The 144179-nt window shown below is 38.9% G+C and overlaps 3 protein-coding genes, 1 long non-coding RNA gene, 1 other non-coding gene and 2 pseudogenes across 5 annotated transcripts in view; 1 reads left to right on the forward strand and 6 right to left on the reverse strand.

Moving 5' to 3' along the window:
* Positions 1–3954: 3954 nt before the first annotated feature.
* On the reverse strand, positions 3955–9725 carry LOC135699358 (uncharacterized; annotated as a pseudogene).
* Positions 9726–13998: 4273 nt separating this feature from the next.
* On the reverse strand, positions 13999–14757 carry LOC135699359 (uncharacterized). The gene has a single exon (XM_065219602.1). The coding sequence runs from the start codon at positions 14755–14757 to the stop codon at positions 13999–14001; it is 759 nt and encodes a 252-aa protein (XP_065075674.1).
* A 16125-nt stretch (positions 14758–30882) lies between these two features.
* Positions 30883–83454, reverse strand: LOC135699390 (uncharacterized). Its single transcript, XR_010517520.1, has 5 exons — positions 83266–83454; positions 82972–83047; positions 82706–82908; positions 42366–42495; positions 30883–36500 (listed from the first exon to the last, which is right to left on the reverse strand). It is a non-coding gene; the product is annotated as an uncharacterized LOC135699390 (long non-coding RNA).
* LOC135699332 (uncharacterized) lies at positions 60367–61253 on the reverse strand. Its single transcript, XM_065219580.1, has one exon. It carries the CDS (start codon positions 61195–61197, stop codon positions 60367–60369), a length of 831 nt encoding a protein of 276 aa, XP_065075652.1. The 5' UTR covers positions 61198–61253.
* LOC135699329 (uncharacterized) lies at positions 65953–68313 on the forward strand (annotated as a pseudogene).
* TRNAG-UCC (transfer RNA glycine (anticodon UCC)) lies at positions 81002–81073 on the reverse strand. Its single transcript has one exon. It is a non-coding gene; the product is annotated as a tRNA-Gly (tRNA).
* Positions 83455–118022: 34568 nt separating the features above from the next.
* The window catches only part of Pex1 (peroxin 1), a 75299-nt gene continuing 49142 nt past the window's right edge, over positions 118023–144179 (reverse strand). The window contains exons 10-11 of the mRNA XM_065219615.1: positions 118305–118408; positions 118023–118235 (exon numbers count right to left, since the gene is read on the reverse strand). Of these exons, the coding sequence (XP_065075687.1) occupies positions 118166–118235; positions 118305–118408 (174 nt within the window). The 3' untranslated portion in view covers positions 118023–118165. The remainder of the gene's footprint in view (positions 118236–118304; positions 118409–144179) is intronic.

The following is a 144179-nucleotide window of genomic DNA, read 5'->3' on the forward strand; positions in this document are numbered from 1 at the left end:
TTCGACTTCTTGTAAAAGAATGATATCAAAATCCATCAAACGAATAAATGTACACAAGGACTGAATTTTATTTACATTAGACATAGCACTAATATTGATGCATCCAATATTGTAGCTCAGAGGAGAGTTATTCATTTCACTTAGGGCGTAATATTCATTTTGTTAGAGAGTGGGTGACCGATTACCCGCGGTCTACTCGGGATTAGCTGTAGGATTGCTTTGGTTGGTGGTGGTTTCGGGGGTTCATTTAGATTGTCTAGTTTTTGTTTTTTGTACGTTTAGAACGTTTAACTGTTTGAAATGATCCATTTTCACGGGACGAATCACAACTTTCACTGTCGGAAATCAACATCGAGATATTACTTGGATTCGATACTTTGGATGGGACTTTGAAGGTACTCACTGAACTCGTTGTAGTTTCAGCATGTTGTTGTTTTTCAGGCTGAGGGGCCCGCTCATGTGGAGTACTTCGTGCAGTCTTCTCATGTGGGTCAATTCCGCTTTCATCCTCACGTCCTTCCGCTGCCAGTTGTACGTTGCTGTGATCGTTGCTTGTGGTGGTGTCGTCGACGGGTTGAGCAGATGAGTGAGGTGTAGAGGCATTGTTGGTATCTGGAGCAGTTGTAATCGATGGTGGTCGCACCGGGCCCAGAGATACGAAGTTGGGCAACAGTGTTGGTGCGGAACTCTTGTTGCTTCCTACTACATGGGCAAAACTAGTTGATGGATTGTTGTTTGCTTGGGTATTGCTGGACTGTGCTGCTTGGATCAATCGATTGTTGAGATCAACCTTTTGTCCCAAAAGCTTTTTGTTCTCCACACAAGTAGAGCCTTGGTGAGACGGATTTGCGCAATGACGGCACGTTTGGAGTTGGTTACGATAGGTAACCAACGTTTGCTCACCTTGAATGGTTACGAAGGATTTGATGTGGCGCTTTAGTGCCATTTCCACGATACGCACACCTGTTGGAATTCCTTTGAGTGCAAAGTCCTCACCCCAGACCACATCCTTGATTGCCTTCACGTCTCCAAACTGCTTAAGAAAAACAACAATTTCCTCATTCCGAACGTTTTCGGATAGATCATGGATCTTGACTTCGGTGCCACCGTCATCCATGAACAGGCGCACCTTCACCTTCGTCTTGTTGACCTCGAGTTCATGTTTTTCATGATGCTGCTCAACAACATCCTGAGCACATTGTAGATCACGGCACTTCACATGCGCACAGTTTTGTGCATGATTCATTTGCAAACGAACGACATGTTCCACGGTCAGTCCAAGAGTCTTATGCACAAACGTGTGGATTTCTTCAAACGACGGACGTTTGGGAAAATTTGAGAAGTCGATCTTGAATGTGTTCTCACGAGGACGCACTGAAGCCATAGTCACTATGTAGGCACAACGTTTGCAAATTGTAAAGATTTTCGTCAGGCAATACTGACGCGAAAACGATTTTCACACACCGAGGTGCGCGCACGAGAAAAAAAAACTCCGAATGCTTTAGATACGTCTGGTTTCGGCAAGAGCTTGAACCTAACTATGAATGATATATAGTCACAGGACAATAAGTGCTCAAGATCATATTATGATACAGCGATAATCTTAACTAAGTTGAAAAGTCATCATATATAATTCGAATTAAAGTTTCATCTACAATTAAGTGCACTATTAGCCGCAACACTTGTTGTTGTTGATTTCATTTGTGTATATGAGAAGTAACCGTCATAACTGTTACAACTACGAGGCGTTAACATGTTTAACATAATTATGAAAAACAAGTTAAAGAAAATAAGAAAACGCGGTACTTACAGTCGCTTGCTAAGAAAACATCGTGATCTTTATAAGGAAGCTTTCTTAAATACTAATTTCGTCAATACCAACGATCAGGATAGTGCCGGGAATACCACTTACCAGACTAGTGTACCAGAAGTTGTTCAAAATCCCACAGAAGACATTGATACGCACGATGAAAATATGTTTACTCATGAACATGACCATGAAGGTAAACGTACAATATGCTTTTATAGTTGTAACTTCTTTTCTAATATGAATTTGTAGTCGAAAGAAATATCGTTTCAGATATTCGAAAGTGGTCAACTGATCATCAAATTTCACAGTTAGCGTTGAAATCACTCATAGATGTACTCAATACTAACCTAGGACTAGATCTTCCAAAAGATCCGCGTTCAATCATGAGGACACCAAGAAACTTGCAAATTCGTGCAATGGGCGAACATGGTCAATATTGGCACCAAGGGTTCGAGATGTGCTTCAAGAGGATATTCTGTGATATAACAACTCCTATGTCTGTTTCGGTTAATGTGGACATCGACGGTTTATCCATCTATAAAAGCACAACGAAGAATTTCTGGCCAATCTTATGCAATATCCACGAGTTTCCTAGCATTCAGCCAATCGTCGTAGGAATATTCTATGGAACTGGAAAACCGAAAGATAATAATGAATTCTTAAATCCCTTTATCGACCAACTCCTTCCGCTGTTGGAATCCGGAATCGCCATAAATGGACACAAAATAACGGTTAACATTCGTTGCTTCATATGCGACACCCCAGCCAGATCATTCATCAAAGGAGTAATAAACTTCAATGGGAAATATGGTTGTATAAAATGTACTACAAAAGGCCGATACAGCCACATTTCAAGGACCATGACATATCCACAATTAGATGCACCAAAAAGAACTGACGAAGAATTCCGTTCGATGGCATATCCAAACCATCAGCGAAATAGCACACCATTGGTAAAATTACCAATTGATATGATTAGAGATGTCATTGTAGGAGATTCATTGCATTTGCTAGAACTAGGTGTGATGAAAAAACTTCTTACTAGTTGGCGTACGGGTTCGATGTCCAGGAACACAAAGTGGAGTTGTGCTCAGAAGAAGGAAATATCCAATATTCTAGTTAATATTAAATTTCCTATCGAAATTCATCGCCAAATGCGGTCACTAGACTATGTCGCTCTTTGGAAAGGACTGGAGTACCGACATTTTTTTAACTATGTTGGCATAGTTTTGCTGAAAGATTACCTCCATGAGAAATACTATGACCACTTTATTTTCCTTTTTTGTGCAGTTCGAATTTGTTCCGCTCACAAATACGGGAATGTTATTCCAGTAGCTAGATCATTACTGCTAGATTTCATTGAAAACTATAAATCATTATACGGTGTTGAATACGTAACTAGCAATGTTCATAACCTATGTCACATAGTCGATGAAGTTGAACATTTTGGACCGTTACCATGTCTCTGTGCGTATCCATTCGAAAACTACATGCATTCCTTAAAAAAGTTAGTTCGAACAGGGCCTAATCCATTGGCGCAAGTTGCAGCTAGAATATCAGAGTCAATGATTGCTGCTAGCTCCAAAAATGCAAAGTTTTCAACAAATCAGAAACCATTTCATGTAACAGTCGAACAAAAAGGACCAAAAAATAAATTAATATTTTCAAATTTCACGCTTTGCAATGATTTCAAAGACAAATGATTTTTAACAAAACAATTTGAACTAGTAGGCTTTTCAGGAAGTATACACAAAGAAACAGAATTGCTCATTGAAGGTCAGAAAGTTAAGTTTAAATGCGATTTCTTCCAAAAACCGTTCAAATCATCGTTTCTTCATATTTATATTACGAAGCTTAATTCAGGAAACTTATCTAAAACAAGTTATTATAAAAGCAATAACCTTTTTTGCAAATTAGTGCCACTCATCAGAAACGAAGGGGTGGTATTTATACCTTTAATCCATACTATTCAGTGACGAAGATTCAATTGTGATATCGTTGGTATCAAATAAAGTATTTAAACATGTATTTGTTTTTTTTTTTGCTTGTTCATTTTTATTTATTTGTTTTATGTTACAGATAACAATGGATTGAAAAAATAATATTCTGTTCACTCCTCATATTTTCAACAATCAATCATAAAATCATTCATCTTCAGTGCTACTTCCGGTTTCACTCCCTCCGCTGTTTGACTCTACTTCATCCTCTTCGCTTTCACCATCCGAACTATCACCAGCATCCTGTTTGACGTTTTCGGAAACATCAGTGTCATTCGAGTTTCGTGAAATCTCCTCGTTTGCTGTGTCGAGAGTAGGTGCGTTAGACTTGTGGCCGTGTCGTTGTCTACATGCTGACTTACGAAGCTGACGATTGGTGGACCGGGATTTGCAATAGCGAAACAAGCGATTTCGACAAAACATCTCCAGTTTATTTGCAGTATACGATGGATCTCCAATCTGTACAATACTGCAAAGAAGTTGGGTCACATTTCCATATTCACGGAAACCCCTTTTCGCTTTATTGCTGCGGCTGATTCCAGTCCATGTCATCTTCGTCCAAAATGCACGTGTGAACAGGCAATCGACTACGGTGCAGCAAGCGTTGTCACCTTTGTCGTTGTAGGCATCGGGGATGATAATTTTCGAAAAGTATTCCAACTGAAAAGAATAATTTTTAAATGCGTTTACAATTTTTTTTTTTTTTTCAAAGAGAAACGTACTTACATATTTTCGACACAACTCTTCGTTTTTTTTTTTTTTAACTCTTTATTTGTTCCAAATTCAAAATAAATTACATTTCATTTTAACCTAGGTGCTCCAATTACTGCAGTAACGTACCAGCCTTAATTGTTATGATATATATCTAAGTGTTTTTACATTGTTCATGTCTTGGCAATCCAGTATTTTAAACAGGTTTTTTAACCTGCATGTCAGTATAACAATTGATATCTTAAAACTAAAAACTAAAACTAAATCTTATCTAATCGTTGTTAATCGTTGCAATTGAGGATTGCAACGATTTTTGCCTGAAATTATTAATTATTTTGTTGGACATTTGTGCTAAAGTCTCAACATTCGAAATTCTATGTACTTCGGTTGTACTGTACCAGGGAGGCAACTTCAAAATCATTTTCAGAATTTTGTTCTGAATCCTTTGAAGTGCTTTTTTCCTGGTAGTGCAGCAACTAGACCATATTGGCACAGCGTAAAGCATGGCCGGTCTAAAAACTTGTTTAAATATTAGAAGTTTATTCGTCAGGCAAAGTTTGGATTTCCTGTTTATAAGAGGATACAAACATTTTATATATTTGTTACATTTGGCTTGAATGCCCTCAATGTGATCTTTAAAAGTTAATTTTTGGTCAAGTATTAATCCAAGATATTTCACTTGGTTTGACCAGGAAATTGGAACTCCGTTCATAGTGACTATGTGACTACTACTAGGTTTCAAAAACGAAGCTCTAGGCTTATGTGGAAATATTATAAGTTGAGTTTTGGAAGCGTTGGGAGAAATCTTCCATTTTTGTAAATAAGAAGAGAAAATATCTAAACTTTTCTGCAGTCTGCTGCAAATAACACGAAGACTTCTTCCTTTAGCGGAAATGCCTGTGTCATCAGCGAACAAAGATTTGTGGCAACCCTGAGGCAAATCAGGGAGGTCCGAAATGAAAATGTTATACAATATAGGCCCAAGAATGCTACCCTGAGGAACTCCTGCCCTAACAGGTAGTCGATTAGATTTGGAATTTTGATAATTTACTTGAAGAGTTCTGTCAGTTAAATAATTTTGAACTAATTTCATAATATAAAGTGGAAAATTAAACTTTTTCAATTTAGCAATCAAACCTTCATGCCAAACACTGTCAAATGCTTTTTCTATGTCTAGAAGAGCAACTCAAGTTGAGTGGCCTTCAGATTTGTTTGAACGAATTAAATTGTTAACTCTTAAGAGTTGATGAGTAGTTGAATGCCCATGGCGAAATCCAAACTGCTCATCTGCAAAAATTGAGTTCGTATTGATGTGAAGCATCATTCTATTTAAAATTATCTTTTCAAAAAGTTTACTTATTGAAAAAAGCAAACTTATTGAACGGTAGCTAGAAGCTTCAGCTGGATTTTTATCCGGCTTCAAAATTGGAACAACTTTTGCATTTTTCCATTTATCAGGAAAGTATGCCAAATGGAAACATCTGTTAAATAATTTTACCAAGAAAGACAAGGTACTCTCTGGGAGTTTTTTGATGAGGATATAGAAAATTCCATCATCACCTGGAGCTTTCATATTTTGAGAATTTTTAGTTATAGACCTTACTTCGTCCAAATCAGTCCCCCAGGAATCATCAAAAATATTTTCCCGAGAGAAAATATTCAGAAAATCCCGAGCAACCTGATTCTCAATAGGACTAGTAAGACCCAAACTGAAATTATGGGAACTCTCGAATTGCTTAGCAAGTTTCTGAGCTTTTTCCAAATTTGTGATCAAAATTTTACCACCTTCTTTAAGCGCTGGAATAGGCTTTTGAGGTTTTTTCAAATTTTTTTGTGAGTTTCCAAAAGGGTTTGGAACTCGGGTCTAATTTAGAAATATTATTTTCAAAAGTTTTGTTCCTCAGGGCAGAGAATCGCTTTTTAATTTGTTTTTGCAAATCCCGCCAGATAACTTTCATGGCAGGATCGCGTGTTCTTTGATATTGTCTCCTACGGACATTTTTAAGACGGATCAAGAGCTGAAGATCATCGTCTATTATAATTGAATCGAATTTAACCTCGCATTTTGGTACTGAGGCAGCTCTTGCTTCAACTATAGAAGTAGTCAGAGATTCAAGAGCATAATTAATTTCATCTTTGGTTTGCAAAGGAATGTTTGGATCGAAGTTATATTCCATAAATGTTCGATACCGCTCCCAATTAGCTCTATGGTAATTGAAAGTAGAGCTGTTGGGATTAGAAATTATTTCTTGGGATATTTCAAAAGTTACTGGAAGGTGATCAGAACCGAAGTCAGCATGGGTAACCAATTGGCTACAAAGATGACATGAATCAGTTAAGACCAAATCAATAGTTGAGGGATTTCTCGCAGAAGAAAAGCATGTTGGGCTGTTTGGATATTGAATAGTGTAATAACCTGCAGAACAATCATCAAACAGAATATTACCATTGGAATTGCTTTGGGCATTATTCCATGAGCGGTGTTTTGCATTAAAATCACCAATAATGAAGAATTTAGACCTATGACGGGTAAGTTTCTGGAGGTCACCCTTGAGAAAATTCTTTTGCTGGCCTACGCATTGGAATGGCAAATAGGCAGCTATAAACGTAAGTTGTGCAAATTTTGTTTCAACAGAAACCCCCAAAGTTTCAAAAACTTTGGTTTCAAATGAAGAAATAATTTTATGTTTGATTCGTCTATGAACAATGATGGCAACGCCACCACAGGGTCCATCAAGACAATCATTTCTATAAATCAAGTAATTTGCGTCCTTCTTAACCTTATGGGCAGGTTTAAGGAACGTTTCAGTTATAACGGCAATATGCACGTTATGAACTCTCAAAAAGTTAAATAGCTCGTCTTCATTATCTTTAAGAGATCGAGCATTCCAATTTACAATATTTAATGCTTTAAAATCCATTACTGAATTTTAAAGTCATGACAATATTATTTGCAAATTTTACTCCAGTTTGAATAGCATCAAACATGGAGTTAGATTTAAACATATCAGAAATCATGTCAATTAATGAACTCTGTAAAAATTCCATTTTGGGGGCAGTAATGCTTCCTAAGTCAAAATTGTCAAAATTTCCGTTAGAACGTTGGTTAGTATTTTGATTTCTACCCGGTGCAATAGCAGCATAGGTAGCTCCCTTAACTCGCTGAACATTGTTAGCAGCGAGGGGAGTAGGTACAGATGAAACATTTGAAGCAGGGGAGATATTTGTACCTACGGGTACGAATGTAGAATTTGTTCCTCGCTGACCGTTGTTAACAGCAGAGGAATTTGTACCTGGTCGGAAACGTGGAGCGTTTCCTACCTGACGGTTAGAACGAGATTGTAGGATCGCTTTGCGAGTCTTACATTCCCAAAAATTGGATTTGTGGTTTTCACCACAATTTGAACATTTAAATTTCTTAGGATCTTCCTTCACAGGACAGTCGTCCTTTGCGTGAGAGGAATCACCACAATTCATGCATTTAGCTGGCATGTAGCAATTTTTAGTTCCGTGACCCCATCCCTGGCACTTACGGCACTGAGTGAGGTTTTGGAAATTTCCTCCAGTCTTCCTGAAGTGTTCCCACTTCACTCGGACATGGAGCATAAGGCTAGCTTTTTCTAAGGCCTTAATGTTGTTTAGTTCACTAGACTTGAAGTGAACTAAATAAAAATCATTAGAAATCCCGTTGCGCGAATCGCCAGGACGGGATTTCATTTTCATTTTGATTACTTGGAGTGGCACAACTCCAAGTAATTTTGCCAGTTCATCTTTGATCTGATCCAGGGATTCACCACTGGGCAGTCCTTTCATGACAACCTTGAACACACGTTCAGTTTTGGTGTCGTAAGTAAAAAAATTGTGCTTCTTCTCAGTAAGATACTTGAGAAGACATTTAAATCCGTCCAAGGTTTCAGCCAATACACGGCATTCACCCCGACGTCCAATTTGTAGTGAAAACTTAACTTTCACGAAATTCAAAAGTTCCATGCGAAGAGCATGGAAATCGGTAGTGGTTATCACAATAGGGGGAATCTTTTCCTTCTTGGCATTAAGCCGGGAAAGTTTACTAGAATTTTTCTTGGATGATGGATCATTCTCATCATCCGTGAGCAAATCAAATTGATTACTCAAATTAATTTCATCAGAAGGGGGGTCAAGAGTTTGCCCCTTTCTTTTGCGTTTAGGCGCCATGGCGGCAGTAAATTTTTATCCAAATCGACTTCCAAGCAGATTACTATAAGAATCTGAAGGATCGAAGAGGAATTTTCCAAATCGATATCCAAGAAGGATTACCTCGGGTAGGGTCCAAACAAGGATCGAAGAGGAATAAGAGTTGAACAAGGTAGAAAATTTTTACAGGTTGAGCACTGAAAAGTGCTGTTTAAATTTGTTGTAGCTTTAGGTAGTAGTAACACTTCCTTCAGCAAAAAGCAAATAGATCCGCACGGCAAGAGAGCACGATGCGGACTGACACAACTCTTCGTTGTTTAGCTTTATGTTCCACTGGATTAGCTCGTCTTCAGTGTTGATACGGGAATGCCTCTCCACCGAATCACCAGGTTTCAGTTTTTTTTAATCATCCTTTCTTTGAATTTCCAACAAGGCAGCAAAGCGGGCAAAGTTGATTTGAAAGCTTGTTTCAACCACTTTCTCAACAGTCGCTTCGATGAACACCTTCAAGTCAGCCTTCATCTGTTCGTAGCTCATCGATCCTATCAAATTTAAGAAAAATAATTAACCACTGTTATTGTTGCAATAATTCACACCCCTGCCCCTGCATTTACCTGCTATTTGAAGGTTGGCCATGTTGGCGTTCTCAACTGAAGGCGTAAAATACATGACACCATCCTGATTTACGTATAGGGGCTCAGAATCATATTCTACCGGATGTGTCGGAGACGATCCTGTAAAAAAAAAAGAAAAAGTAGATGTCCAATTCTTATTTACAACTACTATCTTAATAAAATACCCGTCAACATCTTAGTTGTGATAGGTAGCTGGTTCATTGGAACATGACTGCTTGACCCCACTTGTTGCACTGACTGAACTGAAATTGGCAGTACGACGGAGGCGATATTCGACTACATAACGAGAGCACGATTAGGTTGAACGGATTGCATAGTAGCAGCAGTTGGGTGTAGAAGAGCAGCAGCGTTCAAGTTTTCAGCCGAATGCATAAGCTCAGCAACAGTATCAGGAGCAGTAGCAACATTGGAAAGCGCAGAAGCAGTACCAGCATTTCGTTGCACAATCGCAGCAGCAGTTGGGAGTTGATACGGAGAAACGTTTTGATACCTGGATGACATGGTACCAGGATGCCCAGGAGCCAGGGTGCTTGGAATATTTGCAAAAGCAGCATTTGGTTGAAAGAGTTCAGCAGTGTCCAAATTCTCATCAGGAACGTCATCATCATGCACGAGTATAGTGGCCTGAGGATGCAGAGCTGGTTTTCCATGTTTTGCTGAATTTTCATTAGCGTCCGAAAAAACTTTCCGCTTCTTACGACTACAATATGAAAGGTTGGATTTGTTTTTACTCATTTGCACTACCAAAAACCTGTAAAAACGTCTAGCTTACCTTGCACCATCATGTTGTAATCTTTTGAGGTTACTGGCTTCGGCTTTTTGGTCGGTTTGAGGCGCTTCCGCTTGCTATCTACATCGGATACTTCCCGCTTCGAGAGCTCCTCAGCTGCTCCTTCCGCCAGGTGATGTTCTTTGAATGTTTTGTAAACAATAACAGCAATCTTTTTTGTGGGTCCATTATAGTCCTGTCCGCTGACACGCAGAGCTTCAATCTTCACATTCGGAAGTTTTGGCCAAAATAGAAAACTTTTCTTCACCCATCCAGATGGCACAGCCATCACTTTGAATTTTTGGTTTTCGATGAACTGGACAACAGAATACATCTGAAATCAATTAAAATGATTTAAATTTATACTTTTTCACGATTCGATAATGATGCTTACCTTCTCGGGATTGATCAAATTAAAACACACTCGGAAACAAACAAGGATGAAACATTGCTGCAAAAAACGGCGCCGATTCAACTTAATTCGTTTACTTCGATTTGTCAGAGCTGTCAGTATTATTTATGGTCATTTCCAGTTGAGTAAATTTATCAATTATTTTAAATGGATGTGTCTTACGATTGTAGAGGCATTTATTTATGCATTTCACAAAACTTATTATATATTTGAATAAATTCAGAGTTCTGCTTTCATAATGTAATTAAATCATAAAAAATTCAACATTATTTGTTTATTTGTGTATTTAATAATTCAACTGACAATTAATGTCTTAATGAATAAAACTTAATCTAAATAGTTATGGTCAACGAAACGAAAACGGTCAAGTAACCGGTGACGAAACACATTTGCTGATACGTTAAAGTCAAATTCGCAATAAAAGTAGTTAAATTGTCGGCTGATTGCACGAATTGGCTCATTCTGCGTATAATTTCTGCCTCGTGGCTCCAAAAACAGAAATTCGCGTTGACGAAGAGGTCTCTCAGGAGCATACATATTTAGCTGGGCCAGCAACGTTGGACAGTCGATGTCACCCATGAGAAGCTTTCCAGCAAACATAGCTTGAGCGACCGTCCGTCGCACCACTAGCGGTTCGATGCCCAGAAGACGGCAACGCTCCTCGTACGGTGGCAGGTTCGATGAGTCAAGCCAGTTCAAGAAACGAAGAGCATATCTCACAAACTTTCGTTGAACAGATTCGATTCTAACGATCCAAGTGGCTTGGAAAGGGCACCATACAACTGCACTTGATTCTAATATAGACCGCACAAGTGAGCAGTAAAGTGATCTGAGGCATAACGGGTCCCGGAACTCATTGGCAATTTTGAAAATAAAACCCAGTTGGCGATTGGCTCGGGAAATGATGTCGTTATAATGGATTTTGAAGGTGAGTCCGCAGTCCAGAGTAACACCGAGATCCTTTATTTGTTCTACACGGGCAATGCAACGTCCAAAGAGCACATAGTCAAACATAATTGGTTCGTTTTTACGGTGATAGGAGATGACGTTGCATTTTTCGATGCTCAGGCCCATCAAATTTCTCGTGCACCAGTCAGCGAAAATACATAGCATATGCTGGAGATCCCAACAGTCCGAGAGGATTTTGATAATTTTGTAGATTTTGGCGTCATCTGCGTAGAAAAGACGACATCCAGATGGTAACAACAGAGCGATGTCGTTTAAAAAGATCGAAAACAGCAGAGGTCCCAGGTTGCTGCCTTGCGGGACTCCCGAGTTGTTGGAGAAAACATTTGAATCTGTCGCGCCAATCTTGACTCGTACAGAGCGATTCACTAAGTACGATCTGAACCATTTCACAGCCGTAGACGAGACACCTAGTATCTCCAACTTAGCAAGCAGGATTTCATGATCCACCCTGTCAAAAGCGGCTTTTAAGTCCATGTATGCAGCATCAACTTGCCATCCAGCATCCAAGCTTCGCAGACAGTCAGAGGTAAACTGCACCAGGTTCGTGGAAACCGATCGCTTGGGGTAAAAACCATGTTGGTCCGTATCGATATAATTTTTACAGCACATAAACAGAGCATCTTTTACAATAATCTCGAAAAGTTTAGAGCAGGCGCACATGGAGGAAATCCCACGATAATTAGCGACATTCCGTTTGTCTCCTTTTTTGTGAATTGGAAACAGATAGGAAAGCTTCCAGCGGGAGGGGAATTCACTTTGCTGTGCCGAGAAATTAAAAAGTCGCGCAAGTGGAAGGCAGAGGTTGACTGCACATCGTTTTAAAACTGACGAGGGAATTCCGTCAGGACCAGCGGCGAATGAGTTCTTCATTTTGCGTGTTGCGGCTATCACCATGTCTTCAGTGATGTGAGGTATGTCAAAACTAAAAACATCACGTGGCATCCCGGAGGTTGCGACCAACACCTGTGTCGGTGAAGCGGAAAAATCGTGGAAGACTTGTTTGAATTGACGAGCAAACAAGCTGCATTTTTCACTTTCGCTGCAGGCCGTATCATCTCCGAGGAACATGGAACAAGGCAGCCCGGATTCTTTCCGTTTTGAATTTACAAACGACCAAAAACCTTTCGGGTTCGACCGAAGGTTCGCTTCCGTGCGTCTCACGTGCCGATTATAGAGGAAGTGGCTGTAGTTTCGATAGCGACGACTTGCGAATTTAAACTGTTGCTTGTAGAACGGTAAGCGAGAGCTGCAGTACCTTCGGAGTGCGGCGGAGCGCTGACGTTTTAGTTTACGTAGGCGTGGGTTCGACCATGGAGGCTTCTGCGGGGGACGTCTTGCTGGGACAGTGTGGAAAATAACTTCTTCCAGCGCAGAGCTGAAACAATCCACAGCATCATTGACACTAGCGGCCGTTTCGATACAGTGCCAATCTATTTCCGCAAGCGCATTGTTCAATGCAGTGTAATCAGCCCGGCGAAAGTCCAGAAAGCAGCACTCGGAAAACGGTATATATTCAATTGGAGTGGATAAACTTAGTGACACGACGAGAGCGGGATGGTCGGCATCTAGATCGATCAGTGGCTCGACCGGTAGAGAAACAGAAGTGTCTGGTAATGCTGAGTCATTTGCCAGAACAAGATCTAACAAACGTCCATTACGGTTGGGAAAAATGTTCGCCTGAGTGAACCCATGAATGTTAAATCCGTCCAGAAGTTCACAGCAAGCAACCGGCCTATGCGATAGCAGAGGATCAATGAATGGTGTGCCACTGTCAGAGAAACGCCACTGTAAACCAGCTTGGTTGTAGTCGCCAAATAGGAGAGCGGGAGAATTGGGGCACAATTGAGACGAAATCGAGCCCAACGAATTAACGTGCTCATGGATGATCGTGCAGTCGTTTTTTCGATCGGGGGGTAGGTAGACTGCGCCTACACTGAGCTTGGTTCTTGGCAGATTCACAACAATCCAGATTTGCTCTAGCAGACTTGAAATGGGCGAGGTACTTACATAGCTGGTCAGTTTCGTTGTGACGGCGATCAGAACCCCACCACCACGCAATTTTTGACTGTTTAGGGGAGAGCGGTCGGTTCTGAAGACGGAATAATGCGATCCAAATAGCTGCGGTGAGTAAATCCGGTCATCCAGCCACGTTTCTGTCAGAACAATCAAATCGTACTCAACCTCCAAGACAGCCAGGTAAAACGGGTCGATTTTAGTCCGCAGCCCACGCACATTTTGGTAGTAAATCCGGAGACCACTCAAGATGCCACTACGCGAACTGGAAGTTGAAGGGAAATCAGGTACCGAAAGTTCGAAATCGCAATTATACTCGCCAGGAGTTGCAGGCCGGAAGCCCCCGATACCACCACCGACCACAGGACCGGGACGATGACGATGGCGGATGTCAGCAGCAAGCGCGACTGGGTCGGGGGGCTCGGGAGCTTCCTTAGTGCCTGTTTTAGGGTGTCCCGGATCCGATGAAGTTGTGGCGATGGTGTCAACAGCTGGAGAAACGTAGCACGCTAGTTTTTTGCCGAATCAATAAACTCGCGAAACTGTAATCCGGCAGGCCAGGAATCCGGATCGAGTGCAGCATCTTTCAAACAAGGATCCAAACCGATCTTGAATGACACAAATGTCATACTGGATACGACTTTTCCTCTGGGAACCAAACGCACCACATCGACAGGTTCAGTTAAGCTCAAGCAGCGTGACACAATACTCTGCACGTCGTTATCGGTGATGAGCGGGTTCAGGCGAGAAAGATATAGCCAGAATTTCTCCGGAGGTGTACTAGGAGCAATAGAGGGAACGGAAAGACCACTCAAGTCAATTGTTTTCGTTCCATTTACGGTTGGCACGTCAATATCAGGCCGGTCTTCACGACGGCGTTTTGCACCCGGTTTGGGCCAAACTGGTGTAGCACTCAGTGACGGGTTGCGTTGTGGATTAGCAGAGAAATTGTCGACTTTTTTACTTAGCTCAGCCACGGCATCATGCAGTTGCCGAACCTGATCTGGCAACGAAGCAAGCGAGGGGGGTTGCATTTGTTGTTGCTGCTGATCGTCGATGAAACAGCGGATAGAGCGGCCCTGTAGAACCCCACGACAGGAATTGCAAACGAAGAGTATCTTTCCAGCTGATAATGGTTCCTTCAGATTGCGGATATTAATACCGCAACACTGCTGGCTGATGTGGTAGAATGTTTCGCAAAAACCACAGCGCAGCGGCTCGAGCTCGTTGATAACGAGCTGACATTCTCCGCATTGTTTTTGGTCCATTCTGCTTTGACGGAGCTGCACAGTGAAAAGATGGAGACGGGTCGGGATTCGATGATGCGAGGATGATGTGTATTACAGCAAACGACAGCACGAAATTTATCGATATTCCACACGCTTCGGAGAGATTGTCGAAAATAGTATTGCTTACGCACAATTTTGAACATTAAAAACCGGATATACAGAAACCATTGTGAACATGTTTATATGAAAATCGGCATCACTGTTAGTTATGGAACACACATTCATAATTACGTTTAATTTGAATCACATTATATCGTAGGGATGTGTGAACAAAATCAGATTATTGGTAAAGAGATACTTTGAAAAGAAATACGATTGCAAATGTGTTATTTGTGTTAGAGTCGATGATGTGTCGATATATTGTATTTCACGCTGAAGGGAATATGGTAAATGTCATATAAGGAAAATCATGATCTATTTTTAGAACTAGTGAAATCATGTACATCTATGAATAAAATTTTAATCTGATCATCTTTCAGATTTGGTGCGGTGTTATTGTGCGGACCCAACACTCATGACGGTGAGGATTCAAATCCATGTTCAAGCTATGTAATATGTCATTAAAAATAAAGTTTCACATATGCTACAAATAATAAAACTTCATCTTACACAAACATAACATAGTGTACATCCCATTCATGACTATTAACGTCATTTTTTTTTTTAATTTTCTACGCCACCATTAGTCGTAAATAATATCACAGCGATGTCACATAGTATCATATAAAAAAATAAACAATCACAAACTAAATCGTAATTCATGTGCTTTGACATCACAAGTCATCATGTATCATATCAGATGAAATCAATTTCAATGCACCTTATTTCGTTAAGTACGTATATGGCCTCCACTTTGGTGGGCAAATAGGCTTTCTATGCATTATTTACGATTTTAGTATGTTGTATATACATATGTATATATTTAATTATACGGACCAAATTGTTGACTGGGTAGGTATTGTTTGTAACAAGTTTAACATTCTTTCTAATAATAAGTTAAGCATTGAATCAGACTGGTCAAAGATAGATATTAGTAGATATGTGTCTCATATACAAAAGCCAGAATTATTGGAAACTACTAAATCGTTTGAAATAACACAAGAAACACGTGTATATCTTGGAACTTTACTAAAATAGGCATACTTGTAGTCGCGTTTAAAACTAAAAATGGACTGACTTTGCTAGGAAAAATTCAAGACAAAATGTTCAAAAATGACCAAAGAACTGAAAATAAAGCATCACTTAATGTATTTCCCAATTACATGTTTGTTAGCAAATAAAAGAGTAACCCTAAATGAATACTACGAAGAAAAAAACTTGTTAAGTTTATGCAAACTGTTGGTATAGCTTCGACCGAGGCCTAGACAAAACATTTAATGAATTGTTAAAGAACAATGCCATTATCAAAAACTAACTGTGCAGAATTGAGGGAGTGAAAAAAAAGTGTTGTAAGTGATTTTGATCGATTTTCTTCATCGAATTTCTCTTTCGTTAGTAACTGTTACCGTTTTGGTTCCTGTACCCTATTGGTTCACTTCGAGCGAGAAAAATCAGGAGATAGCGAGAGCGAGGAATAGGGTATATGTGTGTTCATTGTGAATTCAATCTGTATGTCAGTTTCTTGTATGCAATATTGTCTTATTTTGAATGTAAATATAATTAAATATGTAAGGCAAATGAAAGACCACTCCCAAACCAACGGTCCAATTACATATTGTAACCCAGTTACACCAACAACACATAACACAGAACACATAACGGGAAGGAGTAAGGATGAAGGTGGGCGTTGGAAACAAGAGAAGGATATGGACAAGGGGTGGTGAAAAAGTGTGAGGGAGGTGGAAATGGGCTTAGGTCAAGGGGGAAGCTACTGGGTCAAACTGAAGAGAAGGTTCTCTTTCACTTTAGCCATTGCGCGAGATAGATCGATCTGCCAAGTTAAGTTTCTTAAAAGTTTTGAAGAGAAGTGAAAAATATAGAGTCGCCAACAAATACCGGTGAAACTACCGAATACAGAGTCAGGTAGGACCCAATTAATACCCGGTAGCGGAATTCCCAGCCCTAAGACCACCTCTCATATTCCCCTCAGGACCCATTAATTACGGGCTAAACCACGAGGGCGTCCATTAACACGCCAACACCCGTGTAGCAAGCGTCCATCGGTAATACACCGACAACCACTGGGAGATCACCGTCGATCACCCGATCGAGCCCCAGTGCCACATCCGTCGTGCCACACGGTGACAACCGTTGAGCACCGGCATCCACTGTGAACCGTCCGTTCATCCGCCGCCGAAAAACCATACCCGTTGCAGAATTCCGTCATCGCTGGCCAGCAATCTACACACCCACACTATAGACATAACAAGTGAGTGAGAGAATAAAGAGTAAAAGTGATAAAGAGGTGTTTTGTACTTTTGATCAGTGCCGACAAGCCAGGAGCCGACCTTGAAGCTCCAGGGTTTCAAGCTCGAGCTAGTCAACAAAAGAGGCGAGTGTAGCCCACCCCAGACGATCTCCGTGGCTAGACCAGAGGTTAGGGGAATCCCTTTAAACTAGCCCATCTGGCTAGCCATTAGCATAACTCAACTACAAACACATTCCTTGATATGTTCGCCATTCTCGATGCCAGGTGAGAACCTCCTCCTTGAAAATGGTGTTATAAAATCCCTTGCGTAATTAATCTGCAGGTTTAGGATGGCACATATTTGTTATATTGCTCACAGGTTTTATGCGTTTTTAGTGACAATGTAGATAGAAGTAAACTTAAAAACAAGACATGTTAAAAAACATTTTAAAAGCAAACGTTTCCTTCGATCAGAAGGAAATTAAAAACAACTCTCGATTATATTCTTCCTAGAATTTTTCCTCGTCCGACTGCGGATCATACTCGATGAAGTCCTCCAAGTTGTAATGGCCTTGACTTGAGAGGTTTTTCTCTTCCTCTGCTACGTCCTCTGATCGGTCCTCAGCTACGTCTTCCGGCTTCTCATTGTATGTTACTAACTCCCTCTTAGTGTGACCAAAAAATCGTTTATGGTTGCTGTTCGTTTTGGGCGTTCATGCTCCACCAGGTGTTGTGAATAATTTGAAATTATCCATCCACAAGACCCGTTCTTGTTTATACGGGTACTTAAGGTGACCATTTTTGGACAAAAGCAGCATTTAACTTTGCTTTGCAGTGGTCCGCAAATAGTCACCTCTGGATGTTCTAACTTAATGTTCTTTGAATCCGCCCAACGTATAATTTTTTTAGCAATCGAAGCGGCCTGGACTGCGGGTTCAGAATCCATCCCTGTATACGCTGAAAGGACATTGAACGGAGGCTGCGAGCGATGTTGTGAGCACGACTGTGAGTTGACAGCGATGTCGCTGGAATGACTGTATCCAACGAAATCAGTCGGTTTTACAGAGGGTGTGCTGTCGGGTTTAATAAATAGAGGACAGTTTTTACGATAGAGCTGAAATTTATATAAAGATTTGTGTTTTTTTTTTTTTGTATTTCAATCAACTTTTATGTATGTGTTTCATAATTTACCTTTAGGAAAATCTTATCGTCTGGCAATTTTCCTGCCGCTTCCTTCAGCAGCTCGATATGTCCTGGGACGATTATAAACTTTTCGGGATTTTTGAAATAGAGGTGGAAGTTTTCGGATGATGCTTCACAAAGAAGTGGTAGCTATTCCCTGGCAAAATTTTCTAGCGACGTTATTAATCGGTCATCAACCGATTTTAACGCCGATTATCTCGCGTAACCCGCCGCGGTTATCAATTGTTTTTAGATATTTGGGTATGATTTCGCCGGTGACATCTTCATACGACACCCAGAATGCCTTCGTATCTGAATCATTCATACTATTGCTTTGGCATGCAACTTACACTCGCGCTTACTTCAAAATTATGTAGCTAATATGCTAATATCGAGGCTCGTGTCAAGGATATAACCGAAACTTTTCTGACGTCCTGGAACCAAGGACAACAACTCACAAATGTTGTTGTGTTGATGTAATTTAATGTTTTGTCTAGCGTTTTGTTTGGCAAATGCGTCAATCAAACGCTAACTTTAAAATACCCAGTTATGAGTAGAATTACATGCAGTTTGAGAAATTATTATATCACACATAATCCATTAATAAGCTCGTGAATTAGCATGTGTTATCCACTCGGTTATCCATTGAACAATAAGTTTTACTTATACAGTTACAGTTACTCATTAATAGGCAATTAGTTACTTATTAAATGAATAAAGGCGTTTTTCATGAAATGGGAGAAATCCTACACATAAATGTGTAGTAAAAATTAAGCAGGTAAAGAATGAACATCAATAATGTATTTTTAATGCATTTCTGGTGATTTGTGCTTGAATATAAATACAATGACGCATTTTGTCTGTATTAGGCAGTTGTATTGCATTTTTGTATTTTTTGTGCAGTAGCGCGTAGCGTTGTGTATTTTTTTTTTACTCGTCGAATATTTGTGTATTTTTTTTTTACTCGTCGAATATTTATGTATTTTTTTTCGAATTTTGTATCTTTTTTCCGAATTATGTATTTTTTTTCGAATTTTGTATTTTTTTTTTTTGCGTTTTTTAGCAATGACGAGTATTGATGAATTTTTGTGTATTTTTTTTCATTCACGTATTTTCGATTCATTCATCAAGAGCAGTGAATTGCCCCTCGCTTTTTTCCATATAGTATTTTTTTTCTCGCAGAACGCCATTTGCTTTTTTTTTCAAACTATTTTTTCCACACATTTTTTTATTAAATGCATTGGTTGTCGCAATGAAAAACCTTTTTTTATTATTACTTTTCAATATCTTCCAGACACTGTTTTTTTCTCGAAAGAATCAGATTAATTTTCTAATTTACCCACCAATTTTCATCCGCGTCGCCATTGTAACGTTTTATATTTGACTCTTCCCGTTTTCCGTCCGATCAATTCCGCGTTCCAAATACAACTCCCCGACCGACTCGTCATGCTCGGTCTTTCTACCTACCGACTCGTTTTGTCTCTTTCGTTATCATCTTCTTCATCTCAAACCCGTTACTGAAAACATTGGGGAATCCGTCTCCATAATCAATGCGTGTTGCTACCTGTATCGATACAAACCGTTACACCCATTGCGTGGGTATTTTCGCTCATCGAGTTCTTCTTTCGTGGTGTGTGGTGTAGCTAACACATGCGCATGGTTTGATTAATTGTTTGGTTTCCTCACGGTACCGAAACAGCTGCTCGATGAATAGGTCGGCATAGCAGATATTGTGGCTATCGCGCGAAATGCGGCGATCGGCTATGATGCCTGCGGAGATTCCCAGTCGAAGTATCAGTGGTCTCAAAGCTGGTACTGAACTCGCGTCGAAATGGATCGGCGCTGCAGACGACGTTGGGGAACGTAAGTATTTTTACACGTGTTTACCATGTGTGGAAGAAATGACGAAATGGTCGCTCTGTCGGAACGGTTTGCTCCCTTCCGGCGTTCCCCTCAAACCTGGACATTTGACGCAGAAGCGTGGGGTCGAGAGTAGCGTCTAATTAAAGGTGCGGTGCCGAGCTTCGGCCGTACATCGTTAGAAGCGAACCCTAAATAAAAAGCCGTCGACGCGTTAACAAAAAATCTCCACACAAAACGTATTACCTTTTCTCTACACGAACGCACACTCACAAAATTGACCGCACGTCAACTTTGACCTATCACACCAAATTTAAGTTTTCATTATCAGTAAAACGAATTGCTGGATCATGATCAGCAATCCAATGCTTTACTGAAAAACAGCAAACGGTATTTTTACCGGAAAAATCAGCTAACATAAACTAACACTCAGTCGAAGAGCTGTCAAACTGTTACACACTTAGATTTTTTTGCCGAGATGGGCACCACCGAGCAGCTCGGCATTTTATTTTGCTGGAAATTCAGCAAAAAATGTGTTTGTTAGCTGAGATCTCAGCAAAATTCCCGTTTGTTAGCTGAGATCTCGGCAAGTTTTTCACTGAGATCCAGCAAAATAAAATGCCGAACTGCTCGGTGGTGCCCATCTCGGCAAAAAAATCTAAGTGTGTAGTATCACAGTCGCAAGTATTTTTGCATTCGTACACCACCGGTCAAACCGCAAGAGGAGGAAGAGGTAAACAAAAACTACAAATAAATGAAATTATGTAGGTAAGGACACTGGCTGGGAAACTGATTATATATAATAAATGATATTTGGAAAATAGTGTGTTGCAGTTTAATCTTTATTATTCGTATATTTGTATCAACGATCTTTTACAGAAACTCGTATAAATTTACTGAATTTAATAGTTTAATCAGCAAAACGTTGCCATTTTGACATAAGTTGGAATTGCTGACAAATTCAGCAGCACTATTTTGCTGGAACGTTTGCTGATCTTTCATCAAGTCTAATATCACTAATTTTGCTGTTTTTCAGCGATTTAAATTTGGTGTGTGAACACTTAGAAAAAAATCATGTTAATGTACACGGTTAGAAAAAAATACCCAAAATTAAGTTCTTTTCACTCATCTCGGCACTATAGTGCAGGAACCAAAAAGTAGGTAAAGCGGGTCAAAGTAATTTTCATTTACTTGTGTGTAATTCGTATGGAATTTTCGACTGGCTTTTTAACCAAAAGTAAGTTAGTTGTACCCAACAGTAGGGAAAGATGATTATACTCAACGTTGGGTTCCCACACTTTACTACCCCTGTTAGGTGGTTTTGCTCCTCCGTTTTTGACAACATTAGAAGAAGAAAAGGAGACAAACTAGTCAACAGTAAGTAAAAGTGAACTTTCCGTTGGGTACTTTTTTCTTACCGTGTACACGGTAAGAAAGTACCTAAAAGTAAGTTCTTTCCACTCATCTCGGCACTATAGTGCACGAGCCTAAAAGTATAGGTAAAGCGGGTCAAAGTAGTTTTCATTTACTTTTGTGCAATTCGAATGGAATTTTCCACTCGCTTTCTACCCAAAAGTAAGTTAGTTGTACCCAAAAGTAGGTAAATATTATTATACTCAACGTTGGGTTCCCACACTTTTCTACGCCTGTTGAGTTGTTTTGCTCTTCCGTTGCTTGGCAACATTAGAAGGAGAAAACTAGTCAACAGTAGCTAAAAGTGAACTGGCCGTTGGGTACTTTTTTCTTATCGTGTAGGTGCTCTGAGACTGACATATTCCTATTCAGGTTGTGTTCAATATAATAGCCGTGCATGCCGATTTCCATACAAAATGGTCAACTTTGACATGATTTTACTTTGTTAACTTATGATCAATTGAGCTGAAACGTTCGCCACAGAACTACAAATATGTTTAATTTTACGATTACAAAATACCAAATTTTTGGAAGCACCTGTTGGAAAGTGAGACACTAGGTAAAATTGTTCAAAATAATAGCAGTTTTTTATTTGAATTTTTATGTACTGCAAATATTTTAAACATTTTTAACTTTTATATACATTTGTTAATTGAGTGAGGATTGTTAGAATTTTGAGAAATGTAAAATTTAAAATCTCAAAACTGAGTTGAAATGCAAATTATTAGTACTGCTATTATTTTGAACAATGTTACCTAGTGTCTCACTTTCCGGCAGGTGCTTCCAAAAATTTGGTATTTTGAAATCGTAAAATTGAACATCTTTGTAGTTCTATGGCGAACGTTTCAGCTCAATTGATCATAAGTTCACAAAGTTCCATAATGTCAAAGTTGACCATTTTGCATGGGAATCGACATGCGCTGCTATCAGGCTTGATGGAGCCTCACTCGCGAGTTTGAAATGAGCCGAGCGTAGTATTTTTCTGAGGAGTAGAATGGCTACTGCCAAATCACTCCACTGAGCTTCAGAGCTTGTGAGCAGTGCTGTAAATTTTCATATCATTCGGTTGAAGATGAACCAATACAACCATCGAGGGGCACGCACTAGTCTTTCAGTACTACGCAGCCTGCTGACCAAGTATTTAAAATCCTGCCATTAGTACATTGATTACACACATACACTCTTAATCTCATTAAATACTTTTGTTACTAACAAAATTGGATTTAATTACTTTCAATACATTTTAATTATTTAACGTGTATGTTGTTCATTATTTGCTGATTATGTTCAGTACCGCTAAAAATATTAAAATTAAAATTATTTCTGTCCTTAAAGTATTTAAATTACTACTAAGTATTCTAAATATCACGCACTCATACCTGGAAGTGCACGCCCCTCGACAACCATTCAATCAATTCTGTGTAAACGAATTCTCACATGACCACAATTTGAAGAGCCCCTATCTTTCCCATTTGTGAAAGAGCCCCTTTCTCATTCGAAGCTCATTGTCACTGTCAATTGAGTCACTTACTATCAGTTACGACAGTGGAGTATGGAAGAAACCCAGCAAAATGGTCCCGAACAGACAAGTCGACCCGATGTCGGATCAATGTAAAGTTAATTGAAGGTCGATGTCGGGTCAATGTCAGGTCAACATCGGGTTGGGGTTTGGTAGAAGTCAGGTTGGTGTCGGGTTGGCTTTGCTTTTTCGCCGGAAAGTCGACCAGAGCTCCGTTTAGGTTACACTCAATTGAATGATATATAGTGTTTCTCAAATGAGAATGATCCATGCCTTCGTCAAATGACTAAGCAACTGATATCACCCATTCAAAGGAGGTCTCCTTTGATAGCGAATAGCTACTTTTCTCATTTTCATCAAATATGTTCAAGTGATTTTGAGAATTTACAGCACTGCTTGTGAGCGAAGGGGCATAAAATGAGAGTGAGGTTTGCTGCCATTCATGTTCATGTTTTCAACACACGCTCTTACTCTCGCTCTGGGTGAACTCTGAGCTTCTTGCGTCGAACAAAAAAGTCATCCGGAGTCTCGAAAAGCGCCCCTCGCGTCACATCATCCTCTCGCTGAAGTTCGCTCTCCCTCTCTCTCGAGGAGTTTTTGTTTACTTCTTCCTAAGAGAAAGAGATGACAATTGGCTTCTTCCTCTTTTATTTCTGTCTCTATATCTATCTTACGCACATGAAATCGGCCAATCAGGAGCTGGTTTCCATTATCCGCCTCCGTATTGTCACCCCTTCTCTTAGACTTCATCCATAGAGATTGCTAAAGTATGATTGTGTCAGTGATTAGTTTTCATCGGGAAAATTTTCCGCTATGAAGTTTTTTTTTTCCAATGAAAACATTTTGCGTATACGTATATGTGACGTAGTGTGCGTACGATAAACGTCAGCAATCTCTATATTTCTGCCGCCACTTACTCGAGGTGAGGGCTGGCTAAACTAGCAGGACATGAGTGTTTTAAAAGCTCCATTGAGTTTGAGGAGTTTCAGCAAGCCTGGCTGCTATCATATTGAACACAGGTGTACGAGCGTCACTGTTGACATAAAATGGACAGACACCTCAATCAAAAGCAGTTTTCGTCGAGTAACGAACATTTCAGTCTCGGAGCACTCAATTTCACATGGAATATTTGTTTACGTCTGATCCTTTATGTCAAAGATGGATTCCATCACGTGTAAAATTAGTTATTTCTTAGTGTTAATGTGTAGCTGCTGAATTTGGCTACACGCACTTAGAAATAAAAAAAAATTACACGTGACGTAACCCATGTTTGACATAAAAGATGAGACATAAACAAACATGTCATGAAATATTAAGTGCTGCGAGACTGAAAAGCTCGTTGCTCGATGAAAAGTACGTTTTATTAAGCTAAATTTCGCGTTTGTTGATGATGATGGTCCCACCTCTTACCCCTACAAAGGTTTGAGCTGGACGATTTATCTTTAAGACAATTAAATAAGACAATTTAACCAGGTTTGCAAACAAAATCGAACTGGTTTCAGTTACAGATATAAATTCCCTCTAGAGTTTGCAATTGCTTCACAGCGATATAAATGTGGAAAAGCTCAGGCGTCCACCTCTTCGTTCGCCTTTTTGTCCGCCTAAAATATTCATAAGTATTACAAGCAATCAAGAGTTAATGAACAATCAACAAAGCATCCTATTACCACAGACAAACAGACGTAACTATTGGAAAAAGTTTTTCTTGAAAACATAGTATCTCAAAACATATGACCTCAGTAACGACATCTCTCGGGCTTCTCGCGGAAAACAAGCTTGCTCGCTAGCTCGCAAACAATATTGCATAAAAATTCTATAGAATGTATAGAAACGTCAAAGTGATCCGATGCCAGCGCTGCGGCGAGTAGTTCGCGGAACTGATAATATTCAAATCAACCGTTAAATGCATGAACGAAGATACACAATGAAGTGTTACGTCTGTTTGTCTGTGCTATTACACTAGCAACCTCGCAATTTGATGCTATCATAATTTTCAGCAATGTCAGGAATGCTCACGAACTCTCTAAATTTCCCAGAAAACTTACTACTAATTCAAGGTATCTTCTAAATAAGCTTCAAAATTGCATTTTTATTTTTATCAAATTTTAAATCCCGTCCTCTATATCCGTAATACGCGCGCGAGGCTCAAGCCTTTGTAGACTATTTGTTTAAATCTACTACTATTAAATCAAATATTTAAAATACATCATCACCCTCGTGGCGAACAGAAATAGTTTTTGCAGTGCTACAATAATTATTAAAAAGTCGGTATGACATCTATCCATATAAAATAATCCGTTAGAGATAGCTTCGTCAAGATACATAGTTTGGCAATTAAAAAAAAAATCACTGGATAACTGTTCAAAAGACATTCCGCATCGAACGTTCGACTGTTTCGGTCTAGTGTTGCTTGCACTCCGTTATCAGTACTAGTTTTTTTCCCTATTGAGGTTTTTTTTTCAATCCGCTTTCACACTGAGTGGTGTTATAGTATACAAAAGTGTAGTGAGCATCGCGGAATTGCATTTGCCGCACAACCGTTCGAGAAAGGAAGCAGTCGTTTCCGGCCGAGTCCGGCAGATGAGCTGTTCATCTTTAGCCAACAAATTTCATCGCATCACGCCACTGCAACATCAAGGTCATCGAGTTCACCAGCCGGCGAGCCAGCCGGTGCTTTGTTGAAAACACTCGAGGGCAACAATAGAACGATCATCACCATCATTCTCACATCAGGATAGATCATCGTCATCAGCCACACTCCGTGCGCTTGTGTGGAGAGTTAAGTAACAAACGGTTATCTTCCGTTCTCCGCAACCTGATTAATCTCCATACAGTGTTGATTAACTTTTCTGACACCTTTTTGTTTTTTCCTGAAAAAGTTTTCCTTTTTTTCTTTTTCACTTTGGTTTTTTTTTGCTATTAATTTTTGCTGATTAATCTCCTTATAGTGTTGATTAACTTTTCTGACACCTTTTTGTTTTTTCTGAAAAAGTTTTCATTTTTTTTTTCTTTTTTTTCACTTACTGTTTTTTTTGCAGTCTGATTAATCTCCCTATAGTGTTGATTAACTTTCCTGGCACATTTTTTTTGCTTTGTTGGATTAAGTATTATTTTTACCGTATATTTATATATTTTTTTTATTATTTTTTTTTTTTTTTTTTTGTTGGATAAGTTTTTTTTTATGTATATATTTTTTTTTATTATTATTTTATTTTTTTTTTGTTGGACAAGTTTTTTTTATATATATATATTTTTTTTTATTATTATTTTATTTTTTTTTTGTTTTCCTCACGCATATTTTTTTTTTCTTCTTGTTTATGTCGAAATCTGTTGCGGAGGTACTTAAGACCCCGCAATGGATGAAACAAATGATGGCGGGGGTATTTCGCTAGCAGATATCTCCGATGATGAGTCTGTTGAATCTCCATCATTCGAAAATCTGCTTCTCACTGAAGAGAAAATGGATACCTCAGGGGACTCTACTTCGGACCCCAAAACGAGCACTGGAGCTTACCCAAAGGTGATGTCTAAACAACAGCCTCCTGCACCCCCTGCCCCCCTTCCCCACCATCGCCCCCTCGTCCACCTGTTCCCCCTACTCCAACCGTTCCATTAAAAATTTCTGCGACCCCCCGCCATAAAGCTTACCCAAGTGGCTCAAAAGGTCCGTGGGTTGTTTTTTTCCGGCCCAAACAAAAACCTTTGAATATTTCTCGGATTTCGAAGGATCTGACAAAACATTTTTCGGCCGTAACCGATATATTTAAGGTGACGCCAAACAAACTGCGCGTTACCGTTGATGACCTGAAACAGGCAAACCGGATTGTTGCCTATGAGCTTTTTACGATGGAATATCGAGTCTACATCCCGAGTTGCGACGTAGAAATCGAAGGAGTGGTCACCGAAGCGAGTCGATTGCGAAGATTTCCTTCATGCCGAATCCTTCGGTATTTTTAAAAACCGTGCCCTTCCGAAAGTGAAGATTCTGGATTGCATCCAAATGCAATCAGTGTCTCTCATTGGCACGAAAAAAAACGTACTCTCTGTCAGACTCGTTCCGTGTGACCTTTTCAGGATCGGCGCTACCTGACTACGTCGTAATTGGGAAGGTTCGACTGCCTGTACGCTTGTTTGTACCGCGGGTAATGAACTGCTCAAAATGCAAGCAACTTGGTCACACCGCTGACTTCTGCTCCAACAAACCGAGCTGCGATCAATGCGGCGAGCTGCATGCAGATGGTCCTTGCCGGGCTACCCCAAAATGTGTTTACTGCAAGGATACTCTGCATGCTTTGGTTGATTGCCCGAAGTACAAACAGCAGGGAGAAAAACTTAAGCGGTCTTTGCAAGCTCGCTCCAAGAGGTCACTTGCAGAACTCTTAAAAAACACCGCTTCATCTTCCCAAACCACCCCAAAAACCAAAAACACATACTCCATTTTGCAAGATGATGATCAGGGCTCTGACTCAGAGGTTGGTGAAGGTAGTCCCTTTGTCTTTAAAGGCAACACGAGAAAGCGATTAAAAAAAAACGTCACTCAAAATCCGCGTAAGACCTCTCGTATGGACTACCAACCTACCTTGACAAATTTAAGAGGTAGCGGAAATGTACCGAAACCCCCACCACCGGGATTTAAATCTTGTAATTTTAACAAGGACTTTCCGCCACTTCCGGGATCATCTAAAACCCCAGATATCCCAGTTTTTCAGCCAGAAAAACAGCTGAATAATCAGCAAGAACATGATGCCATGTTCACGTTTTCTGGAATTGTGGAGAGCATCTTCAATATATTCAACGTCTCTGACTCAACTCGGAACATTATTAATTTAGTGCTTCCATTCGTGAAAACTCTTTTGAAGCAACTAGCTTCTAGGTGGTCCTTCCTTACATCGATCATATCCTTTGATGGATAATTTTCCGAATGAGGTCGGGGATATGATCTCTGTTCTTCAGTGGAACTGTAGAAGTCTTATACCGAAACTTGACACATTCAAATTTTTAGTTCACAACTCACTTTGTGATGCATTTGCTCTTTGTGAAACATGGCTTTCTTCAGACACCGATCTCCCTTTCCACGATTTTAACATTATTCGCCTTGATCGAGCAGATTCGTATGGAGGGGTGCTTCCCGGGATTAATAAGCTCCATTCCTTTCATAGAATCGATCTGCCTTCCGTGACAGGCATTGAAGTTGTCGCATGTCAGGTAAATATTCGAGGTAAAAGCCTCAGTATTGCCTCAGTATATCTTCCTCCAAGAACTGCGATTTCTCGCCAAGGTCTCTCAGATATCTGCTCAGCTTTATCTGAGCCTCGGTTGATATTAGGAGATTTTAACTCCCACGGTACAGGCTGGGGGGAACTGTACGATGACAACCGCTCAACCCTGATATACGACCTTTGCGATAACTTCAATATGACAATTCTAAACACTGGGGAAGTAACACGAGTGGCCAAACCTCCAGCAAGAGAAAGTAGATTACACCTCTCCCTCAGTTCGAGTTCACTATCGTTGGATTGCTCGTGGAAAGTAATTCAAGATCCCTACGGTAGTGACCACTTGCCAATCAAAATTTCTATTACCAATGGTTCATCTTCCACTCGCTCGGTTGACATCGCGTACGACCTCACGAAAAACATCGACTGGCAAAAATTTGCGTCCGCGGTTCTCGGTGGTACTGATTCGGTTGAGATACTCCCTCCGCTGGATGAGTACTCCTTTTTATCGCGACTTATCGTTGACTGCGCTCTTCAAGCACAGACGAAACGCGTTCCGGGTGTTTTCGTTCGCAAACGACCTCTCACTCCGTGGTGGGATAAGGATTGCACCGACGCGAACAGCGAGAAGTCCGCCGCGTTTAAACGCTTCCGCAAACACGGTAAGGTCGAGGATTTCGAGCGGTACACCGACCTCGAAAAAACTTTTAAGAGCTTGATTAAAGCCAAAAAACGCGGTTACTGGCGTCGGTTCGTCGATGGTTTGTCGAGAGATACTTCCATGAGAACACTCTGGAATGTCGGCAGGAGAATGCGCAACGCGTCATCACCGGTCAACGAAGACAAGGAGTACTCAGACAGTTGGATATTCAGCTTCGCGCAGAAAGTTTGCCCGGATTCGGTGTCGGTTCAAACCAACGTTCGTGATAGTCCGTCGGGTAGTAACGAAATAGATTCTCCGTTTTCGATGGTGGAATTCTCACTTGCTCTCCTCTCATGTAACAACTCAGTCCCAGGAATGGATAGAATCAAGTTCAACTTGCTCAAAAATCTCCCAGACGTCGCGAAGAGACGCTTGTTGAACTTATTCAATCAATTTCTGGAGCACAACATTGTTCCGGATGATTGGAGGCAAGTAAGAGTTATCGCCATTCGAAAACCCGGTAAAACCGCGTCGGATTATAACTCGTACCGTCCCATCGCGATGCTGTCCTGTATACGGAAATTGTTGGAGAAAATGATTCTTTTTCGTCTAGACAAATGGGTCGAGTCGAATGGTTTACTTTCAGATACGCAATTTGGATTTCGGAGAGGCAAAGGAACGAGCGACTGTCTTGCGTTGCTTTCAACTGAAATTCAACTGGCCTATGCGCAAAAACAGCAAATGGGTTCAGTTTTCTTGGACATTAAGGGGGCTTTTGATTCTGTTTGTATCGATGTCCTTTCGGATAAACTCCACGATAGTGGGCTTTCACCAATTATGAACAACTATTTGAGCAACTTGTTGTCTGAGAAATATATGAGCTTTTCTCATGGAAACTCGACAACTTCACGAATTAGTTACATGGGTCTCCCCCAGGGCTCATGTTTAAGCCCCCTTCTTTATAATTTTTACGTTAAAGACATTGATGGTTGTCTTGATGAAAATTGCTCGCTAAGGCAGCTTGCAGATGACGGCGTTGTGTCCGTTATAGGACCAAGTGCACCGGACCTGCAAGGACCATTGCAAGATACCTTAGACAATTTGTCTACTTGGGCTATGAAGCTGGGTATCGAATTCTCTCCGGAGAAAACTGAGTTGGTTGTTTTTTCTAGGAAGCATCATCCTGCACAGTTACAGCTTCAACTAAAGGGTAGAACAATCACTCAAAGTATATCTTTCAAGTATTTAGGTGTCTGGTTCGATTTCAAAAACACGTGGGGAAAACATATTGCGTATGTGAAACAAAAATGCCAACAAAGAATCAATTTTCTTCGTACAATTACTGGAACTTGGTGGGGAGCACACCCGGAAGATCTGATCAGGTTGTATCGAACAACCATCTTGTCGGTCCTAGAGTACGGTAGCTTCTGCTTTCAATCCGCGGCAAAAACACACATCCTGAAGCTACAACGGGTTCAATACCGTTGCCTCCGAATCGCGCTTGGCTGTATGCACTCGACGCATACGATGAGCCTCGAAGTACTTGCGGGTGTTCTCCCACTGACAGATCGTTTCGTGGAACTGTCCTTCCGGTTCCTCATCCGTTGTGAAGTATTGAATCCTTTGGTAATAGAACACTTTGAGAAGCTGCTCGACCAAAATCCTCAAACAAGATTCATGAGTTTGTACTATGAGTACATGACGCTGGAGGTTGGTCCTTCTTCATTAATCTCCAATCGTGATTGCTTCCAAGCCTTCTATAGTTCCTCTGTAAATTTTGATCTGACCATGATGCAAGAAATCCATGGAATACCAGATCACCATCGGTCGATGGTTGTTCCCTCAATTTCTGCAATCAGGTACCACCATGTAAGTAACGATAAAAGATTTTTCACAGATGGGTCAACCATAAATGCTTCCACTGGATTTGGTGTATTTAATCAATTTCATAGCGCCTCCTATAAACTGCAGAAACCATGCTCCGTATACCTTGCGGAACTCGCAGCTATATTTTACGCAGTAGAGCGAATTGCCTCACTACCTTCTGACCATTATTTCATTTTCACGGATAGTCTTAGCTCATTGGAGGCTATTCGTTCAATGAGGCCGATGAAGCACTCCTCGTATTTCCTGCCTGAAATACGATCTAAACTGAGTGCTTTATCTAACTGCTCCTATACTATCACCTTAGTTTGGGTCCCATCTCATTGCTCAATTCCGGGTAATGAGAAAGCGGACTCGCTAGCTAAGGTGGGCGCTATGGAAGGCGATATTTTTGATCGACAAATCGCCTTCAACGAATTTTTCTCCATTGCTCGCCAGCAAGTCCACATCAGTTGGCAACAAAAATGGAATGATGGTGAATTGGGAAGATGGTTACATTCTATTCTCCCACAGGTGTCGAACAAACCATGGTTCAAAGGGTTGGACATGAGCCGCGACTTTATACGCGTTATATCAAGGCTTATGTCCAATCACTGCTCGTTAGACTCGCACTTCTATCGAATTGGGCTCTCAGACAGCAATTTATGTGCGTGTGGCAGTGGTTATCACGATATCGAGCATGTTGTTTGGTCGTGTACCTTACACCGTGTTGCCAGATCTGAGTTATCCACATCCCTCAGGGCCCGAGGAAAACAACCCGCGATACCCGTTAGAGATGTCTTGGCGAGCCGAGACCTTGACTATTTGAATTTAATTTATGTGTTTTTAAAACGGATAGATTTGAGGATTTAGAAGTTAGTGTCATCTTGTGTTCTCCCAAGTTGTTTTGATGCTGATCAGTCTTCCTTTGAACATATTCACAGCGAGTTTTCTTTATCGATTGTGAATACTTATTACGCGCGATTGTGTACATATTCCAATGATTGTCATTATTAGATCTACAAAACTTTTTGTACCGGCCGCGAATGGAAAATCCACGCTCTTCTCAACGAGATTCGAAATAGCCTGTTTCGAATATTTCCTCCAGCACTTCAATTTGACTAATTCATCGTTGACTAGGGTTCTTATGCATGGTCACTATCGGTGTCATTCTTTAATTTTGTTGCTAAGGAATCCAATTTTGACTGACAAAGAGGCGCGCCTTTGGAGGGTGTACCAATACTCCCAAGGGTATCAATGGTAGGACCTTTCAATTAGAATCGATTCCTTGTAATAAAGGTAAGAATGACAACTGTTTCAAAACCGAATACTTCATCATTTCTAAATAGTGATGAAGTAATACGGCATGCACTAAACTAAGGACACGGGATATACTACAATAGATCAAATTTTCTGGTCGCAGTAGTTTTATGTCCCGAACAGAAGAAAAAAAAATCATCGTTGTTATTTATATTATCTTATACATTAATCACTAAGGTCTCATGATCGGTTATTTTCAAATCAGTATCCGTAACTGAACAAATGGAATCAAAATTGGAATAAACGTGGTCAATTAAAGATCTACTGTGCCTGGAAATACGCGAATATTCATTTACCGTTTGCTTTAAATAAAAAAAAAAAAACTTAGCTAAACGCTTCAAATGATTCGAATTATGGTTTTCACGCCAATTAATATTTAAATCAACAGCCAGTATATTTAATTTACTAGAATCAAGGAATGTCTCGAGCCAGTTCTCTAAAACTTCAACAAAACGCTGGGTCACTAAAACTGGGAGAATGATACAAAACACCATAATTACCCATCTTCATGCCACGTACAAATGTAATGCCCAAGCACCAGTTGCCATCAATAACTTCGTTGGTACGAAGGCTGAATTGAACTGATTCTTTGACATAAATAGCAACACCGCCAGTGTGTCTAGAATGTGATAAACAAGCAGCAACAATATATCCCGGAATACTATATTGATCAAAAGCTTCAGTTTCTACAATGTGAGTTTCAGATAAGAAAACTTAAAGAGGACGTTTTTCCTCAACAATCTGACGTAATGCCACGTAGTTTGTTGACGATACCGTAATATTCAAATACAAAAAATCGAATTGATTCACATTCCTTGGCTGCTATTTATTGAAACGCAAGCTGCTTTTCTTCTGATCAAAAAGTCGTTTATAGAGCAAACATTCCGAGCTAAATGCGGCATGGTTGACGTCCAAGTTCATTTTGCGTTTTTAATTCATTTTCAAACAATTAATACATTTCAATACAGTTGACGTACACTCCGACGTTTTGTGTTGTTGGCTGCACCTAGAGCATCTATCACAATTTTTTTGCAATCCATGCTCTTGTGCCAAAATTCTCCACATTTGAAGCATCTCAACACATTAATCGCTGGCACTATCGAGCACCGGTTCAGTCACGACACCAACATTTACTTGTTTCGCAAATAACAAACATTTATACGTATCGACTATATGACTTCAATTAAAACACTAAACTTGTTTTAAGTGAAACGTTGATTTTCAAACATGTTCTACTTTTAAATCATTAATAGCGATGTCTTCATTTTGACTTTTTAAGTAGTCAATGAAGACATCGGAGGAAAACTGATCGCTCATGCCTACTATTTTCAATCTTGGCACCGATGTGGGAACAACAGCACTATATTTTTCACCAAGATTGCTTTCAATACTATTTTCACATAATTTAGATTAGCTCCTGTTGCACACTCAACAATCATGGAGCCATCTTTACCATTCCTGTAATTACTAATTTTGTGTGTTTTTGGATCTAACTGTGTTTTCAAAAACTTACGAGTATCTTCCCAAGCTTGTTTGGACTCTTTTGGTTTAACACAATGACCGGACGAGTCTTACGATTAATCTGTTTGTTACTGTTACTGTTACTAATATTTTTACTTTTACTTGCACGACTATGTCTTTTTAAAACATCCGCAAAACTCGCATTTTCTTGAAAAACGGCAAATTACTTACCAAAATCCCCAAATTACACATTGCACACTCAGCCATATTTCCATAACGAAATTATGAATTATTGCTATGATTTCATGGGATGGCAAAATTTTGGATTTCATGATTTTTTATTCATGAAAATGGAATCGGATTATTTCCCGTGTATATATAACCTATACACATAAACTTTACATGCAACACTACAGAGACACAAGTAAACACGAAAGAAAGCAGAAATTTACAATGCCGTAGCTTGCTAAACGGTACCAATAGCTTGCCGGGCGAAGGAAAAAAACACAAATTGAACGAGAACCAGCGGCAGCAGCAACCGTTCTCCTTCTTACCCAATAAATTATCACTACGGGGCACGCGTAGGATTAATTCTACCGCGGCACAAGAACAATTTCACACTTAATTTATCCAATGTATCACAGCACTGTGAAATAAACTATAACGTTCGCCATTACAAATACAAATATCATTTATGCCGCAAATTTAGGTCAAAATTGACGCTCGTATTCGTCACTCTCAGAGCACCTAAATTTACATGAGTTTTTCTAAGTGTGTATTATTGAAATTCAAAAATAGATGACAAAACAAATTATGACTAAAAAATAATACTTGATAAGTGACCAAGCTACAGGCCATCAGTAAAATAATACTCACATCTGCCGTTAAAGACACGGTAGATGATGTTTCAACGTACATTAATGGTACAAGTTTATTTTGTAGCAACTCCATGGTTCCATGTTTTGCTTCTTTTATTAATTTGTACCGTTCGACCAAGTTGTTGGAAAATTGTTCGTCTTGGCAATCTTTGTTCAGCTGCTTAATCTTCGGAATGTCATGCAACAGCAATTGTTCCAAGTCAAACTGTGGATTACCAGCTAGACAAAGTGTCTTCATATGGTTTAGCTGGTTGACGTTCGGTTTAAAAACCACCAGCCGGTTATGTCGTAGATTAAGGTACTTTAGTTCAGTGGTCCACCGAAGGGCATCAGCTTCCAATAGTTCTATATGATTGTGTTCTAGGTTTAGTTCTATCAGATTTGGTAATCCTGTCAGGGCCATATTGTCAAGCCGTACAAACCGGCAGTGTGTGCAGCTGAGCTTCCTTAGTGATGTGCTCAGAAGGAACGGACCATGGGCGCTGTTTGATAGACGATCGTTCCAGTCTAAGTTAAGGATTTCTAACTGGGAATGGGTTTGGAATGCATTTGCAACGATCAATTCAAGATTGTTGTGTGAGAGGCTCAGAAATGTTAAGGTTGGGTTATTTTTGAACAATAAATGGGAATGAATGGATTGAACTTGGTTGCCCTGCAGATGCAGGGTTTTTAGATTTGGTAGTTCTTTGAATGTAGCCTCGTATAATGTTGTGATTGAACAATTCTTTAAAGATATTAGTTCAACAGAAGAACTTTTAAGAAATATCGTATCCTGTTGAAACTCAAACGAACGGTTATCGTCAAATAAAACATTCGTCACATTTCTATCATCTACTAGGTAATCTGGTTCTATGTATACAATTTCTCTATTCGAAAGGTCTACTGTTAATCCATCACTACTACGAAGATGGATGGGAGTTTTCTTATATACCGCTTTTCCAGTATTAATCGGTAGATAGTTTTCAAACTCATACAAAGGATTACTATCATCCAAACAACTTCGGCGGAGTCCTCTTATTTCGTACAGCTCCTTTGCATAATCAGTTTGATCACACGGTTGAAGTGGATTCCTGTCCATGCATAGCTGCTCCAACCTGTTCATAGGAAGTCCTAGTAGTATTGTGGGGACCTTTTCGATTGAATTATCGTCCAGCAAGATAATTTTTATATCTGGATTCTGCTGAAATCCATCCTCATTTATCCGAGCAATCCTATTATTTCTCACGTTGACAGATTCCAGCATCGGTAAGTGAGATGTATCCAGCGTGCCATGCAAACTACATTCTGCAGCATTGAGCACTTTCAGTGATTTCGATGTAAGATTCAATCGTTGCAAGGGTTTATTACCGTTGATTGTCAACCTCGTAATTTTTTTAGCCGGCATCAAAGCATCATCGTCGATCCTGTCTATTACGTTGTACGACAGATACAGCACGGAAAGTCTTGGCATGTTGGTCAGTGTTTCCTGAACGAGAAAGGTAGTGTGGCAGTAATTGCAAATGAATATCATCAATCTTGGAGATTGCAGGTCCACCTTGTTCAAATCAAATTGCTCGTTGCTGCTTAGATACAGTATGTTTAGCGCAGCCATGTGCCGAATTGTGGCTTCCGGATTGAATGTGGAAAGTTGGTTGCCAACAAAACTGACCTTTTCCAATAGCGTATTGTACTCGAATGCATCTGGATGTATGTACTGGAGGGTGTTATTATTTACAATAAGATAAGTAAGTTCTGGTAGCTGCGACAAGGATATCTGGTAGATGGAATGTATCCCACAATTGTTGCATACATAACGTGTGAGGTAGTCGTGTATCAGCAGAACCTGGTCAACTGGGAATTCAAATCTCGTTTGGTTGCTCATATCCAACAGCCAGAGGTTCGGATATGCGGCATACATTGTCTCGTTGACTATAGGATGTTTCGTCTCTATGGTGGTGATGAGAGGAAAGATGATGACAGAAGTGGTGACTCCGATGATCCTCAAACAGATAATGATGGACAGAATGAAGCGTAACATTGTCTGTAACGAAATGCAAGCAAACAATTTTAAATTGGTTTAAAAATCTCAACTATCTTCATGAAAAAAGGGAATAAATCCAGAACTTTAAATTGTTCGTTATAGGCTATCATTCTCATTTCTAAATTGGTACAAATTGGATCTTTTAATTTTTTTCTAATTGACAAGTTTTAATAAATTGTAGTATTATTATGAATAATAGTAACTTATGATCTAAATGACGTCTAGGAAAAAGGTGTAGAGAAAAATAAAGCCATTATAGGAAAAATGTACACGGACAGTTCAATTTGTAACTTTAAAGGAAAGAGTTCAAAACTGAAATATTCCAAAATGTCCTTGTTTAATATAAATAATTTTTAATTGTTAATCTTTTTTTTTAATAACCATAACAAACAATTATTCAAACGTTCATGTAAATCTGAGGAGGACGTGTTTTTTTTTTGCTTTTTCTACTGGAGCTGCCGTTATGTTTCACTACACACACCACACACCACACACACCACACATCACACACACACCACACACACACGCACACACACACACACACACACACACACACACACACACACACACACACACACACACACACACACACACTCAAACACGCACACACACACAAACACACGCACACACGCACGCACGCACACACACTCACACACACACACACACGCAGACACACACATACACATACATACACACACACACACACACACACACACACACACACACCGGCACATTAAAATCGACGCCAGTAAGATCCTTATTACGGCATACTGGACACGGCATGGAACTATGGACACGATACGGCACAATGGATTGGATACCACGCTACAGGGCTGACAGTCGTGCTATTCTGCTCCCTGGGTAAAGAAGGGTGACAACTTCTTGGAATGGCAAGTGGGCCAATAGTGTGGCTGCCCCCGTCCCGGTAAAACCTTGGCAGGCCTCTGGATACGTTCAAAACTCGTCACCAATTGGTGGTTAGTGAGTAGTAGGCTCAGATGTTACATTCCTGACTTACGCCGATCTGGCTCTGAACACGGCCCCCATGAAGGACCGTGTCAACCCTAGCATGGCCTCCCTGCTTGCATAGATAACCATGGGATCACGATAGGAGACTACATACAACGAGTGGAGATAGCGGTCCGGAGGAGGGACCCAACAGAATGGAGAAAATCGGAGAAAAAAACAAAAATGAAGAAAAAGAAAAAAACCAAAAAAATATGAAAGACCACGGCAAGACGCCAGACAATGAAAACGGTGGAGCGAACGTGTTCGCAAGGAGCGGGATATTGCAGAGATCACCAGTGTCGAACCTGGGGACCACTGCAAGTTTCAGCAGCAGCAGTAAGTCCCAAGGAGAGCAGCTAGGCATTGGGCTAAGCCAGATAGTCACACCGATATCCAGCAGTAACAAATCTCAAGAACTGCAGCTTGGGAGACCCAAAATTACGGAGGTCAGGAGGAAGATCGATGAACTCTATGTGTTCGTAAAGGATAAAACCAACGTACACAAAGAGATCAAGCAACTTGTGACCGGTATCAAATCCGGCATAACAGTGGTAGATCGGGAATTTGAAGAGTGGAGAAAAAGAGCCGAAATTGCCGAAAAGGCTCTGCTGGAGGCCAAGGAGAGCATAAGACTGGGTCAAGCACATGAGACGCCGAAAGGACCCACAAATCCACGTCCTGAAAAGAGAGATAGGGACACGCCAGGAGATGAGGAGGAGCCCAAAAAACGCAGGGACGACGAGGAAGACATCAAGGAGATGGGAGAAAATGGTGGGTGGTGTAAAGTCGAGAACCAGAAGGAGAGGAAGAAAAAACAGAAGAAATATGAAGTGAGGAAGAAGTAAGAGGAAGCGAGGAAGAAGGAAGAGAAGAAGAAGGAAGACAGGAAGAACAAGGAGAAGCCTAGGCCTCGTAGGGAGATAAGCAAGGGTGACGCTCTGGTTGTTGAGGCGAAGGACAAAATGTCCTACGCAGCACTCCTCCGGAAAGTGAGAGAGGATCCGGAGTTGAAACAACTAGGCGAGAACGTGGTGAAAACCAGGCGAACCCAGAAAGGCGAGATACTATTCGAGCTGAAAAGGGACCCTACGGTTAATTTCGGGTATCTAACAAAATCGAGAGATGCTACAAATGCATGGGCTTCGGTCACCAGGCGAGAAACTGCAAAGGCCCTGACAGATCTGATCTGTGCAGGAAATGCGGAGCAAAGGGGCACGTTGCAAAAGACTGCACGAAGCAACCGAGGTGCATGCTCTGCAAAAAGGAGAACGGAAACGGCCATGTGACGGGAAGTTTCAGGTGCCCAGAGTTCAAGAAGGCGATGGTGGGCCAGCAATAATGTGCGACGTTGCTATCATTGCAGAGCCATATCGAGTCCCGAGTGGCGGATACAGCAGGAATGGCGGCCATACAAGTCATGGGCAGGTATCCCTTTCAACAAGTGGTGGCGGGCTCATACGAAGGTTTCGTGATCGCCAAAATCAATAGAATCTACGCACCCCCGAGATGGACAATTGAGCAGTTCCACCGTATGCTAGATGGGCTCACTGGAGAGCTCATTATACGGAGACCAGTCATCATCGCAGGAGTCTTCAATGCTTGGGCAGTGGATTGGGGAGCAGGTGTACCAACGCAAGAGGGTATAGCCTGCTGGAAGCTCTGGCAAAGTTGAACGTCAGTCTGGCCGACTTAGGAACCATCCGCAAAGATGGTAGGGAATCCATTATCGACGTCACTTTCTGCAGTAAGTCGCTAATGGCAAATATGAACTGGAGAGTGTGCGAAGAGTACACCCATAGTGACCATCAAGCGATCCGGTACAGTATCGGCGAACGGACACCGGTGGAAATGCGGAGGACGAAAGTAAGCGAGCGGAAGTGGAAGACGAAGGCATTCAATAAGGATCTCTTCATCGAAGCTCTAAGGGTACACAGCAGCGTCCCGGGCCTAAGCGCCAACAAGTTGACCGAATCATTAGCAAGGGCATGTGACACAACTATACCGAGAAAACTGGAGCCAACGAACAGGCGGCGTCCAGTTTCCTGGTGGAACGAGGAAATGAGCACCCTCCGTGCTACTTGTCTTCTAGCCAGAGACCAAGAACGGAAACAGACAGAGAGGAGCGCAGGGTGGTGTTCCGAGAGGCCAAGTTGCTTATCTTTCGTTTCAAGCTGAGCAAATCAAATAGTTTCAAGGAGCTGTGCCGCGACGCCGATGCCAACCCCTGGGGCAACGCATACCGAATCGCGATGGCAAATATCAGAGGTCCAACGATGCCGGTTGAAATGTGTCCCAACAAGCTGAAAGTCATCGTGGAGGTACTTTTCCCACAGCATGACCCAACGACCTGGCCACCTACACCATAAGGTGAGGAAGATGGAGACAACGTTGAACAAGTCTCCAACGAGGAACTCCTAGCAGCAGCGAAAGGGTTGAAGGCGAAGAAAGCTCCCAGCGTGGATGGAATTCCCAACGTAGCGTTGAAGGCGGCGATCCAGACGTTCCCGGACATGTTCAGGATGGTGCTGCAGAAATGTCTGGACGAGGATCAGTTCCCTGATAGGTGGAATGTACAAAAGCTTGTGCTGTTGCCGAAGCCCGGAAAACCGCCGGGGGATCCTGCATCGTATAGGCCAATATGCTTGCTGGATACTTTCGGAAAGCTCTTGGAGAGGATCATCCTGAACAGGCTGACGAAATGCACGGAGAGTGAACACGGATTGTCGAAGAGGCAGTTAGTATTTCGGAAAGGGAGATCGACGGTTGATGCAATTCGAACAGTGATTGACAGACCCGGGAAAGCTTCCAAACAGAAGCGGAGAGGATATCGATACTGCGCCGTGATTACGATTTATGTGAAGAATACATTCAATAGCGGGAGACCATCGCTAAGGCGCTCCATAGAATTAGGGTTCCAGACAACCTCTGCAGGATTCTAAGTAGTTACTTCCAGAACCGGGTTCTGGTCTACGAGACAGACACGAGGCAGAAATCGCTTAGGATCACGGCGGGAGTTCCACAAGGCTCCATTCTAGGTCCCACGTTGTGGAACGGAATGTACAGTGCTGACGCTCAAGCTACCCAAAGGAGGTGAGATCGTTGGCTTTGCGGACGATGGCGTCTTGACGGTAACAGGTGAGACGATAGATACGATTGGACTGTGAATGCAAGGAGCGAAGCTGCAAATAGCCCACCACAAAACAGAACTGATGTTGGTCAGTAACTGTAAAGCAGTGCAGCGGGCAGAAATAACCGTTGGAGAGCACGCCATTGTTTCGAAGCGCGTGCTGAAGTATCTGGGAGTGATTATCGACGACCGGCTAAACTTTAACAGCCACATCGAATATGCGTGCGAGAAGGCGGTGAAGGTCATCAACGCAATAGCCAAAATCATGCCGAACAATTCTGGTCCAAGCAGCAGCAAGAGGTGAGTGCGTACAGAACCATTTCGACGGAGGCAGTCAGGGTTGCTTCCACTCATTTACTATAAAAAATAGTTTTTCATCATTATGAAATCATTTGATATTAAAATAATAATTAGTACTTGCTCATTAGAAGAAGAGGTTATTAAGTATGTGTTTGATACATAAAACCTGTCAATATTGCGTTCAGAGCGTCTCAATAAGCGATCTTACGATTCGTGAGCGCTCACTCTGAGTGAACGCTCACAAATCATAAATCGCTGATTGTGACGCCCTGAAAGCAAAATTGATAGGTTTTATGAGTCAAACACATACTTTACAGCCTCTTCTTCTAAATAGCAAGTACTTATTATCTTTTGAACTCCTAATGATTTCATAATTATGAAAAAAAAACCAATTTTTATAGCAAGTGAGTGGAAGTAATCCTGGAGGCAGTATGCGTTATCGCCGGTATGATCCCAATCGGCATCACCTTGGCGGAGGACTACGAGTGCTATATGACGAGAGAAACCAGAGGAGTACTAAAAATGGTGAGAACGGTGTCGATGACTAAGTGGCAGCAGGAGTGGGATGCAGCAGAGAACGGTAGATGGACACACAGGCTAATACCGATTCTTTCGACCTGGGTGAACAGGAAGCATGGAGAAGTCAACTTCCATTTGACGCAGTTCCTGTCTGGTCATGGCTGCTTCAGGAAGTACATGCATCGGTTCGAAAACACAACGTCACCCTTCTGGCCGGAGTGTGGGAATGTGGAAGAACCACCAGACCACGTGGTCTTCGATTATGCTGTGCGACAGGAGATGCTCGCCCTTAGCGCGGAGAATGTCGTCGAAGAAATGTGTTGAGAGGAGGGCACCTTTAACGCCGTCAGCAAAGCAGTAACGCAGATCATGTCAGCGCTGCAGCGAAAATGGCGAGAAGACCAGCTAGAAAATAGTACGAGTGTGAAGTGAAAGACGAAGCCGGGAGAACTCTCCGTCGAAGTAGGTTGAATACATTCCGGGGGTTAGCGTGACGTACGTGAGCTAAATGACGTTAACGTGACGCTGGGAGCTAAATGGCTCACAAATTGGAGAGACGATCAGCGAACTGGAAGCGCCAGTTAGCTGAGGTAAAGTGAGGTACGTAATGCACAGCGCCCACCGAAGTTATACGATAAGTGGTTCCGGAGGTAAAGGGCAAGGCGTCCAAGGAGGTTTTAGTGCGGTAAGAATCCCACACACCATGTCACCGCAACCGTGCGCCCGGTCGTCAAGCGGTAGCATGATGGCCGTTTTGAAGGTTTCCTCCTTGTCAAAAAAAAAAACACACACACACGCACACACACAAGGGGCACAAAATGGATGCAATTTTCACTTCAAGCGCAGCTGTTATGCCTCTGTATGGAAGAAAGGTTGATGAAATACGAGTCATAAGACGGATCTATACTTACATAAATGTGTTCCGCACGTACGATAGAAGTTGTTAGAGGAATATGAAATAAAATCTGTGATGGACATTGATTTTTTGTATGTAACTAGTCGTCCAACTGGAACCCGCTCAGGAAATCAATTCTGGTTTTGCTGGAGGAATAAAGATTGGAAGTAAAGAATTGTGATAAGAATGTTGAAAATGTGTACTCAATTTTGTTAAAATGACAGATTGTATCGATAATCTACCGAAACCTTAAAAAATGTGAATCACGGTAATTTGATTTCATGTTAACTGTTTGAAAACAATATTCTTTTATCTTTTTTATGGTCCCAGAGTAACGTTTTAAAATTATTATTTTTATGTTAAATATCATCTGCACTAGAAATCCTCAGAGGGACAAGTGAGCGGAGTATTTTTTTTTAACCTGATGAATATGGACGTCTATAGTGCAATACCTGTATATATATACCTGTGAGAATAAAATATAAGCGCACAATGGCACGCATATCATAAATTAAAATTAAACTGCGTCAGATACGCGCAAGCATAATCGTCGCGATACCGGACATGACGTTCTATATCGCCTCTCACCCAGCTGGAAGCGTTGAACTGCGAATATTTTGATCAAATCTAATGCTCCGTAATGGTGCCCTTTGTGTTGTGAAGATTAGTACTTTAAAAAGGTGTGATATCATGTGACTAGGCCGGTGGTTGCGTTAAGAATCATCGTTTTATTTTCTCCTTTTTAACTTACTGCTAAACGGCTGGCGATAGCCCCGTGTAGCATACGCTGCGTCAGCAAATGCAGTTCATCGCCCATAGAACGATATGTGATGTTTATACTGGTAATGCTTATCCAGCATAAACGACACATCGTACGTTGGTTGACCAACATACACTTTGCCTCGCGTTGCGGTGGCTAGGTCGGTATCCACCACACGCCCTATTTATATTATTTTAAATTTTTATCTATTAGTTAAAAATTTAAAACTATTTAATTCATATATTCAATTATATACTAGTGTAGGTAATTCTTCTCTACTTTACCTTTACGGGTTTATGAATTGATTTCCTAAATATTATAATGATTTTGATTGTTGTAGAATATGGTTATATATGTATATGTTATTATAAATGTTATAAAAGTTTGTATAATGATATTTATTATAAAAATGTTGCAAGAGGTATTTCATACCAATTACGTTATTTTAAGCGTAAATGTTTCCTTTATAAACTATTGTGATAAATATTTCATATTCATCTCTTTTTTATTACTGATTATTAAGGTAATATAATATAAACAATAATGAGTAAAAATAAATGATTTAATACATGTAATTATTATTTTAGTTATCCACCACACGTCCATGGTTTTACCCTATTTTTATGAATTGTATCTTCTTTGTCTCCTATTCTTATTGTTATGTTCGGGTTTTCATCCTTTACTACAGGGAACGGACCCTTGTAAATTGGATCCATTTTCCCTCCTGTCTCATTTTTTATCAATACTAGTTGTCCTGGTGTATACTTCATTTGTCTTGCGTTTTTATATGAATTTGTTGTTCTCTTTAATTTTGATTTAACAAGTTCACTTCGTGCCTCTTGTTGTGTTATTTATAATTTCATCTTTAACTCTTTGGAATAGTCGTCTATGTTATAAATTGGGTCTGGTTTAGTATTGTCTGTTCTATTCGATGGTATGTTACAAATTTTTCCATACACCAATTCATATGGTGTTTTGTTTGTTTCTGAATGAACTGTGTTGTTGTAAGAAAATTGGTAAAATTTTGTCCATGAGGACCAATCAAAAAGTTTTGTTGTTGAAAAAATTCGTAAGAAGTTCCCTAGAATTTTATGTGAATTTTCCAAAGCACCTATACTTTCATGGTGATAGGCTGTACTGTTTAATTTAGCTATTTGTAATATGTTACAAATATCTTTGAATAATTTTGACATAAACTCTGTTCCCTTGTCTGTTGCTATTTCCCTAGGAATTCCGTAGTTCAAAATTACATTTTCTACAAAAGCTTTGGCAACTGCTTGAGTAGATTTGTTTTTAATTGGTGTTGCTGTGATAAATTTACTTAATTCGCATTGAGTTGTTAATATGTACTGATATCCCTCTGTTGTAGGTAAAAGTGGACCTACTAGGTCTAAATAAATTTTTTCAAAAGCACCATTGGCTGTAGATGTAACCACCATTGGTACTTTTTTCTGGTTTTGAAGTTTGTTCTTTTGACACAAGGCACATTTTTTAATGTATTCCTCTATGTCTCTATGCATATTTTTCCAAAAATATCGTTTTTTCATTGTCCTATAAGTTCTCTGTATTCCAGCATGTCCGGCTGTCGGTAAGATGTGAAAATCGTTGAGTATAAGTTTTTTATCACACTCATTTATAATTTCTTGTATTTTATTGCCCAGTATTATTATTCTTGGAGTACTCCTCATATTTAAAACTTTTATTTTTTCTAGTAATTCATGCGCATGTTTACTTGATTCCTTTATAATTAGATATATATCTTTTCTATTTTTGCAATATTCCGTCAATTTCACCATGATTCCCCGTAGGTGAACCAAAGTCTTGAAACTCGGTATTGTAATTTTATCTGGGTCAAACTTAACATCTTTACATTTTGAGTCAATTACTAGTTCTATATTACTGACAATCGGTGATGTAGGGTGATCAGTCCTATTATTAATTGTCGTATTAGATTTACTAGTTTTATCTCGTGTATTTGAACGGGTTGTTACTAAATTTGCTTTTTCAGTGAATTCCTTGAGATCCTTGCTTGAAATACGTGACAACGCGTCCGCTATCACATTTTCTGAACCTCGCTTGTAAATCACTTCAAAGTCATATTCTTCCAAAGCCAACCTGAATTTTGTCAGTCGACTTGAAGGGTCTGTTAATGAGAAAAGGTAAACTAACGGTCTGTGGTCTGTATACACATCAAATTTCCTCCCATACAAGTACGGTCGGAAATGACGTATGCCCCAAACCATGGCCAAAAGTTCCTTTTCAATTGTTGGGTAGTTTTTCTCAGCATTATTCAGCATTTTACTGGCATAAGCAACTGGTCTGCCATTCATATTTGAAAGGACAGCGCCTATTGCATATCCAGATGCATCAGTATGCAGAGAAAATGTATTATTTTTTGAAAAGTCCGGAAAATCGAGAACTGGTGGACTTAAAAATTTCTCTCGAAGCATGTTGAACGATTTCTCACATTCATCATTCCATATAAATGTAATGTGTTTACGTGTTAGATAATTCAATGGTATACATAACGAAGCAAAATTTTTTATATGTTTTCTATAATAGTTTGCAAAAGCTACAAACCTTTTGACTTCATCAGCACTTTTAGGTCTTGGCCAATTTTTCACCACTTCTACTTTTGCAGGATCAGGCTTAACCCCTTCAGCTGATATTAAATGTCCAAGATAAAGTAATTCTGTTTTGAAGAAATTACATTTTTTAGGATTCAATTTTAAATTTACTTTTCGGAGTTTTTCAAAAACTGATATCAAGTTTTTGTTATGCTCCTCAACGGATTTTCCAAAGACGATAATGTCATCCAAGTAGACAAGACACTTCGTCATATCTAATCCTGACATCGCTACAGTCATTAGACGTGAAAACGAGGATGGACTTATTTTTAATCCCATGGGCAGTCTTGTCATTTGATACTGCCCTGAGGGTGTTGAAAAAGCTGTTGCTGGCCTATCTTCAGGTCTCAGTGAACATTGATAGTAGCCTTGCGATAGGTCTAAGTGTGTAAAATACTTTGCACCTGCTAGTGCATCAATTATATCATCAATATTCGGTAGAGGGAATTTATCGTCCTCAATAACTGCATTGATTTTTCTGTAGTCAATAACAAGTCTCCATTTTTTCTTGTCTCCCGAGCTTTTCTTGGGAACAAGTAAAACAGGACTGTTCCATGCGGAAGTGGCTTGTTCAATAATTTGGTCTTTGACCATTTTTTGAATTTGCTCTTCAACTTCTGCTTTTTGAGCATGTGGTAATTTATAGGGTTTGCTATAAATAGGCTGTGCTTCTTTTTTAACCTTAACAACAGGACTATAAATATTAGTTATTGTCAGACTGTCGTTTTCTAGGCAAAATATATCAGCATACTTCGTACAAATTTGTACTATGTGCTTTTTTTCTACTTCAGACAAGTGTCCTAATTCCAATTCTTTTAACAATTGTGACATTCTGTCTTTCTTTTCTTTTTTGTGATTGGTTTCTACAATTAAATAATCATTTGCAGGTTTGATTATCGGTTGTAGTTTTGAAATTTTTATTGGCTTGTTTTTAATATTAACCAATCGGATGGGTATTCTCCCATTGACTGGTTGTACTAATGCATTAGCTATATACACATGTGGTTGAACTTCTTGATTCAATACAACACAAGTGTCGGTATAGCCTGTCTTTAAAAATTTAGTTACCTCTGTTCTGGCTGGTATTATAAAGTTGTACTCTTCTTCTGGGATTTTAAATTCCATTTTCATTTTTGCAAAATCAATTTTTGCATTATTGTCTTTTAAGAAATTTGTGCCAATCAATCCAATTACATTGGGTGGTAATTGTTTCATTACATGGAACCTTATGGGGTATTCTATAGAATTATATCCTAAAAAAGTATCCACATATCCCAAAGTATGTGTTAACCCGTTGACACCACTAACCTCAAGTGTCTGGGACTCATTTATTTGTAAATTTTCCGGTATGTACCTTTTGTCGATTAGACAGCAAGATGCTCCGCTGTCCACAATCAACTCAAAGCACTTGTTGAATAAATTAAATTTAGCTCTGAGAGCTCTTTCTACGCTAAAATTAGCGAAAAAGATCAATCAGATTTGCTTCTTCGTTTTGTCGTTGGGAATTATCAGGCTGTGCCTGCTGTTGTTGTTGTTGCTGTTGTTGTTGATGTTGTTGTGGGGAGGCATTAGCCATGTTGACGACATTGCCTCTTCCTCTGTAATTATTTGGATACCTCTGAGATTGTCCTCTGTAGTATCCTCTCTGATTGTTCGAGTATTGTTGTGCCTGTTGAAAGTTATTCTGATTTTGGTAATAACCTCTTCCTCGATTATTACCTCTGCCTCGGTTACCTTCGTAACCGCGGCCTCTTACAAACCTTCCTCTTGTGGGGTGGTTACTTCTGTGTGTGTAATTTCCCCTTACGATATTATTTGATGTACACCAAAGTGCCATCATATTTTCCAATGTGTTTGATGTGTTTGGAGTGGCTTGGCACTCTAGTGCATCTGATATGGCCTTGTTCAGCGTAGACGGATTTCTTGCCTTCAAAAAAAATCGTGTTGATGGGTCTTTCAGCCCATCAATAAATGCATTTACTGCAATTGGCTCCACAATGTTGGTTGCAGAAGCCTCATTTGCAAATGTACCCGCTGATACGTGTGCTGCAGCTAGTTTTGCTGTTAACTTTTCAATTTCGGAACCGAAGTCCGAAATGGTCTTCATGTTCTGCCGTTTGCTGTGCATCTCATTTTCCACAGCTTTCGGTGTCACTTTTATAGCAAACTTTTGCCTCAACGCTTCAAAAGCCAAAGCGATTGTTGCAACGGTGTCTATTGCACCATGCGCTGCTCCTGTTAATGTTGTTTTAAGGAATTTTAGGATATCCGCCTCTGGGACTCCTTCCGCGTAGTCTTTTAAAAGTTCCACACTTTCAATGTAACTCGTTAACTGCGTAACCGAGCCATCAAAAGGCTTCACTAATTTTAGCGCCAAACCAATATCTAGTTTTGGTGACATTTTTGTTTCGTCTTCTTTTTCGCTATCTTCTTCCGTTTCGACTTCGTCGTGTTCCTCCTCTTCTTCTTCTTCTTCTTCTTCTACGTCATCTTCCTCTTCTACCTCATCATCTTCTTCTACCTCTCCTTCTTCTTTAATGTTTTCTAAAGTCCTTTCTAGAGCAGGCTCATTCAACAATGTTAGGCACTCATTGGCTACTCCTTTGAGCTGCACGTACCTGCTCTTAAGTTTATTTTCTAGTTCTGTCCCTTTCAACAAGAGGACAGCTTGTTTAATTTGTTGGAGGGTTTCTTTTATAAATTTAATTTTTCTATTTCTAGTTTCAATACTGAATTGCTTGTGTTTTTTCAAGCTATTCAGTAATTTAATTAAGCTATCTCCTCCTGAGAAGAAGCTTTCCATTCCTTTCTTAGCTTATCTAAAAACATACCTGTTTTGTTTTTTTTTTTCTCTTTAGATAACTTTTCAACACCTAAAAGAAAATTAATTATTTATTATTTTTTTTTAACACTTAATGAATTTAAAATTGTATAATTTTAATTAAAATTTCCTGCTGGAACTTCTCGTCGCTCCCTATAATCAGCTATCAGTTGGACTACCTCCCTGTAGTCCCATAGTAGGTCTTCCTGGATGCGTTGTTTTCCTGTCCTTAGGGCAGCTCCTGCCGCTAGTTCGAATAGTTGCTCCACGATTAACTCCTTTGACGTTATTGCGTTACTGGTTAATATGATGCGTTTCAAACTTAACCTTTTCCAATAGCGCTTTTCACGTTCAAAATGTTCAATGACTTGGTACACCATTTCCTCATTAAGGTCTCTTTCACCTGACATTGTTCATATTTTTTATTTTAATTTGTCAGTAGAGTTGCCTTTCACTTCTCTTCCGAGATCACCATTCAGGGATCTTTCGCGCACTTATAGTCTTATATTCTTTTTTTTTCTAAACTGGCAATGTCACAAGCCTAGCGGTTCTTTCCGCAATTCTTTCTGTTTGCTGACGATGTACTTTTGCTGCCACTCTGGCCAGCACGTATCCCGCTGCTACCACTGCCAACGCACACAATGCAATTGTTTGATACGTGGTGTGCGACGTTTCCACAGCACTGCTGGTCACGATCTCGTCCGCCGAGAACCAGCCCATTGTCACTGTTAGGTTTATAGTCACTTATTCAATTTTCGTTTTCAACGTTTAGCCTAAATATAACGGATTGTGCGCAAGCACTTATGTCCTCCGAAATACGGCTTTGGTATCATTGTGCACTGTTTATATTTCTCTCCTATCTGTAGCAGGTACCAATTTAATTTTTACCACTTTTGCCGTGGTTCACTCGCGCAATTAGTTCGCTTCAATTAGTGAAATCTATGGCCCATCTTTTAATCCTTCACAAATCACTTCATGTATGTAAGCTCATTTCTTCACGAAAATACACTTTTCGCGTCCAAAATAATGGTACACACTTGTGTTTTCAACTGAATCAGCCAACTATTCTTACAATTTTTCAAATTACTTCACTTGGTAACTGTTACAAAATCACGCACTGGCAAAGGATCGCCATGTGATATCATGTGACTAGGCCGGTGGTTGCGTTAAGAATCATCGTTTTATTTTCTCCTTTTTAACTTACTGCTAAACGGCTGGCGATAGCCCCGTGTAGCATACGCTGCGTCAGCAAATGCAGTTCATCGCCCATAGAACGATATGTGATGTTTATACTGGTAATGCTTATCCAGCATAAACGACACATCGTACGTTGGTTGACCAACATACACTTTGCCTCGCGTTGCGGTGGCTAGGTCGGTATCCACCACAAAGGATAACTTTTGAGGCAAGACAAGAAGTCCTGAATAAATTTAAGGAAAAGGATGTACAAATGTCCACAACAGGTACAGCAAAACATCACATGGCAGCCCTTATTCGTACTATCTATTCCGGGGTATATGGAAAAGAAGAGCCACCACAGCCAACTGAAGCTTAAACTACCTAACAGCCCACAAACGATGCCCTGTCGTATTTAGTTGATGAATCTTGTGCATTGTATGATATATTCTGGAATAAATTTAATTTTTATTAAATGGATGGCTCTCATCAAATTTTAAACCGGATTGCGTTATAAAACCTCTGGTAACGCTTAAGCCCCGTACCGTGGTTTTATCACCTTTTCGTGGTACGTTAGGGGATGTAAGATCTACCACCGACTACTTAAAACTAGGGGGATATTATTTTTCAGTAATCAAAGGAACGCATCTGAGTCATTGTTACTGTTTATGCCTTGTTGATAATGACAAGACTCGGTTTTATCCATCGAGGATGATCTTGAAACAAGGAAAAAAAATAGTTATTTAGACTCCATCTATGTGATTCCTAATCTCCTTTTCGCTGTTCCTTAGTTTGTAGTGACCAGGGTTCTGGTGCATGGTCATTATACTTAATTTTGTTGCTAAGAATCCAATTTTGACTGAAAAGGGGTGTGCCTTTGGAGGATGCTCCTCATTATTTGAAGGTTCTAAATGACAGGACCTTTTATTTATAATAGATTCCTTGCGATGAAGGTAAGGAAGACCACTGTATCAAAACCGATCACTTCATCATTTCTCAATAGTGGTGGATTAAAATTGTTCTATAACCTTGCGCATTTTTTCTATATCGTTGAGAATCACGACATCAAAATGTATTTAATATGGAATTCATATTTTGGCTTAAAGTTAATCCAGATTGATTGATAAAGTGGGCACATTCTAAAAATGGTAGTAGAACCTTACGGATTTTTTTTCAATATCGTTCAGAATCACGAGATCAAAGCGTATTTAATAAGGAATCGATATTTTGGGTTAAAGTGGCCGTATCTTGATTTTCCGGATAATCTGGATTGTCCGTGAAAAATGCCATAACATGTAAACAATTCTGAAAATCCACGATGATTGTTTTTCCTAACAATCTAGTTGAAATTCAAATAATTAAATTTATTTTTAGTTAAAAAACTTTGTATCTTACTTCTGGCAGATGCTTTAAAAACTATGGTATTTTAAATCGAAAAATTGATCACATTTGTAGTTCTGTGGAGAAGGTTTCAGCTCAATTGATCAAAAGAGAACAAACTTATATCTTTATAAGTTATATCTGCTATTATATTTAACGCCGCTACAAAAAATCGTAAAAACCCGCAGCATTGACATTTTTTACCATAGTATTAGTTGTTTAAAGCTTGTTTATTCAAAGCTTTAAAGTTGTTTATTCAAAGCTTTCCCGATTCAATTCCCAATCGATACACAATAAATTTTTGTAAACACGTGAAAGCTTAGCAAAGGTTTTTGGTACACTTTGTATATAGATTAAATACCTTGATGATTAAATCTGATTTAAACTTGTAAATTGGACAAAAGTCTATGACCTCATGATTTTTTAAGTTGTAACTTTTAAGGATGAGCATCAAAATTTCTGAAATATTGATGATTAACCTGATCGCTGTATGTAACCTAAAAAGACGTATGTAGTCTTTGACTATTGGTCAGTGACCCAGGCCATTCGTTTTCCATCGCCAGTCATTGTGTCCGTTCATAATGGCTTTTTGTAACCACCTATCATGGCCGCCTAACATGCTGTTTTACTCCATCTGGTGGTGGGTTTTGTAGACTTCGGTGGGTGGATGGCTGCGTATTATGATATGCTGCTCTACTCTGGCATACCAGGGAGATTTACTGACGGAGAAAAACTGCACACATGTATGTATGTATGTATGTATGTAAAGGAAACCACTCATTGTTGCAGGCACAACCATTAGACAGTGGACTGTCCACCTCGTACGACTTGATCAAGTACAACACCTGATTGTATTCAATTTACCATTGTATGAAGGGCCAACAACGGAGGGCGAACCTTTAAGCAGAGACACTTACGCTTAGTCCGCGAGATCAAAGAGAATCTCCTTCCAACAATAAAATCCTACGACCCGGTAATGTACAAGCCATCACACGAGGGAATGTCCCGCCTTCAATTCACGCTCTATTAACGACAGGAAGTTGGAAATTCCACTCTCCCCATCCAAATCGCTTCAATGGGGTACCCTGGTTGGACCGTCCCATACCCAGCGTATAATGTGTCATATAATAATGGAATGATATAATAATTGCCTGTAAACTTGAAGACATACTTCAAGTCTCCGCCACAGACCGCAAGGCAAGGAGAATGAATCTTCCGGAAAAGTCTTGTTTTGTTTTCAAAACACAGCTGACCGAGCTGTGGCGTTCAATGGCGTAAAGAACAGGTCAGGTAGTGTTAATTGAATACATGTTTCATTCTCTCACTGTACTGAAAAGAGTGATGTCAAACTCGGCGTTGCATATGAAGACCAGGTGAATAAAGAAAACGATCAATTCGCATGGCTAGGCCTATTATTTAATGTCAATGAGGCGCTCTGACGTATTAAAAGAACGAGGGAAAAGTAATTTGTGAAAAAATGCATGAACAATGAATGCTCCGGTTGCAAAGCGACGGTTGGGAATGTCTATTATAGAGGGTGCTAGTGTGCATATAAATATGCTTGACAATAGTTTTTAAAGAATTTTCTGTTAAGAGTTATGTCTGCTTGTCTGTGTATCCGCGTACATCGTACGGGTTAGGCAAAAGATGTGCGTCTAACTTTAAAAACTGTCGCATTAATGGCCCTTCGCTCATTTTCAGCTTCTATTTAATTTTCATACTGCCGTACTCTAACGGAACTATCCACCTACCCTCTTCTAAAGATCATTCTCTAGCTAATAAATTATCACACTAAAGCTTCATGTTAGCATTTCCAACCAACTCTGAATGGAATGAATGTTAAGAGCAGAGGTGGCAACAGTACATTTTTTGAAAAACCATCGTCCAGAGCGAAACAACAGTGTTCACTCGGCTGTCGACAAAAGCAGGCCACTCTCGATGTGTGCTACGCGATCGTCTGTTTTCTCGGCAGCAACCATTGTGTGGTCCTCCTCATTGTTCTTCATCAGCAGTTCTTTCGGTCGATGCGTCGTCGGCTTTGGAAAGCAACCGTTGCGTGATAAGTGTGTGAGTGCTGACCACGTTTTGCGTCCATTGCTGCAATGGACGCGCTCTGACCCTCGTTGGCGTACAACAATTTGCCATACAATGAAACCACTGGAAGCGGCTCCAGTTCTGATGGAGGAGGCTTTTTGGATAGCGGAAGATAAAGTGTTTATTGTGTTGTACCTTTTGACTATAGTTTTAAGATGTATTGTATAGTGACCAAGAATCCTCGGCTCTGTAAAGTTAATTCGGTTGAGCCTTATCAAATAAATTAAATAAAAAAAAAAAAAAAAAAAAAAAAAAAAACCACCAGCACACGGGCGGCCGTGTATAACTACCTTCCAAGCGAACAGCGGGGATAGAGAATAAATAAAATCTCGCAGCCTGATTTTTCCAAACAGTTTATTGTAATGAAATTTTAGCTGCAGACTTGCGTGTGACAGTAAATTACCAACTCTCTTATTTACGCATAATTTTAACATCAATGCTTATGAGTGGTCAGTCTTCATTCTTATCTTTTAATTCCATGCAATAAACATCAAATAAATGCAGTAATTAGCCAGAAATCAGCAAAATTCTACACGACATAAATTTATGTCGCGCGCGCCGCCGGTCTTGTCTGCTTCTTTGTGCGAAAATGTTCTGTCACTGGCAGAAAACAGTTTAGAAATGTCATGACATTTTTGCCGCTTGCCAGTTTGTTTTTGTGTGTCGTCACAATGGTTATCGCAAAAAGTATCAAATGTTAAGGAAAAAATATTAAACTCCAGGACACTTGCAGCTTCTTCCCGCTTCTTATTCTTCTTGCTGAATAATTTTCACCGCTGACAATGGACTCCTCCAGGTTACCAGGACGCAGATCACATTATTTGGTCATGTGCTGAGCACCGTGGAGTCAGATCCGAGTTGTAGGATTCCCTTCGGGCTCGAGGTAGACAACCTAATGTTCCAGTTCGGGATATTTTGGCTAGACGCGATCTGGAGTTTATGCAACTCATATATGTTTTCTTGAAGAATATTAACCATAGATTGTAAGTTTGATTAACCTTGTGTTTAGTTTGTGTTTTGTATGTGTGTGTGTATTTTTTTTTGTAGATTTGTTTCTGTAATAATTGTATAATTACAGAGTTGATATAACGTCGATAGGATTAAGTATTTGTTTTAGAAATAGTGAAATTTTTGAATCATAAATCATATTCCAAATCTCCTTTTCCCTCTCCCGATCCAAACAATTGTCATCCACTAACCTCGAGAAGACCGCGAGTAATCGGTTCCAATCCTTTAATTTTAGATTTAAGACATTTATAATGTATAAAGAAAATGATAACTTGGCTCTGTAAAGTTTATTCGAATGAGCCTGTACAAATAAAGTAATTAACAAAAAAAAAAATGGACTCCTCCTCGCATTTAATACTCTTGTATTCACCGGATCTTCACCACACTCTATGGGAACTTCGTGAACGCTCCACCAAACGAACAAACCGCTTCCTATCACCAGACTGGCTTCCGCAGAACACTTTCCTCCAACCAGCACAAAACACTGTACGCCTCAGCAACAGCACACACGTCCGACTCGGTCGGTAGTCACGGTGTCAATGGGAGAAAAACCAACCGGTGAACACTCGTGTTTATTTCAGTTACCGTGGGAACGTAATTTGTGATTATCCCCGGTCCCTTTCAAATTGTATCATTAGTGATGGCCGATTGTTATTCGAATAATCGATTAATCGATTAACGAACCGAAAAGTAAAATATTTGTGATCGGTTATATCACGCCCATATAAGCATTAACATCTCCAGAGGATCATCACCGATCGCTTCAAACATGTGCTGCACTCTCATAGGTGGAAAAATGCCAGCACAGCGAACAAAAAATAATCGATTAGTTGTTCATCAAGGTATTAAAAAATGGGACATCTTTGATTTTGGTGTGATTGTTTTGAAAAAAAGTGCCCAAAATTTCATCTCTACCGAGGGGGCAGCAAAACCACAAAAATTACCTTGCATACGGTATTCATTGGATGAAAGGGACCGTAAAAGAGGACACTAAAATAGAAAGTTTTTCTTCCGACAGTTTCATCTTAGTATTCATCTTTGGAAAATCTGCACACATATACGAAAACTACCTGCTATGATTTTTCAACATATTAACGAGTACTCTCAACGATATTCTAAAAATTACTCGACACTGAGACGCTAACACTCACATGGTATATGAACTATTCAAGATTTATCAGTATGATTTCGAGTTTGATAAGCTGAGTTTGTATGAAGCTTGAGCAGTTTTAGTAAAATGCTTCAAATTTGACTTTCCTTCTTCGAACTATTTCTTGAAGCACTGAATCAGCTGAATTACTTCTCCATTGTAGTTAGTCAAAACATTTATCTTTGAAATACCTTAAAATGAACTAAAATCCATTTATAACGAAAAAAGTTACTGCAGTGACATTTTTTCATCATCAACAAAAATTTATGGTAAATTTCTTACATCAATTTGAATTCCAAAATGGTGACCTCCGGTTTTTGAAAAAGCTTCATATACTGTAAAATATATGTACTTTCCAATCAAGAATTACGAGGCTGCAGGGGACACAATGAAAAACTAAAGCAATCTAATTCCAAAAATACCCAAATTTTATAGTTTGTGAAAAAATTTAAACTATTGTATCTTTTCGTCACAATCAGATTTGAGTCAAATCTAAAGCTTTTCAAAGATCAACATTTTAACTATAAATATTTAAAAATTTGCTAAGAAATAACAGATTGAAAAAGGGCAGTTAAATAAAGAGCATTTTACTAAAATTGCACAAACTTCAAACAAACTCAGCCAATCAAGCGCAAAACCAAACCGATAAATGTTTAATAATGAATCCACCAGTGTCGTGACGCTTGGTCGATTTTTCGGCCATCTTCATCGCGGAGCAAAAATAGCACACGTCCGCGTGCCAAAACAATAGTTAACGGAATGCCGTTCGGATCTTTTCGTTTGTAGTCAGAGATGCCAGGCCTATTTTGAAAAAATCTGGCAAAAGCCGAAAAAAATGTCTGGCAAAAATCTGGCACAGCAAATTAACATAGGAAGCTGCCAGATTTCTCAAAAAAATTGTCTGGCAGAGCTTAAATTTCTCTGGCTGTGCCAGATAAATCTGGCAACCTGGCAACGCTGTTTGTAGTTTAACCCCACGCGATGACCAAACGATCTCCCAAACACTCAGCGTATTCTCGGTGCCTCTCTCAATTTTGCACCCGATCGAATGATTCTCTCATATTTTGCTCCCGAAGCTCAAATTCTTCGGCAACAAGTGACCGAACCAAGCGCGGTAACGAGATTCTTTTTTTCCTTTATTATCACACGCACACACTCTCAGCACTCTCAACACTCACATTCTCTAGGTAATTGTAAAATCCGACACGAAGAGACGTTCGGAATACCCCAGCTGGCTGGAGGATTATTTCACTCTCGCTCTCACTTTTTTTTAACACTGAAAGATTTTTTGTTTTCATTTTACCTTTATCCACTACATTATTTTCCGCCTCTACTCTGATTATTCCATGAAATAGTCAAATTCAATGATTTTTTTATGCATATATTTTTAGATTACATTTTGACAATGTCTACAGTTATTATCTCTACGTTTTCACTCAAAGACGCTATAAATGTAGTCACTGTTGTATCTAGCAGGTTTTTTTAGATTTGACCGACTACGAAGATTCGTGTCCGATGATATATGAGGGCTATTTGTACTAGAACCTGCTGCAAAATCCGGCGATAGGTTATCAGCTGATACAGCCACGGAGCTATCCGGCAATTCCTTAAAGTCCAACGATCCATGAATTTCCTTAAATGAAGCTCTTTTAACATCCTGTATGTTTCGTGCGTATTGAATGCCATTTTGACTCACGATCACTACTTTAGCTCCCTGTCTTGCAACAACAGTATATCGTTCTGAAGAAAAAACTGGGTCGGTCTTAGCCTTCCTTTGCTGACTCAGATGAACAACATCGCCAACACCAATATCAGAGGCTTTTGCGCCTCTAGTCTTATCTGCGTGTTGCTTGCTGAGTAGTTTTTGTTCTGCGTCTTTCTCCCGTACATCAATACGATCCAAATCGCGATTGGATGGACTTCCCCACAGACTAGGGAAAGTTCCCCGAAACTTCCAACCAACCATCATTTCAAAAGGTGTGATTTTCAATCTAGCGTGTGTTATGATTATGTACGTACTTTTCCAAAGCTCTCCTCCAGTTAGAACCATCAATCTTGGACGCAGCTACCGCTTTGATAAGGCCCTGGTTCTGTCTTTCTACTGCTCCGTTAGACTGTGGACTCAGAGGTACTGCTTTTCGAACTCTCACGCCTTTTTCCTCCCAAAATGTACAAAAAGAAGAACTTTGGAATGGGGGTCCATTATCGCTCTGGATGATTCGTGGAACGCCCCAACGCTTGAAAATTTCACATAGCGCTGCATTTGTACACTCAGCGTTTGTCCGGCGCATTTCGACTACTGAAAGAAAACGTGAATATATGTCCACAACAACCAGAAATTCACCTGAACCACATCCAGGAATTTCAAGGAAATCAATCTAAATGACTTCCCAAGGAGCATCTGGCAGTTCCCGAGAAGAAAGTGGTACCGGACGATTTTTCCTGGCTAGCTGGCAACAAGTTGAACATTGTTTCACAAACTGTTCGGTTTCAGTGGCCATTCCTGGCCACCAAAAAAACTCCCGCATTATCCTCTTCATCGCGACTTCTCCTATATGCCCAGCATGCGCGGATACTAGAGCTTTCGTTCGCAACGCAGTTGGTAAAATGATTTTGTCACCGTTGAAAATTAAGTATCCAAGATAGTGCAGTGTTTTTTTCTGAGCTTCATACCTGCGCAATTCTCGTGGCCATTTTCCGTATTTCAAAGCCTTCCGCAGTCTCTTAAGTTCCTCGTCATCCTCCGACTGAACTTCGATATCTGCTAATGTGATGTCCATACACCCTGCGTCCAATGAGAACAAATAATGGCCTTCACTATCGTCTTCAAATGGTGTTGCTTCCTGGGATGCTTCAATCAGTCTTGATAAAGCATCCGCAATGTTTTCAGATCCGGGTACTCTTTTTATTGCGAAATCGTATGGCTGAAGACGGAGTGACCAGGCTTCTGCTCGCGATACAGCTCGTTTTCCAATTCGGTGGCCACTTTGAAAGATAAATTCATTTGCCTCGGCATCCGTTCGAACGACAAAAGAAATTCCTAGTACATGAAAATGTAACTAAGTATTGGACATATATGCATCAATGGATTTTAAATTAATGTTACCTGTCAGATAGAATGTTACCTGTCAGATAGAATGTAAACCGTTCAACTCCCCAGACAACGGCAAGCGCTTCTTTGTGCGTATGAGGGTATTTTTGTTCAGTGGACGTTAACGACTTAGATGCACATGCTATGATTCGTGGAACGTCATTCTTGTTGAACTGAATTAAAACCGCCCCAAGCCCTATTGCAGAGGCATCCACGAATAATTCAGTTCTATCCGTAGCACAAAAATAGCCCAACCTTTTGATGGCATTCGCAACGCGGTTTTGTAAACTTACAAACTCCTGTTCTTCCTTCGACGTCCAGTAGAATACATCAGCGTTAGCCAATGCACGAAGTCGTTCAGTTTTTGTAGCACGATCCAAAATAAACTTGTCGATATAGGTAATAAGCCCAAGGAAACTTTTTACTTCAGAGCACGTTTCAGGTCTCCGAAAATTTTGGATTGCGCTCAACTTTTCATCCTCAATCTGCCATCCACTCGGCGTTAAAATGAATCCAAGAAATTTCACAGATTGGCTAGCAAAGATACATTTTGAGGTATTAATCTTCACGTTATGTTCATCGAGACAGGCTAACACTGCTGCTAAATTCGTGTCGTGTTCTTCTTTAGTTTTGCCATGAACAATAATATCGTCCAGATAATTTTTAACTCCTTTGCAACCGCCTAGAATCTTTCTCTGCAACACCTCCTGAAAGATGTCTGGCGCATTGCAGAGCCCAAAGGGCAGTCTGACATAACGGAACATACCAAACTCCGTGAAAAAGTTGGTCAAATGACGACTGTTCTCATGTAATTCTATGTGGAAAAAGGCATTCGAAAGATCTATTGTCGAAAACCAGTTAGACCCGTTCAGATCTACCAGGATTTTTTCCAATGTTGGCATGCTAAACGGTGTTCTGTTAATGTAGCGGTTTGGACCACGCAAATCAATAACGAGCCGAATATCATCTCGTCCTTTGGGCACCACCAACATGGATGAACAGAATGAGGTGTCCATGTCTTCGGTGACTCTCTCTATGATATTGGCTGAAATCAAGTGCTGAAGTCTGTGCTCGACTAAAGGTTTCACGGCAGGTGGAATGTTCATGAATATGTTCCTACATGGAGGCCTCGTCTTGTCGTAGCTAATTTCGACTGGTGAAATGTTGAACTTAGGGAAAGTCTCGTTTGCTTCAATGATAGATATTTCTCTCACTGCGTTCCACAAAGGAAACCGTGAATTTTCTAGTGACACCGGCACTTGCAATCCAAGCAGAAGGATACTATATCGAGTTGCTGTTTGTCTGCTTAGAAGAGATCGGCACTCTTTTACAACGAAAAACTTTTCCAATAGGATTGGTCGATCTTCAGATACGTATAGGAATGCTTCGAACGTATACAGCACTTTTATCTCCCCGGCAGAAGCATAAGCCTTAAGGGATCGATCGGATCGTTCTTGAATATTGTATAACCCTTCCTTGTATTGTTGGTTTCCATTAAGTACCTTAAATGATTGTTCAGTCAAGGTGTTAACCTGAGCACCAGAATCAATCAGGAATTCACAACTCATCCCTGCCACCTTAGCACTTAATACTCCGCAATCTTGTGAATTTCTTGTAACAGCGATCGAAACACCAAAACACGGCAGTATGAGTTTTTCTGTTATCTGGTAAATAAACATCAATGTTACGGAGTGGAAATTGCAAATTTTTATATGAAATCAAGTCATAACACTTTAAACTAATGAAATACCGTATGAATGAAGACTTACGACTTTTTTTTTCTACTTGTTAAAGAATAATTCATCAAGTCCAATTTTATATTTATTGTTTCATCAAAAGAAAATTACATCGAATTCAACGTTAACGTAACTTCATAGAGTATTTCAGGAGTGTATGAAATGAAGATTTAATCAATACTTATTGTCACCTACATCATCTTCGGTTGGTCTCTCTTCCTCCTTTGCGTTTCCTTCCATGTCCACCATTGCAATCTTCTTTGCTTCAACGTACGAACTGTCTGGTTCACCCACACGCTTGTTTCCCGTCCGGATTAATGTCTTGCAGGCTCGCTTGAAATGACCTTTGCGTCCACACTTCAAGCAGGTTTTATCAATCGCACTGCAATCATTCGGCCTGTGAAACACACTGTTGCACCTGAAACAACGTTCTCCTCCAGAATTTTTCCACCCAGATGTCACAGGTCGACTAGGAACCAGTTCGTCTCTACGTAGAAACTGTTGATTTCCAAATCGTCCGCGGCTCGTCAAGTCTCGAGTGAAATCCTGACGGTCGCTTCTTCCTTGACCCACGCTCACCGAAGCGACTGTAGCTTGTTTTACCGTTCCATGTCTAAGGCGATAATATTCCTCGTTCATGTTGACAGCTTGAATTTGACGAACTTTGTCAACCAAATCCGCCAGCGTTCCTTTACGACTAAGCATCTTGAGTGCCATTGTTCGCACTTCCTTATTTCTCGCGTGTTCTGCAACGGTGCTCACGATCTCCTCAAATTCCTTCCCGTCACCAAACTCACACATCCTGGCCATGGCACCGACCCTCATGATGAAAGACAAATCGGATTCATCCGGTTTTTGGATCATCAATGCCAGTTTGCGACGCTGTAACATGATGTCCGACCCGGACCCGAAATATGTCTTCAACCGGTGCATGGCGTTCGTGAATGGATGGGCTTCGGGATCTGGAGCATCAACCATTGTCGTCGTATTTTTGTAGATTTCCATTAACTTGAAGCCTGCTTTGACTTTGAACACTATGAACTGGGTTGGCTCATCAGTTATGCCAGCGGGTGTCATTGAGTCGAGTAATAAATCCTTCCATGATTCGAACTCAAACTTTCCTATCTCTTCACCTTCTACAGACGACTTGCATTCCGGAACATTGACGGTTGAAATCGAAATTTGGTTAACCGACGACATGAAGCGGGAAACTTCCATGGTGGTCTCACCGCCGCTGCTGCCATTGCGTTGCGTACTTGAAGGGCCAATTTCACCCGCAAATTCAACGCTGTTTACTTCAACCACATTATTCTTATTTGCACTCAATGTCGTCTGCAGCGAAATGATTGTCTCCTGAACTTTTTCCAGTTGTTCACACATTTCCACAACTTTGGCATTCGATACCGCGAGCTCTTTCAATGCCATGTCGAGTTTCGACAAATGCTGGTGTGAACTTCGCTCTTTAATTTTTTTTTTCCGCACATTTAATCTTGTACTTGACATGTGAATGATTTTAATGATTCGTTTTTCTGCGCACTCAATATTTTTTTTACCATGCCACCTTCCACTCCATTTTTTTTTTTTTTTTTTAGTAATTTTCATACATTTTTTTTTAATTCCTTCCATTTTTTTTTTCTTTTGCCATGAGACCTACCGCTCTTTATTTTTGGATGTTTTTTTTTTTCATTATTTACATGCCTGGAGACCTATCGCTCCCTTTTGTTCTGGCATATCTTTTTTTTTCTTCTTCTTCTTGCCATGAGACCTACCGCTCTTTTTGTTTTTGGCCATTTTTTTGTTTACATGCCTGGAGACCTATCGCTCCCTTTTATTTTGGCATATATTTTTAGATTTTGTTTTAACAATGTCTAAATATACTTACCGATTGGGAGCGTCTTCAACCACGCCATTGTCGTGACGCTTGGTCGATTTTTCGGCCATCTTCATCGCGGAGCAAAAATAGCACACGTCCGCGTGCCAAAACAATAGTTAACGGAATGCCGTTCGGATCTTTTCGTTTGTAGTTTAACCCCACGCGATGACCAAACGATCTCCCAAACACTCAGCGTATTCTCGGTGCCTCTCTCAATTTTGCACCCGATCGAATGATTCTCTCATATTTTGCTCCCGAAGCTCAAATTCTTCGGCAACAAGTGACCGAACCAAGCGCGGTAACGAGATTCTTTTTTTCCTTTATTATCACACGCACACACTCTCAGCACTCTCAACACTCACATTCTCTAGGTAATTGTAAAATCCGACACGAAGAGACGATCGGAATACCCCAGCTGGCTGGAGGATTATTTCACTCTCGCTCTCACTTTTTTTTAACACTGAAAGATTTTTTGTTTTCATTTTACCTTTATCCACTACAACCAGCAACCAAGATTTTAATAATTTTTTATGCCCACTCATTGAACTTTTTTGAGGAGCTAAAATTTCCACGTTCAAATCAGATTTAGTCATCGTGGTATTTATTTTTAAATATAAAGTAAAACTAAAACCTCTGCAAAACTTTTACGTAAAAAATATAATGTCTTTTTGATCGATTGGAACATGTTGCATGAAACTTGGTTAATTTTGAAAAGAAAACAAGGATCGTGCCAGTCTTGAGTAAAATATTAATTCTTTGGAAAAAAATGTTAATGCCCTTGTTGTTCTGAGTATTACGTATGTATGTATGTAATGTATGTAGATTATGAGTGAACTAAACTCAAATTTGGGTCGTTCTCATTCGCCGTGCACAAGATGAATGTGAAACGTCATTTCGGCCGTTCATAAATCAAGAGCAAATTTTCATTATGTCGTAAGTAACATTCGCACCAATCCGAGAAAAATAAAGTTTTGTTTTGATGACCGAAAAGTTATTCCTATTTTCAATTAAACTCGTGTAATCTCATAGTGATAGCAATGTTTTACATATATAGCAGGGTTCTAATCATACAAATGCAAATCGCTAGCTTTCATGTTAAAAATACTGGTTTTTAAGTCAAAAGTTATTATACGTCGTTTGGTGGCCCCTATTGTTACTTAAGCCAAAGTGTATTTACCAGGATATTCGGGAGAATTATCAATTACGTCTCCTTACGTGCAGCCCATTCATCATTTTAGGACCACCGAAATCATCTGAGCAACAAACAGTTCGATTTATTCACTTTAATAGTGAGAAAGCGAAACGACGAACGTACACTTTTCACGGGTTTCTCAGCGCTGTTACTTGAGTCAACCGGCATCTCCATAGAAATCGGCTGACTTAAGTAACATCGAAAACTATTTTGATCGGAAGGTGATTACGTCAAAAAGCAATTTGACTGGTAAATAAATTTAAAAAGGGGATGTGATCCTATATTCGGACAGTATATAGCGTAATAGCAGGAGCATCGATTGACACTGATAGATCGACTTTGTTTACCTTTGTTACTTTCGACATAATGAAAATTTGCTCTTGAAATAATAAGGCAATGTGATCGGGGCCAATCACAAATTACATTCCCACGCTAGGGGAAGGCCAGCTCTAAGTATAAGCATCAATACCGATGGTGGAAATATTAAATATTTTAATATTTGTGAATGTCATACTTAGTCTGACAGTTGTTTTTTTTTTGTTTTTGACTATTTTTGATTTTAAGTGTACATTTGACATTCGTTTAATCAAAAATGGATGTCACACGAGAGGCAAGTAATTCCCTTCACTATTATTCTAATATTTTTTTTTAATTTGAATATTGGGTTCTTTGATAGAAAGAACTTGTAATGAAACTAGTTAAATTAAGAACATATTGATTATCTGCAGGAAATATACCGGTGTTTCTGGGAGAAAATACAATTATTAATAGGAGTTGTTCCTCTCAATCTCCAGCGCATTCTTGAGTTCCAAGGATGCGCCGCTAGTGCTATGCTTGGCGACATCACGGACGAAGATCTTGGTGCTATAGAGGTCGATATGAGAGCATGCGTGAACCTCGGCTCGGAGAAAATGCGTGAAATGTACGGGATTTACGCAGAAAACCCGGAAAAATTTACTTTTCTCAGAGGGGAGAAAAAACTAATACTGAAGCTCGCCAACACCATTCGTGATGCAGGCTTGGATCAATTCATGCCATCCAGCAAAACGAAAAATTCGAAATCCGAGTCAATAGGTTCATTTGAAACGGAAGTGCTAGAAAGAATCCAATCATACTACAAAGAACGGTATACATTTGTTTGAATTATTTTTCCAATTATTTATCAAATGTTGTGGATCTGTGTTGATTGATTCCAATTGAATGATCTTATTTTTATGTTATACATAGCAAGAACGTATCGAACGACTTCCTCAAATTTTTTGCAGGACTCGGAAATCTATCGGCGAGTGTATCTCTGTCGAAAGGAGGATACAGAATGGCAATCATTACCTGTGCATTTTGCTCACCTCCCAAACCATGCAAAATAATGAAATCTACTGGAGGAACATGATTGTTGGGCAACTATGTTAAGCACTGCAGGCTATTCCACTACGCTCTTCCGGAACCTGTTACTGGTAGGAAAAGACAGCGTCCTTCGTCTGCAGTTGCAAGCACTAGTGCAACTAAACAGCATGTGTCAAACACTACATATTCATCTGTAGCCGAAGAATGGCTGTTTGGTCGGTCGCATGAGAGCAATCGCAATGAACGTGTTGAAAGCATGCCTACATCTGCGTATATAAATGAAGAATGGCTGGATGAACCAGTTGAAAGAAATTTTGAAACTAGTCCGATAAATTCCATCGTTAACTCCCACCGCCAGTCATCATTTGATTCTAACACCATGGAATCCGATGCCTCAGTTGGATCCACTGCCAAGAAATGGACTGAGCTCAACGAGAACAACACCATTCACATGCCACTAGATAGACCGTCGAATATAGCTGGCGAGTCCAATATTAGTCTGCCTCAATCACCAGTTGGCTCGTCCGTAATTCACAAATTCGAAAATCAGTCAGCTAGTCCATACGATCCACGGGTAGATTTCATCGCTGAGGAATGGTCTGCTGAACCGATCGAGGACAACGCCGTTTTCCAAGAAAAACACTTGCCACTAGCTGAACCGCCCAATCTACCTCCTGAGGTCAAGACCATTATTAGTCTGCATCAATCACCAGTTGGTTCCACCGAAACTCGCAAGATTGAAAATCATCAGCCAGCTAGTTCATCCAATCCACAGGTAGATTCCATCGCTGAGGAATGGTCTGCTGAGCTGAACGAGGACGACGCCGTTCTCCAAGCTGCACCGTCCAAATTACCTGCTGCTTCTACCGCCATTTGCAGGATAGAACATCGTCAGTCAGCTAGTCCGTCAGATATTACTTGTCTGCATCAATCATCAGTTGCTTCCACCGCCATTCACAGAATCGAAAACCTGCGGCCAAGTAGCCCGCCCAATCCATTAGTTATTTCCACCGCCATTGGAAGATTAGCTGAGTCAGACGAGAACGGTGAGCCTTTGCTGAATCATATCGAATGATTTTTTAGTTTGGGTTATAAACTAATTATATTACAGATAATCTCAGCTTACCCTGTACACTTATTTTGATCTTCTACAACTTGTATCCGTTAAACCTTCTTTGACAAGAAAAAAAAAATATATATATACCTATATACATGATCGTATTAATATTATAAATACCAACTATGTTCTACTTTCGCGCCAGATGATATAAACACCTCTAGAAATAACATCCCTTCATCGAGCGTAGTAGACTCGATAGGACATGCTCCTGTTTTGCAATCATTCGTGCATATGCATCAAACGGCAAAAGAAAAGCTTCCCCATGCGAGACGATACACCAATTTTGAAAAAGATATATGCGCTTTCGAATATCTCACAGCAGGAAATGCACATTACGAGTATATATCCGGGAACGCTTGCATGATGACGAAGAAAACCATACAGAGACATTTAAAAGATAACACCGTCCAAATATCGGAAGGGATAATCGACGTAGAAGGCTTAAAAGCGTATCTGACACGCAACCAATTTCCGCTAGCGGTTGTTCTTTGTGAAGACGCTACGAAAATAACTGCTACTGTGGAGTATGACTACTTGACCGATTCGCTGAGGGGCTTGGTATCCCCATTAAACCAAAACGGGCTCCCAGATACACATATTTTCAAAGCATGTTCTGCATATAAAATTGCAGAGGATATAAAAAATTACTTGCAAGGAAATCATGCATATGTCTAGCTAGCTCTGCCATTAGCGAAAGATGCTGCACCCTATGTATTATACCACGTTTGCTCTGATAACAAATTCGAGTCTAAAGATGTACTGAATCGGTGGCAATATACGGAGACAAAACTGAGAAACGAAGGCATCATTCTTGTTGCACATGCATCTGATGGCGATCCACGACTAATGAAGGCCATGAAAGCACGTTCCGGGCTGGAAACAGAACCTGTTATTTCACCTTGGGGCCCGTGGTTCAGGGTACATAATGAAGCTCACACACTATTCACACTACATGCAGTCAACAAATTCCGAAATAAGTTGATAAATTCGGACATGCAAATTGGTAAATATTTATTTTATAGAACAAAAAACAAGCATCGGTAACTAAAAAATTATTTTGTTCTGCTTACTAGGCAATTTTCTTGTGACCAAAGCTCACCTGAAAGAACTAGTACTCAACCACAGCAAGGACAAGCATTGTTTGACATTGGGTGACGTACAGGGTGTCCACGATGAAATTGATTCGCAAAATTCGAGTTTTCATCCGATTGCCATCAAATTTTCAGGGATTGAGAAATAACTATTAAACTTCATTTTACCATTTTACTCGTATTTTATTTACAGTCCATACGCAAATGCCCGCACCTTGGCGTTAACCCCGGCCATAAGATTCTGCACAACCTGTGAATCAACCGTTTTTTGCATGTAAACCCATACTTTCTTCAGTTCTTCGACTGTCTTCACTACCTTAGGTAGTTTAAGAAGGTGCTGCTTCATAATCGCCCAGTACTTCTCGATGGGGCGGAGCTCCGGAGTGTTGGGAGGGTTGAACATTTTCGGCACGAAATTGACCTTATTGTCCGCATACCACTTCAGCACGTCCTTGGAGTAGTGGCATGAGGCCAAATCCGGCCAGAAGATTGTTGGGATGTTGTGGGCCTTCAGGAGAGGAAGCAGCCGCTTCTGGAGGCACTCTTTTATGTACACCTGTCCGTTCATCGTGTCCTGGGTCACGAAAGGTGCACTCCGCTTCCCGCACGTGCAGATGGCTTGCCAAACCAGGAATTTCTTCGCAAATTTGGACATCTTCTGAGTGCGGACATGCTCCGGAACGCTGAACTTATCCTTGGCCGTGAAAAACAGGTTGCCGGGGATCTGTTTGAAGTTGGCCTTCACATATGTTTCGTCGTCCATGATGCAGCATTCAACTTTCGTCAGCATGTTGAGGTACAACTTCCTGGCACGGGTTTTGGCGGACTTGTTCTGCTTCTCGTCGCGATTAGGGGCCTTTTGTACCTTGAACGTTCGAAGCCCAGCCTTAGTTTTGGCCTTCTGGACAAAACTTCGGCTTAGGTGCAGCTTCTTAGCCACATCCCTAACGGAGGCGTTCGGATTTCGGTTGAAGGCCCCAACTACGCGGTTGTGATTTTTGGTGTTGTACGGAATACTTTTTCCTTCACTTCTGGGCTTCCGATCGGTGGTCAACCGTTCCTCGAACCGCTTAATCACTCGCGACACCGTGGAATTCGCGATTCCCAACGTTTTAGCGATGGAACGATGCGAGAGATCCTTGTTCTCGTGATGAATGCGCAATATTTCATCACGCACGAGCTGTTCTTTCGACTCCATTTCCGCGAGTTTTGATCACAGGACTTTAAAACTTGCAGGATGTGTGTAATAATGCACTATGAACTAAATCCACCCAAATTTTCATTAAATTCTACCCAACGGTTAAAAAGTTAGAGCAATTTCATAGTGTGGCAATTTAATCGTGGACACCCTTTAGACGTTAAGGACAAGATGAAGTTTGGCCCTACGTTGAAAATCATGAAACCCGAAACGATCGAATTTCTTAAAGCAAATGTAACCGAAAGCGATGGGACTGTTTTATTTTTGAATATTATGCGTCAGATGTACAGATCGTTCGTCTAGGAAGACGTATCACCTTTGGAACGAGTGCACGATGTATGGTGAGTTACGTAAAATATATATTCCGAGATAAAATTTAAAAAGAAATTTGTTTGAACTCGCTAATCTGCGATACGTTCTTGTATTTCTTCTGTCAACACATCTAACAATAAATTGGTGCAAGCTAAACCATTCAAATCTTAAGAGATGTGTCACAACAAATGCGTATGACGGATTTCACGCCAACTCATCCAGTGGTTGGCAGCACCCTCTCAGAACCTTATGGAACTTTGTGGGTGTGGAGACTTAGCAATTTTAAGCAACTTTGCGTACTTATTTTTTTCAAAATTTATCTCGCCTAACATTTGATAAGCGTCAAAGTTTTTTGTCGATTTTTTTTTTCAAATCGATATAGCTTAAAAATGACAAGCCCTACAAAATAGTGATGTATGGCGAACTTTTAGCAAATAATTTGAAATTTTATAAAAAAAAATAAATAAAATAAAAAATCGGTTTCTACACTCTAAAAAAATATATTTAAAAATTAAAAGTCATTTTCCCAAAAATGGTACCCCTCAGATTTGCTTGATATTTTTTCTCATGAAAGGCAATATAATTACCTAACTTTTCTTCATACATCGCAAAGTGGGCGCTTTTAAGGAAAAAAAGTTGTTCGAACAACAACTTTTTCATGTTAATTTTTTTTTAGCGTGTTTCACTCAAAGTCGAATAGTAATACGCGCACAACCTTATTAAAATTCGATTAAACTTTATGGGTATACTTTTCGATAATCTGGGCGAAATCTAGCCTAACATTTGAAAAGGGTACAGAGAAGTTACCTGCAAATCGTCCAATAAGAGTTCAGAACAAAACGTTCTAATGAGGAACAGCCATCTCAGCATGGTTTGCACTTTCCTGTGATGGATTGTATTATAATATATGCATACACTCTATCCAACTTCTATAAAACCACCCTCAAATTGTTCCAAATCAACAGGTAAACTAAGTAAAAATCACTTAGTATGTTTTATTCATGAAAAGATTTCAATTCATGTATTTGTGATTAATTTAATTAGAAAAATAATCATTAATTTATTTTTATGTATTAGGTGTGTCCATTAGTAAGCAATATGCATATATATGTTTATACCTCATCTCTCAAGTGAATACATATAATAGCGCAGGTAACTTAACGATTATTTAAGGCATGCCTAAAATAATCGTTAAGTTACCTGCTACATAGCAGTTATATAAAAACGCAGGTAGTCACATGAGAGATATAAGGTATAAACTTAAAGCACCGCAGTCTGTTTCTACCGACATAATCTAATATTTAAGTTTGGTGATATCACAACAATGCTCATAGTTGCTGTAGTGCATAGTTGTTGAAAGTGTAGTGCTGCATAGTTGTTGAAACGAAAAAGTGTTTATATATACAACAATGGAAAAATCTGCTGAATTGATTATTAAAAGGGTGAATGTAGTGCCAACATAAACAATCCCAATTGCAGCCGCAATAATTTACGTAATTTATCATCAAGTCTCATAGAGAAAATACATTCATGGGGCTTTGATCATCAATTGGATGTAAAAATGCGTATTTGTGAATCGTGTCGTGGAATTTTAGTGCACAATAGGACACCTCTCCCGAAAAAGAGGCGATCGGATGGAAAAGAATCAAGCTATGCTCGGAAGTTTGAAGAGCCGCAACCATCAACAAGTCATCAGCAATCAGAACATCAGGAATTTGATGATACACTAGGTAAATAATAATAACTTTAACTGTTTCAACTGTGTGGTTTAAGGATTGTACATCGAAGATACAACTTCATTTTCAACATTTTTTTAGAGCACGAGCTGGATGAACCGCTTATCGTACAAATTTGATCGATTGGTAGGCCAACCTCGGTGAACAATCTATCAAATTTTCACGACTGTACGATATGCGGTTTATGCAGCTCGTGCTCCACAAACATGGGGAAAATTCAGATGCGGCTTCGATGTACCGTAAACGGGGATGTCTTTGATAATGGAGGTAACTTTGATAATGCAGCTAATCCAAAAAGTTATGACTTAATGCTCTTCGTATTCATTATTTTGGAAGGGAACATCGGTTTCCTATCCAAAATATTGCGTACGATGTGCCTTAAGTCATAAATTTTTGGCTTAGCTGCATTACCAAAGTTACCCCTATTATCAAAACCACCCCCGTTCATGGTACTATCACCTTAACAGCGTTATATATTAATGTGTGGTAATATTTTTTTTCTTTTCTTTAATTTTACAGATACAGATCCATCGCTAGAATCAATCCCATCAGCGGATCAGATCCAAGGTCCATATAATGTGGAACAATTCAATTGTATAGCTTCAACCTTACAGTTATCACCAATTTCATCGAGAAGTATGAGAAGTATGAATTATCGTGTTCAAAAATCTGCAGAGATCACAAAGGCAGTGCGTAAAAATATATTTGGGATGGATTCAGACGATGTCAACAAATCAAATGATTTTGACGAAATGATCATGCAGTTAAAGGAGAAATTTAATTTGCCTTCTACGAGTACAAATGACAAATTAAAAGTGTTATCAGTGCTCCCTAAATCATGGTCAGTGAATCAAATAGTTAATGAGTTTAATGCACCCCATCATACAGTGAAACAGATGAAAAGGCTAGTCAGAGAACAAGGTATTCTTTGTAGTAAGAAAGCAAGAAGTGGTCATGGATTTAATGATACTGAAAAACAAATTGTTTTAAATTTCTTTGACAGTGATGATATTAGTAGGCCTATGCCAGGAAGTAATGATTATGTTTCTGAATATCGAAATGGATATAAAGAGCATGTTCAGAAACGTTTATTGATGATGTCTCTTAAAGAGGCTTTTATGATTTTTGAAGAGAAATACAAAAGTGTTAAAATCGGATTTACTTCGTTCACTCAGCTCCGACCAAAGCATTGCATACTGTTGGATAGTACAGGTACACATAATGTATGTGTCTGTACTATACATGAAAATGTTAAATTGATTATTAATAGTGTAAAATTTGATTCATATAAAGAAATTGCAGACAAAATACTTTGCAGTAGTCCTATAGCAGTTCAATTATTTATATCAAAATTGTTAGATTTCATTAAACAATCTATTAGTTTCACAAAAATTACTTTCATGTCAGATGGAGCAGCGGCTCATTACAAAAATAAAAAGAATTTTGCCAGTTTGTACAACTTCAAGTCCAAGTATGGATTGGAAGCAGAATGGCACTTCTTCGCAACGTCTCATGGGAAAGGCCCATGTGACGCAATTGGAGGAACTCTCAAACGAATGGCAAAGAGAGCAAGTCTTGCTCGAGATTATGGAAACACAATCACAACTCCACAAGAACTGTATGACTGGGCAGTTAAACAAACAGATACAAGCATAACAAAATTGAACTTCTGCTTCATATCAAATGATCAATACACAAAGATGTCCGATGAACTCAAGGAGCTGTTCAGTCATGTAAAAACTATACCTGGTACACAAAAATTTCATTGTTTTGTACCTATTTCTCAAAACATAATTTCTACTAAGCGATTTTCACATTCAAAGGAAACTCCGAAAAATTTCACTCTGTTTCCGATAGACTAATAATCAATGAAAAACTCAAATTATGTATGGAGAATTATAGGAAAATAAATTATGCACTAAACAAAAACACTAGAGTTTTCATTTATTAAAACACCATTCGAAATGCAGGAAAATCCTCTGTATTAGGCCCTTTCAAATGTTAGGCTAGATTTTTGTTTTAAGCACACCCAGATTATCAAAAGGTCAAAATCTTTATGCTCATTAAGTTTCAACGGATTTTAATAAGGTTGTGCGCGTATTACTATTCGACTTTGAGTGAAACACGCTAAAAAAAATTAACATGAAAAAGTTGTTGTTCGAACAACTTTTTTTCCTTAAAAGCGCCCACTTTGCGATGTATGAAGAAAAGTTAGGTAATTATATTGCCTTTCATGAGAAAAAATATCAAGCAAATCTGAGGGGTACCATTTTTGGGAAAATGACTTTTAATTTTTAAATATATTTTTTTAGAGTGTAGAAACCAATTTTTTAATTTATTTGAATTTTTTTATAAAATTTCAGATTATTTGCTAAAAGTTCGCCATACATCACTATTTTGTAGGGCTTGTCATTTTTAAGCTATATCGATTTGAAAAAAAAATCGACAAAAAACTTTGACCCTTATCAAATGTTAGGCGAGATAAATTTTGAAAAAAATAAGTACTCAAAGTTGCTTAAAATTGCTAAGTCTCCACACCCACAAAGTTTCATAAGGGTGCTGCCAACTCCGAAGACGAGTTGGCGTGAAATCCGTCGTATCTATCATTAGAGTTAAATGCACACGCCTTACTTACTTTCATAAAAGATTGCAGAGAGCGTAACGCAAGCAATAATTTTTTCATGAGTTGTTTGTCCAGTCAGCCATGTGAGGAATTATTTAGAGAACTTCGATCGATGTCTTCAACTAAACAAACCGTTGTTAATTTCACCAGCAAGGAATTGACAGACAAATTAAAGAGAATACACATGCGTTGGAATATTATGTACCGAAACAGGAATCAGATTCATTTTCCAACTTTGGAAAAGTACGAGCGCAGATTGGTTGAGAAAAATCTTCCGTCCGATGATGAAATTAAAGCAGTTGTTTTAACAGCATATAATACAGCACGAAAAGCTTTGATGGCAGTAGAAATTGGTGATGATACTGTAAATATGAACTATGCAATAAATTGGCGATCTCAACGCTTGGAGTTCGAATTCATCGGTGTCATGGAGCAGGAAATGTTTTCTGGATCTGACGTTGAACCGCAGGAGGAACTAACTTTAATTGAAACTGATGAATACAATGCAACGGATGATAGCAAAACTGCCAAAACTAATAATGATACTGCAGAAGATATCGAACCTGAATTGGATTACAGCGATAATGAGTCTGTGTATAAGTGTATAGAACAGATTATACAGTACAAGATGAACCAACATATGATGCGGCAAAACTGTTTGATAATTTCACCGATTTCCTGAATTTAAAAACTAGCACGACGGGAAGCAGACACACCTTTCAAATTTCCGATAACAATGAAATTAAAATAATAAAAAAAGCGACGATAGTTTGGATGCTGACATCCGGTCGTAATAGATTGTCCGCCGACAGACAAAGGCGATTCATTCAAAAATAAAGTCACCACCGAAATCCACTCCTTGTCCTCCTAAATGCGAACGGCCAGTGCCGAAGCCCAAAATGATGACAAACAGAAAGCTTCATCACTAAACATAAACAACAACGGCGAAACGTCATTGAGTGCACGGTGTACGCTATATAAGGTAAGATATTCCGGTAAATGATATTTGCATAGTGACGTCATTCCTATCCTTTTCGTAAACAAACAGAAATATTAACGAAGTCGATATTTTTAATTTAATCTTTCATGCGTAATTTTATGAACAAGAGCCTAGAAGAGCCTTTTGCTGAATAAAATGAAGTGATTTTCTGTGTCTACGATGTATTTACACTGTACAATTCGAGTTATTCCCCTGCACACTAATGAAAGATAGCAATGACGTCATTAGTCGAATTCAAACTTGATGTTTACAACCGATAGTATACTACCTTGTTTATGTATACCGTGATTGCTACACTGTTAATATTGTTTACTTTGTAGCTTTCCGTTTGACAGTTAATATCATTAATATTTATATTAAAAACTATAATAACTATTAATTTGAGCAATTTTTACATCAAATATAACTTCAGATCAAGTATTTAACGCTCAATTTAAATATGTGTTAGTTGATAACACCTCCGCCGGTGGCGCCCATAGTTAATTTCCTTGCGTTTGACGTTTACATATGTACAAGATGTACAAGATGCGAGTGTTATGTCTGTTTGTCTATGGTTCAATGAAGATTTGCAGGTTTTCAAAAGATATTGTTTTCGTTCTTAGTGACCTTCATGGCCAATAAAATGCTCAATTTATTTTTCAGAGTGCTGTTGCTCATTTCTTATTTTTTGTTGAGCGTTTTTGAAATTTTCCCTGGGACATTCATTGTGCATTTTGTGTCTTTTTTTACCTTTATATTGCTCAAATGGCATTTTCTAGTGCTATTTTGTGACGTATGTATTGCTCAAACAGCTGTTTTTAGTGCTCTTTTGATTTTGTTTAATGGTACCTTTTTCAATGAGGCCCCCGTTCGTTAATCTTCTTTATCGACATCGACTTTGTTAGCCAAGACACAGTATCACTACTTATCGCTGTCTTGAAAATACCATATGGAAATTTATCTGAGTGATTGGCTCATAAACTTTCAATTTAAAGGAATATTTCCTGAATATCATTGGAATTTTGTTTTATTTTATATTGCGCAGTGTTCGTTTTTAATTGCTCATTTTTACTTTCCTGCATGAATTATTTTCTTTTCTTTAAGAACGATTCATATTTTACGATAGCTCATCCTCAAGTTCAAGCATACATTTATCTCCTGGTTCCTGGAACTTTTTCAGTTTTTAAAAGATATTTTCATTTTTTTCTTGGGGAAATAATCACGTTTTTACAGCATAATTGGATTTAAACAGTGATAACTGTGCGCTTTGTGTGGGACATTTAAGATTTATTTATTGCTGTTATTCAATATGACATTGCTCATTTTACCACTTTTATGGGAAAATATGTTCAACTGCAGGTGACGAAAGTGAGTTATTTAATGCTCAAATTTCCTAATTTAGTGGAGATTCATCCTTGTATAATTGAGCGTATTTTATTTACTATTGCCCTTTTTGCCATTTTTACCGCTCACATTCAAATTATTAAAAGAAGCTTTTTATTTGTTTATTGCCTTTTTCTTCATTTCTATTGCAACTTGTTTTTTGTTTATTGGTGCACCCCTGTAGTATTTAGTGGCCAATTTGAGATTTTTTATTGCTTGTGCTTTGTTAATTAGGGTACGTATATATTTTAGTCGTTCGTAACACCTTTGTGAGTTAGCAGCTCATAACGTCTTCGTGAGACTCGTGAGAGTAACGCCGGTGCCACACCTTTAATGCACATCGGAATCAACTGCGCATCGTTGATCAGCGGCCAACTACCACGACGATTAGTATACCTATACAGAGAGAAAAGAGGCCACGAGAAAACAGCGTTTCTGACGAGGAAGAGTTTCGAGGATTTCCAGATGTACCAGTGGTACCAACAAAGGACAGCGATAGCAGGTGCTTCAAGCAGGCTAGACGCAGTCCTATCGCTACGAGAAGCTATTCGCGATCAAAAACGAACAAGGAGGAGGAAGATTCAAGTCGAGCGATGTTCCAGAAGCAATGAAGAAGAACTTATACCTTCGTTGAGACCTGGGAGTCGCGTGAAGAAGAAAAAGTGAATTAACTGAGCACCAATGCTACCGACGCCAGGGAGGCAGCTCCCACACCTGGACCCTACCTATCGACCCATCAACTCATGAACCGGGGACCAACGGCTTTACTTCCCTTGCGAAGGAAGGCGGGATCAGAGATGTTATGCCTCAGAACATCCCGGCGACGCCGACTGGGATTGAACCCAGGTATGCTGGGGTGAGAGGTAATCACGCTTACCACTACACCACCGGCGCCGCTTATCATTGAAGTATCTGAGAAATATTTCGTGTTCGATATTTGAAATTACAAGTTATCTGAAATTGGAAAATGCTTAAAATAAATTTGTTGTTGTAGATATCAGTTCGAAACTAAATTTAAAGGAAGTTTTGGTGTAGTTCAACTAACTAATCGAATGTATTGCAATCTAGTTAAATTAGCTTTATGTCTTAAGGAGGGAGAACTGATATGACCGGTGTAAGAGTCGAAACCCTTTTAGCGATAAAATAAGGTCTGAAAGATAAACGATCAGGGATGTTCACTCGAACGATATATTGTATGTGTTAAACGGTAGAAGCTGCAATAAAGACGAGTGTCGGTCTCTTATATCGCTGACCATGAACAACGACGGACGTGTTTGATCCTTTTAGAAACCCGAGTAATCTTATACCTTTTCATGGACACAACAGAACCAACAGGTGGATTTGACCACATCTGAATACCCGAAACCGCTTCCGGCAAGGCTCAAAAAAAACTTCCAAAATTGCATGTTATAAAATAAACTGAGTTCGTATCCTTGCAGAGTTACACTGTTGAAGCAATCAAGATGCTGGGGTACTACAGTAGCACTGACCATACTGAACTTTTTGTTGATGCATCTGCAGTAGGCCCAAGTTCAGTATTGGTTCAATATGTTTCAAATGGAACACCGAGAATAATCCCTCACGAATTCTGAAAGGAATTACTCTCAATCCCACAGAGAAGCTCTAACTGTGGTGTGGGGTATCAAACGGTTTAACTTTTACCTCGATGGCAGACCATTTGTGGTACGTTCAGACGCATCTTCAAACGAGTTCATTTACCACTCAAGTTACCGCATCGGAAAACGAGCTTTCACAAGAGCGGAAGAGTATGCCTTGAGACTCCTACCATATGATTTCCGGATTGCAAGAGTCAAGGGCAAAGACAACGTGGCAGAAGCGTTGTCGAGATTGATTCGGGACACTCAACAAACCGTGCCCTTCGAGGAGGACAGTACCACTCATGTTCTGTGCGTGCTGGATACAGGCTGTATGGAAATAACTTTGAGCGAATCAAGCTCAGAACAAGACGGAGAAATGGAGATGATACGAATCACTCTGGAAAATGAAGTGTGGCAAGCAGAACTGCGCGCATATGAAGCTCAGAAGAAGCAGATCCACAGACTCGGATCATTGATGAGCAAGGATGATAGGATTATTCTCCCTAAAAACTTAAGGGGCCGAGCACTTGACTCAGCTCATAGTGGACACATTGGCGCGGTGGCCATGAAACGCATCATGCGTGAGTTTTTTTTTTTTTTGTAGCCAAAAATGAGTGCTGAAACTGAAAAATTCGTCAAACATTGTGAGACGTGCGTACTTATATCCAGGAAAACCCCTGCGATTCCACTAGCATCTCGAGAATTACCTGAAGGGCCCCTGGGAGGTACTGCAGAAAGATTTCGGGTGAGTTCCTAATGGTTGTCGATACTCACTCACGATTCCTGTCTGTGATTGAAATGCACCGTACCAATGCTGATGCAATCAACGCAAATCTTCATTCAAGTGTAAAACGGCATCATCTAAATCCTTAGCTGCAATGAATAACTCAGTATCATCTGCAAAAAGATTAATGTCGCAAAATCGTAAAACACGTCGCTCATTAATATACATAATAAATAACAGGGGCCCTAATACACTTCCCTTGGGCACTCCAAGTTTATTCCCCACGGAACTGGAATCAGAATCATTAAAAACAGTCCTTTGATTCTGTCCGACAAATCGCTTTCAAACCATTTATATGCAGTGCTCGTAATTCCAAAGCGCTTGATTGATCATAACAATAAGGGCTTAGAAAGTGTTTCAAGAGCACGTTTTAAATAAAAAAAAAAAACAATCGTATCTTTTTCGTTCCAAGTTATTTTTTTCACTTTACCTATACCAAATTCAACGCGGTTTCACAAGAAATGCCTTCCTGATATCCCGATTGTTCTCCAATAGCTGGCCTTTAATAACAAGTTCTAAAATTTTCTCTAATATGCGCAACGGACGAAACTTCCCAACTAACAATTTTCACAATGTAAATGCTTTACTCATTTCATTTATACAGCCTCAAGCTGTATTCAAACGTTATACGATATGAGGAAACCTTTACTCAACCTCTATACAAGCAAATCTGGCGAACTTAGTCAGCTAATTATGGTTGTTGGGACGGGTTGGGACAAGCTCTTATTGCATATCCATTAACGCTTCTATACAGCTGTTTTCCTGCTGTTTAGTTGTGCGTCAAATTGAAAGGCGCTTATTCAAATCTTTTCCCGGTTATCCAATAATCACTATACAGCTTTTTCTTGAAGCCGGGTTAAATACTGCTTACGCTCTTTTTATGGAGGAATTTATTGAGTTTATTTTGCTGTGAATGAAATTAATCGAAATTAGTTAAACAAGTCATCACCAAATTATTTACCCTGCACCGGAACCTGGATTCGAACTCGAGACGACGCATTGGCAAACCTTGACACTACCAACTATGCTACACCAACACTTTGAACTGATGTAAACAAATCAACATGCCCTTCTACATCAAAATCACTAAGTAGAGGCTTTATAATACTGCACATGAATCACTTTTCTCGACTAGTTACTTCAGCTTTGTAAAGGAGCAGAGTTAAAGCTGTAAAACTGCACACGTCTCAAAATAAACCTAGTTGACTGTGAAAATGCATCCAAAGTAGCTCTTACACAGTTTATTAGCTGAGTACAGGATGTTAAGTTGTTGAAAAAGCACTTTTAATGTTTATGTTATTCAGCAAGAGTGGTTGGTTCTATAGAAGCCATCAAAAGAGTAATATATTCACTTTATTAGCTTTGTTTTTCAGTAACAAGGAGAAAGTTGATTAGTATGTGTATAAAAGAGACATTAGCGTTTTTTGGCTGTTGCTATTCAGTGCGACTGACAAATTGAATAATGGTTGTGAAAAAGTTGAGTAAACGCTCTCCAAAACTATTTAGCTAGCTTCTGCTTATAGCTGTATCTGCAGCTTCTTTTCAGCTACTTTACAGCACAACGCTGGAAAAGTTGGCATATAAAGCTGAAAATGTTAGTTGGGTTCTCGGCTTTAATCGTTGCAGCAACTTTTTGAATAGGAAACTCCAAGGATTCCTTGCGAATGTGTGGCACATGTCTAGTCTGCAAAAACTCATTAATAAGGTCCAGCAAGATGTGGTCAATAACAGGAAAGCAATCTTGAATAACACTAGCATTAAGATTATATACTCCCCTTCAAATGTAAAACTACTATTAACCGGCTGTTTTATTTCGTTAGGTTCATCGACTAATTCAATGGATTGATTAATCAATGAAACACTGTCTACAAAATAATCATTAAACTAAGCTGAAATTACTTGTTCTGACTGTTCTAATGTGCCATTAAACGTTATGGATTTTGGTATGCAATTACTAGGTTTTAACAAAGATTTCAAAATTTTCCATAAATCTTCGCTGTTGTTTTGATGCTGATAAATCTTTCTTCCTCTGGACATATTTACAACGAGTTTTATTTATCGATGGTGTATATCTATTACGTGCGATTGTATACTTATTCCAATAATTGTCACTATTTGATCTACACAATTTTTTCTACCATTTGTCCCTTTTCCGTTTAAGACGCAAAAGATCGTAATTGTATCAGATGTTCGAGTTTTTCAAAGCAACAATTCTTTGCTCAACTATTAATTCATTGGTACATGTTTTCAAAGCGTTAGTTAGAGCAGCTAGTTACTAGAATCAAGGAATGTCTCGAGCCAGTACTCTAAAACTTCAACAAAACGCTAGTTACTAGAACTGGGAGAATGATACAAAACACCATAATTACACATCTTCATGCCACGTACAACTGTAATGGCCAAGAACCAGTTGCCATAAATAACTTCGTTGGGACGAAGGTTGAATTGATCTGATTCTTTGACATAAAGAGCAACACCGCCAGTGTGTCTAGAATTTGATAAACAAGCAGCAACAATATATCCCGGAATACTATACTGATCAAAAGCTTCAGTTTTTACAATGTGTGTTTCTGATGATAAAACTAAAAGAGGACGTTTTTCCTCAACAATCTAACGCAATGCTACGTAGTTTGTTGACAATCTCGCTATATTCAAATGTAAAAATTCAAATTGATTCACATTACTCCAGGAACTTGGTTCCTATTTATTAAAACGCAAGCTGCTTTTTTTCTGATCAAAAAGTCTTTTATAAACCAAACATTCAGAACTAAATGCGGCATGGTTGATGTCCAAGTTCATTTTACAATCTTTATTCTTTATTCATTTTTAAACAATTCACACATTTTAATACAGTTAACGTATAGTTAGAAACGCACGACGCAGTTAGAAACGGACGACGCGATTTACAAGCTCAGCATATTCACAAGTCAATCCATTGAACGATCAAAGTGTTTACTTCTCACTCCGAACCGCCGGATGCACCGGATAAACAATCATAATCAGTTGCTGATATCATCACAACCCAACGAGAGCTTGTGACCACCCTACGAAAGCCAGCACCGGAGCGTAAACATAAACATACTACGCATTCATCAGAAGGGGAACCTTCTTGGTAGCATAAGATTGAAAATTTAATTAGTCTTAAGTGATCAGTGAATAGATACGGAGTAAAGCTCCTAAAAGATATTTTTTCCAAATCAGTGGAAGGAAATTCTTAACTGTATACTCCGACGTTTTGTGTTGTTGACTGCACCTAGAGAATCTCTCACAATTTTTGCAATCCATGCTCTTGTACCCAAATTCTCCACATAAATGTGGAAACATCTCAACACATTAATCGCGGAAAATTTCGAGCACCGATCAAACCCTACATTTGATTCGAACCTGGGTTACTACGGCCACAACGTAGGGTCTTAACCACTAGACAATCACGGCTATAGAGAACGGGGATTATCCCCTGCACCATCATCAAGAACAGAAACTCTTATCAATTTATTTTAAACAAAAGAGTATAGCACTCGGTCGCTATAGTAAGGTGAATCAAATACTGGTTGAATATTTAGCCAAAATAATCCCTGCGTGGGCCGGGAATCGAACCCGGATCAACTGCTTGGAAGGCAACTACGCTGACCATTACACCACCGACGCTTACGATGAAGTAGAATCGCTTGTGAAGTTTCAAAGAAAATGTAGAAGTAGTATGTGACACAGGCTAGGCTGTTATCCTTCAGCATGCTAAATCTATCGTCAGTAAATTACGTTCCAAATAGGTCCAGTCAACCAATCTGTCTACTTGTTCTCCTTTGTTTATACTAATCATTTTATTAACTATTAGCTTGTCCTATTTACTATTCACTACTACTCACTCAATTTGTATTCTTCTGCCTTTTGAAATAATCTTCAATCATCATCATTAGTGCCCCGTAACGTAAATAGCACCTTTTCGTGGTACGGTACGGGATGTAAGATCTACCACCGATTCCTAGTCCTGACTACTTCAAACTAGGGAAAAAGGATTTTTCAGTAATCCAAGGAACACATCTTAGTCCTTGTTACTTTTTATGTCTTGTTGATAGTGACAAGACTCGGCTTTGTCTACCGAGGATGATCTTGAAACAAGGCAAAAAATGAGTTAGTTGTCTTCATTTATGTGATTCCTAATCTTCTATTCGTTGTTCCCTAGCTTGAAGTGGTTAAGACTAGGGTTCTGATGCATGGTCATTATCGGTGTCATACCTTAATTTTGTTGCTAAGGAATCCAATTTTGACTGACAAAGGGGCTCGCTTTTGGAGGGTGTTTCAACACTCCGAAGGGTATTAATAGCAGGACTTTCAATTAGAGTCGCATCATTGCGATAAATGCAAGAGTCGCAACTGTAAAAAAATCGAATACTTCATAATTTTTCAAAAGTGATGGAGTAATACGACATGCACTAAACTAAGGACACGGGATATGCTACAATAGATCAAATTACTTGTCGCAGTAGTGTTAGGTCCCGAACAGAGGAAAAAAAATCATCATTAGTATTCACATACAATCTTACACTAGTTATCCGAAAATTTAAAGCAAGTATTTGATTATTTTACAGAGATAATTTTCTGGTTATAACAATTTTACTGTATTTACTTACTTGTGTTCTTCGTAACTTTTCACAATTTCAATCAATCGAATACATGAAATCGATAAAAACTGCATCTCAAATCTGACCGAAATTTAACACCAAGAAAACCACTTTGACTCTACTACTGCGCGCCTGGTGACAGGAATAAGCACTATCCGACGGTGATCAGCTAGTGACATCCCTTGGAAATTTCATTATTTTTATGGAAATTTGTTAAATTACAGTGCTAGGTCGTGTAATTATGCTTTTAAAATGAATGAATCTTGTACAAAACCTAAAAAAAAACTATTGTGATATGTGTCGATCCTAAAATAAAAATTACTAGTTTTCAAATAAAATTTAAAAAAAAAAAACATGATGAGGTTATGGACTTGGTTCTGTTAACAGCCATACAACATCGATTAATGTTGATATGGAGACGTGACCAACCAAATCAAATAAAAATAGAAAAGAGTACAAGTGCATTCCAATACAGGCCTCCGATGCTGGTTATTGGTTTAATACGGTAGCATTGTATTCGGATTAATTTGCAACCATCGATTAAAGCATGCAGGAATTTCGTTGGTTTTATCATGTTTGTTCTACGATTTTTATTTAATTTCAATGCTATTTACTTATTAATCAATAATTTGGCACTTAAATATCTAATTCTACTCACCAGAGAGATTGTACTTATGCCAGAGAAGAAAGAGTCTCCTCTCGGTTATATGCCTGCTGATCAGGCAAACTATACAATGCCGTCTGCGACACAGGCACTTTTGGTACTGCCTTTGTTGTCCCGCTCGTCTGAATCTACCAAACCAGGCGTGATTACCTTCTAATGGTTTCGAAGCGGAACCAGCTATAAGAAAGATGATGTTCCTGCGGATGGAACAATATATTGTTTTGATTGCTTCAATATGTAAAATTGTTCTAACAACTCACCTCAAACTGCAAAATTAATTGATTTATTCAATTTCCGATGGGATGATCCTTCAGTATTGTATTCTCAGTTTGAAAACTGTAAGAAAATTGTTAACATTATTTGTTGGTGTTTTGCTGGGAGCAATCTAATTTTCATTTTGAAGAAATCTCAATGATTTTGCATTTAATAATTAGGATTTACTTACCATTCTTACCGGCGCTACTTTTCTGTTCATATAGTGATTCACTCACTGAGTTAGTCTGATAGTGACCTCCAAACAAATTGAACGGATTTGATTAACTCATAGTATTCACCTTATATCAATTCCAGATAAATATTGTCACTTCTACCTCAAAGTATTGTTCTTCTTGGCTGTCAAAATATCGAAACTAACCATCGAAAAGAAAATCTTTTGAAGCCTCTTTTTTCAGAGTTACTGATGCACAACTTTGGTTCACTGGAGACCGATTTATTAAGCTGATCTACTCGCTAAAATACAACGAGGTGGTGCACGAATGGTTGGCTTTCTACTGGATTGATAAACTGTTTTCATACGAATTTATATTATCGCGATATTTCACGAAGTTCACCAAGGGAAAAGTTTTGGCGAACTGATGATTAAATGTTCCTAAACGCTGAAAAGATAAGGTAGGGTAGCCGCGATTCGCAAATGCGACGTGACCAATTGAGAAATCCAACTCTTGCGCGCCTGGTGGCAGTAATAAGCACTAACCGACGGTGATAAGTCTGTGACAGCTCATGACAATTTCATTGATTGTTTGCCAAATTGTTTAATTTCAATGTAATTTCATGCAAATTTCTTGTTAGAATGGATGAATCTTGTACAAAATGTATGAAACTAGGTTAGGTTTTTGATAAGTCTTTAGTGAGAATGACACTGATGAAGACTACACATTGTAGTCGAAATACGTATCTGTCATGAATACCAAAATTATTTAAGTGGAATTAAATGGAAGATAACCCCTTTTTTTGCTGTTTTATTTGCTTACATCATGTTTTGACTTGCACAGGAACTCGCTAGAATAAATAGAAAAGTTTTTTGGTCGCAATTTCAAAAATGTATTCAGTTTGACACATTATTTCGGACTTCTCACCGCTGCGATTGCAGCGCCACGGTGGCCGATACAAACATGGATTTGTCAATTCAAAATAATCTTATTATATTATCATAGTCGTGAGTCGCGCGTCACGGCCACAGGCCAACATTTACTGACATTTCTATTTTGCTAAATGCTGATAAGATAAGGTAGTGTAGATTTATTTAAGGGTCAGGGTAGCCGCGATTCGCAGACGCAACGCTGGTCGCGTTGAGCCTTAAACTGCTGCGCGCCTGGTGGCAGGAATAAGCACTAACCGACGGTGATAAGTCTGTGACAGCCCTTGACAATTTCATTGATTGTTTGCCAAATTGTTTAATTTCAATGCAAATTTCTTGTTAGAATGGATGAATATTGTACAAAATGCATAAAACTATTTTGTAATGTATTGTTCCCAAAAAAAAGTAGCTTCAAGTCTTATAGGCCCTTATTACCGTTGTCACTTCACGGTGAAGTGACAACTTATCACTCACGGTGAAGTGATTCCCATTTGATTTACACGGCAATCACTTCACCGTGAGTGAGAACTGGTCACTTCACTTCGTTTTCACCGTGAAGTGACACCCGTAATAAGGGCCATAAATTACAGAAAGCATGTTAAGGTTTGAAATCATCTATCTATCAAACAGCAGACAAAGTCGGCCGACTAAACCCATCAACGAAAAACTATTGAATGGGCCGATTGCTCGGTGTATCACCAGACAAAAACCGATTTAATCTGCTAATTAATACAACGACTGAAATTAATTTCAAGTGTCAAAAGATTTACTTGGTGGATGAATCGGGTGATTTGGATGATGTTTGTTTATTTGGAAGATATTTTCAAAACAAAGCACTTTAAAATTCAGCACTACATACCATTATTAAGAGTACTACTTTTTTTGCTTAAATTATGAAGTAATAAAATGGAGTTGTTTGCGGAATGCTTAAATTAAACAGCTCAAAACGCTCAAACGCTCATTACTATTCTTTGCGGTACCTGGTAGCTCGCGCACCGTCACTTTCCGGCCAGCCAACACAATTTCATGTATTTTTTGACATTGTCCTCTGTAACCGCATCGGACTTGATCGATAGTGGAGTTGCGGCCACCACGAAACACTCGAAACCAATATTTGACAGTGTAATCTGAGGGAGCATTAGCCCCATAATATTTATCCAACTTTTCTTTTGTTTCCTTCGCCGTTTTGCCTCTCAAAATATAATGTTTTATGAGAGAACGAAAATCGTTTTTATCCATACTCAACACGATGCCAAACACGTCAACAACAATCAGCTGTCAAAACAAAACTAAAAACAGTATCGCACCGAAATTTGGCATGTCTGCCTAAATATGAACGGATTACAAGGCACCATAACCTTTTTTGCAGTAGCAGGTCAAGGAGGTTACTTTTCACCCCACCTAGTAGTGCTACCAACAATCAATATGAAACTAACGATTTCAAATTGGCTCACTACTTGACTAGCCTATTGGTCCCAAGCAAATCGACTAACGTACCCCATTCTAGTATAAATTCCAGTACTACACTATGTTTGTTTTGATTCGCTATGAAAGTTTGACAGATAAAATGAGGGATTAGTGGATTTTCCTATGTTTCGAGGGATGAATCGATTAGCTTGAGACCGAAGATAGTGCCAGAGCTGAACCAAAAAGTTGAGCTCGTTTCTTCGGGACCTTCTGGTCTTAGAGTTACTTCTATGGTGCTACCATCTTAGGAACCGCTTATTTAAGATATTTCGGCAGTCTTCTCTTCAGTTTGCTATTATTGATTCGACAACATTATCCAAGCTACACCGCCCAGTTTAGTCCCGGTTAATAATGTGTTGTAGCGTTGAGCTGGAGTACCCCCAAGTTACAAAGTATTGCGCATCTTGCACGTTATTATATGTCATATTTAAAAGACCTCGAAGTTGTGATCGGAGGTTATTAATATTTAACCCAAAGCACTGGTATAGAATAAAATCTTGAAGAAAATGAATCCTTAAACATAATATTAGTTAGCGTAAAAAACCAGAAAAGTCACCTTCATGAATAAAAGAAAATCAATTATCTTTCATTTGAAACAATTGGAGCATCAATTAATCTAACTTTAATATTTAAACGAGTATAGCTGTTTTAGACTCCTAGCCAAACAACTCCTAAAAAATACTTTAGTCAAGCTTGCAACACGTTTTTTTTTTCATTGATTTGTACGGATTTTAATTCAATCGTAGAACGCTGTACGGATTTTAATTCAAGACATGTGCAACTTAAATACTTTTTCTAATAATTAAAGGTAATGTTTAGACACCACAAATAATGGAAAAATAAAGATTAATGTATGGGAAAAATATGTGATACAGAGTAAAATGTGATAGTATTATTTTATATCGACCATTAATGATTCTCTCGTATTTAGGTGTACGGATTTCGGTCTCGCACGGTCTCACATCAAAGTTGATGCACTTCAATCCTGATTTTTACCCTGCTTGCAAAAGAACGAGTATTTTTTGATGTGATGAATCAGAAAATTTTATAATTTTTGTCCATAGATAAATGAATGCTTATTCATATGTAGCATAGCAACATGTGAAATGTCTTGCTCATTTTGAGCTTCTAAATGTATTGTTTAGGGTGGCGATCTTACCGCGTCTTCCCCTAAACCACATAAATACAAGAAATAAAGATCAATTAAAGTCAAAAGTCTAAAAGTAGCAAAATGAAAACCAAATGCAACATCCTGATGAGATCCCTGTATCCACTCATCAACTGGAGATCCACTCTGTCCCTGAAAAACAAACTTGATGTATATAAGCAAATAATCCTTCCAGTGATAGAGTAAGGGGTCCAAATCTGAGAGAATAACGCGGATTGCCATCACTTCAAACTACATAGGGCCCAAAACAAGATCTTGAGGATAATTCGCAACTGTCCTCCACGCACTCGAAACTTTGAGGTCTATCGCCCGGGTGGTCTTCAGACGCTGGAGTAACGAAGAACTGCTACCATTGAAAGGTTCAGAGATTGCTGTAGGCGATTCGATCGTCAGATCATCAGGGATCTGGCACGTTAGGTTAAGTAGGTAGGTTGTCATTTTTTTTTTAAATTCAGACTTAACAAACCCTTAAAAGGGTTTTATGTGTAAATGTAAATGTTACTACTACTTACTGAACACTGAACTGATAGGCTAATTAATTGAAATGTTAAATCAATGTAAAATCGTAATTAACAGAAATAAACGTAATCTTACTAAAGGGTGATACGGTCAAAATTTGGTCAATATCAACTTGACGTATTTCTTTCAATTTTGCATTTAAAAAACCTGAACACCCCTCATTTTGAAGGTGTGTGTGTGTAGAATGATGCTCCTATTTTGATTTTGGAATTCACTCTTCAGTTGTCAAAATGCCGTCCAAGCAAGAAGAGCAGCGTATCAAAATTTTGCTCGCGCATCGCGAAAATCCGAGCTACTCGCACGCAAAGTTGGCAAAATCGCTAAAAGTTGCCAAATCAACCGTTACAAATGTAATTAAAGTGTTTGGGGAACGTTTGTCGACAGCCAGGAAGTCTGGATCGGGGGGAAATCGAAAACCGGAAGCCGCTGAGACGACAAAGAGAGTTGCCGGTAGTTTCAAGCGAAACCCTAACCTCTCTCTCCGAGATGCCGCAAATAAGCTGGGTGTATCGTCTACAACCGTGCATCGAGCCAAAAAACGAGCCGGACTATCGACTTACAAGAAGGTAGTGACTCCAAATCGCGATGATAAACAAAATACGACGGCCAAAGCGCGATCCCGGAGGCTGTACACGACGATGCTGACGAAGTTTGACTGCGTGGTAATGGACGACGAAACCTACGTCAAAGCCGACTACAAGCAGCTTCCGGGACAGGAGTTTTATACGGCAAAAGGAAAGGGAAAGGTAGCAGATGTTTTCAAGCACATGAAACTGTCAAAGTTCGCAAAGAAATATCTGGTTTGGCAAGCCATCTGTACCTGTGGCTTGAAAAGCAGCATTTTCATAGCTTCCGGGACTGTCAACCAAGAAATTTACGTGAAAGAGTGTTTGAATAAACGTCTGCTGCCTTTCCTGAAGAAACACGGTTGTTCCGTACTGTTTTGGCCGGATTTGGCATCTTGCCATTACGGTAAAAAGGCCATGGAGTGGTACGCCGCCAACAACGTGCAGGTGGTTCCCAAGGACAAGAACCCTCCCAACACGCCAGAGCTCCGCCCAATTGAGAAATACTGGGCTATTGTCAAGCGGAACCTAAAGAAGACCAAAAAAACTGCTAAGGGCGAGCAGCAGTTCAAGGCAAACTGGCTTTCTGCGGCGAAGAAGGTGGACAAGGTGGCTGTACAAAATCTGATGGCAGGGGTCAAGCGTAAGGCCCAGCAATTCGGATTTGGAAAAGCGGAAGCCTAACTGAATATTTTTCCTGAATTTTATACTAATTGAACTTGAAAAAGAAATTTAATTTGATTTTTTAAATAAACGATTTCACCGATTTACACGCGTTTTCCCTTGACCAAATTTTGACCGTATCACCCTTTACTACTGAACATCTCAATAAAGTAAATGCCTTTTTTTAAAGACATTCTCTTTTGAAAACAGCTATTTTTGCCACATAACGTTTGCATTTAAAAAAATGGACAAAAATTGTTGATTTTCATGGATTTACCTTCACCCGCACTGACGAAACTACCCATGCAGCATCAATCATAGTAACCCATGAGTCAGCAGACAAAATTTGACAGCTCTATCAGTCGAACTCTAACCGTGATGGCAAAAACAGTGAAGCAACTCCGTTCAGAAGTGTGCGCGTTCAAAGAACGGCACCCCGCAGCGTCGAAAACGGACATCGTGCGGCACTTTGTGGACGCCGGATACGCCCGTTCCGGCATCTACAACATCTTGGCACTATTAGACAACAATCAGAGCATCGGCTCCGGACGGCCGACGACCCTGAGCGACAAGAAGCTCCAAAGGACCGAGGGAAAAGTGGCTACATCGCTGCGTGCGCTTGGCCGGGAGGTCGGTGCAACCGGCCAAATAGTGAACAAGTACCTGGCGAACATGAACATACATGTCAGGAAGCGGAAGTCACGTCCACTGGTTTCGGAGCTGCAGGCAATGACGCAGCGGCAGCGGCTGAATAAGATGGTCAACTCGTTTTTCCCGGCGAATCACGACGTGGCGGTGGTGATTGACGACGAGACCTATCTCACCCTGGATGGCAACGACTGGCAGGGCACTTCGTATTTTACTTCCCCCACGAAGGAAGTGAGCTCCGAGGTGAAGTTCATTTCACACACCAAGTTCCCCAAGAAGGTGCTGCTCTGGCTGACAATCAGCGAGAAGGGGATGTCAAAGCCGCTCTTCTTTCGCTCCGGACTGGCCGTGAACGGGGAAATTTATAGTACGAAATGCCTGCCGGAAGTTGCGTCGTTCATCAAGAAATACCATAAGGGCGAAGACGCGGTGTTCTGACCGGACTACTCGAAGCGATCGTTGGAGGAGATGGAGCGGCTGAATATCGATGTGGTACCCAAGTCGGCGAACCCACCCAACGTTCCCCAGCTGCGTCTCATTGAGAATTTCTGGGCCAAACTGAAGCGTAAGATCTACTCCAACAATTTTGTCGCGAAAACTGAGGAAGAATTGATAAATAAAACGAAGAAAGAACTCAAAAACATGCCTACACGCATGTTTTCGTCCGCCATGGCGAATGTTCCGGTTATCTGCCGGAAGGCCTCTCGCAAGGTCGTAGAATTTTTTTCTGCAAGTAAGCTTAAATAATTACCTTCCATGGGAAGTTTATCAAAATAAATTATCTGTCATAGTTTTTTTTTATCACCATCCGAAAAAAGCCATTTTTTTTAATGCAAACGTTAGTTTGATAAAGCAGCTAGCATCCAAAACGTTAAATATAACAGTAGAGTGAATCGATCAAAGCTATTCAAATGTTTATCTATAAATCAGAATTGATTTTAGAATAGGTTCTATGTAGAAACTTGAAGTATCCAGCAGGCATGGAAAATCATTTACATTCATTTCGTGCATTTATTTACATTCATTTGCCCCTAACTTTTTTCATCAACAGAATTCCGCAAAATAGTGTATGGAACTTTTGTAGGTTGTGTTATTAGCTACAACTTTTGTCAATAACTTAAATTCGCATCTCTTATGCATGACGAGCCAGAGCGAACAGAAGCCACTACTGTTTACTACCACTAAAAACAGTAACAAGTTCTGCCCGCTCTAATTCGTGATGCATAAGAGATAAAGATTTGAGTTATGGGCAAAAGTTGTACTCGGAAAAAAATCCGTTCCCGAAAACGGGAACGGACCGTGAACTAAATATCACGGCCAGCTCTGTGTTTCATCTCAAAATTACATCACGGCCAGCTATCCATAACAAAATTTTCTCAAATATACACCGTGAACTATGGTTCACGGCTGTGGTTCACGAATATGGGAACTCTTTTTTTCCCGTGTAGCTAATAATAAAACCTACTAAAGCTCTATACATCATTTTGCGGAATGCAGTTGATGAAAAAAGTTAGAGGCAAATGAATGTAAATGATTGCATGAAATGAATGTAAATGATTTTCCATGCCTGTCCAGGACCACACTGGTCATGTTTTAGGAACCCCACAAGCAACTGAAACCAAAACAAACCAAACAGGGCCTATTTTTTTTCAACGTTATGCCAAAAACGACATTATTCTGTGAGACAAATAAAAACAAAAATAGGGGCCTATTTTATGTTTCTAAATAATATCAAAACCAAGATTGCCCTCCGAGACAAACAAAGACAAAAACGGGCCTAGTTTATTTTTCTAGATCAGCGTTTCTCTATCTATGGGTCACGACCCACCGGTTGGGTCACGGACTGCCCTCAGGTCAGTCGTAGAAATTCAGACAAGAACTTTTCAAAGAACTTAAACGTAATTGCCTTCTTAAATATGTTGGAATTTTAAAAGCAGTTAGGATTTTGGGTGCTCATCAATTGATTTCAGAGCTGTTTAAGTATGTATTTACAGGCAATTTATACTATTTCAATGTCATTTTGTCATTTTGAAAAGTCTTGGACTTTTTCGAGCCATTTTCGGCGGTTTTTAAGCCCTTTTTTTATTTATTTCAAGAGTCTCATAAGAGTTGCCGTTTTCTAGGACGTTCTAATGATTTTAGTAAAAACTATTAATAGCGTTGTAAAAACTATTCTAGGCTATTTTAGCATGTTAAATTCATTTTGAAAATTTTAGGCTCTGAAGCTATTTTTAGTGTTTTGTCAAATTTTCAACATTTTCAAAAGCCATTTTAAGTCAGCGCCGGTGGTGTAGTGGTAAGCGTGACAGATTTCTCACCTCAATGGGTCTGGATTCAATCCCAGCCGAGGTCGGTGGGATTTTTCTGAGGCATAAAAATCTCTGGTCACGTCTTCCTTCGGAAGGGAAGTAGAGCCGTTTTCAGATAATTTTCACAGCAATTACAGTCGTTTTTTACTGATTTGGCGTTTTGGCGCAATTTTGTCGATTCATATTTTATGGACTTTTCTGGGGCTGTTTCGAAATTTTTAAGCTGTTCAATTCCTTTCTGATTTTGGATTTCAGGCAATCGTGTAGTTTCTTTGGTGTTTTAAAACTAGTTTTGAGTTTTAAGGTAATTTTGATTTTACGACTTCTGTGTTCAATTATTGGCGGGTCAGACAAAAGTTTGAGAACCGCAGTTCTAGATAATATCAAAAACGATATTGTCCTGTGTTACAAAGGTTCTAGACCCCTTGTGGTGGGTTTTACAAAACAATTGGTAAAAATTGTATTTTACAAAACGAATTCAGAAAAAAAAAGTACCGAACATAATTTAAGACATTTGGTGCGTAAACAATTCGTGCCATTAAAATGAATTCCACAATTCCGTCGTAACCGAATCGCTACTTTCCCACAGCAAGCATTTTTTGAGTGATGATCAACATGGCTTCATGTCTGGTCGTTGCACTACTACCAATCTGCTATGTCTCACATCTTACGTAACCGATACAGTGTGGTCAGTTCTACGGGTTCATTCGTAGATCTACGGATTTTTAGATTTACTACGGATCTTCGGACCGACCATAGAATTCTATGGACTTTCCAGCTTTTAAGAGTTTTTTTTTAAGTGCCGAAGAAATTCTACGGTTTCTAAAAACTTAGGCTCTCCCCAATGTTACTTTTAAAATTACTGTTACGCACTTCATGAAAAGTTAACAGCACTGAACCGATAGCTTGGTTGACCGAGCTCAAGCGGATATCATTTACACCGATTTGTCAGCAGTTAAATCGCACATTCATTGATGCGTTGAATACTATTTTCCTTTACTTCAACATCTGTAAAACAGCGATACGACAATAACTTCAAACGACGAATCCGATATTTTTAATAATATTCTAAGCTCTGACGAACAAACAAAAATTTCATCTGAAACACATTCTACGGAAATTGTGGTATATTGTCAGAATTTTAATCGTATGAATAGCGCAACAAAAATTAATTAAATTTATAAAAATATACTGAGCTCCTCTTTTTCAGTTATTTTGGGCACTGAAACTAGGTGGAACGAGAACATTAAAAGTGAGGAAACTTTTGGAAATGATTATAATGTTTTCAGAGATGATCGTGACTTACTCGAAACCCAAAGAATGTCAGGTGGTGGAGTTCTTATTGCTATTTCTTCAAAAATTATTTCAGAACTTATTGTTTCATCGAAAGTAAAAGAATTTGAGCATGTGTGGGTAAAGACAAATATAGCTGGTGAAACTCATATTTTTGCCAAAGTCTATTTTTCCCCAGACTACGCTTGTAAGTCCTCGTATGAAAACGTTTTCCAAATAGCTGAAGAAATCGTATTTCAATTTCCCCCTGAATTCAAAATTCATATTTATGGAGATTTCAATCAACGCAATGCTGATTTTATTCTTGATTCAGATAATGAAAGTTTTCTTCTCCCAGTCATTGGGTAAAACGAAACATTACAATTTATTTTTGAAAAATTGGCGTCTTTAGGATTAAACCAACAGAATTGTTTCCTAGATTTCTTGTTAACGAATATACATGAAGACTTCTGTGTAAGTAAATCTATTTCTCCTTTATGGAAGAATGAAGCATGTCACACAGCAATCGAGTATTCCATATTTGTTCATGAGAGTCAACACCCCAACGACAGTGAGTATGAAAATGTGGTCGACTACAAAAATGCTAGTTATGATAATATTAAAAATAAATTCAATGGACTAAATTGAAAAACCATTTTGAAGGATCAGGTAAATGTTGAATGTGCAGTGGAGGTTTTTTTAATAAAATTCTGTTTGACGTAATTCACGAGGAAATTCCATTAAAAAGGAGACGACGCAATTATTCCTCCAAATATCCGGTTTGGTTCAATAATATCATTAACTTGAAAAATCGTAAACAAAAAGCTCACAAAATATACAGAAAACATAAAAATCGTGATAATCTCGAAAGGTATTTAAGGATTTGTGATCAACTCACTGATGCAATTTCTTTGGCACTTTCTGAGTATAACATAAAAACTGAGAATGAAATTAAATCATGTCCAAGAATTTTTATAGAATATAAAATAAAGAATATTTCCCATATAGGGTAAATGTTGGCTTCGGCACCCATTGACTGTTTTCGGCAACCAAAATTTAAACGTTAATTTCACTATGTTTTCCCATCAACGCACTTCCCTGAATGTGTCCAAACGATTGTTTAGCCTTTCAGCTTCAATCTGATTATATTTGAACGATCGAGCAATCCAGTAATGCTACATTTTTCTTCAAATAAAGCATACGCACTACAAAATGGGGTTGATTTCGAGTTGCCGATAATAGAACAGCTGGTTAACACGCAGTTCTAATGGGAAGGTTGCCGAAGAAAAAGAGGCTGCCGACAATAGTCACACTCACCTGAGAAGTTTGGAGCGTTGTAAAAACGCTTTCCAAACGTTTTGAAAAATTCTGTCGATTGGAATGGATAGAAAAGCAAGCAGCAGATGAATGTAAACAAACATACACATCATATATGTGTGTGACGCTGAGAAAATGCTAGTAGAAGTGCAGACGCTGCTTAGATTGACGAGAATACGTAAATTCCCCTATAAATCAGGTAAAAAATCCGATATTCGAAATTATCGTGGGATTGCTATCATTTCGTGCATTCCAAAACTCTTCGAATCAATTATAAACAAAAACATTTTTGGCCAAATAAAACAAAGAATAACTAGTGCACAACACGGCTTTTTTAAAGGCCATTTAACCACCACAATCTTTTGGAATTTGTGGACTTTGTATTAAATGCAATGGACAGAGGTAACCAAGTAGAAGCTCTATATACAGACTTCAGCAAAGCGTTTGACAGAATTGATATCCCAATGCTGATTATTAAATTAGAAAAAAATGGGAATTGAGATGGAGCTCCTCACCTGGATTAAATCGTATTTAGTTGATCGCCAGCAAATTGTAAGATTCAACGAGAAAACATCTAAGCCAATTCATGTCACGTCAGGGGTTCCCCAGGGCTCGCACCTAGGTCCCCTTCTTTTTATTTTGTACATTAATGACGTCTCTCTTATTTTAAAAAATAACAGGGTACTTATATACGCTGATGATATGAAGCTATTTTTAGAAATAGGAAGCGATAACGATATGAATGTGTTTCAGAATGAAATACATGTTTTTTACAAATGGTGTAGTAAAAGTCTATTGAAACTAAATATTAAAAAATGTAATCTTATAACGTACAGTAGAAAACTAAACAAACAAAATATTTGTATTACATTAGGTAATGAAATTGTTCAAAAATGTGAAAATGTAAGAGATTTAGGTGGTATTCTAGATTCTAAATTGACATTTGTGGACCATTATAACACAATAATACATAGAGCAGGCAATATGCTTAATTTTATAAAAAGTTTCGGTTTCCACTTTAAAGATCCTTATACAATTAAATCACTTTACGTTGCTTATGTGAGGTCAATTTTAGAATATTGTAGCGTTGTTTGGTAACCCTATATGAAAAAGCATGAAGAACGAATAGAGTCAATCCAAAAGCAATTTTTATTATATGCACTACGTAAGTTAGGTTGGACGGCTTTTCCTCTCCCGTCATATGAAGCACGTTGCTTGCTGATCAGCATTCAAACATTGAAAGAACGTCGGGATTACGCAAAGATTTCTTTATTAAACAATATCATTTCGCAACGCATTGACTCAACTGATCTTTTGTCAAGGTTAAATTTGTATGCACCTTCCCGACAATTACGCAATCGACAGATATTAGCAGTAGATCGCCATTGGACCAATTACGCTAAATTTGTACCGGTAAATCAGATGAAGACTGTTTATAATAATCATTGTGAAATGATTGACCTAAATATGCCCTCAACAGAATTAAAAATATATTTCAGAACCCTGCGAAGTCATAGACCATAAGTCCTAATGTTAATATGTAGTCTACGATTTAATTAATTGACGAATAAATAAATAAATAAATTCTTAAGAAAAGCCTTAGCTTATCATACAAAAATGTCTGCATCAAAATCGGTGCTGGATTAGACACCAAATATGCCATTTATCAAATTTGTCTAACTATGAACATGCAGATAGAGCCATTGAATGGCCATAGAACACAAGCCCAGTTCCACTGTTAATCCTCACCCGCACAACTCTGCGCACACATATTTCATTCGATTTGCCAACAATTGAATTATTTCCGTCCAGGCAGCAGATTTCATCCGCTCCGAGAACAATAATTCCATTATAACCCAAAACAGAATTTACATCACTTGCGGACCAATGTCAACTCCCCGTCCCCGTTCCATGGTAGAATGGTCAACCAGTCCGAACAAACTGCCCATTTGGTAGGGATCTGCTTTTTTATTCCGCATTCTCACCTCGACCTCAACGACGACAAATCGACAAAAACGATGATAATTGGGAAAAACAAATCTTCCATCTGTTTTTTTTTTTGTGCAAAACCCCCTCCGGGATCAGTCGTCGAAGAGAAGGACTCCAAAAAACGAACTCATGCAGAAAATCGTTGTTTTTCCATCCAAGCATAGCCCCCCTCGTTCCGATTTACCCAGAGTAGATTCCGGAAAACGGGAAAACCATCAACCAGGCGCGAAAAGTCAAGAGGATTTTTTGTTTTTTTCTGTGAGGCGCTAACTTTATCGCAACACAGCGATTGGATGTCGGCGGCAGGAAGAAAAGAGGCGTGAAAATGGTTTCGGAAAATTTGATTTAGGGTAATAAAAGCGTATAAAATAATTTCTCTTCCGACGGTTTTTTTTTTCGCTCCACCAACAACCAGACCGTTGATTGAGACAATGCGATTATGTTGGAATCTGGCGTGAATTTCTGTTGATTCGATTTGCTGCGAATATGTAATTCGAAAACGTACGTCAAATGGGCCCTCCGGAGCTATGGGTTTGAATATTTCCATCACGAAAATGCATAATTTTAGTCCCGATGACGACGGCGGGATGTCCGCTCCCATCCCGACGGTGGCCGGTTTGCCATCAGTGTCCCCACTTGTAAAATCCAATCATGAAAGGCTAAATTAATTTTTCATTATTTTCATTATGTGCTTCGCATAAAACACCACTTCTGTGCCGGTTTGAACCCGGTGCTGCTATGTGGTAACGTGGTAACAGTACACCCAGCACAGCGCCTAGACAAAGCTCGCTGTTGGCCTGTTGTCGACGTCTCCTCGGAAGGCGGATTGCAAATGGGAGCAGCAGGAAAGTACGTAACAATTATCAACTGTTGAAAGAGCTCTCGCTAAAAAAAAATTTGGTGCTTCCTTAGAACTGCGTGAGCGAATCAAGCGACATTCAAAATATAAATTTTCCACATTATATGTTATTAAAATATTAAAATAATATATTGAAACACAAATCAGGACGCAGAAGATTTTCTGTAAAAAAATAATCTTATTAACATAATCGACAAGTAAGTTGTGTCTATTTTCTAGTGCAATTGGGTATTATATGGTAAAATTTTCAAATGAAAGCGTTCACCCAACCGGGAAATGTAAGATTCTATTACTTTTTTTTTCCTTTGGTGTGTTTTTTCCGTCGATCTTGTTTTCCGTGCTGAGCACCAATGCTACCGACGTGCCAGGAAGGCAGCTCCCACACCTGGACCCTACCTATCGACCCATCAACTCATGAACCGGGGACCAACGGCTTTACTTCCCCATCCGAAGGAAGGCGTGATCAGAGATGTTATGCCTCAGAACATCCCGGCGGCGCCGACTGGGATTGAACCCAGGCCTGCTGGGGTGAGAGGTAATCACGCTTATCACTACACCACCGGTGCCGTTTAGATTCTATTACTGATTGGCATTAAAAGTAGGTAGGTAGAACATGAACAGATTTTGTAATATGGTCGTTAGAAGTTTTTTTACAGCAACATATAGTCTGTTGCAGTGGTGACTGGATTTTTGAGAATATTTTGAGTTGCACTTTGATGGTACGCTGACGAAAAACAACGAATTTTTTGGTTATTTCACGCCTAGAACGCTATTGAGTTTAACACATTTGGAAACAAAAAAGGTGTACCATTTGAATTTTAACACGTCTCAAAATCATTTTCAATCTAATTCATACTTGGAAAACCATATAATTGTTCACAAATAATTAATTTAGAATTGTTTGCAAAATTGCAAATATTTTGCAAAATTATTTTGAATGCAATGAGAGTGAAAAAATCGTGTTTTGTGACTCGAACAGACAATCAAAAGCCAATGTTTTTGTATTCACTTCGGATAAGCATAACTGTCACTTTGACAACTCTATCTGTCATACGCATGGCCCGCACTTATTTCATACCCGTACTTTCAAAGTGCGGAGTCCAGTAAGGTGCAAAGTGCGCAATATTAGGGGTGCAATTTTAAATAACAAAATCGGGCGCGCACGAAAAGTGGTCAAATTTTGACCACTTACAACTCTGTCAATAGCGATAAGATTTTAATTCTAAACAAGTCAATCGACTGGAAATTTGTCTATAAATCATCTAAAAAAACATTTTATCAATTTTTAATAGGTCCTTATTGAAAATAACACAAATGTCTAACTGTTGCAATGGTGATCAAAATTATCACCGGTTGGCTGCAAAAAGCGCTTTCAAACACACATTTCAAAATCGAATACGGTCTCGCCGAATGGTACTTATTCAATCACCGTATGTGGTGGTGTTCGGAAGTGCTTTTGGCGCGTGGCGTTGAACATTTCAAGCTGAATATTGCATTAGGTCCTAAGTAACATTGATCGATTCTCTTCGTCGACTTTCTCTAATGTTAATAACTTGAGCACATACCCGTTTTTGTTGTGTTTGTTGTATTAGATGCTAGATAAAAGCTTCTTTTATTAACCTGTATGCTGAAAAGGCCTGGGAATTGTCTTTACATGGCCGTGGGGATGCAAAGAGAAAGCCGACGAATAAAATCTCTCAATGTTACTTAGGACCTAATGCAATGTTCAGCTTGATTTATCTTACAGTACACTACGAAAGGCTGCCCGCAAGCAGCGAGCAGCAGCCAGTGCTGAGATGTTTCATTGTCATTAACAGACTTTATCGCGATATTGATAAAATTGTTCGTCACATAGTCACTGACAGACTTGATCCTCAAAAAAACCTTCATCATAATCTCATTCATTTTTCGTCAATGACAAAGATTCACCTGGTAACAAAAAGTGTAATTTCGTACATTCTGTGTCACATTATTGTTATCCAAGTAGTTCATTTGTGTTTTATTAGTTCTGTTGCTCAAGTCATTTAATTTCATTACAAATTTAGTTAATATAAACATCCCAACAAACAAACGACTTCTTGGCCATTTTATTCAACTGCATGCTTAACAGTACTTGTACTATTTTTAATAATAAATTCTGTTCAGGCTTTGTTCACACAAATCTGGAGAATTTATTCAACCACAACACATTGAACTACTTGGTGTTGTATAAGGTATATCGAGAAGCTTTTATTCGACTCATATGAGTTGTAACAGAGTTTATACGATACAATTTTTGATTATTCAGAGTTTATTAGACATCACTCTGCTTCCTTAAAACAGTGATGCTCTGTATACGCTTGATTCTCATGTGAAGTAACGTTTAATTAGACTTTATTGTACATTTATTAAACGATTATTCAACTGTGGGAAAATTAACCCGAAAATAAAAGGGACAGGGACAGAGAAGGTTGTGTTCTTAAGTGTATTGTATTTCATTATTTCTGACGTGACTCGCACCACACAGATATTAGAAAATTTATTAAATACTTATACATGTCTTTGTATGGGATTCGAACCATGTACCTTCCGATCACCAGCCGCTTGCCTTGTCATCTGAGCTATCCTAGAATTCATCATATGGGCAACTCAATAATCAATAAAAGCTTGCATGAAAGTAAATACCTACCTATCAGCACTTCCGATCGCAACTCTAGCTCCTTCAAGGCCCTGTGGGAATGATTAATTCATTCATCGTTGCTTTAAATGAGTCCTCTTCACGTCTCCAAGTCGAAAGAAAGGATACTCGGTTATATTTTAAACTAGATCAATGCATTCATTATCGTGAGTCATGTGATCGTTGATTACTATTTAAATTAATTAGACGTAGAACACAAATAAAAAAAGGGTTGAGCTTGGGATTGAACTTACGACCTTCTAATTGGTAAGCGGAAACGGTAACCACTACTCTACTGATTCTGCCTTGCTGTTAGACTGAATCAGTTTTGTCGAATAATGAATCTAATACGTCGTTTATAAAGCATTTACAAATCATGTGATTACAACATGAGCGCATAGTGGTATAAGAGCAATTATACTGACTGTATTCACCTTTATTCAGCAATATTGTAAAGTAAATCTAATAATGGAGCTGGAGTACATTTATATGACGTCTAATAAAGCATCTTATTGAATCAATTGAAAACAGTCGAATTAAAGTGTCAATGTATGTACAAATTACACTTATTCAGTTTGTTATTAGATCAAACTTCTGGTGTTGAATTGGGAAGACATGTAACACTTTTACAGCTTTTAATAAGTTAATTAATCAGATCAGAGCAAACAGTGGAATAGATGTGCATCTATCGATCTCAATAAGCTTTTTCGGCAACTTACAACAACATTAAGGCATGACGCCGATAATGACCATGCATCAGAACCCTAGTCTTAACCACTTCAAACTAGGGAACAACGAATAGAAGATTAGGAATCACATAGATGAAGACAACTAACTCATTTTTCCTTGTTTCAAGATCATCCTCGGTAGACAAAGCCGAGTCTTGTCACTATCAACAAGACATAAAAGTAACAAGGACTAAGATGTGTTCCTTGGATTACTGAAAAATCCTGTTCCCCTAGTTTGAAGTAGTCAGGACTAGGAATCGGTGGTAGATCTTACATCCAGTAACGTACCACGAAAAGGTGATCTACCCACGTTACGGGGCTTTGTTGATTCTAACAGTGACTTCAACAGATTTGTCCTTCTGCTGAATACTAAATCTAGGCCAAAACTTCTAAACTGTGTAATCAATGCTTTGGTAATGTTTTTGTCGAAATTCACCGCTACCCGTTTTAAACTCTTAGTTACTGGTGTAAGAGTTGTCGAAATACGCCTAAAATGATCCCTTGTTCTTTAATAATCGATTGAGATTGAACTCACGACCTTCTACTTGGAAAGCGGAAACGGTAACCACTACTCTACTGATTCCGTCTTGTTGTTAGATTGAACCAGTGTTGTGGAATAATGAATCTAATACGTCGTTCACAAAGCATTTACAAGGCATGGTATTAAAACATGTACGCACAGTTGTATAATAGCTATTATGCTTACTGTATTCATCTTTATTCAGCAATATTGTAAAGCACTGCAATGAAATCTAATAACAGGGTGTCCATTCAAATCCAATTTTTCAATTCCCGGTTTTTCCCGGTTATTAAAAAACCCAAACGTCCCTCTGCTTCAAACAAAAAAGGCGTTAAAAATAACCGTTTATAGATAATCATATATTTCCAGATTTTTTCTACAATACGTTTACTTTGTAGAAAAAATACGAGATGAGATTTGCATTAACATATTCATCATCTAGATCCTCCTTCGGATAACGGTTTATCGATGGATTCTACACACCCGGTTTTAAAATATCTCATGCTAACAAAATAAGGACGTCACAAACGATAAATAAAACAATACTAATCCTCAGCAGCACCCGTCAGTAGTAAACGAAACAATTAAATTACAGCAAGAAAATTTTCGAAAACACTACGCGCTTGACAATTTTTTCGCTGATGTCGCAAAGCTTGCAATCTTTGTCTGACTTGTCAACATTGACGTGTGGCTGAACCTGGGACGGGACTTGACAATCTGGTAACGATCTCTAGCCAATTTGCTGTCACATCCGAGCCAGTTGCTGATTGGTCGATTTGACAATAGCAACCGTGGAATAAAAAGGTGAGAGGGATCACATCAGGCAGTGCTGGCAGTGATGCCGGAATCAATGTTGACGTCAATGGTGTTGTTAATTGTTAATATTTGCGAAAGGAATGTTGGAAAATAGGGTCCACGTTGTGCTTTAAGCCAGAGCTGGTAAATATCACGGCCGTCATGTGACGATGAGAAAACAGGTCCTCTCACTATCACGAGACGAAACTACCTATCATTAGATTTCTTGTCATTTTTCAATGATCAAGCACTCATGAGAATAATTCTTATGCGGTTTTGACATCTACATTTCTAACTGATTTAGATGAATACAAGCAATCTACCGTATGTAATCGGTAGAGTGGATATATTATTAAGATTTCCTCGGTACAAGTAACTTTAATAGTATTAAATGAGCTAGTAATTATGATGATCACAACACTGTCACGTTCTGTCATGACGAAACATTCGATGAGATTTTGAAGAAAATCTCTATGATCGTTTTCTCATCCAATGATAGTGACAGAAGTATCTATTGCGTGAGATCTTTCATTGAAAATGACATTTGCCAGCCAAGCGATGGATATTCTTGTTTGTTAATGGTTGTTTTTATTGTGTTAAGCAAAAATGATGTAACATGTGCTAAACTGCGGTAGAAACGCCGAAGCAAATTAAAATTAAAAAAGAAAAATCATTATGCAATCCTGGCATCATTGGTCAACTCTGTCAAACACCATGCACTAATTTTCGATGTTAGTCCGATGTATCGAATAAAAAATTGTTCTGGATGAATGCTTTATTACTTTCCTTTCTCTTCAAATATCAGAATCATGACAATTTTTTCCAGATGTCAACATTTTTCGAAATGTTTAAATCTTAATCTTGAACACCTTTAAGTCCTAAATGTATTAAATTTATTCTGCGTACACTTTACCATATTTCAAATTAAAACTCCTAGATTTATCTGATGATGATATTCAGAATCTAAAAAAAAGTTACGGTACTACAATGCACATGGAGCGTCATATATCATACAAGTTTAAATTATAAGTCGTGTAAATTTATGAGACATGTCATACAGCTGCCTTCTTTTGTTTGCAACATTTCTTGCAAACTGACATCTGGACATCTGGACCCTATGTGATATCATTACAATAAACATGAACAAAGGATCATTGCTTTTTTCAAGTTCAGTAAGCTTTTAAGGTCTCAGTCGTTGCTTTGAAATAAATGTAATCAAATATATTGTTTCACCATTAAAATAACAGTAAGCTTCAACAGAAAAAAATGTACCGAAAAACAAGCATCTTCACGACTTTTTATTTAACCGTAGTTTAGAAAAATAAAAATAAATCAACAGGCCTAAATTTTCTAAATTTAGCCAATGCTTATTTCACTAACTGAAAAATATCCTTACTATTGCAAATTCATTGCAAACATTTTACGACGTTCACTCCAGCTCAAAGGTTGCATCATTAACGACCTCTCCCTAGCCACTGTGCCTTAGGTAATTTGAAACACTACCATTACCGGCTTGTACACACAATGTATTACACAGTGCTCCTAAATGGGTCTTTCAAGCACACCATCAACAAATGGGCACCCGGTTTGCCATCAGGGACAGAGCACAACAACCTCCATAGTAGATGTGTAGGTAGGTACAAACCAACGTTATCATCATCATCATCATAATCGTCGTCGTCCTAGCAGTTGCCTGAGCTGCAACCAGAGAGATACAATGATAATTCAATTTCCTATATTGAAAATTACTATAATAGTCATTCTACTGTTTAAAAAGGTGTGATAAAGGTAATTGAGCGTGGAATCGGGATAAATGGAAAAATCGTTCCAACCTTCCAACCCGACCGACCAAGCGATCCGATGTTTTCGGTTCGATGTTAGGATGTAACGCAGATAATAAATCTCCGAGGACGACGACGACGGTGTGATAATGAGGTTTTATATGGAAATCGAACAGATTTTTCCAACCCCGGACGACGCCAAGCCAATAAAAATCCCATTACAATCAATTCGCTTATCGCTTATCATCATCGTTCTGGCAAATCTCATCTTGAAGGCGCGTCCGCTCTCTGCTGATGATGATGGGTATCTTGGGAAAAAGAATTATTATATTTAAGATCTGAGTGGGAAAATGAGTTTTGATCATTTACTTCGCATTTGATTTGCTCTGATACGAGTAATCATCACGGGTAAAATCTAAATCATGAGAAATTTCCAATCAAATGACGTAATCAAATGACGAACCATGATAACTCTTTCGTCGATGGCGTATGTGATTATCCGATTTTGGAGTGTCGATGCGTGAATAATCACCGATAATCAAGGAATGTTTTAATTTACCACTTAATCCGCTTAAACATACTGAAAAACCTTATAAAACATCGTTTCTTATTGAATGACAAAAAGAATCACACATGTACATCAATGCATTCAAGCTCAATTCTCTCGATATAATCAAATAATACACCAGCATTGTGTGGAAAGAATTGCTGTAAGTCGAAATTGAAAGAAAGGATTTAGGATCGAAAAAAAGGATGGAATCAGCAAACTACTGTCCAATAGCGTTCACTCAAAGGTGGCTCTCCTTTTTGACAAAATTGATTGAACGAGGAGTGAGGAGGAGGTGACTGCCGCTCTTCAAAATTCCAACTGAATGCGAAGACTAATGCGAAGAAAAACGACAGTGGCAATACGACACTGTAGGAAAAAAAAAAGTTGGCATAGTTAATGTTTGGGAGCAGGTCCTTACTATCCTCCGGGTGGACTGTAATAGGAATACAGCCGAGTAGTTCTGCAATTTATTTTGCTGAGATTCAGTAAAACAATTGCCGATACTCAGCTTACAAATAACTATTTGCTGAAATATCTTAAATCTAACAAAAAAATATTTTGCAGAGATAAGGTTAACTACCCCATTTCCGGCCTATTAAGCACGACCCGCACTTAGTCTTTCTTAATCTAGCGCAGTTTAACACCAAACGGATTGTTTGGTTTGGAGATTTCGCGTAGGAGTTCCAACGATCGATGATAGGAAACTCACTTTCTTGGGATTGTCGGCACTGGGACAGTTGTCGCATAATTTCACCAGTTGCTTTCGAAAAAGCAAACATTCTCCTCAATGGTAAGAGGAGGAGAAAGTGGAACGTTGGGTGATAGTGCTACTGCGGCAACGTCCTCACCGGGCTGCACTCACTGCTCCTTCATTTGCTTCACAAGCTCGCCGAATAGCTTGTTCTGATTTTCCAATAGCACTGCTATTTGATCCATTTTGCTTGGATACCATCACTTTTCTGTGAACCGGTCTTCTCCGGTCGACCTCCACGGAACTCGATTTGTTCCCCGATTAACATATTTGTTATAAATTCTGGGAAAGCAAGATCAATGTAAACAGGGTGATACAAAAGTAATAATAACTCAACTTAAGGAATCTTCTTGATTAATAATATAACAGAACTCAAACTTTCATTTCATATAGAGGAAATGGCTCTAATGTTGGCCTATGGATCTAAGATTGGGCCCATCGCTAAAAATCTGCTATTTATCAATTTTATCTAGATGAACGCGTCATTGAGACGGTACTGATGGATATTTTTGGTTGCTATTGAAAATTTAGTCGATTGCTGCATTTATGCATGGGCCCAAATTAGGGGCATTTAGGCCGACATTACATCAATTTCCCCTATATGTTCTCTATAGTATTCTCTTTCAATTGTGTGGAAATAATTCGTAGTTAAATCGTATGCCAAGGAGCGACTTTTGATCTGACACTGCCCATGAACTTCAGCACAGATTCCTTGGCGATAATATTGGTTACTTCAAATTTTTCGGTTGAATCCGCTGCCTTAAAGTGTTTCCGTAGATATCCCTTGGAAACAGCCCAAACAGTTTCGATTAGCCGAACCTCTGGACAATACGGAGGATTCATCTCTTTTGGCACGTATTGCACATTGTTTTTTTTTTTTTTTTTTTTTTTTTAACTCTTTATTTGTTCCAAATTCAAAATAAATTACATTTCATTTTAACCTAGGTGCTCCAGTTACTGCAGTAACTTACCAGCCTTAATTGTTATGATATATATCTAAGTGTTTTTACATTGTTCATGTTTTGGCAATTCAGTATTTTAAACAGGTTTTTTTAACCTGCATGTCAGTATAACAATTGATATCTTAAAACTAAACACTAAAACTAAATCTTATCTAAGTATAAAGGGAATTAATCGTTGCAATTGAGGATTGCAACGATTTTTGCCTGAAATTATTAATTATTTTGTTGGACATTTGTGCTAAAGTCTCAACATTCGAAATTCTATGTACTTCGGTTGTACTGTACCAGGGAGGCAACTTCAAAATCATTTTCAGAATTTTGTTCTGAATCCTTTGAAGTGCTTTTTTCCTGGTAATGCAGCAACTAGACCATATTGGCACAGCGTAAAGCATGGCCGGTCTAAAAACTTGTTTAAATATTAGAAGTTTATTCGTCAGGCAAAGTTTGGATTTCCTGTTTATAAGAGGATACAAACATTTTATATATTTGTTACATTTGGCTTGAATGCCCTCAATGTGATCTTTAAAAGTTAATTTATGGTCAAGTATTATTCCAAGATATTTCACTTGGTTTGACCAGGAAATTGGAACTCCGTTCATAGTGACTATGTGACTACTACTAGGTTTCAAAAAGGAAGCTCTAGGCTTATGTGGAAATATTATAAGTTGAGTTTTGGAAGCGTTGGGAGAAATCTTCCATTTTTGTAAATAAGAAGAGAAAATATCTAAACTTTTCTGCAGTCTGCTGCAAATAACACGAAGACTTCTTCCTTTAGCGGAAATGCCTGTGTCATCAGCGAACAAAGATTTGTGGCAACCCTGAGGCAAATCAGGGAGGTCCGAAGTGAAAATGTTATACAATATAGGCCCAAGAATGCTACCCTGAGGAACTCCTGCTCTAACAGATTAGATTTGGAATTTTGATAATTTACCTGCAGAGTTCTGTCAGTTAAATAATTTTGAACTAATTTCATAATATAAAGTGGAAAATTAAACTTTTTCAATTTAGCAATCAAACCTTCATGCCAAACACTGTCGAATGCTTTTTCTATGTCTAGAAGAGCAACTCCAGTTGAGTGGCCTTCAGATTTGTTTGAACGAATTAAATTGTTAACTCTTAAGAGTTGATGAGTAGTTGAATGCCCATGGCGAAATCCAAACTGCTCATCTGCAAAAATTGAGTTCGTATTGATGTGAAGCATCATTCTATTCAAAATTATCTTTTCAAAAAGTTTACTTATTGAAGAAAGCAAACTTATTGGACGGTAGCTAGAAGCTTCAGCTGGATTTTTATCCGGCTTCAAAATTGGAACAACTTTTGCATTTTTCCATTTATCAGGAAAGTATGCCAAATGGAAACATCTGTTAAATAATTTTACCAAGAAAGACAAGGTACTCTCTGGGAGTTTTTTGATGAGGATATAGAAAATTCCATCATCACCTGGAGCTTTCATATTTTGAAATTTTTTAGTTATAGACCTTACTTCGTCCAAATCAGTCCCCCAGGAATCATCAAAAATATTTTCCCGAGAGAAAATATTCAGAAAATCCCGAGCAACCTGATTCTCAATAGGACTAGTAAGACCCAAACTGAAATTATGGGAACTCTCGAATTGCTTAGCAAGTTTCTGAGCTTTTCCAAATTTGTGATCAAAATTTTACCACCTTCTTTAAGCGCTGGAATAGGCTTTTGAGGTTTTTTCAAAATTTTTGTGAGTTTCCAAAAGGGTTTGGAACTCGGGTCTAATTTAGAAATATTATTTTCAAAAGTTTTGTTCCTCAGGGCAGAGAATCGCTTTTTAATTTGTTTTTGCAAATCCCGCCAGATAACTTTCATGGCAGGATCGCGTGTTCTTTGATATTGTCTCCTACGGACATTTTTAAGACGGATCAAGAGCTGAAGATCATCGTCTATTATAATTGAATCGAATTTAACCTCGCATTTTGGTACTGAGGCAGCTCTTGCTTCAACTATAGAAGTAGTCAAAGATTCAAGAGCATAATTATTTTCATCTTTGGTTTGCAAAGGAATGTTTGGATCGAAGTTATATTCCATAAATGCTCGATACTGCTCCCAATCAGCTCTATGGTAATTGAAAGTAGAGCTGTTGGGATTACAAATTATTTCTTGGGATATTTGAAAAATTACTGGAAGGTGATCAGAACCGAAGTCAGCATGGGTAACCAATTGGCTACAAAGTTGACATGAATCAGTTAAGACCAAATCAATAGTGGAGGGATTTCTTGCAGAAGAAAAGCATGTTGGGCTGTTTGGATATTGAATAGTGTAATAACCTGCAGAACAATCATCAAACAGAATATTACCATTGGAATTGCTTTGAGCATTATTCCATGAGCGGTGTTTTGCATTAAAATCACCAATAATGAAGAATTTAGACCTATGACGGGTAAGTTTCTGGAGGTCACCCTTGAGAAAATTCTTTTGCTGGCCTACGCATTGGAATGGCAAATAGGCAGCTATAAACGTAAGTTGTCCAAATTTTGTTTCAACAGAAACCCCCAAAGTTTCAAAAACTTTGGTTTCAAATGAAGAAAGAATTTTATGTTTGATTCGTCTATGAATAATGATGGCAACGCCACCGCAGGGTCCATCAAGACGATCATTTCTATAAATCAAGTAATTTGCGTCCTTCTTAACCTTATGGGCAGGTTTAAGGAACGTTTCAGTTATAACGGCAATATGCACGTTATGAACTCTTAAAAAGTTAAATAGCTCGTCTTCATTATCTTTAAGAGGTCGAGCATTCCAATTTACAATATTTAATGCTTTAAAATCCATTACTGAATTTTAAAGTCATGACAATATTATTTGCAAATTTTACTCCAGTTTGAATAGCATCAAACATGGAGTTAGATTTAAGCATATCAGAAATCATGTCAATTAATGAATTCTGTAAAAATTCCATTTTGGGGGCAGTAATGCTTCCTAAGTCAAAATTGTCAAAATTTCCATTAGAACGTTGGTTAGTATTTTGATTTCTACCCGGTGCAATAGCAGCATAGGTAGCTCCATTAACTCGCTGAACATTGTTAGCAGCGAGGGGAGTAGGTACAGATGAAACATTTGAAGCAGGGGTGATATTTGTACCTACGGGTACGAATGTAGAATTTGTTCCTCGCTGACCGTTGTTAACAGCAGAGGAATTTGTACCTGGTCGGAAACGTGGAGCGTTTCCTACCTGTCGGTTAGAACGAGATTGTAGGATCGCTTTGCGAGTCTTACATTCCCAAAAATTGGATTTGTGGTTTTCACCACAATTTGAACATTTAAATTTCTTAGGATCTTCCTTCACAGGACAGTCGTCCTTTGCGTGAGAGGAATCACCACAATTCATGCATTTAGCTGGCATGTAGCAATTTTTAGTTCCGTGACCCCATCCCTGGCACTTACGGCACTGGGTGAGGTTTTGGAAATTTCCTCCAGTCTTCCTGAAGTGTTCCCACTTCACTCGGACATGGAGCATAAGGCTAGCTTTTTCTAAGGCCTTAAGGTTGTTTAGTTCACTAGACTTGAAGTGAACTAAATAAAAATCATTAGAAATCCCGTTGCGCGAATCGCCAGGACGGGATTTCATTTTCATTTTGATTACTTGGAGTGGCACAACTCCAAGTAATTTTGCCAGTTCATCTTTGATCTGATCCAGGGATTCACCACTGGGCAGTCCTTTCATGACAACCTTGAACACACGTTCAGTTTTGGTGTCGTAAGTAAAAAATTTGTGCTTCTTCTCAGTAAGATACTTGAGAAGACATTTAAATCCGTCCAAGGTTTCAGCCAATACACGGCATTCACCCCGACGTCCAATTTGTAGTGAAAACTTAACTTTCACGAAATTCAAAAGTTCCATGCGAAGAGCATGGAAATCGGTAGTGGTTATCACAATAGGGGGAATCTTTTCCTTCTTGGCATTAAGCCGGGAAAGTTTACTAGAATTTTTCTTGGATGATGGATCATTCTCATCATCCGTGAGCAAATCAAATTGATTACTCAAATTAATTTCTTCAGAAGGGGGGTCAAGAGTTTGCCCCTTTCTTTTGCGTTTAGGCGCCATGGCGGCAGTAAATGTTTTATCCAAATCGACTTCCAAGCAGATTACTATAAGAATCTGAAGGATCGAAGAGGAATTTTCCAAATCGATATCCAAGAAGGATTACCTCGGGTAGGGTCCAAACAAGGATCGAAGAGGAATAAGAGGAGTTGAACAAGGTAGAAATTTTTTACAGGTTGAGCACTGAAAAGTGCGATTATGCGATTATCCAAATCGACTTCCAAGCAGATTACTATAAGAATCTGAAGGATCGAAGAGGAATTTTCCAAATCGATATCCAAGAAGGATTACCTCGGGTAGGGTCCAAACAAGGATCGAAGAGGAATAAGAGGAGTTGAACAAGGTAGAAAATTTTTACAGGTTGAGCACTGAAAAGTGCTGTTTAAATTTGTTGTAGCTTTAGGTAGTAGTAACACTTCCTTAAGCAAAAAGCAAATAGATCCGCACGGCAAGAGAGCACGATGCGGACTGGTTTGCACATTGTTTGATTTGTACAAAGCGACCGTGTGTTTCGAGCAGTGCATTGACGCCAAATCGGGCCAAAATAGTACTGGGCCATCATGTTGACGGATCATGGACCGCAAACACCGATTCAAACATGTAGTATTGGTCTCCCGGAAGCGCCTTGTAGTCACATTTGACGTATGTTTCATCGTCCATGATAACACACGCCAATTTTCCACACAGCAGGCTATCATATAGCTTTGGAGCCCTTCGTTTGACGGATGCGGCTTGTTTCTGACTCTTTTTCGGCTTCTTCTGCTTCTTGAATGTTTTCAGCCCGTTTCTTGCCTTGACACATTGGACGTTACTCTTCGATGTTCTCAGTTTTTTGGCCAAATCTCGAACAGGGGCACTTTTCTTACTGACGAACGCTTGGGTGATTGTTCGGTCCAGTTTTCGGACCACCGGTCCCGATTTACGGTAGCTTCGAGTCAGCCATCGATGAAGAATAAAGAGAGATAGCAAACTATACTTTCTCTTTCCAAGCAAACGATGTACAACGGAATCATTTTTGTGTCGAGTCATCTCACAGCTTCAATTTTACATGTTGTGAATAGTCTCGCAATATCAAACGAGCTTGTAAAGTCAATATCAAGCATGATATTTTGTTCCAATATCACACGTGATATTGAGAGCGAATGAGAGCGAAAAAATATCATTTGATTGATGATTTTACCAACACTGGTTGATTTGATCGAAAGCAGCTGAACAATCAGAATACATAGCATCATCCTGCTTGTGAATTTCTATAGTCTTGATGATAAAGGACGTATATGGAATCAGATTGGTTCAGGTGGATCTCTTTGGCATGAACCCATGTTGAGTCACGGAAACGTAGTCGAGACAATGAGATACAGCAATTGTCATTGAATACACAACATACCAATTCGATAAGATAAGAAACTCCGAAATGATTTCAGTTTGGCATCTGACATACCATTGGTACACGGAAGTGAAAAGGTGATTTTTGGCATTTAATTCAAACCATATATATATAAACAGTTAAAACTTTTTTTCTTAGACATTCTAGCACCGCACTTCCTTGGGCAAAGTTGTGTCACTTCCTGGACTGAATTTGTACGTGGTTAGTTGCATGTTTCAAGCAAAATTGTGGTCACTAGGGATGAAATAAACGCAATGCGGTAAGTCGGGTCAAAAATGTATCAATCATGATTAAGTGCACACTGATGGTTATTGTATAAATTATCAAACTTTATTTATTCAGTTCAATGACTACAAAAAATAGAAAAAAAATATTTGATTAGGTTTCTGTATTTCCCATATGCGAACTGTTTTTCATTTCCAACTGTTTTCTGAGTTTCATTGAGGTTCCGCTTAACGATTGCAGCTCCGCCGAATTTGAAGGGTTTTTGTAAGACTTGCACGTTGTTGGCGGTATACCGTTCCTGAGCCATTTTCGCGTAGTGACAGGAAGCGAGGTCTGGCCAAAACAGCACGGCACAACTGTGTTTCTTCAAAAAAGGCAACAATCGTTTTTGGAACATTTATTTTCATAAATATCTTGTTCACGAAAATTTCGCTTTTGGTGCGAATCGCCTACCAAACCAAGAATTTTATTTTTTCGGAATCTTTAACAATTTTTTTCTGCTTGAACCTTTTCTTTTCCAGTAGTCGTGTAAATTCTTGACCTGGAAGCTGCTTGAAATCCACCTTGACATATATTTCATCGTTCATTATAACGCAATCAAATTTCTGACACAATCAATCTGCGTTGGAATAATTTGGATTTCGCAAAATTTTGTTACGCTGTTCCTCTTGCTACTACACCATTTTAACATCTGAATGGAAAATGGCAAAACAAAATAGAGACAACATTCCGTAAGCACAGACCTACAAAATGAAGGGTGTACAGGTTTTTTAAATGAATTATTTAAAAAAAATCGCCAAATTTGAGTCGACCAATTTTTGACCGTTCCACCCTTTACAACCAATCGTCCCCAAATGTTGCACTGTTGTTTGAGACCCCGAATGAACCAAAAAAGGGCTGTTAGTGCAAGCGACATTTACCGCCTTGACCCCAAGTAGATTATATCAACCTTAACAATCGATAGATACCACAAATCTTCGTCCAAGTGAATCCTGGTCACGGCACCAATGTTTCGGCCAGGATGCGGCCCTACGTTGTGTTTTACGGTGTGATGGAAATCGGCAAGGCGAAGACTTTTCCAGAGTATAATTAAAACACTGCAATTACCACTTGGTTCACTGTTTTATTGCCTCGGAGAGGCATCCTGTCTGCTCCTAATAACTTAAACTATTCACAAAAATGGGTCCTTAAATATTAAAACTGAACAATAAAACTCACACACAATTATTATTTACAACTAAAAACAACCATACACAACGTAAACAATAACAAATGCATACAAAACACTATGATACAAACAATGTGGATCGCATCACTACCATCGTACCGGGGGGCTTTTACTGGTAACCCTTTATATATTCAAACGCCGTAGTGCCCGGCATGCCCGGCACCGATGGCGGGATCCAACAAATCGGCACCTCCATATGGTGACTGCATTTGACGCTAAGGTCCAAAAGAGTGACGCTTCGATTCGATGATAGGACGCAGGGCTCCGGCGGGTGAACGTAGGAGTCCGGCAAATGTATGTAGGGATCTAGTGGGACGACGCAGGGGTCCGGCAAGTACACTGGGGTACATCAGATACGTTGGAGTCCGATGAGATCGCAGCTAGTGTAACTGCAATGCATCTATACTTCAATGGCGCTAGTACTAAACTTTTTAAACCGTTTCATATATGAATTCTGACCACGGAATTGGATAACTCGGAAAATTTAACCCGATTTTATATAAAAAAAAAACATTATATTAAGTGCGTTCTAGCCAATATAAAGACCAAAAACAGTTTTTTTTTAATTACATCCCTTAAAAATATACTAATTGCGAACAAAAACGTTAAAAATCTTAAATAATTATGGAGACGCATGGCGCTATTTGGAAAACTCCATCATTAGATATCTCTTGACCACTTTCACTTGATCGATCATCATCAACGAACCTGACTGAAATTCACTTTCTAATAGAACTTATGAGTGATTTAAATAAAAAATAATATTATTTACCAAAACTCCATTTTAACGAAGGTAAATTAGAGAAAACCTGATCAAATGATCAGATATCTTTCAGAAAATATTCCTGGAAATCCCTGAAACACTTTCTGATCGGTCATGATCAACGTACCTAATTGAAATTCACTTATAGTAGTCCAATTCCGTGGTCATAATTCATATATAAAAAGTTTAGTATAAGCATTTTAGTGAAAATGAGAGATACGTTAAAAATGAATTACATATTCGTAAAGTACGCATTTGGTACATCCAGTGGCGTCGCGTAACCTCACTTTTTACCTGTTCAACAACATTGAAAACGTTATTTAGGGTCATGTTTACATTCAAATCAGTTTCAAAAGGCATAGGGTCTTCTAGTTTCACTGATTTGTATCCATTGGAACCAATATTGTTTTGTTTGTTTACGTTTTGAGAGTTGTTGAACAGGTAGATCGAGGTTAGGGTGACGCCACTGCGTACATCACATATCCGTAGAAATTGGTCGATCCACGCGGTCATTTCCAAAAACCGTTTTGTTATCATTAGTTACGTTTTCTCGCAGATTATCGCGCAATCCAAGTGGAGCAACAGTACTGATTACGTACCTTCTCCAACCTGTACATCGTTATCAGTTGTTCTGAATTTTGAGGAATCATGTTCGTATCCAAATCCAAAGCTTAAAATGGATTGTAGGAACCCTGTGTAGTACGGCAACATGTGGCGCGCATAATCAATTCTCTTGCGTTGACGTTTACACACTACAGCCATCTGTTGACTTCTTCTTCTTCTTTTTCTTCGCATTTCAAGCTTATTGCATATCGCATGATTAGCTTATTGCGTGCTCTCAACTTAGTGTTCTAGATGCACTTCCACAGTTATTAATTGAGAGCTTTCGATGCCTGTACCATTTTTGCATTGATATGATTGTGTGGCAAGTTCAATCACACATTAAGATTTTTTTACAGTATACCGTAATTTTTTACCGAATATGGAACAGCAGAACATTCGGTAACCTATTCGGTAATTTTGTTTATTTACAATCCGTTCGGTAAATTTTGTTCCCTTGTGAGCTGTCAAAATGTACTGACCAGGACTGTAAATTTTGCTGAATGATCGGTGAGTTTGCAATATAGCGTTCGGTATAATTTTTACCGAATTGACTGTACTTAATGATATGATTTTTTATTGATTAATTAATTATTTATTTCTAACAACAAACCTGAAGATTAATTTGACTCATAAATCATTTATTATTTATAAACATATATTTTCATCGTTCGTCCGTATATAAATTAAGTAAAAACCTGGACGTGGTTAGCGACCCAGTTGCGAACCGTGCACAAATTCGCTTTTTGCGGTTGTGGATGAGGTTTTTATGGGATATTAGGCCATTTAATGTCCATGGCGTCTGAAAGCAATTGGCCCAGAATTAAAAAAGAATTATATAATTAATACTTTCGAAGTAAATTGGACGGATTATAGGGAAAAACTAACGTACTTAGCTGAGTGGTGCGAAGTGAAATTTTCTTCATGTTGGTAGTGTTGAAATAAACGTTTCATCACCGTCGGTTGGTAGAGAGAAGTGTCAAACGGCTTTTTGTGCAGAGCCGATTCGTGACTTTGTGATTGTTTGTTGACATTGTTCATAGCTGGAGTTTTTACGGAGTGGAATAAAATTCAGAATGAAGTGTTTTGCTCACTTTTGCAATTATAAAGATGGACACGACGAAAAACGAAGCCTATTCAGGTTTCCCAAGGATTCAGCAGTACGAAAAGAGTGGCTCAGTTTCTGTCTGCAAAATATACTTTTCATTTCAGGGAAGTCAAGAAAGAATAAAACCCTGACACATCCTCTACCTGACTTGCAATCAAACATAGTAATTTTTATTTGTATAAATTGTTGCAAATCAGATGCAAATTTAATGTGGCCGACGATATCTATGGAAGTGCTGTCGAAATTCCCTGGGACCTCCAATGGCAACGATTTGACTTCCCTCCAAATCGTGTGAAACTCGAACATGAAAACTCTATAGAACCCCCGTAGAACCTCGCTGGCAGCAACTAAAATATCCACTGAAACCTCTTCTGTCGCGGGAAAAATCTGTTGAAATTTCCTGGAACTTTTGTACTATCATCACAAATCTCCTTAGAACGTTCTCCGAAGTCACAGTCGTTCCTGAGCGAAAAAAAATCGGAGGGGTTTTTTTCAGCGCAGGAGTCTACTTTGGTCCAAAATACGCAATAATACTGTTATTTTTAATTGTTTGAGTCGTTTCGAATCACGTTTTAAAAAAGATTGAAAACATTACTGAAAAATATTTATTTGTTATTTTGGACGATAACAATACTTCTATCTATTTCAACGAACCACAATGATAAAAAAGTGGTTCGATTTGACAGCTCGAAAGTGGTTCGATTTTGAGGTCCGTCTTCGCACCACTCAGATACTTACTAGTCACAACGGATAGCCGAAGAACACTCAACTTCAAAATGACAACAAAGGTTGAGCTTTACAGAATGAAGTTTACAAATCTGTTCTGTATTTTTTACAAATATCTGGTACATTACTGCTGTTTGTTTTTTTAAAATATTATGTTTACAGCACATTCGTCACAATGTTTACAGTATTGCGGAATTGCAGCCATTTACAATTTAGATCAGAAATTTTGATTTACAGTTTTCGGTAAATTTCTATAAATTACGGAAATTCAGCAGTTTTCATTGCGGAAAATTGGTAAAACAATACTTTTTACAAAGCTTTCGGTGAAAATTATATTTTACAGGACGATTCCAGCCAAAAAAGTACCGAACAAGATTTAAGAAATTTGGTGTGCATACTTCTATGCCCAGGGAAGTCGAGAAATTTTCTAACCCGAAAAATTCCTAGACCGAACCGGGAATCGAACCCAGCATGGTCTTGCTTTGTAGCTGCGCCTTTACCGACTGAGCTAAGGGAGGCCATCTGTTGATTGTATTGCCAATCACAGTGTATACGGCAGATGGCGGTAGTGTTTTAGCGTTGAAGTTCTACAATGAGAAATGTTCAAAGGGTTGTGTATGTTTGTCTGTGATATAATATTGATGTAACGTTCATTATAAAATCAAAAAATTTAGAAATATAACGCATAACATTCAGAAATACTTCATTTCACAACCGATGAACCATTCTGACTTCATTGAATGTTCTTACTTTGCTAGAATATGGTTAGTTGGGGAATTCGATGAAACCTTCACTTCTTGAAACTAATCTCTTTTGAATTTCTTTCATTCTCATTTCGCACTTTGCGTATAACACCATCTCATACTTATCTCTATGTACATTCAATGATGTACGGAGCGCTCATTCCGAGTGCTCGGTAAACCAGCGTCTTTAGACGCGAGCCTCCTCCCAGATGACCATGGCAAAGCAAGAACATTTTTTTTTCGTTGTAGGATAGTAGATATTTTTGCAGACAGTGACAGATGATGAACATCAGACCGACCACACCAACCAGCGAGGAAGAAGTCAACAAAAGGTAGAATCATGTCAGTACCGACCAAGGACGATTTCAAAGCGAACTCCTTTGCAACAGAGGACTGAAAAACAATGGTTTAAGTGACTTGCCTGAGAGCGTTGTATTTCTCCCACAACATTGCAATCGGGTTTGTGTTTTGTAAGTATTTGTTAAATTCACTCAACTGAATCGAAATATGAATTATTCACGAAAGAATTTTTCCTTATGACGAACATACAAACTTAGAACAGAATAATGCTCTCAAATGTCCAGACCTCTACTTTCAAAATCAATATCAAAATTCTCACCGTGCCCGGCAACTACATATAAGCAATACAATTGGAATTGACGGCACCGAATCCTTTCGGTTTCAACACAATTTAGGTATTTTTTGGTTGTCCCCCTAGTCAGTCGCACAAGGAACACAGTGTACCTATATTTTTCGCCAATCTTTTCACACCCTCTTGAACGCGATTGGCAGGGATTTCCCATCCTTTCTCCGAACGTTTCATCCTAAAATAGCGTCTCAGCCGTCCGGTACAATGCTACCGATTCTTCTCCGTCTGATTCGATTGTGCCATAGAATGTACGGATACCTTGTGAGGAGTGATATCATTGTACCACGTGGTCCTTTTTATTCGGAAAATGCTTTATTTTTTTTGTATTTGCTTCTCTTGCTTTCCGTACAACATCACATCACACCAAACCAAACAACCAAGAGGGCGCTCTATTAAAGCTACACGTCATAGGAGGAGATTTACACTGGAGTCGCTTTTTACGCGGTTTTTTTTTACACGGTTTTTTTTTACGCGGTTTTTTTTACGCGGATTTCGGAATTTACGCGGTTTTTTTTTACGCGGATTCCGGAATTTACGCGGTTTTTTTTTACGCGGATTTTGGTTTTTTTTTACGCGGATTTCTGAATTTACGCGGTATATCGCTTTTTACGCGGTTTTTTCTTACACGGTCTTTTTTTACTCGGTTTTTTTTTACGCGGATTTCGGAATTTACGCGGTTTTTTTTTACGCGGATTCCGGAATTTACGCGGTTTTTTTTTACGCGGTTTTTTTTTACGCGGGACGTATCACCCGCGTAAAAAGCGACTCCAGTGTATTTCGCAAGTGCCGAAGAAGTGGATTAGAGGAAAATGAGATTCATGGGCGTGTTACTTACCTCTTCGGTGCGTGTGTGCGATTCGTTCGGATTGTCACTCGAAAGGCTGTCATCGTAGAAAATGATGGTTTAAAATTCTTCTTTAAAAAATAGCGGCCTGTCTTTTATAAAAAAAAAAAAAACCTCATTCCCTGCTTGCCTCATTCCCAAACCATAAAATGGGTATGCACGTGGTATGCGTAAGTAATAACGAAAAAACACCGAAAACCAACAAAGGACCATTTGCATTTGGAAGAAGCACAAATTAAGCCAAGGTGGCCCGTTTCGCAACAAAATCCCTCGACGGGGGTTCTTTGTTTGTGAATCGAGCATATCTGCGAGGGAAAAAGTAAAGAAAGATACATTTATTATCATACAAGAGGAGTATTTGGAAAAAGACTTACGTGTCCTTGTACTTTTGCACATCCTGTGGGCTGAGCGATGGGCGGGTGCTGGCAAAGGCCTCCAGTAGCTGTCGCTGGCTAATCGTTATCTTGTCCGGAACATGCTGCGTGAAACGAGAGGCAACGAGAAACAAGCGTTATTAGGTGCATATCGGCGTTGTCGTCATAATCGACCATCAAAAAAAACAGCTTTGTGTCGCGGATTCTGGGTGAGGTGGTTATCAAATGGAAAAAGCTAATAGAAGCGATTGCACGATGAGCGGTTCAATGTGTGTCGACTAATCATGTTCGTTCACGTTATCATCACCATAATCATTACCACTGTCGATACAGAACAGTGAAGATTCGAATAAGCCAGTGCAAGTACGAACAAGGCAATCCAACTTTCGCTGCTTATCACATATTTAGGAAGGTTGAGTCGTAGCTTTGTTGTAGGACAGTGGTATATTTCGGTGGAATATGTTTTCAGGAATTATTCAGCAACATAGGAACGTTTAACTTGGTTTGAAACTTTACTTATATAAATTTATGATTGAAAAATGCTTGATTGGTTTTCTTTGATAAAGAGACTTCCAGCTGACGAAGAATTGAAACTGTTTTAACTTTTTTTTTATTTGAACGGATTTTAGTAAACCTAAAGCATATAATCATTGTGATTTGAGAAACAGTAGTTAAACAAGTATAACGGATACAGATACACCAAAAAGAGAAGTTTTACTAAAAATGTTAAATCATCATACAGCATTTCCAGCCCAAAACGCAAACCGGTCGGACATGAGTGTTTCAGATTTGAATGAATTACTATTCACATGTTCGTTGCTACCAATGAATAAATTTTCATCTAAATATGATTTTTTTCTTCTTTCACAATAACTTTTGAAAAGGGCGTGGATTATATTTTTTTTTCGAAAAATCACAACATGAAAACTATTAATCTGATCAAAATGACATCTGAAAAGAAGTCGTAGGTAGTTAAATTATCTTTGGGGAAAAATACACTGACAGAAAAAAAACTTTAAAAATCTATATTAAAAAGTAATGAAGTAATGAAATTGGGTTGTTGGCTGAACGCTTAAGTAAAACAGCAAAAAAGGTTATCTTCCATTTAATTCCAATTAAAAAAACAAACGGAAGGTTGCCGTAGGACCGCGATTGGTCGTTACAATTATTTTTGCGCGTAGCTCTTTTAGTTGATTGAAATCTATAAACTTAAAATTCTTTAAATATCGCAAATGGTGGCCGGTTGTGTGAAAAAGGGCTGCATCCATATACGAAATGGAATGGATACCAACAGTACGAACAAAACCGTTAAGGTAGGCTACCGTGTACATGGCGGCAATTAATGATTATTAGAACCTGTAATTTCAAGCTTGCCATCATATTATAATTGATCTTTAAAAAACTAGAATGCATCTCGACGTCCCTGGAATCTGGAACCTTCCCAAAAATTTGGAAAAGCTCATTCTTAGTGCCTATCTTTAAATCTGGCCGAAAATCTGACGTACGTAATTATCGTGGTATAGCCATTATCTCTTGCATTCCTAAACTTTTCGAGGCAATTGTCAACGAAAAATTATTCCTCCAAATTAAAAATAGAATTACTGACATGCTTTTTCATGGGTCGCTCGATCTCGACAAATTTACTTGAATTTATAGACTATTCATTGAATGCAATGGATAATGGAAACCACGTAGAAGCTCTCTATACAGACTTTAGCTAGACATTTGACCGCATAGACATACCAATGCTACTTTTTTAATTGCAAAAAACTGGAATTGAGTCGGGGCTCCTAAAATGGCTTGAATCATATTTAACTAACCGCCAACAAATAATTAAAAACAACGGAAAAAAAATCGAGTCCAATTCAAGTAACTTCAGGCGTCCCCCAAGGCTCTCATTTGGGACCTCTTCTTTTTATTCTATACGTAAACGACATTTCTTTCATTCTCAAAAAATTAAATTGCTTATTTATGCCGGAGACATGAAGCTCTTTTTGGAAATAAGAAAAGAAGAAGACATCAATATATTCCGGAATGAAATACACATATTCTACATATGGTGCAAAAAAAGTCTACTCGAATTGAATGTAAAAAATGCAACTTAATATCATTTAGCAGGAAAAGAACAACTTCAAATATTTCAATTGCACTAAGAAATCAAAATGTAGAAAAATGTGAAAGAGTTAGGGATTCAGGAATTATCTTAGACTCTAAACTAACTTTCATAGACCATTACAACACAATTATTCACAGGGCAAACAACATGCTAGGCTTTATCAAGCGCTTTGGCTATAATTTTCAGGACCCACACACAATTAAAACACTATGTATTGCCCTCGGTTTGTATCGTTTAGATTAAGTGTCTATTGTTAGTTTAAGGCAATAAATGTAGTTTGTGTAGTTAGTGTTTTAATCAAGCCACGAGTGTAGTGATTTTACGGAAGAGTTCCCCACTAAAAACCTATGGATTACTACCATCAACCCATTCGAAGAGACCAAGTTTTGAGGATCTACCCAGTCGAAGTTGCCAATTATCCTGAATATCATTGGATTTTTTTTTAATTTTATATTGCGCTGTGTTCGTTTTTAATTGCTCATTTTTACTTTCCAGCATGAATTATTTTCTTTACTTTAAGAACGGTTCATATTTTACGATGGCTCATCCTCATGTTCAAGCATACATTTATGTATCTCGATTTAAACAGTGATAACTGTGCGCTTTGTATGGGACATTTTAGATTTATTTATCGCGGTTATTCAATATGACATTGCTCATTTTGCCACTTTTATGGGAAAATATGTTCAACTGCAGGTCACGTAGGTGAGTTATTTAGTTTGCTAAACACTTAGCATCTGTCTTCGATAAACATATGACAAGTGACGTTGAAGCTGAATCTGCTGCCTCCGATACGCCTAGTGACTTAGTGGAACTGAGCACATTCGAAGTAACTTGAATTGGCGGCAGTAATTTTTTTTATCAAAATCGACTTCCAAGCAGATTATTATTAAGAATCTGAAGGATTGAAGAGGAATTTTTCAAATCGATATCACCACTTTAGGTCGCTTTAGAAAGTGCTCCTCCATAAAGCCCAGTATTTTTCTATTGTCGGGATTTTTCACGACGGCGCATACGATTTTTTGGCGGATCTGCTCTTGCTCCAAAGCCGTCTCGATAACCACTTGATAGTGAAGTTAATCTACCAGCGTAAATATTACACTCTTAACTAGTTTCAGTCAAATTTTCATCAATTTTACACGCCTAAAAGTAACAAACTAATCAATGTATCTCACTTTTTTCGAGTACAGTCAAAACAAAACAAAATGGCTTATATAAGAATTTCTATCAATGAAGTGACCATATACTAAAGATTTTTTTTTTAACTAGTTCGTTTACTTGGGAGGCTCAATCGCGTTAGCTTTACGGAGCCGATAGTTCATTGTTCTTTGTTTGTAACAAAATTCACTTAATTCTATGTCTAGTAGGAGTTGGGCCGAATACTCGCGGCTTACTCGAGGTTAGAGAGGTACATTGTCGAAGGATAGGATCAGGGGAGGAGTTTGGGGGTAAGGTTTCGTTGTCTCATCAGAGCGTTGTCGCCAGTATGAATGGTAGTGCGGTTCTAGCTTCGTCTGGAGTTCGACCGGCTATGGTGACCAGTGGGCGACGATGAGACTCATCGAAACGGGGGGACAAGACAAACAAAAACTATTAAAGAGAGACAAAAGACAAAGGAATTAAATTCTTATACTAGACATTTGAAGAAACACATAAACCGACTGCATATAGCAGATATCGCGAGTTCCCAACACGTCTCTGATAGGAACATAGGGTTGTCTTCCTTGGGCCTCAAGGGTATTCAAAAGTCGCTCTCTGGCGGCGTCATTATCCGTACATTGCCAAACTGCGTGATCGATGTCATCGTAACCGTTTCCACACCGACAGATGTTGCTGTCTACGAGGTTTATTCTATTGAGATGAGCATCTAGCGAGTAGTGGTTGGACATAAGTCTACTCATCACGCGAATGAAGTCACGACTTAAGTCCAAGCCTTTAAACCACGCTCTCGAAGAAACATTAGGAATAATTGAATGTAACCACCGTCCAAGATTTCCATTGTCCCAATCGGTTTGCCAACTCGAAAGGGTACTCTGACGCACTAAATGGTAAAATTCATCGTGTGAAATTTGCCTGTCATAAAATTCGCCTTCCTGCGCGCCCACCTTTGCGAGAGAGTCCGCCTTCTCATTGCCTGGGATTGAGCAATGTGAGGGGACCCATACAAAGGTAATCATATATAATCTTTCGACCAGCACACACATCTGCTCCCTTACCTTTGAAAGGAAATAAGATGAGTGCCTACCTTGTTTCATCGACCGAATAGCCTCAATCGAACTGAGACTATCCGAGAAGATGAAGTAATGGTCTGTGGGAATATTGAAAATCATCCCCAATGCGAAGTTGATTGCTGCCAGCTCAGCAACAAAAACGGAACAAGGTTCCTGGAGTTTGCGGAAGGCGCTAGAGTTTTCATTGAAGACACCGAAGCCAGTGGATCCACTGAGACGAGACCCGTCTGTAAAATATCTGTTTACGCAATTGACGTGTTGGTACTTTTCAGTAAAAATACGCGGGATAATAATAGTTCGAAGTTGATCTGGAATCCCATGAGTTGCTTGTTTCATGGTCAGATCATATTCAATTGAGGAGCTGCGATTGGTGAAGTGAGCACGGTCTGGAGTGTAACAAGGAAGACACATATCTGACGATATGTAGTGGTGGTAGATTCTCATAAATCGAGATTGTGTGTTCAGCCCAAGAATTTCTTCAAAATTAGCAATTATAAGTGTGTTCGAAACTCCGCATTTGATTAGTATTCTGAGAGAGAGCTCCCAGAAACGGTTCTGGAGGGGTGTTACTCCTGCCAGAACCTCGAGACTCATGTTATGCGTTGAGTGCATACAGCCTAGAGCAATACGCAGACAACGATATTGAATTCGTTCCAATTTTATTAGGTGACTTTTTCTTGCCGAGAGAAAGCAGAAAGAGCCGTACTCTAGAACAGAGAGAATAGTTGTTTTATAAAGCGTTATGAGGTCTCCCGGATGAGAACCCCACCATGTGCCGCAAATTGAACGGAGAAAGTTGATCCTCTGCTGACATTTTTGCTTCAAATACGTAATATGGGTATTCCAAGTGCACTTTGAATCAAACCAGACCCCAAGGTACTTGAAAAACAATGATTGAGTAATGTTTCTGTCCAAAAGATTAAGATGCATTTGGGCTGGGTACCGCTTTCGAGTAAACACTACCAGTTCAGTTTTCTGCGGCGAGAATTCGATCCCTAGATTCATAGCCCAAGAAGACAAGTTATCTAAGGAACTTTGCAATGGTCCTTGCAAGTCCACGGCATGTGGACCTCTTATGGAAACCACACCATCATCTGCAAGTTGTCTTAGCGTGCATTGTTCTGCCAAACAGTTGTCGATATCTTTGACATAAAAGTTATAAAGAAGAGGGCTGAGACATGAGCCTTGGGGCAGGCCCATGTAGCTAATTCTGGAAGTTGTCAGTTGTCCAAGGGAAAAGTTCATTTGCTTTTCTGACAACAAATTGTACAAGATATTATTTAAAATTCCGGAAAGTCCACATCTGTGCAGATTGTCTGACAGAATTTCAATGGAAACTGAATCAAAAGCCCCCTTAATGTCCAAGAATACTGAAGCCAATTGCTCCTTGTGTGCAAAGGCCAGTTGAATATCTGTGGAAAGCAGCGCTAGACAATCGTTTGTTCCTTTGCTCTTGCGGAACCCAAACTGTGTATTTGATAGCAAGTTATTTGTTTCGACCCACTGATCAAGTCTCCGAAGGATCATTTTCTCCAACAATTTCCTAATGCACGAAAGCATAGCAATCGGACGGTATGAGTTATGGTCAGACGCTGATTTGCCAGGTTTTTTAATGGCTATTACTTTGACCTGTCTCCATTCAGGCGGTATAATGTTGTTTTCTAGTAAGGAATTGAATAAGTCTAGCAAGCGTCTTTTAGCGCTATCTGGGAGATTTTTCAGAAGATTGAATTTAATCATATCGCTTCCCGGTGAGGAGTTGTTCGATGAAAGAAGAGCCATAGAGAATTCCAGCATTGTGAATGGTCTATCCAGAGAGTTGCCGCTCGGAGACGCTTCTCGAAGAATGTGTTGTGCTGGAACTGAGTCCGGACAGACCTTTTTAGCGAAATCGAATATCCATCGGTTGGAGTATTCTTCACTCTCATTAGAAGATGAGCGGTTACGCATGTTGCGAGCCACCCTCCACAAGGTGGTCATTGAGGTTTTTCGTGAGAGTCCCTCGACGAAATTGCGCCAATAACCGCGTTTTTTTGCTTTGATTAATTGTTTCAGCTTTGTCTCAAACTTTGAATATTCCTCGAAGTATGTGGAGGTTTTGTGTCTACGAAAAGCTCTGAAAACATTAGATTTATCTACATACAGTTTTGTGCATTCTTCGTCCCATCCAGGTGTGGCTGGTCTCCTTTTGAAGGGCGCACTTGGAACTTTTCTTTTTTGTGCTTCCAGTGAACTTTTGTAAATCAAATCGGCGAGGAATCGATATTCTTCCAATGGTGGAAGCGTATCTATTGATTCGGCACCGATTGTCACCGCCGTTGCATATTTATGCCAATCTATGTTCCTTGTAAGATCAAATGGAACTCGAGATGGTTCTGCAGAGTGAGGGGCACACTTAATTGAAATGATGATTGGCAAATGATCGCTACCATGGGGATCATTGATAACCTTCCACAGACAATCCAATGATAGCGATCTTGAACACAAAGATATGTCGAGTCGGCTTTCTCGAGCCGGAGGTTTTGCTATACGTGTCACTTCACCAGTGTTCAAAATAGTCAAGTTGAAATCGTCGCATAAATCGTAAAAAATAGCCGCTCTATTGTCATCATATAGATCGCCCCACCCAGTACCATGGGAGTTCATATCACCCAGAATTAATACTGGGGATGGAAGAATCGAAACTAGATTCCAGAGTTGACTACGGCTAATGGAGGTTCTTGGTGGAACATAAACTGAAGCTATGCAAAGGTCTTTGTTCTTCACATTTATTTGGCAAGCGACGATTTCGACGCCTGATAGAGCAGGAAGGGAAATTTTGTAGAAAGGGTAGCACTTTTTGATCCCTAAAAGTACTCCTCCATAAGAATCGTCTCTATCCAGGCGTATAATGTTAAAATCGTGGAAGTTGAGTTCTTCATCGGAAGAAAGCCATGTTTCACAGAGAGCAAATATATCACAATCAGAATTGTGAAGTAAAAATTTGAACGAGTCTAGTTTAGGCACTAGACTACGGCAGTTCCATTGTAGCACAGTGATCATATCTTCAACCTCGTTCGACGGATTATCCATCGAAAGATATGATTGATGCAAGGAGGGGCCATGAAACAGTCAATTGCTTAAGATATGATTCTAATGTTGGAAGCAAAGCAGAAACTAAGCTTCTAAGAGGGTCTTGTATGTTGAACATATTTAATATGAATTCCACAATGTCCGAAAATGCTAGCAAACCTCGCTCGGACTTGGATTTCTTTTGAGAAGTTTGAGGAGCAGCTTTATTATTTTTCTTATCTTTTTTGGGCAATGGTGGAAAATTCCTGCTGCATCCAGGGATTAGTTCAGCAGGAGCCTTCGGTTTCGTTTTTTCATCCCCATTACCCTGGGAATTTGCCAATCTTCTGGAGGTGACTTTAGTTTTCTTACGGCGCACTTTCGGGGAGGGGCATTTTCTTTTTGAGGATCCGTCCATTTTTTAAGGTGCGTGTACCACCGTAGAATCACCTTCATCGGATGAGTCAGAGTCCGATTCTTCAGCTGACAAAATCAAAAATTGGTTTGCATCTTGGACGGCTGATGCAGCCTTCACCATTTGAGCATATGTCTGCTTGGAGCGTCCTGAGATTGAACGCTGCACTTTATCGGAGTGCTGCTTGTACATCGGGCACTCCTGCAAGGGGTGAGGATTCTCGCCACAGTACGCGCATTTTACTGATTCTTTGTGGCAAGAATCCTCTTTGTGGTTTTCACCACATTTGCCACAACGAGTTTTGTTGCCGCAATGGCTGGCCGAGTGTCCTAGCCTTTTGCAGTTGGTACAGCTATAAACCCTCTGTACAAACAACCGCACCGGAAAAAAAGCACCATCAACTTTGACAAAGTTTGGGAGAACAGAACCAACGAAAGTCACCCGAAACGAGTCTGAATGCTGATAGACTTTCTTGCCATCTTGTAAAGACACTGAATGCAGTTGTCTAACATCCAGTATCTTTACAAGCTCGCTTGTGACTTTTCTGTTTTTAAAACAACCCGAGGCACGTTTCAAGTCCTCGACAGACAGACTCGCGTCGGAGACCACGCCTTCTATCTCCACATCTCGAGAAGGGATGTAGATGTTGTACTCAACACTAAACAACTCGTGATCAGCAATTTTATTTGCTACATCATAATTCGGTGCTTCTACACGCAGTTTGTTGAATCTCTCCTTATGTACCAAGATTCCCGGATACTTACGCAGCAAGTCTCTCGAAATATCGAGAGTTTCCAAGTTTTTTTTTTTAGGCCGAAAAAAGACAACCCATGGTCCTTTCGAAAGTGGTTGGTAATACCTGGTTCGCGCAACGTTGGCATCGGAAGATGCCATAAGTGTTGCGCAAAAGCGGTGCGCAACCGCTTAAGAAGGAAAAAAATAAAAACCTTCTCCAATTTATTAATTTTAATTACTAGTAATTAAATTTTTTGCACGGCGTACAAGCAAATTAAAGCGAAAAAAAATCGAAAAAAAAACTTTTATCTAGTTGCAACAAGTTGTCTCACTATGAACCATACTCCCTTACCAGGGGTGAGAGACAGAACCACGCGCCACGAGGCAAAACAAAACTACAATAGGGAGGCAATGGACTTGCAAAATGTATTGTACTATACTTATGCCGGTGGTGTAAACAACCTATCAGCCGGTGCAGCTAGGTATTCCGTTTGCTGCTGCGGCTATTGACGGAGATGATTCGATGATGATGGTGATGATTTGATGATGATCGATCACTGGGGTAAAGGTGAACAGTCTATACGTAAGACTCAGCTTACGATAGCTGCTTCCGAAAACCGTGCGCGATTAACCTGAACACTTTTTTCAACAACGATAGCGATGGAAACGCGGTAAAAAACGAGTGTCGTATGAAGAGACCAGGACGCTGTTAACTGGCTCAGCGCTCGATACGGAATGCTATATACTAAAGATGTAATAGTTTACTGTCGAAGTGCAAACAGTAAAACAGATGTTTTTCCCGCGGATAAATCACCACAGACTAATAAAGTGGAATATTAAGTGATCCGGATTCACGAACGAGTAAATTGTAATTAAATTACACACCGATTATCGGAGAAAAGTGGATTTTTGGTATCAGTTTTTTCGCCATCAGCTGTTTGTGCGGTGAACAAAAGACAGAAATTCGAACAGTTGTTTACTTGTGTTGCGTAACAACTCAACCATTAAGTCAGATGGTGATATGACCCGAGATGGGAAATGACAGGTGGGCAGGAACTCACTGTCTCCCAGTGTTGGTGAGTTCTTTACCGTTTTTTTTTTTTTTTTTTTTTTTTTTTCGACATTTGACCAATTGCAGTCTTAATAGGCTAGAATCTCGGTTGGGCTCTCCATACGATACACAATACTTTCAGACGACTCGAGCTATGGTGCTCACTAGGTCACTGCAGCTTTTAGGCTCGTATTGTGATCAGCTGTGTGTATTAGATTACGACCATAAATCCGGAGAACCCGAGATCTGGGCGCAATCGCCCCTGCAAACAAACACGTCAATCGTCGGCCTCCCGCGAACAAAAGAACAATCCTGCAAACAAACTATAACAAATCATAGAGGAACTATTCTTCTACCTGTTTGGGTTATTAGTTTTTCCAGACTGAGCCCCAATCCGCGAGAAACCGACAAATGACGTGCCCATCTACAAAAGCAACTACGCTCCAACCTCAAAGCTCTCCGGAAATATGTGATAAATCATGCAAATGTAAATGGAATACAGTACTGTCCCGATTTTGTCAACCCCCTTTTTTGAAAATGTTTTCCAATGTTCTACAAAACCCATGCCCTTTTTCAGTAATCTTCTTGAACCTATTGCACCAAAGTATACTTTAAATATACCTCTTAATGAATGAGGAATGAGAAAAATTTAGATTTATGATTATGTGAAATTATTGAAAGAAAACAAATCTGAAGCGCGGAGGGGCTGACAAAATCGGATCATAACTGTATTTAAAATAAATAAATTCATTCTTACCTTTTTATGGTTGTTTGATTATTAATTGCTATTATTACCTGCTTAGAGTTGGTTCCTTTAAAATACTGTGTAGAATTTACCTCATTATTCCTCAGTTCTATCGATTTGTGAAAACACCCTAATTGACCGTCAAATGCGTATTCGATGAACAACCTGTCCAACCGAGTGTTATGTCTGTTTGTCTGTGATAGATGGGTTATTAGGAAAGTACAACTACATTATAACTATTAGTGCAATGGATGAACGTTAGTTTCGGGGTCATGTTAGTGTTAGAGTTTTGTTAGTATTGACCCGTATTCAGCCCTGTCGGCCCCTCGAACACTAGTCGCAGGCAGTTGTTGTTAGGACATGCGACACTGTCACTGCTACTATGTTAGAAGTATGACCCGTCAAGTTTCGAAGTGCAAAAAAAACTGTTAGAACTTTCTTATAAATTAACTTTACACTCAAAGCAAACTATTTACCTTAGCATTACAAAAGCGAATTTAAAATTACTATTTTATTTTATGCTAATATTAAAATTATGATAAAACTACAATTTACGGCTCCGTGAAATTAACTCGCATGAACCTTTCAAATCAATGAACTGGAGAAAAACTACAATTTTATCCAATTGCAAAAAAAATCATAGCGACACTTGACAAATCATCATCAAGCCCCTCATCCTTCACAGCAAAAAAATAATTTTGATATCACATCAAAGTGGATGCACTACAATCATGTCGAAAATTTCATGTAATTTTTATGACCACATAAATAAACAAATGCAGTAAAAGCAGCGTAATGTCAGTTCATGCATTGTATTAATGATAATTTTGTCCTTTTTAGCAAGTAATATTACACCATATTTTCGACATGATTGTAGTGCATCCACTTTGACGTGATATCAAAATTATTTTTTTGCTGTGTTGGACAGGGGAGTTCTTTACCGTTAATGTTCACAAAAAGTTCACTATTTTGCCATACAGAAATTCAAAACAAAAATTTTTATCTGCGGATTTGGACAGTTTTTGACCTGTTTCATACGACCGGAAGGTGTATGCTGGTCACAAATGCCGTACCAAACTGATTTACTACGCAATTAATCAATCTTTGATGTGAATTTCGCTAATAAACACGAGGAGCATTTCTTATAGCAAAACTTGCCATAACAAAATGGGCGGTTCATTTTAGTAAACAAACTAGCACTTCTTCCGACTGTGTCACCTCTCTTACTCGCCTAGGCCTCGGATATGGAGAAACTACGAGAGGAGAACAACAGAACGTTTGCCAAAATTTTCTCTTCGGTTGATAAGGCAAAGAGGCAGACATCATTGGCACTGGACAGATCCACTCGTATGAATGATCTCGTGATTAGCGGAATTCCGTTCGTGGATGGAGAAGATCTGCTGTCCTACTTCCACACATGGAGTTTTTTTTTCAGTTTATTTCCATAACATCTGGGGTTCTCCAGGGTTCTATTCTGGGGCCAATCTTAATCTCATTGTACATTAGAATCTCCCTGAAGTAATAAAGAATTGCAAGTTTCATCTGTTTGCCGATGATGCTCAGCTATATTTTGACTGTGCAAGTAATTCTGTACCTGAAATTTCTCAGAAAATTAATGGAGACTTGGAGAGGATCCTAGATTGGTCTGTGAGGAATATGCTTAGCTTGAACTTCAAGAAAACAAACGCAATTTTTATTACAAATAGTTCTTTTCAAAATACATTAATACCTTCATTGCTTTTAGACAATGAAACAATTGAATACGTCGATAATGCTACCAGCTTGGGTATCAGAATTCAATTCAATTTTGTTGGGATAAATATGTGCTGTCACAATGTGGAAAAATGTATGCTTGTTTACGTACTTCACATAACATCATCACTTCTTAGAATTGATGTTAAAATTAAACTATTCAGAAGCCTCCTTCTTCCTTATTTTTAAGCATGTGTTCATTCATGTGTTCGATATGTTTTTAAATTAAGTAGTTATTCTAGAGTTTCTCACCTGCAACATCATCTAATAGGATTGTGTGGCTCGGATGATACATCCGCAATTCTTCGCTTATTTACATTCGGTCCTACTTTGTATATACCGTGACTATGCTACACAGCCCTATTTAACTCTACAACTTACGGCTTGTCAGTTTGGCCGTCGCCCAACTCTGCATAAGCTCACCAAGCGTATCTTGGCAGCGGTGAAGGTAAGGCGTGTATTCTGGTATACCGGAAAACCTACGGTAAAATGGCTGGTCTCTGGCAGCAGGAATGGCACAAGGATTCCCTTTGGAAAACTTTGGCAAACTACGTTGTTGTTTATTTTTGCATAGTCTGTCGATAACAAAACAACCCGGTTATCTACAACTTTTTTATTTGAAAATTCTCATGAAAGTTATCTTCTAGAGCATTTTTAAACTCTTTAAGACGAATGTTTTATAGCTGAATTTGTTGCCTGTATCTCTTCTAATAAAAAAGATATACTCAAATATAGTAAAAAATATGAATTAATTCAAATTGATTTTATACGAGTTTAGAAAATAACATACCTCCCATTTTTTTCATATTATTGAGAATAACATACGCCCTTTCAAATGCTGCAAAAAAACTTTTTTTTTGTTTGCCCCAACCAGAGATATTACCATTTGGAAAATGCATATTTTTAGTATACAAACGTCAATAACTCTTGATCGGCGAAAGGTATTGACAAGCTTTGTACAGCAAAAATGTGCGCCTTTTTAATATCTAAAAGTTATCTGTAGACACCTTTGCTGAGAAATTCGAAATAAGAAAAATAGAGCAAAAAACTGTTTTTTTTAAGAGCCACCCTAACTCAATTCAAGAAAATAGCTCTAAATCGGCCAATTTAAGAGATACAAAAAAGTTCTTTTGAACAAAGTTGCTTGAAATTAGCTCAGCTATAACTTTGCCGAAAAATGTATACCTTAATTTATTCAAACAAAAAAGTTAGATTTTTGATTTTAATGATAATAGGAACCACCCTAGAATTCATTGTCATAAAAATGAGGGCCTAACTATAAGGAACAACTTTGTAGAAGAAACTTTTAGTCTAAAGTTTCAATTTCAGGCTCAAAACATATCATTCCAGCTAAATCTGCATTCTGTACCACTGTGCAATGACGCGTTTATCTAGATAAAATTGATAAATAGCAGATTTTTAGAGCTTGACCCAATCTTAGATCCATGGGCCAATTGAAATTTAGTTTTCTGCCTTAAAACTAAAAATCACGTAAGTTTTTCCCAGCGGCATCTGTTGCTGAAATCAACCATGCTTTATTAAATTTTGCTGTTTGTATAAAACCGGGAAAAATCGATTCCAATTAAACAGCTTCATGTTGACATGTTTTAGCGATGCTTAGTCGTAACGGCTTGTTGTTATGAAGAACGTTCGATGACTCAGCAGTATAATGTGCCAATATTAATGTTATAATTATCAATACAAAATGTGGTTGCACCATAAATAGTGTAAAATGGACAGAAGACCGATAAAAGGTGAAATGCATAAAAGGTTGAATGGATGAAATGTCGAATGGACAAATGGAATCACCACAATTCATTCATTTAGCTGGCATGTAGCAAATTTTTGTTCCGTGACTCCATCCCTGGCACTTACAGGCACTGGGTAAGGTTTTGAAAACTTCCTCCAGACTTCCTGAAGTGTTTCCACTTAACTCGGACATGGAGCATAAGGCTAGCTGTTCTAAAGCCTTAAGACTTAAAGTGAACTAAATAAAAATCATTAGATATCCCGTTGCATGAAAAACCAGGAGAAATTTTGGAACAGATTGCATCACCAGCTGTTTATTTTGTCGTGCATGTTTATCAGCAATTGGTAACTGCGAATCAAGAAATCATGATAAAATTCGGCTTATAATGATATTTTTTTATAAACTTTATTCCATTAAAGGAAACCTTAATGGTTCTTATCATCTTATCTCTTATTATCTTATCTCACAAATGAAAATCAGTCCACAGTCGATTTAAGCTTTTTTTTTCCATATCAGTCTTTCCTGAATCACGCAGCGTATAAAAGTGGCGAGTGACTACCCAAGCAAAGCTGAAGATCAAATTGAAATCAAAATTTGCTGTTATGATGTAACTTATTTTGAATACTCCAGTTGATCTCTTTTTTTTTAACTCTTTATTTGTTCCAACTTCAAAATAAATTACATTTCATTTTTAACCTAGGTGCTCCAGTTACTACAGTAACTTACCAGCCTTAATTGTTATGATATATATCTAAGTGTTTTTACATTGTTCCTGTCTTGGCAATTCAGTATTTTAAACAGGTTTTTTTTTTAAACCTGCATGTCAGTATAACAATTGATATCTTAAAACTTAACACTAAAACTAAATCTTATCTAAGTATAAAGGGAATTAATTGTTGCAATTGAGGATTGTAACGATTTTTGTCTGAAATTATTAATTATTTTGTTGGACATTTGTGCTAAAGTCTCAACATTCGAAATTCTATGTACTTCGGTTGTACTGTACCAGGGAGGCAACTTCAAAATCATCTTCAGAATTTTGTTCTGAATCCTTTGAAGTGCTTTTTTCCTGGTAGTGCAACAACTAGACCTTATTGGCACAGCGTAAAGCATGGCCGGTCTAAAAACTTGTTTAAATATTAGAAGTTTATTCGTCAGGCAAAGTTTGGATTTCCTGTTTATAAGAGGATACAAACATTTTATATATTTGTTACATTTGGCTTGAATGCCCTCAATGTGATCTTCAAAAGTTAATTTTTGGTCAAGAACTAATCCAAGATATTTCACTTGGTTTGACCAGGAAATTGGAACTCCGTTCATAGTGACTATGTGACTACTACTAGGTTTCAAAAAGGAAGCTCTAGGCTTATGTGGAAATATTATAAGTTGAGTTTTGGAAGCGTTGGGAGAAATCTTCCATTTTTGTAAATAAGAAGAGAAAATATCTAAACTTTTCTGCAGTCTGCTGCAAATAACACGAAGACTTCTTCCTTTAGCGGAAATGCCTGTGTCATCAGCGAACAAAGATTTGTGGCAACCCTGAGGCAAATCAGGGAGGTCCGAAGTGAAAATGTTATACAATATAGGCCCAAGAATGCTACCCTGAGGAACTCCTGCTCTAACAGATTAGATTTGGAATTTTGATAATTTACCTGCAGAGTTCTGTCAGTTAAATAATTTTGAACTAATTTCATAATATAAAGTGGAAAATTAAACTTTTTCAATTTAGCAATCAAACCTTCATGCCAAACACTGTCGAATGCTTTTTCTATGTCTAGAAGAGCAACTCCAGTTGAGTGGCCTTCAGATTTGTTTGAACGAATTAAATTGGTAACTCTTAAGAGTTGATGAGTAGTTGAATGCCCATGGCGAAATCCAAACTGCTCATCTGCAAAAATTGAGTTCGTATTGATGTGATGCATCATTCTATTTAAAATTATCTTTTCAAAAAGTTTACTTATTGAAGAAAGCAAACTTATTGGACGGTAGCTAGAAGCTTCAGCTGGATTTTTATCCGGCTTCAAAATTGGGACAACTTTTGCATTTTTCCATTTATCAGGAAAGTATGCCAAATGGAAACATCTGTTAAATAATTTTACCAAGAAAGACAAGGTACTCTCTGGGAGTTTTTTGATGAGGATATAGAAAATTCCATCATCACCTGGAGCTTTCATATTTTGAAACTTTTTAGTTATAGACCTTACTTCGTCCAAATCAGTCCCCCAAGAATCATCAAAAATATTTTCCCGAGAGAAAATATTCAGAAAATCCCAAGCAACCTGATTCTCAATAGGACTAGTAAGACCCAAACTGAAATTATGGGAACTCTCGAATTGCTTAGCAAATTTCTGAGCTTTTTCCAAATTTGTGATCAAAATTTTACCACCTTTTTTAAGCGCTGGAATAGGCTTTTGAGGTTTTTTCCAAATTTGTTTGTGAGTTTCGAAAAGGGTTTGGAACTCGGGTCTAATTTAGAAACATTATTTTCAAAAGTTTTGTTCCTCAGGGCAGAGAATCGTTTTTTAATTTGTTTTTGTAAATCCCGCCAGATAACTTTCATGGCAGGATCGCGTGTTCTTTGATATTGTCTCCTACGGACATTTTTAAGACGGATTAAGAGCTGAAGATCATCGTCTATTATAATTGAATCGAATTTAACCTCGCATTTTGGTACTGAGGCAGCTCTTGCTTCAACTATAGAAGTAGTCAGAGATTCAAGAGCATAATTAATTTCATCTTTGGTTTGCAAAGGAATGTTTGGATCGAAGTTATATTCCATAAATGTTCGATATTGCTCCCAATCAGCTCTATGGTAATTGAAAGTAGAGCTGTTGGGATTAGAAATTATTTCTTATTTCAAAAGTTACTGGAAGGTGATCAGAACCGAAGTCAGCATGGGTAACCAATTGGCTACAAAGTTGACATGAATCAGTTAAGACCAAATCAATAGTTGAGGGATTTCTTGCAGAAGAAAAGCATGTTGGACTGTTTGGATATTGAATAGTGTAATAACCTGCAGAACAATCATCAAACAGAATATTACCATTGGAATTGCTTTGAGCATTATTCCATGAGCGGTGTTTTGCATTAAAATCACCAATAATGAAGAATTTAGAACTATGACGGGTAAGTTTCTGGAGGTCACCCTTGAGAAAATTCTTTTGCTGGCCTACGCATTGGAACGGCAAATAGGCAGCTATAAACGTAAGTTGTCCAAATTTTGTTTCAACAGAAACTCCCAAAGATTCAAAAACTTTGGTTTCAAATGAAGAAAGAATTTTATGTTTGATTCGTCTATGAATAATGATGGCAACGCCACCACAGGGTCCATCAAGACGATCATTTCTATAAATCAAGTAATTTGCGTCCTTCTTAACTTTATGGTCAGGTTTAAGGAACGTTTCAGTTATAACGGCAATATGCACGTTATGAACTCTCAAAAAGTTAAATAGCTCGTCTTCATTATCTTTAAGAGATCGAGCATTCCAATTTAAAATGTTTAAAGCTTTAAAATCCATTACTGAATCTTAAAGTCATGACAATATTATTAGCAAAATTTTACTCCAGTTTGAATAGCATCAAACATGGAGTTAGATTTAAGCATATCAGAAATCATGTCAATTAATGAATTCTGTAAAAATTCCATTTTAGGAGCAGTAATGCTTCCTAAGTCAAAATTGTCAAAATTTCCGTTAGAACTTTGGTTAGTATTTTGATTTCTACCCGTTGCAATAGCAGCATAGGTAGCTCCATTAACTCGTTGAACATTGTTAGCAGCGAGGGGAGTAGGTACAGATGAAACATTTGAAGCAGGGGTGATATTTTTACCTACGGGTACGAATGTAGTATTTGTTCCTCGCTGACCGTTGTTAACAGCAGAGGAATTTGTACCTGGTCGGAAACGTGGAGCGTTTCCTACCTGACGGTTAGAACGAGATTTTTTTTTTGTTTATTAATTTATTTGATAAGGCTCAACCGAATTAACTTTACAGAGCCGAGGATTCTTGGTCACTATACAATACATCTTAAAACTATAGTCAAAAGGTACAACACAATAAATACTTTATCTTCCGCTATCCAAAAAGCCTCCTCCATCAGAACTGGAGCCGCTTCCAGTGGTTTCATTGTATGGCAAACTGTTGTACGCCAACGAGGGTCAGAGCGCGTCCATTGCAGCAATGGACGCAAAACGTGGTCAGCACTCACACACTCATCACGAAACGGTTGCTTTCCACAGTCGACGACGCATCGACCGAAAGAACTGCTGATGAAGAACAATGAGGAGGACCACACAATGGTTGCTGCCGAGAAAACAAACGATCGCGTAGCACACATCGAGAGTGGCCTGCTTTTGTCGACAGCCGAGTGAACACTGAGAACGAGATTGTAGGATCGCTTTGCGAGTCTTACATTCCCAAAAATTGGATTTGTGGTTTTCACCAGAATTTGAACATTTAAATTTCTTAGGATCTTCCTTCACAGGACAGTCGTCCTTTGCGTGAGAGGAATCACCACAATTCATGCATTTATCTGGCATGTAGCAATTTTTAGTTCCGGGACCCCATCCCTGGCACATGCGGCACTGAGTGAGGTTTTGGAAATTTCCTCCAGTCTTCCTGAAGTGTTCCCACTTCACTCGGACATGGATCATAAGACTAGCTTTTTCTAAGGCCTTAAGGTTGTTTAGTTCACTAGACTTGAAGTGAACTAAATAAAAATCATTAGAAATCCCTTTGCGCGAATCGCCAGGACGGGATTTCATTTTCATTTTGATTACTTGGAGTAGCACAACTCCAAGTAATTTTGCCAGTTCATCTTTGATCTGATCCAGGGATTCACCACTGGGCAGTCCTTTCATGACAACCTTGAACACACGTTCAGTTTTGGTCTCGTAAGTAAAAAATTTGTGCTTCTTCTCAGTAAGATACTTGAGAAAACATTTAAAGCCGTCCAAGGTTTCAGCCAATACACGGCTTTCACCACGACGTCCAATTTGAAGTGAAAACTTAACTTTCACGAAATTCAAAAGTTCCATGCGAAGAGCATGGAAATCGGAAGTGGTTATCACATTAGGGGGAATCTTTTCCTTCTTGGCATTAAGCCGGGAAAGTTTACTAGAATTTTTCTTAGATGATGGATCATTTTCATCATCCGTGAGCAAATCAAATTGATTACTCAAATTAATTTCATCACAAGGGGGGTCAAGAGTTTGCCCCTTTCTTTTGCGTTTAGGCGCCATGGCGGCAGTAAATTTTTATCCAAATCGACTTCCAAGCAGATTACTATAAGAATCTGAAGGATCGAAGAGGAATTTTTCAAATCGATATCCAAGAAGGATTACCTCGGGTAGGGTCCAAACAAGGATCGAAGAGGAATAAGAGTTGAACAAGGTAGAAATTTTTTACATGTTGAGCACTGAAAAGTGCTGTTCAAATTTGTTGTAGCGTTAGGTAGTAGTAACACTTCCTTAAGCAAAAAGCAAATAGATCCGCACGGCAAGAGAGCACGATGCGGACTGTCAAATCTACGGTCGTGTATTGGTCACAACCTCTTACTTTTTAGAAGCCACTCATAGACATCTTATCAGAATAAATTCGGAGTTTTGACCAGAAAATGGACACTATGGACCTTGGGATGGTACACCGGAAGATCCGGAACATCCGTAAAAGTGGTCAATTCATGAAACTGATCCTAGAGCTCCGCGGTTTTTTAGAAGCCACTCATAGACATATAATCAAAATGAATTCGGAGTTGTGTTCGGAATAAGGACTCTAGAGACTACGAAATGTTTGACCGGAAGATCCGGAACATCCATAAAAGTGGTCAATTCATGAAACTGATCCTCTAGAGCTCCACGATTTTTAGAAACCACTCAGACGTCTTAACACAATAAAATCGGAAAACCAGAAAATTTAAACTGGAGACCATGGGATGGCCCACTAAAGATCCGGAACATCCGTAAAAGTGATCAATTCATAAAACTGATCCTAGAGCTCCGCGGTTTTTTAGAATATACGTTAAAATAAATTAGTACATTGTTCACATTTAAACAGAATCAATATATTTAGTGAAATCTGCAATGAAATCAGTTAAGTATATTTTTATAAGAAAAATATTCAGTGGGACAGTTATGCCGAAAAAATTGCCATGAAGTAGGAAATTCTACGCATTTCAGTTCAACTACTGTTACTGTGCATGTTGGTTTGATGGACACGTTGCGTTTGACGTCTTTGCTCTTGTGTTTGCTTATATTCACGGTGTTTCTAGATTCTAGATACACACTTAGAAAAAATCATGTAAATTTAGGTGCTCTGAGACTGACATATACGAGCGTCAATTTTGACACAAGTTTGAGTCATAACAGACGAAATATAGCTTAATCAAACGTACTTTCCATCGAGCAACGAACTTTTCAGTCTCGGAGCACATTTTTTTTTTTTTTTTTAATTCTTTATTTAAGAGATTTTTAGCCTTAGGCTAGTTCATCTCTACCTCGGAGCACTTAAAATTACAAGACACGTTTGTTTACGTTTCATATTTTATGTCACAGATGGATTCCGTCACGTGTAAAATTAGTTTTTTCTAAGTGTGTAGTTGTATAACTTTCCTTATTCATTGATACCAACCATAAGTCCGTTGACAATGCTGTAAGCATCGTATGCTACTTCCACACAGCAAAAAAATAATTTTGATATCACATCAAAGTGGATGCACTACAATCATGTCAAAAATTTCATGTAATTTTTATGACCACATAAATAAACAAATGCAATAAAAGCAGCGTAATGTCTGTTCATGCATTGTATTAATGATAATTTTGTCCTTTTTAGCAAGTAATATTACACCATATTTTCGACATGATTGTAGTGCATCCACTTTGACGTGATATCAAAATTATTTTTTTGCTGTGTATAAGCGTATGAACATCATGCATAAACTTATGATGAATGTTCTGCGCAGAGCCACAACTTGTCCTACTCATTAACACTAATGAACGTATGTCTAAAGGAGATGGTACTTAATTATTTTGAGTGCGTCCATACATTTATAAAATTAAAACTCACATTTTAAAATACATCTCTGATTGGTGTTTTAATAAGAATTACCGTTTTTCAATATCAAATAAAATGTCTACCATCCGAAATGGGACATACCAAGTTTTTGTTGGAAATTCTGCTGTAGGTTACGACTCAGTAAATGGATCAAGAAAGTCCAATGAAGAGGCAAGAAAGCTAGCAAGTGTGTGTTGACTAATTCTAAAATTGTATGGACCAGATGTCCAGATGTGTAATTTATCCAATTTTAATTTAAAAGTGGAAAACAGTATTAATGCCGGCCTTAATAAGATTATTTAAAGCAAACATTTTGTTTAGACATATTCCTACAACGTGGCGACAACTCCAAGTAGTATTTATACCAAAGGCTAATAAAAAAATGTTCCTGGAATTAATGGAAAAATAATAGATGAACGTATCAAATCCGAAATTCTTCCAAAAATACCAATGAGTAAAGCTCAATTTGCTTATCAACCAGGCAAATCAACAATTACAGCATTGCACACGCTTGTTACAAAAATAGAAAAATCCTTCGAACCAAGGTAATATTAATGGCTGCCTTGCTTGACATTGGATGAGCATTTGATAATGCATCTTTTAAATCAATGGAAATTGCCATTGAATATCTAGGGTTTCAAATTGTTGGGTTTGCGGATGAAATAATTAAAAGGGGGCGACCCCGGTGTAGTGGCTAGCATCCATACTTCTCATGCCAAAGTCAAGAGATCAAATCTCACCCCCGGACAAGTCACGAATAACCGTTAAAGAGCGTTAAAGTGACTAAAATTAAATTAAAAAAAAGTAGAAGGGTCTGTGCCTAGGGGCACGAACGGAAGCTTGACGTAGGACCGCTAGTGGACGGAATAAATGTGAAGAGCATGTAGTTCTTTTAATTGATCAATTATCTATTATCTCAACTTTTTCCGTTTTTGAATTGTAGGCGTACCAAATTGTTAATAATTTTTTTCAAAGAGAAAGTTGATTAAGAGAATCAATCAAAATCACTTGCACCCCTGCTTCCAAGTTTGGTTACAAGATTACAACTCTGGAGAGCATTTTGTGTGATCGTTGGGGGCTTGTGGTTCGGAATATGGACAAACAAGCACAGGTGTAAGCTTGATGGCCCTGAAAAAGGCCGTTTTATTGAAGAGGACATCCATGGCCACTTACGCTTGGCGTGTTTAGTGTAGGTGACAGCATCACGGACCTGATTTTCCAGGAACATCTTTAGCACACCTCGTAGATCAGACCGGAGATACGTTTGACACCACCACGGCGAGCCAGACGACGGAAGGCGGTTATCTCGAAGAACTTTGCGTTGACGCTTGGCACCTCCTTTATCAGACCTTTTCCTCCTTTGCTACGACCAGTCAATTTTTGCTTGTTAGGTGTGAAAGAGTAGACGAGCCACCACCTTCCTACTGCTGCTATTGCTGTTCACCACGCCGTCCGAAGCGAAAATGAGCTAATGCCATACAGCAGCGCTCTTTTATATCTTTTCAGGTTAAAGCAGAATGATGTGCAACCAAGTGGTATAAAAACTACAAAGACTCCTCCCATTATGAGTAGTTTGCTATCAAGTAGCGACACTGGCTCTTTTCCTTCTGCGTACACGGCGAATGAGAACGACCCAAATTTGAGTTTAGTTCACTCATAATCGCCAAAAGTGCAGGAACTCAGCGATGAGTAAATTTGTCTCATGTTTTCCCAAGTTTTTCCAGGATTTTCCAGGGAAAAAATCCTGAATTTGAGAAAAGTAAAGATTGGATTCACTCAGTCTATTGGTACTACTCCGAGACTGAATAAAATTTCCTGCACTTTATTTCTTATTTCTGAGATAACTAAACTCAAATTTGGGTCGTTCTCATTTGCCGTGATATCACCTTGAAAGATATCGGCGCCGGTGGTTAGCGTGATTACCTCTCACCCCAGCAGGCCTGGGTTCAATCTCAGTCGGTGCCACCGGCATGTTCTAAGGCATAACATCTCTGATCACGCCTTCCTTCGGGAAGTAAAGCCGTTGGTCCCCGGTTGAGTTGATGGGTCGATTGGTAGGGTCCAGGTGTGGGAGCTGTCTCCCTGGCGTCGGTAGCATTGGAGCTCAGTACGGAAAACAAATCTCGCGTCACTTTTAAATAGGTCCTATCTACATTGATCGATACTCTTCATCGACACTCTCTTTCGTAAATAACTCGGCTTCACAAATATTTCCTGCCGTCTTCGTCGAATTAGATGCTAGATTGTTGCTTCTTCCATCGAAAATATCCGGCCGTGGCGATTCATAGATAATCAAGATTGATCCAAATAATTTTTACCCCTGCTTCCAGTGTGATTACATGAGCATTTTGTGTGATCGTTGGTTCTGAATATGGACAAACAGGCAGCTGAATTCTATTCATACTTTTTACTGTAATAAGCTTCGTGGCCCTCAAAAGAGCCGTTTTGTTGCCAAAATTGGTGATGATTTAACCTCCGAAACCAAACAGTCTCTGTCTCTTCAAAACGTAGATGACATCCATGGCCGCTTACGCTTGGCGTGTTTAGTGTAGGTGACAGCATCACGGATCTCATTTTTCAGGAACACCTTCAGCACACCTCATAAATCAGACCGGAGATACGTCAGACACCGCCGCGGCGAGCCAGACGACGGATGGTAGTTATCTCGAAGAATTTACGTTTGGTTCTGAATATGGCGATGAGTGTGCAAAATATTACGCAATTCCATCCTCCCTATTCGCACGCGCCCGAGGATGGGAGTCAGATGCCACTTCGACTTGTTTCGTCTACTTACTACTCTCTGATGACTGTGCTGGGGAAGCAGCATATGCATGTAGGTAATTGGTGGATTTGTTAGTTAATTTGACGCTTTTGGACAATGCTGGACATTTACCACTTTTTCAATAGTTTCTTGTTGAAAATCAATAATGTTCTCGATGCGTAGCCATATTTCTGATCGATTGGTGATAAAATTATTGAAATTGGAAAATCTTTCTTAATTTGTTACATGTTCCATTTTCGGTTTTCATAAAGTGTACCTCTATATAGAAATCAAAGACGTAGTCCTACGTCAAAAGAAAAAAAAGATATAATTATAATCGTCCACGGAAAATTTGAAGAAATCGTTTCAAGTAGAATGAAGACACGGCATTGAATGTAACTGCATTGTGGGGTGAGAGATAATCACGCTTACCACTACACCTCCGGCACCGCTTTTGTTGTTGTTATTTTTGCTGGTGTTGTTGTTGTGGTTGTTTTTGTTTTTGTTTTTGTTGTTGTACAAGTTTTGTTTCCTTCTAGCCTTTCCAGCTATTTTTTGCTGTATCGAACGGTGTGATTTTCGGGCATCGTATTCGGTCCAGTCTGCCTTCCATACCTTCCTGGTACCAAGCAAGCATGGGAAATTTCATTCACTCGCGCGAGCACCACAGAATCAAAATAGCCATCCTCGCCTACAAACAGATTACCGAACGAGTGTAAATTCTTCCTACCAAGTGACTCTGCAGCTCGACTCAGAACTGACAGCAACAGCAGTAGAAGGAAATAAGGATAAACTGAAAGGCAGCAGAACAATTTTCTCTAGCGAGGGAGAACCAGATTGAATGCGTAAAATCCGAATGCTAACGATTTAAATAGCCGAGTCAGATAGTTTTTGGCTCACTGATTTAAATCAGTTGAATTGGCCACAGCAGTTTTAAGTTATTTGCGTGACGCTTTTGTTTATGTGTTACAGTATAACAGTTTTCTCGATATTAATAGCGATTTAAATGTGTCAATGTATGTTTAAAGCTAGAAAATAAAAAGTGATTCTTTCTGCAAAATTCTCATTCAGCTCAAGCTCACTCAGCAGAATGCAATCGTAAAAGGCTCAGTATGGAAAAAATAATAAGAGAGGAATCATCCACACTACTACACTCAGAATCATTTATGTTACGCTCAGCTGTCTGTTTTGCTCAATTATGCATTCATCGAAGAAAATAGAAGCAATGTGAATACGAACGAAATCAGTGCGGCTCGCACAAGCTGCCTTTCGTTTCTGATGTTGTATACGTGTGAGTGAGTTGAGAATGCAAAATTGAACGATTTTTCCCATGCTTGGTACCAAGTAGACACCACCCTGAGTCATCGTTGTTGTTATTTTATTCCACCTCCAAGCTGGGGCACGTACAGCGCTCCGTGTTGAGGCTATCTTTGCTGATAGTGACTTCAGCTCGTCAAGAATATCGAGTTCCAGCACAGAGTTAGAGCTCATGATACAACATGCCGCAATGTCGAGCGACAGTTGGTTCAGTTGATTTATTTCATTACATATATTTCGGAGCTCGATGGATTATACGTCACAGTTCTCAATGAAGTAGACACACTGTCTTTCGTTGCCATCATTGCTGTATCTAGAAGCGATGTAGTGTAATTTTTTTATGGCAACGACACTGCCAGCTAAGGTGCTGTTCGGTTGCCTATCTAAAAAACTTATCAGGCGTGTGATTAATAACTTTTCATATACTTTGTTGAAAACTGATAGGGTTGATATGGGTCGAAAATTATCAGCTTGGGTTGCATCTCCTGACTTAAATATATGTACTACTTAGGCTGTTTTGAGACAATCTGGATACGAACCCGTTTCAATCATTAAATTGAAGGATTCAGATAGAATTCTCGAAAATATAACAACATTATTCTTTATTATTTTGGCAGGGACTTTGTCAGGACCTGGACTTTTGTTGGCCTTTAAATCATGAATAAGTAGTATATGCATGTTTTCGGGTAGTCAAGCAGCATTGAATGTCCTTAAATCAATGATCTACACTTCAAAGTTAGTGTGGGAATGCTAAAATCAGCTTCAGAATTTGTCCTGTCGTAACAAGGTAAATCTATATTGGGTTCCTGGTCATTAGATCAAAGCACTGATCGCAGTGGTAAATGATCACGACAAGGGGGAAAAAGGATATTCCATGTGAAAATTATTTGTAACAATCA

This window comes from Ochlerotatus camptorhynchus, unplaced genomic scaffold (assembly GCF_037179485.1).
Source record: "Ochlerotatus camptorhynchus isolate MF236.1 unplaced genomic scaffold, CSIRO-AGI_Acam_v1.1 ptg000107l, whole genome shotgun sequence".
NCBI lineage: Eukaryota > Metazoa > Arthropoda > Insecta > Diptera > Culicidae > Ochlerotatus > Ochlerotatus camptorhynchus.

Bases quoted from the DNA above. Each gene is read 5' to 3' on its own strand.
- LOC135699359 (XM_065219602.1), bottom strand. From the start codon at position 14,757: ATGGACCAAAAACAATGCGGAGAATGTCAGCTCGTTATCAACGAGCTC.
- LOC135699332 (XM_065219580.1), bottom strand. From the start codon at position 61,197: ATGGAAATCTACAAAAATACGACGACAATGGTTGATGCTCCAGATCCC.